The 120,733-nt window shown below is 32.5% G+C and overlaps 12 protein-coding genes and 2 pseudogenes across 16 annotated transcripts; 5 read left to right on the forward strand and 9 right to left on the reverse strand.

Annotated features, from left to right (window-relative positions):
• Window positions 1-12,911: 12,911 nt before the first annotated feature.
• LOC105801720 (uncharacterized) lies at window positions 12,912-17,092 on the forward strand. 2 transcript variants are annotated; one of them, XM_012632964.2, is made up of 6 exons: window positions 12,912-13,746; window positions 13,989-14,188; window positions 14,711-15,002; window positions 15,112-15,197; window positions 15,284-15,375; window positions 16,350-17,092. In XM_012632964.2, the coding sequence occupies exons 1-6, from the start codon at window positions 13,408-13,410 to the stop codon at window positions 16,595-16,597; spliced, it is 1,257 nt and encodes a 418-aa protein (XP_012488418.1). In that variant the 5' UTR covers window positions 12,912-13,407; the 3' UTR covers window positions 16,598-17,092. The 2 variants fall into 2 exon arrangements, with proteins under 2 accessions (XP_012488418.1, XP_012488421.1); XM_012632967.2 differs by having other exon boundaries at window positions 14,861-15,002.
• Window positions 17,093-19,064: 1,972 nt separating this feature from the next.
• Window positions 19,065-37,391, forward strand: LOC105800875 (DNA-directed RNA polymerase III subunit 2-like; annotated as a pseudogene).
• A 13,888-nt stretch (window positions 37,392-51,279) lies between these two features.
• On the forward strand, window positions 51,280-54,529 carry LOC105801719 (protein DETOXIFICATION 16). The gene is made up of 8 exons (XM_012632963.2): window positions 51,280-51,694; window positions 52,672-53,216; window positions 53,316-53,402; window positions 53,511-53,567; window positions 53,657-53,895; window positions 54,015-54,133; window positions 54,212-54,298; window positions 54,372-54,529. The coding sequence occupies exons 1-8, from the start codon at window positions 51,395-51,397 to the stop codon at window positions 54,429-54,431; spliced, it is 1,494 nt and encodes a 497-aa protein (XP_012488417.1). The 5' UTR covers window positions 51,280-51,394; the 3' UTR covers window positions 54,432-54,529.
• Window positions 54,530-54,683: 154 nt separating this feature from the next.
• On the forward strand, window positions 54,684-58,157 carry LOC105800874 (protein DETOXIFICATION 16-like; annotated as a pseudogene).
• A 210-nt stretch (window positions 58,158-58,367) lies between these two features.
• Window positions 58,368-66,158, reverse strand: LOC105801718 (uncharacterized). The gene is made up of 19 exons (XM_012632957.2): window positions 65,872-66,158; window positions 65,082-65,123; window positions 64,899-64,988; window positions 63,821-63,874; window positions 63,621-63,722; window positions 62,851-62,962; window positions 62,467-62,512; window positions 62,232-62,303; window positions 61,860-61,922; window positions 61,612-61,766; window positions 61,440-61,504; window positions 60,786-60,936; window positions 60,522-60,627; window positions 60,288-60,423; window positions 60,095-60,159; window positions 59,844-60,008; window positions 59,288-59,360; window positions 59,114-59,193; window positions 58,368-58,675 (listed from the first exon to the last, which is right to left on the reverse strand). The coding sequence occupies exons 1-18, from the start codon at window positions 65,873-65,875 to the stop codon at window positions 59,147-59,149; spliced, it is 1,548 nt and encodes a 515-aa protein (XP_012488411.1). The 5' UTR covers window positions 65,876-66,158; the 3' UTR covers window positions 58,368-58,675; window positions 59,114-59,146.
• A 755-nt stretch (window positions 66,159-66,913) lies between these two features.
• On the reverse strand, window positions 66,914-71,522 carry LOC105801716 (E3 ubiquitin-protein ligase ORTHRUS 2). Its single transcript, XM_012632956.2, has 9 exons — window positions 70,892-71,522; window positions 69,801-70,333; window positions 69,067-69,192; window positions 68,727-68,826; window positions 68,582-68,643; window positions 68,401-68,503; window positions 68,061-68,205; window positions 67,556-67,770; window positions 66,914-67,426 (listed from the first exon to the last, which is right to left on the reverse strand). Exons 1-9 carry the CDS (start codon window positions 71,345-71,347, stop codon window positions 67,109-67,111), a joined length of 2,058 nt encoding a protein of 685 aa, XP_012488410.1. The 5' UTR covers window positions 71,348-71,522; the 3' UTR covers window positions 66,914-67,108.
• Window positions 71,523-72,371: 849 nt separating this feature from the next.
• LOC105801712 (actin-interacting protein 1-2) lies at window positions 72,372-78,235 on the reverse strand. Its single transcript, XM_012632949.2, has 6 exons — window positions 77,725-78,235; window positions 76,794-76,955; window positions 75,538-75,724; window positions 74,709-75,131; window positions 73,500-73,907; window positions 72,372-72,983 (listed from the first exon to the last, which is right to left on the reverse strand). Exons 1-6 carry the CDS (start codon window positions 78,114-78,116, stop codon window positions 72,726-72,728), a joined length of 1,830 nt encoding a protein of 609 aa, XP_012488403.1. The 5' UTR covers window positions 78,117-78,235; the 3' UTR covers window positions 72,372-72,725.
• A 280-nt stretch (window positions 78,236-78,515) lies between these two features.
• On the reverse strand, window positions 78,516-85,110 carry LOC105801713 (mitogen-activated protein kinase 9). The gene is made up of 11 exons (XM_012632950.2): window positions 84,559-85,110; window positions 83,216-83,624; window positions 83,014-83,141; window positions 82,788-82,847; window positions 81,442-81,591; window positions 81,146-81,301; window positions 80,792-80,929; window positions 80,648-80,721; window positions 79,470-79,574; window positions 79,082-79,289; window positions 78,516-78,944 (listed from the first exon to the last, which is right to left on the reverse strand). Exons 1-11 carry the CDS (start codon window positions 84,847-84,849, stop codon window positions 78,873-78,875), a joined length of 1,791 nt encoding a protein of 596 aa, XP_012488404.1. The 5' UTR covers window positions 84,850-85,110; the 3' UTR covers window positions 78,516-78,872.
• Window positions 85,111-85,755: 645 nt separating this feature from the next.
• Window positions 85,756-91,617, reverse strand: LOC105801714 (V-type proton ATPase subunit B 2). Of its 3 annotated transcripts, XM_012632954.2 has the most exons (16): window positions 91,474-91,617; window positions 90,688-90,754; window positions 90,425-90,480; window positions 90,050-90,148; window positions 89,778-89,837; window positions 88,561-88,672; window positions 88,247-88,455; window positions 87,941-88,069; window positions 87,690-87,827; window positions 87,312-87,462; window positions 87,143-87,225; window positions 86,761-86,808; window positions 86,587-86,640; window positions 86,422-86,505; window positions 86,144-86,331; window positions 85,756-86,009 (listed from the first exon to the last, which is right to left on the reverse strand). In XM_012632954.2, exons 2-15 carry the CDS (start codon window positions 90,743-90,745, stop codon window positions 86,146-86,148), a joined length of 1,467 nt encoding a protein of 488 aa, XP_012488408.1. In that variant the 5' UTR covers window positions 90,746-90,754; window positions 91,474-91,617; the 3' UTR covers window positions 85,756-86,009; window positions 86,144-86,145. The 3 variants fall into 3 exon arrangements, with proteins under 3 accessions (XP_012488408.1, XP_012488407.1, XP_012488405.1); XM_012632953.2 differs by having other exon boundaries at window positions 85,756-86,331; XM_012632951.2 differs by having other exon boundaries at window positions 85,756-86,331; window positions 86,422-86,640.
• Window positions 91,618-93,497: 1,880 nt separating this feature from the next.
• On the forward strand, window positions 93,498-97,881 carry LOC105801715 (uncharacterized). Of its 2 annotated transcripts, XM_012632955.2 has the most exons (10): window positions 93,498-93,781; window positions 93,880-93,949; window positions 94,163-94,230; window positions 94,697-94,758; window positions 95,231-95,312; window positions 95,405-95,638; window positions 96,645-96,773; window positions 96,847-96,908; window positions 96,996-97,103; window positions 97,527-97,881. In XM_012632955.2, exons 1-10 carry the CDS (start codon window positions 93,731-93,733, stop codon window positions 97,540-97,542), a joined length of 882 nt encoding a protein of 293 aa, XP_012488409.1. In that variant the 5' UTR covers window positions 93,498-93,730; the 3' UTR covers window positions 97,543-97,881. The 2 variants fall into 2 exon arrangements, with proteins under 2 accessions (XP_012488409.1, XP_052480010.1); XM_052624050.1 differs by lacking the exon at window positions 93,880-93,949 and having other exon boundaries at window positions 93,500-93,781.
• Window positions 97,882-98,648: 767 nt separating this feature from the next.
• LOC105801711 (ras-related protein RABA6b) lies at window positions 98,649-100,895 on the reverse strand. The gene is made up of 2 exons (XM_012632946.2): window positions 100,449-100,895; window positions 98,649-99,191 (listed from the first exon to the last, which is right to left on the reverse strand). The coding sequence occupies exons 1-2, from the start codon at window positions 100,676-100,678 to the stop codon at window positions 98,756-98,758; spliced, it is 666 nt and encodes a 221-aa protein (XP_012488400.1). The 5' UTR covers window positions 100,679-100,895; the 3' UTR covers window positions 98,649-98,755.
• A 5,508-nt stretch (window positions 100,896-106,403) lies between these two features.
• On the reverse strand, window positions 106,404-107,218 carry LOC105801710 (probable calcium-binding protein CML27). The gene has a single exon (XM_012632945.2). It carries the CDS (start codon window positions 107,033-107,035, stop codon window positions 106,595-106,597), a length of 441 nt encoding a protein of 146 aa, XP_012488399.1. The 5' UTR covers window positions 107,036-107,218; the 3' UTR covers window positions 106,404-106,594.
• A 1,883-nt stretch (window positions 107,219-109,101) lies between these two features.
• On the reverse strand, window positions 109,102-110,179 carry LOC105801709 (thaumatin-like protein). The gene is made up of 2 exons (XM_012632944.2): window positions 110,013-110,179; window positions 109,102-109,932 (listed from the first exon to the last, which is right to left on the reverse strand). Exons 1-2 carry the CDS (start codon window positions 110,077-110,079, stop codon window positions 109,262-109,264), a joined length of 738 nt encoding a protein of 245 aa, XP_012488398.1. The 5' UTR covers window positions 110,080-110,179; the 3' UTR covers window positions 109,102-109,261.
• Window positions 110,180-115,425: 5,246 nt separating this feature from the next.
• On the reverse strand, window positions 115,426-118,631 carry LOC105801708 (probable auxin efflux carrier component 1c). Its single transcript, XM_012632943.2, has 6 exons — window positions 117,241-118,631; window positions 116,911-117,163; window positions 116,732-116,817; window positions 116,232-116,389; window positions 115,896-115,972; window positions 115,426-115,804 (listed from the first exon to the last, which is right to left on the reverse strand). Exons 1-6 carry the CDS (start codon window positions 118,451-118,453, stop codon window positions 115,738-115,740), a joined length of 1,854 nt encoding a protein of 617 aa, XP_012488397.1. The 5' UTR covers window positions 118,454-118,631; the 3' UTR covers window positions 115,426-115,737.
• Window positions 118,632-120,733: the final 2,102 nt, after the last annotated feature.

The following is a 120,733-nucleotide window of genomic DNA, read 5'->3' on the forward strand; positions in this document are numbered from 1 at the left end:
AAATAGCAAAGACAAAATAACAACATTTTTAACAGCTTAGTTACTTAAATGAAAACTTTTAAACAGTTTAATGATATTTTAAAATTTTTAAAAGTTATGTTACCAAAATATAAATTTACTAATAGTTTAGTGACTTTAGGTGCAGTTTACCCATAAGTCTTTTTCTGGATCACGTGAGTTTCTCTACGTGGAATGCGATAAGAGGTTGATGAATGAACCTAGGTCCCAGAGGCTTCACAATTGGTTTTTTTTTTTTTTACTTTTATCTTCTTTTTTTTCTTTAAAGGCAAAATGTTTTGTCTTCTTATTATGAGACCACTTAAGGATAAGGCGAGTGAAAAGGATGAAAAAGGTTGTTCCAAGATGTAAAGGTTTGGATTATGGAATCAAATTTTCCCAATGTTTTTTTAATCATTTTAGTTTCAGCTGTCTCGAGCTTTTTTTAATTATAAATACAAGGTAAATTACGTAGATAGTCATCTAAGTTTTATCCCATTTCTACTTTAATTATTAATTATTTTATTAATTTAATCACTCTAATTAAATTAATTTCATATTTTAGTCACATTATCGTTAAAATGTGTTTGGTTATCAAATAAAATACTGACCTAATCTAGTATAATAATAAATTTAGTCCTCAATATTTAATCAATTTGTTTATTTAATCCCGATTTTAAATTTTTCAACAAATTTAATCTTCAATATTTAAATATTCTATCAATTTAATCTTAATTTTGAAAATTTTAAATCAAAATTATTTTTTAAAGTACATAAAATTTAAAATATATATAGAAATGTGTATGAGAATTTTCGGATCTATATATGGTTTGTTTTTACTATATGTTTAATTTGGTTTAATTTTAATTTTTTTAAAGAGTAATTAATTCAAATTCAGTCTTCCACCGAATTTTTGAATTTAAACCAAATTCTTAAATTTTATATTAGTTGCTAACGAAGCTTTGATTATTCTAATCAATTTAAGGTTTAGGGATATTGATGGTCCGAATTTTAGTCGTTGTATGTGACATTTTTCAAAGTTATTATAGTTTAAATCGCATTACATATAGGTAATATTTGAAGATATTTGGATTATTTGTTTGCTATATTAGGAGTGTTTAGTCGGTTAATTGATCCAAACTACTATTAATCAAATTAATCGATTCTTTTAAATCGTTAACCGTTAACCGAATCGAATTTTTTAGTTAATTCGGTTAACCAACCGAATTAACAGAAATTTATATGGTTTTTAACCGAACTTCTAAAAAATTATTAACCGACCCTTGACCGAATTAATTCAGTTAACCAACCGATTAAACGAATTAATTCGGTTTTACCCGAAATTTACACACTCCTATGCTATATGTTATGTATTATTTAATTTTAATTATAGTTATTTAAATATGTATTATTTGAATTAATATATTCAATTGTATTTGTAGTTATAATTTTTTTCAAAAAAGACATTAGCTCGATAATTAACTCAATTCAAGTAACAAATAAATTTTATTATATGTAGTGAAACTCGAACTTAAACATTTAATATTTCAATACATCAATTTTATTAATATTATTTGTCGTTGACAAGTTAACTTTAGAATATAAGCTATGTCGATAAAAGTATCATAAAAGTTATTGTCTTGAAAAATTAATCGTATTTTGATCCATTTACTAAAAAATAGTAAATTACTTGTTGTATGCTAAATGAAAGAGCAATTTAACCATTCCATTAAAAACAATACAAATGAATGAAATTTTTAACAGATATAACTATTTTACTTTTCAATAAAATATATATAAATAAAATACAATTTAATTCTTAATATAATATTTTATCAAACAATTCCTTCAAAATAATTTAGTTAAATTTCAATTTCATCGACTACGATGTCTATTAATTAACATAGAAAGTTTGAAATTATGGAATATATAATTAAAATTTATAGACAATACGCCATTTATTAATTTAATATAAATATTTATTTTATCAAAATGGTACAATATTGACTTTAATAAGACGAAAATGAAATATGTAGCGTTCTTATCCTCACAAGTTTATTGTAGACTCTTAATAATAAAAATTCCAAAGTTCGTAGATCACACATGTCTATTTCTAAAGTATAATTATCCTTAAAATATTATTATCATTTGTTAATAATTAATGGAGTACATTTAAAATATGAAATTCTAATTTTAATTCATAATTTTTAAATAAATTTGATGTATTAAAAAATTATATTTATAGTATGGTAAAAGTACCATGGAGGATCATTTACTATAAAATCATGTATATATATATGAAATTTTATTTCAATTTAATTGTACACATAAAAGTAAATAAATATATACATTTATTTTTATATATAGATTTAATATTTATCCTAAAACTCTTTATTAAGTCGGTATCATATCGAACATTAACTCAGTCAAATATAGATTTAATTTTTAATGATAATAAATATTTTTATATTTTTATATAAAATACATATATTTTAGCATAAACTATTTTTCACGTAATTTAGATTCAATAAAATTAATTGGATATTTTTTATTTCCTTAATTAATGCTACTATTTACGTTTTGAAAATAAATAAAAATTTAAATAAAAAAGAAAAAGCATGATGAATTTGTCATATCGATGTTGTTTGAATGAAATAAGATTGGGATTTAGAGAGCACAACAAAGACGTGTGGCGCATATTAGTTACCCGCGCTCTCACGAGTTCAACTCGTGTTTTCATTTGTACAACACATTCCCCTTTATCATTGCTCAAATTTGTTACCCTCCAAAAAAACGATGTGATTAGAAAGAAAGTTAAAAAGTTGAATATACACGAGTGGACTAATTATTTTTTATTAAATAAATAAAATCAATTAAAAAACACGAGTAATTTCTTAAATTAATAATTTTCAATATCAACTCAATTAATAACCTTTTATATTTATATATAAAGTTCGATGAACTAATTTAATTATATAAAATGTTACTATTTATAACTATCATAATTCAATAGTTTTTTATCTAATTTTATAAAAATTTATTGATTTAGATTTTTATTTTATATAATTTTAAATAATTTTTATACAAATTCTAAATTATTAATAAATTTATAAATTCTTAAATAGGAAGATATTATAGTTTTACTCAAAGAATGTTTGATCATTTAATGATCTAAACAATTGGATTGTATCTTAGACATTGATATAAATATTGTCAACGACGTTTAAACAACCACAATTATATGATATTCTTAGACGATATCTACTTTGGGTGGGTTGGGTTCTCAATTAAGAGTGGCACTAGGGGGTTGGCAAGGACCCCAGTCCCTTTAAAATGGGAAATTTTATTTTTAGTCCTTTGAAATTTATGGAATTTTAAGTTAGTATGTAATAAAATTACATTTTGACTTCAAAAATAATAATTTTTTATACAATATTTTAAAAATTAAAAGATATAAACTATTAAAATGATAAATTTGTATTTTAAGGGTAATTTACCAATAAAAGCCGTTTTTTTCAAAATTTATCGAAATGGGCCGATTTTTTGATTATTTACCGGAATGGGCCATTTTTCGCGAAATCGCGTCCACATCGATCGATGTCGTCGTGCGATGTCGGACATCGCGTCCACATCAGCGCGATTTGCTTACGTGGACACAAATCGCGCCTACGAGGACGCGATTTGCTGACGTGGATGAACAGTTTATGTTTTTAAGCTTGGAAAACTTTGAAAGGCCATAACTTTTCGCTCGGTTGTCCGATTGAGACGATTTTTTTATTTCGAATAACTTTTCGAGATCTACGCGCTGAGAAACGCCGAAGGTGGTTTGCCGCAGTTTTTGTCGAAAAATATCCTTTTTTGCCCCTAAATTTAAATTTTTTCGATTTAAAATTGAATTTTGAAACATTCAAATCATTATTTTCCTTATTTATTTGAAGTAAACACCGGATCTTTTGTTAAAGAATTGTCTTATATCGTCCTGTTATAGGTATAAGTCAGCTCATTCCACTTTTGAGAAGTTCCCTAAAATTTTCCATTTTATTCAATTTAGTCCCTAAAACCTAAATAGTCATATTTTCAAATCTAAGCTTCGTTTTTCAATTCAAATTCAAATTCATCCTTCCATAACATTCAAATATTCTTAAATACAAAAATTTCATGCTAATTTTGAAATAATTACACTTTAGTCCCTATACTCGTAACTAACAAATTATACTTTACAAATTAGTCCCTATTCATTTCTAAGCAGTTTGTCAGTGCGTAGATCTCGAAAATTTATTTGAAATAAAAAAATCATCTCAATCGGACAACCGAGCCAAAAGTTATGGCCTTTCAAAGTTTTTCAAGCTAAAAAACATAAACTGTTAATGCTAGGTCAGCAAATCGCGTCCTCTAGGGCGTGATTTCCGTCCACGTCAGTAAGTCGCGCTGACATGGACGCGATTTCCTGGTGCGTACCCTGACATCGCGCTGACATGGATGCGATTTCGCGGAAAATGGACCATTTCGGTAAATAATTAAATAGTTGGCCCATTTCGGTAAATTTTGAAAAAAAAAGGTTTTTATTAGTAAATTACCCGTATTTTAACTCTTATAAAAAAATATACAATTTAACTCCAAACGAAAAAAAAAATCACTTCGCCCCTAGTTTAAGTTTAGTTTTTTCAACCATTTGATCTCTAGTTCAAACGTTAAAATATATTTTAAAAAATCAAATGTCATATTAATGTGTTTTTTATACTTAAACTTGAATAAAAATATTTTTATTTTTTTAAACAATGAAACTAATCATTTAGTTAAATAAAGTTGAACTTAAGCTTGAACTTTAAAAACCTTTTTAAATAGAACTTGGGCTCAATCTGATCATAGAATTTAAGCCAATATTGTTTGAACCAAATTGGATTTGGATTAATTGGTTAAATTGATTGGACCGAAAATTAATTAAGGTACTAGTTCAAAGAAAAGCTTAAACTGATTGACTCAAAAATCAGTACAAATTGATTAAATTAAATATTTAATATTCTTATTTTTTATAATTTTAATAATTTATTTAATCAATTTAACATATTAATAATATGACGAATTTGTCCACCAACCTCGTTCTATAAACGTTGGATTCATCATTCTCATTTAATTGTTTTATATATACTCTACTCTTGACACCAATGTAATGATAGTTAAAATTTTCTTTCCATATTACTCGATTAGTTTTGGTCCATGTGTTGAGCGTTTGTAGGGCAAATCTTTTTCCATTAAATTATCACTTTCTTCATTTGTAATTAACTATTTTATAATTAAAATATTTTTTATTAATAAATAATAATTCGAGTCAAATAGATACAAAAACCAAAATCTCTTTCCCACTTTTCTCCCACTATTGCAAAGTTTAAATATGATGCCGCCCACTCAAGGATCTTCTATCTACGTTAGGCAAAAAGGTTAAAGGGGTTATATTATATATGGTACTAATTTATCTAAGATAAAGTGTCTTCAAATAAAGACATGCAAAAGTCTAGAACGACATAAATAAATAATTGAACAAATAAATACATGTAAAAGTTGAGTAATTGTTACTATTGAGTCATCATTTAATGTTTTGAGACAATAAAAAAATAAATCTATAAATTGTAACATCAAAAATATTAAGTGGAGCGATGATTAAAATTTTATCAATACGGATTCAATTATATTACCTCATTCATTACCTTTAATATTATATAAAATCAACTTTATTATATGGTAATATATTTTTGAAAAATTTCGTCAACAAATAATAAAGGACAATAATATCTAATATCGTGTAACTGCAATGACTTATCTCTTATGTGTTTTTTACATAACTCTTTTATATAATTAAGATAGTAAGAAATTGTGTTGACAAGAACTTTATAGTTTTTAGAACTCGTCGACAAGCTCTCGATCTTGGAGACTCTTCAAATATCCTTAGGTTGACGAACATCAACACCGTGCAGACATGATCTAAACCAAACACCAACTCCCCTTCAAATTCTCTCTCCATCATCCTCCAACCAATTTTGTATGTCTTTATGTCCTTTGGATAAAATGTCTTTAACCTTCAACTTACTTTTTTGTATCAGCAAACTTGATCTATTGAACTTTTAAATGTTTATTTTACTATTCAAAATATTAAAATTTATATGGCTTTTATTAATTAAATGATAATTTGCCAACACTCTTCAAAATTAAATAATAAATTGATTGAGCAATAACGAAACAGATTTATAAATATCTCATATTCGATTTATTGGTAAAAGTACCATAAAGCATTTGTCTTGAGAGTTAGATTGTATTTTACTTTCCTACTTAAAAATAGGGCAAATTAATCCCTAAAAGTTAAATCAAAGTGTAAACTGGTCATTTCTATTAAAAATTATCAAATTGTATTATTAAAAATGGTGTGGTTGACAAAATAATTAAATAGTAACACACACGTATACATCATGTTGATGTATAGGAACCGTTTTAAACAGTAAAAATAGATGAAAATTTTAACAAAATAACCAATTTACTCTTTGATTTAACATACAATGATTAATTTATCTATTTTTTAATAAAAGGATCAAAATGTAATCTAACTCTTAATATAATCATATTGGTAATTTTACCCAATTTATTCTATTCGACGGTGGAGAAAACCACACATGGATCTTTGGTTAGGTTTGAAGTTATGACAAAAGGGGTTACTGTCGATGGATCCCGTTATCTACCTTTTGGATTAAAGTGATGTCCACTTAAATGTTAAATCTGTTTGTTCTTAGTAACTATTTAATTACTCACAAACCAAGGTTTATATATACTTATATAGAAATCTTATCCCCAATGAAAGCATAGTGAAAAAAAAAAAACCCTGAAAGACAATGTTTTAGAAAAAAAATCATCACTACTGAAGACAGTGAATCCTTTACTCATAAAAAAAGAATATTGTATGGATTTAGTTGTCTGATTTAGTCCTTTGTAGAGTTGCAATAAAACAATAATATTTAATAAAATTGATTTAAATTTGTTGATATATTGTTTAAGCAGTAGAGTTTGTGACAGTTCACTTAACGGGTGAAAATTTCGTAAATGGTTGATTCTTTGATAGGATGGGAGTTAGAGAGAAGGAAGAAAAATAGCAAAAAGAAATATTTAGTTTTGATATATGTGTATCTTAAAAGGTGACACCTCTAATTCTTATTGTGGCGCCATGTGCTATTCTCATATTAGTTTCTTACTCATTTGAGCCTAATCAACATTTTAAGACCCACGAATATATTGTGATGGATATATAATGTGACGATAATGTATACAAGGTTTAGAAACGAATTCACTATAATACGGCTGACCAATAATTACTAGTGATTTTGACTTCATGCAGGTGAGTTGCAGCCTACAATTCAACTTATGTGTTTTGTCTATGTCAAATAAGGATATGACCCACATGATTTAAGTTAGAAATCTTAGAATCACAAGTGTTTTTAACTCGCAATGCGATTCTGATTTATAGCTTTAATAAATGAAATTGATATATATAAAATAAATTTACTAAATATAATAAAAATGTAACACATATTACATTTTCTCTCCTTTATAAAACTTTTATATTAAAAATAAATTATAATGTTCACGGAAAAAGGTTCCAATATTTTAATTTTCTTGCAACATTTCCCACTTAAAAGAAGAAGAAAATAACAATTACATCAAGAATAATAGTATTCTGTATAAACACGATACTACAATACAAAAGCATGACCTAATAGAATGGTTTTGTTTTAGAAAAATAATAAAATTCCAAATACACTTTTTTTTTGTATATGAATAAATTCTCCCCAAGTGTTACTAGCTTTAAGAATGATCCTTTTTCCTCAATCATTTCATTTTGGTGGCTTTGGAAAGAAAATTAATTGTGTTTAATTAACCAATCATCTCCTTACACTTAATGAAAATGCAATATATAGAGATATATTGATGAAGCGTTATATAATAAGAGTCCACTAATAATGGTTGGTGGTAACTTTTGTTGCATTGATGAGCAGGAGTGAAATCTGTAACCCTAAAATAGAAATTTCTTTATTTAAGTTTTTAAATTTTAAATTAGTAAAAATAAAATTATAGTTATTTCTTTAAAAATTATAAAAGTTTGATTTAATCATCTAAAATTATAAAGATATAAATTATTAAAATAGTAAATTTATATTTTATTATCATAAAATTACAATTTAATTTCGCTCCTAAAATTTTTTAACTCCCTATATTGATGAGATTAATATGCATGTATATAACTATATAAAAATATTACTTCGTTTTATTTTTTATTAAATTAATATATGTTTATTCCTTTTATTTTTTTTCTTCATTTATGGTTATTTTCAATAGTTGGATTGGATTAGGTTTTTTTTAAACCTTTTATCGGCTTCGTGAATTATACTTATAGGATCCGCTTGTTAATACATAGAGCTCAGCCCAATAATACTGTGGGGACAGACAAGGGCTCAGACTATGGAATATTAACAATTTTAATCCCTAGCAGTAGCAGCGCAGTCAGCCACGTATGAAACTTTTTTTTTTTTTTTTATGTCTGATATCATCTTTGATCTCATCAACTTGGACTCAATAAAAATCACATATTTAAAGAGGTAAAGGAGAGTAGTCAGAAAATTGGAAAACTGATTTTAACCAATCAACTAATTAATCAACCAACGTTGATCTCAACAAATTTAACAGAATTGGGTTAGGTTTGAGTTATAGTTAAAATTTTCATATATTATAAATATGTTAGAAATTGATTAAGTTAATTAATTTGATCATATATTTTATAGGATAATATCATGAAAATTAATCATTTTGATATTTATCTTCAATATTTAAACTTATATTATTTTTTTAAAAGTGTAGTATGTCTTATTATTATATTTTGTGTTATTATTATTTATTTGTTATCCTTGGTTAGTCGATTCGATTCCCTAGCAATTAAAGATATTGTCTTTCGAGGAGGATTTTGTCTCTTTTGCTATGTAGAGAGCTAGCGTGTTGTAAGCAACTATCCCGAGAGCTTGGTTCATAGAGTTGGGAGCGCATTGACAGTATGAAGACGTACAACCATTCACCAAGGCGACGTGAGCGTCTCGCCCTTGGTGGGGTTTGAACATCTGGTCTATGGCATATAGGTCACTTGTTGGGAAATTTGGTACCGCTTGAGTTACGTAAGGTTGAGACACTCCTGACTCTATAAACCAAGTCCCTACGGCATCCGCTTATAACATGCAGGCTCTTGGAGCACAAGAGACATAATACTCCTTGAGAGACAATACTTCCAATTATTGAGAAATTAAATCGATTTTTTTAATAAACAATACTTCAAAATTTTCTTCCAAAAGATGAACTTCAAATATTTTCAAATGTATAATCCATTTTTAGTGATTGAGAACTTTAATTCTGTGGATCCTTGCTGTCCGCAGATCACCCCCCAATTGCCAAGTTGTGTTCAATAATTTTTTAGGTCCCAAAGGCCAAAATCCTTTTGATAATGAGCTTGAAAATTGCTTTAAAAAAATGCTTGTCAAAATTCATTATTGGTTTTCTTTATAATGCAATAAATTATAAATTGCCCATTAAATTAATTTTTTTGGTGAAAATAATAAATACCAAATTAATTACATAATAGTATTCTGAAAAGGAAAAATATTCTTATTCTTGTCTAATTCCATTAAAGTGCGCGTCATCGAAAGAGAAGCATCGAACATTTACAAATTATCTGTTCCGATCAAGGCTTGTTTAGCTAGACAATCTGTAACTTGATTTTGATCTCTCGGAATGTACTGCAAAAACCATAGCTTTTTTTGAAATAAAATACTTTGGATTCGCCTAATTAATGCTAAATTCGCCTCGGTAGAGGTACTTTCAAGTATAGCTTTAACAACTTCCAAACTATTAGATTGTATGATGACTTCATTGTGACCCCTACGTTGAATAAGCCTGAGACCCTCCAAAATGCCCCAAAGTTCAGCATTAAAAATAGAACATTTTCCAAGGCGACGATTGTACCCAAAGATCCAATCTCCATTAGCATCATGAACAACTCCTCCGGCGGTTGCATTTTCAGATTCTAATTGCACTACCCCATCAGTGTTAAGAAAAATCGGATCTTCAAAAGATTCCTCTTCAACGGGAGGTTTAAAACTGCCTCTAAAATATGCTTTAAGAGTTGAAAAGAGTTGATTCGCCCAACTTAAAGACACTTGAACAATCTCTCTCGAGCTCCAAGATCTTGTGAATATGGTATCTCCACTTTAAAAATATTTAATATATTATCTATACTATAATATGAAACCACTAATTATTTTGGTATTTACAAATTATGATTTGGCTTTCACCAATCAAATACAGAAAAACCTTACTTATAATAAGTGTTTATTACTCAAGGGATGAGCTCACCTCACGGATAATAGAAATTTGGTCATCGAAAATTTGTAGGAAAGAAAAAGAGTCTAGGATTACCTTATTGTAGGAAAGAAATAAAAATATAATAAATAAACAAAGGCCAGAAATGTTGATGGCCAAAACACTTGCCTAATTTGAAGCATTCATTCAAGTCAAACAAATCCTATCTTCTATTTTTCCCTCAAAAATTTATTATTTACTGATATCCAAAGCGTGTGGGTCCCATCATCTTACAACTAATCCTTCGCTCATTAAACATTTATATATTAATATAATGAAAATTTTACAAACATATATAATTCAAATTAAGAGGGAAAGAAAGAATAAGAAATTTTAATTCAATAGATTTTCATCGGGTTAAATTAATTTTTAGAATTTGAATTTGGTGACTTTTTTTTATTAGAGTTGAAATTTTTTTTTTGTTTTAAGATAATTTCTAAACTTGGCATTTGTTCCTATATTGATGCCTAAATTTTTTTATCAAAGATAATCCCTACACTTGACAATTGTTCTTACATTGGAGCCTAAAGTTTTTTATGGTCCAAATTAGTTCTTGATATTTCATTGAAAACCTTAAAGTTCAGGCCCTCAATATGAGAACAATTGCTAATTTCTGGAATAACTTGAACAAAAAAAAAGTTCAATTTCTAATGTGAGAACAATTGCCTAGTTCAGGCTTCAATATAAGAAGAATCATCAAGTTTAGGGACTAACTTGAATAAAAAAAAGTCTAAGCTCCAATATGAAAGTTCTGTCAAGTTTAAGTCCCAAATAATAATTTACCCATTTCTTTTACGAATTTTATTGTATGTTTCACCCACGTGGGAATAATTTGAAGGATTTAACTTGACACCTATTGTAATGATAAACGGCTCGTCTCGCCATGACCTTCTCTTGAATTCTCAAAACTTCTGTCACTCGATCCCCGCAGGGACAGAGAACCCCTTGCCATATCGGCTGTGCTACCGGAGGCTCTGAGGAAGTCGGAATAGGAGAGCACTCATCTTAGGGTGGGCTTACTACTTAGATGCTTTCAGCAATTATCTGCTCCGCACTTGGCTACCCAGCGTTTACCGTGGGCACGAGAGGTGCGTCCTTCCTGGTTCGTACTAGGGAAAGGTCCTCTCAATGCTCTAACGCCCACATCGGATATGGACCAAACTATCTCACGATGTTCTGAACATAGTTCACGTACCGCCTTAATGGGTGAACAGCCCAACCCTTAGAACATACTACAATCTCAGGTGGCGAAGAGCTGACATCGAGGTGTCAAACCTTTTCGTTGATGTAAGCTCTTGAGGAAGATCAGCCTGTTATCCCTAGAATAGCTTTGATCTGTTGAGCGACGACCCTTCCACTCGACACCGTTGAATCACTAAGGCCGACTTACCTTATCTTGAATATGTAATCTAATCCATAAATTAATTGCCTATAAATTAAATTTATTGGAAAAAAAAACATCTTCTTTTATTGTAATAATTTTTTATATAAATAAATATTAATAGGTGTTTGTAAAATAAAATATAATAATAAATATGAATGATATTGCCATACATTTTAAATGCTTGCTCTTATTTTCAAAATTTTGACTAGATTTTATAGGTTAGGTATTTATCTCTTTCAACTTCAAACTAATTTAAAAAGTGAGTAAATGTTTTTATATAATTTAATGATATATATGTGATTTAAAAGGAGGAAAAGAAGAAGAAAGGGAGCTGTACCTGTTAAATTTGGTTAAAGCACGTGTGATACCTACTCTTTCACTGTGCACGTGTTGTTTTCCCGACCATTTATCCAACCAATCCCATAATTAAATTTGGTTTAAACAAATTGCATTTCCAATTAATTAAACGAAAAATAGATTTTAAAATTTCATATAAATTTTAATTTAATATGTAATATAATAAGTCCATATAAATTATTAAAAGTTAGATTCTTTACTTAGTAAGAAATATTATGAGAAAAGTATTTATGATTTTTTGAAATGTGGTTTACTAATAAAATAGGTAAATTAATCAAGGTATATTAAATAAAAGAAAGAATTTATTTTTCTATTAAAATTTCATAAACTCTTATTGTTAAAAACTCATGTCTGCCAAAATGGGTATAATTATCTGCTTATTTTGTAAGTCAAACAAATTTTTAACAAGAGACATAAATAATTCTTTTATCATAAATGATTAGTTTGATTTATCTTGTATAATGATTAATTTACCTATTCTTTTAGTAAAATAGACAAAATGAAATTTAACTCGAATATAACTCTTAATGTAAAGACCTCGTAATTTTTAACTAATCAATTTTAACATTTATCTAAAATTTCATATTTTTTATTTTTATTAATGACTCATTTATTTTTACATTAATTTTTATAAATTTTATTTTTTCACCCTAACCATTTATTTTTCTTAAAAATATTGTGTATTATTTTTTATATTTATCACATTAAACCATTAAAAGAACAAAAAAGAAAAAGAAAAACCCCTTTCCTTGTTGTTGAGCTGTCGAAGAAGCTGTACAAAGAAACGGTGTGGTTCAATCTTCAGTTCTTCCTTTCCTCTCCTTCACGCTTTTTCTAATTTTCCCTTTCCTTTCTCTTTTTCTATTCAACCAAACTATCCCTTTCTTTCTCCTCGTAATCACCAATTTTCTACATTCTTTGACTGAGAAATTTTTTGGGTTGTTCATTTGTTTCTTTTCTTCTTGTTTGTTTCCTAATAAAATGCAAAAATAACTTCAAGAAACCATGTATGTTTTTCTATATTTCTAGATTTGAGGATTTGATTAAGTTTTGACCTTCTGTCACCAAACCCATATCGGAGTTGAAATGAGTTCTTGAAAGTGTTTGAAGAAAGAAGCAGTTGATTTTGGACTTCTTTTTGTTTTCTTGGTATTTTCTTTCTGTCTTCCCCTTCGTTTTCTAGGCAGCCAAACGGATTGCTTAGAGTAAATAAAAGGGTGAAAGTGAGAATGCTGGGAGCTGGGTTGCAATTCGGGAAAGTTAGAGGAGAGGATCGGTTTTATATTCCAGTAAAAGCTAGAAGAAATCAAAACCAGAAGCAACAGCAAAAGCCAAAACAAGAAGCTGTTAAGGAAGATAATGAAAAAAGTAATAGTAAATCGTCAGCTTCATTAACAAAGAGCAAGGATTTAGCTTCTGGTAATAACAATAATAAGAATATTAATCCCAAGAAGACTCTGGCTTCAAGCACTATTCCGAGCTCTGAGGAATCGAGGGTCTCAAGGAGTAATCTTGAAAGATTCCTGGAGTCGACGACACCTTCTGTCCCAGCTCAGTATTTTTCCAAGGTTGATTCTCATCTTTATAATGATCCTGTTTAGTTGCTAAGAAGGTTTTGGGAAAGAACAAGAAAATTTATTAATGTTTCATTAGTGTTTATATTGTTTGTCATGTATAGATGTGTAAGGAATAGACTTTGTTGTAGTTAGATAATTTGAGGAAATTCACTTATTTGAACATAGTTTAGAATAAAAATTTCTTCATTTTTGTTTGGTATTTAAATGGAAGTTCGATTTTTGTATTAGTATAGACAACAGTGAGGGGATGGAGGACTTGTGATGTGGAGTTTCAGCCTTACTTTGTATTGGGTGATTTGTGGGAATCTTTCAAGGAATGGAGTGCATATGGTGCAGGAGTGCCTCTTGTGCTTGATGGGAATGATGGTGTAGTTCAATACTATGTTCCATACTTATCAGGGATCCAATTATATGGTGAATCTGCTAAGCAAAGGTTATATAAATTTCCTTTACATTTAGTTACAATTGAAAAATGCAATCTTTTTTGCAGTAAATTCTACCTGGATAGACGACTTTCTTATATATTTTCACTACATTTTGTCTGGTTTCGGTCTGTCTATTTGATAATTACTGTGTTTTTTTAGAGAAGGGGAAGAATCATTGTATTTGGCTTTACTATATTGGTTATGCTTTTCAAGTTGTGGTATTGGTGCTATTTCTTCTTTTCCATACGCAGATTGGTATCTTTCATTCTTTATACTGAACTGTATTCTATAGTGTATTATAACTTTATTTGATCCATATTCTCATTTGGACATTTGCTTGTCTTTCCATGAAAGCACGGTGTCTTTTTATTTATTATTTATTATCATTTGTTAAAACGAGAATCTATATACTATATTTGGCATTGTTAGATTAACTGGTGCAGATTGATGATAGCAACTGGTTCCAAAACTCTGCTTAGGGAGAGTGGTTTAATGTATTAACTTGTAATAAAGTTTACTTGTGTGATTAGGCTAGCTGGAGAAGAGAGTGAGAATGACTACTACAGAGATTCGAGTAGTGACGGAAGTAGTGATTATGAGATAGGGAAAGGCATTAAATTTTCTAGAGAACAGTTTAGTCGATTCAGTTTGACAAATGAGATCCCTTTTCGAGTGCGCAGCTTGTCTATAAGTGATGAAAACAGTATGCTGCAAGAAGGCTTTTCCAGCGATGATTGTGAAACCAGGAACTCTCGAGATCACCTACTGTTTGAGTTTTTTGAGCACAAGACACCTTATAGTCGTGAATCCTTAGCAGACAAGGCCAGTTATTTTTATTTGCTATTATTTGATTAGATAGGTTTCTGGTTTTATTTTTGAACTGACACTGCTTTTTATTTAATTTTTATTCTCTTCTGCTGTTGGGTTACAGATATTTGACCTATCTTGCAAGTATCCTGGCCTGAATACATTAAGAAGTTGCGACTTACTACCCATCAGTTGGATGTCGGTTGCATGGTACTAATTGATGTTGATCTCTATGATCTTTTCTCTTTAAAGGGTATTACGACAAGTGTTCATTTTCTTTGATTTTCCCTTTGTAGGTATCCCATATACCGAATACCTACAGGTTCTACATTAAAAGATTTGGATGCATGCTTTTTAACTTACCATTCCCTTTGCACACCCATGGAAGGTAATCTTGATATTTTTTTATTACCATTTTCTTTCTGCTGCTTTTGTTCTCTTGTTCATAAATTCAACCTTGATTTGATAGTAAGGCAGTGAACTAACTTTGACAGATTATGTAATAATTATAATGCTCTTTAATGCAAGATTTAAGAAAAATTAATGTCTCCCTTTTGGAGTTTGTACGAGTCACCTATATAATGTTGGCTTTATCATACTATTACACATGACTGATATTCAGCAATATCTGCTACCTATTATTCCAAAAACTTTACTATAGATCAAGTTCCCTCATCCCTGTGCATTATAGGAGCAAATTGATCAGTTGTAGTTGTTAGGTCTTGTATCCTTTATTGTGAAAACTTAAAACAGTGGCACTTGTTTTATCGAAGTTTAATTTCTCCATATTGAAAGGCTGCAAACTCTGATACACTGCACATTGATTTCCTTACTTATCACATTCCATCAGAAAATCTGCCTATGTCTCCTTTTAGTTTTCTTGCGGCTTATGGTAGAAGAGATGATTTTTCATACATTCTAGTCTTTTAGATTTTGGGGTCAGAGGTTTTGTGTGGCCGTTCCCGTGTCTATGGTTTGCTTCTGCTATGTGATCTATGGTTGTCTAGCTGATGCTTAATCACCAAGTGGCTCTTACATTTTGTATTACCGGTAGTGGTCGTTTTGTCTGCTTCAACTTTTTTCAAGTTAATATATTCTATAGTATCTTATAGATGCATTTTGAATCATTTTTGTCTTTCATCCATATGCATATTTGAGATTGATATAAAGTTACATCATCTAGTGCATGACGTATATGATATGGTTTTGACACTTCCTTGATGCCATTGATGCGGCTAAAACAAAAATTTGAATTGTAGTTCAAACTTCAAACTAATGCACCTTACAACATGTTTTGGTGTGCTTTTTTCCACAATAGATTTCCATCGAACTTTTTAACTTTACCCTTATTTGGCATTGTAGGTAATGGAAATGGCCAAACACCATTTTTAGTATATCCTGACGATGCTAATGGCATCCCAAAGATTTCGTTACCTGTTTTTGGAATGGGGTGTTATAAGTTGAAAGGATCCATATGGACACAAAATGGTGTGAGCGAGTGTCAACATGCAAATTCCCTTATGCAAGCCACGGAAAACTGGCTAAAACTGCTTCAGGTATACCACCCAGATTTTCAGTTTTTTGCCTCACATGGGATGTACCTCGGGTGAAACAAATAGATAAACCAGTGTGTGATTTTCTTCCTTTTCCGTGTCCGAAACTTGCACCTCCAATGCAGTCAAACTGAGATTAAATGCTTTAAATTTTTGGTACGGTGATGGCATCCCATTCGAGAGAAGCTTTTTTACTGGATCGGATTTCCTTTACTTGCAAAGAAAGAAATTGAAACAGTTAAGAGACCTATAGACATTGTTAAGTGGAGAGCATAAAAAAGAAGAGAGTTGAAACTTTATGGCATAGATAAAGCCTAAAGACTGAACTGTGCAACCCCATATGAAAGCAAGGGATATGAAATATGATATGGTGGCAGTTGAATTTAGCCATTTTCAAAGCTTTCTTATTTTACACTATTTACATTTGGATGACACCAGGCAGTAGGGATATATTTATAGGTTCCTTTGAATTATGATGTGGTTGATGTACGCCATGGCTAAACTTGGGCTACACCCCTTGATATGATAATATAAGAATTGTTTTGGATGGTAGCTTTAAATGCATTTGTTTGTCTGCATTTAGAACATGAAAGTGGGATATGGGTCTACCGTAAATATGCTTTTCGTATACCTGGTCCTCCAAATTTAGTCGTTTTTGAAGAGCCTCCAATTTTAGTCCAAAAACTTCTATTAAATTAATAAAAGGAGCTTTCATAATTCTTAAGAGGTATATTTTTTTTGTAATCGCTTTAGGCGGTTATTTTTTACTAAAAAAATATTTTTATTTTTTAGTAAAGTCATAATAAATATTTTCACTAATTAATTATTAATTATGAAAGCTCCCAAATCTTCCCAACTAACATAATTGAATGTTATATTTAGGTATAAAAGAAGTAAATGGATTTTTCCTCAAAAACAGAATAACAAAAAAAAAAGTGAATGGACCACCCGTTTTGCATATAAAAGAATTGGGAAAAAGGTGCTGTGGGAGAAGTGAAAATAATAGACCACAAATTTTACAAAGTAACAAATCAAAATCGCGTAAAAGTTTTCTGGTGATGTTTGTATTAAGAGTAATTAATGTTTTTGATTGATTTATTTAAAAATACTTAAATTAAAGAGTAAATTGATTCTTTCCATTAAAAATTTCTTCCTTTTGTAATGTTAAAAATTAGTATGATTGACGAAAAAACAAAGCGGTGACATATAACAAGCCATGTGTATCTAATATTTATGCACAAGGGTCAATTTTTAATAGTAAAAATTGATATAAGTTTTTAATAGGATAACCAAATTGCTTTTTGATCTAACATGTAGGGATTAATTTGTCCATTTTTTGAGTAGAGGGGGTAAAATGTAATCCGACTCATTGTATAGGGGACTCCATGGTGCTTTTACCATCTTTGTACTCTTCATAAATTTGAAATTTAATTTTGTGCTTTTATTTTTAAGAATTTAATATATTTACTTTTTAGATTTCAAAATTCAGTTATCGTTAAATATATTTCATTAACTTGTTGGTATGACATTTTGGAATAAAATAAACACTCACTTGATAGTCATGTAATTGAAAAATAATATTGTAATGAACCTGAATTTAAAAGATATTTTCACAATATTAACAAATTGACTTGAAATTTAAAATCTAAAATGTAAAAGGACTAAATTTATAAAAATAAAATTGCAATGATTAAATTTCAAATTAACAAAAAATACAAGGACTTGTACCATCTCAAAATTGTACTCTGCGTCAAATATGAAATATGTCGGGCTCTCTTGCAGGATATTTCTTTTTCCAAATAGTCAATTTCTTTGATACTACTTTTGAGTTTTGAACCTTACCGAACACTGCCCTAGTATTTTCTGTTACCAAAAATGAAGATTGAAATAGGAGTCAATTCAATGTCATTAAAGTGCTCAGAAATTTGAAAATGAAAACAAATAAAAATTTCAGAAATTCAGAAAATAACATTTTAGCTATTTAAGTAATTTTTGAAAACATATTTCTAAAACAAAAATATTTATATTTTCTTAATTTTTTAGAAACAACAGGCATAAATATTACATTTTAAAATAATTATTAGATTATTATTTAGTGTTTTTATCGGGTGTTTGTCAATGTGATGTTGGTTATACATTTTAATTGATTTTAAATTTTGTTAAAAAATAGGTGATCCATTAAACTTAAATAAAAATTGGAGACGATCCTATGTTTAAAAAAAAAAAGTTTTGTGGTATAAAATTGTTAAAAATTGTAATTTTTTAACTCTTTTAAATTATAAATATTTTATTTTGATATTATAATTTTCTTAACAAAGTGAAAAACATCCATAATGGAGATGACGATAAAATAGTTGATTTCCTATAAAAGAGCTCCAAATTTACAAGAAAGTATATGATGGAATCAAATATTGAAGATTTGATTTTATATTATTGTAATAAACGTAATTAATTCACAAATAGTTTCACTGTTAAATCCAAAATTCCTTATTTTCTTTATAAACAGATTCATATTGATCCAAGTATGAATATATTCGTGCATATTTAATGAGTAATTTAATGTGATTGTTGATTTTTTCTCTAAGGAAAAGGAGTTCACCATCCACAAATCGACAGCTTTAGGGTTTTAGTGTTCTAAAAACAAACCCTGCAGAGTAGGTTCAGTGTAGTTCTGCTAAAAAAAAAAATCAAATTCCAAAAAACCACAACAATTTAACTACAATGAGACTCAAGCAAGAAGATATATTTCTCAATAACAACACCAATAAGTAAGTTTTTCCTTTCATATCTGAATTATTTAACGAAATATAATTTGATTTGGATTAATTTGTCTTTTGTTTCTTGGGAAACACCTATAGCTTATACGTGTCTGAGATACCAGTGGACAAGCAAAAGCTTGCTGCTCCAATAAAATCGGTTGTTGACAAGTTTCAGATTCTCCCTGAGTTTTTAAAGGTGATTTGATGTTAATTTGGCATATATTTTATGTGAAAGTGTTTATATTATTTAACTGAATTATGAAATTTGGGCTTTTTTTTTCTTACTATAGGTTAGAGGGTTAGTGAAGCAGCACTTCGATTCATTTAATTATTTTGTTAATACTGGAATCAAGAAGGTTGTTAGTGCCAACGACCGGATTGTATCCCATATTGACCCCGCTATTTACCTCAGGTTTGAAAGTATTTTTGTTTATGTTTTTGGTTATGATTTCTATAAAATATATTTTGCCAACTTGCCGATGTCGGCTCTTGTTGTTATTTTGTTTTTGTGTGTATTGTGTGTGTGAAGCAAAATGTAATATTTTTTTTAAACAAAGACGAAGGCATTGGGTCTTATGCATTCAAGTTTGAGACCTACAATGTGTAATTATATGTGTAGGTCTCCAAGTCTCGTCTGGATGGTTGCATAGGTCTTAGTCAGTGAGTTTGTTGGCTTTAGTTTGGATTGTATCGATTTTTAGTCTATTTGTGATGCAATGGTTTATTCTGTATTGTGATTACTTAGACAGTCCGTATGCAGTAGTTTGATACTTGTGATTATTCAGACTTGTATTCCTACTTTCATTGTATTGTTATTGTTACACTTCAAAAAAAACCAAAAACAAAAGAAAGGTTCTTTTGGAATGATCACGTGCTACATTTAATTTTTGTACATAATAGTTAATTTCGGATGTGTTATTGCTTAACTATTTGCTCAGTTGTAACCAAATATGAGGAATTTTCTTTTTAGTAACATTTTTTATGGAGAAAACAGCAAGTGGTCTGATTTGAATTTGGATTTTCTTTCTATGCTCTAATTCAACTGTATCTTGTGTTGCTGTGCAGGTTTAATGATGTTAGAATTGGTAATCCCTCCATGACGACTTATGAAAAAATAAATCCCCATACATGCCGCCTCGCAGATATGACGTATGTACAAATGATTTCTCTAAATACATGTATAATTTTCCAGGTTGAACTATTTCATATAGGCATTAGTGGAATTGATTCTTTTTGGTGTTTTAACAACTAAAACTTTATATGGAATAGTGAGTTATACATATTTTCTGTTTTGTCTTATTAATATGTTGTTAATTTTTAAGGTATGCTGCACCGATATTCGCCGACATAGAGTACATGCAAGAGAGTCATGGGCAGAGAACTAGACTAGAAAAGGTACACGAGATGCTTCTTTGATGTGTGTATGACGATTGATGCAGAATGGTAGGTGCTTTGGATGTAATACAAAATCTGTCCCCTGCAGAAAAATGTTGTTATGGGAAGAATGCCGATCATGTTAAGAAGTTGCCGCTGTGTGTTATATGGAAAAGACGAAGCTGAACTTGCAAGGCTTGGTTTGTGTTCATTAAACTCAAAACAATGGCTGTTGCTTTTCTAATTGTCTTCTTGTTATTATATATTTGAATTTCATTATCTGATATCAGGTGAATGCCCTCTTGATCCCGGTGGGTATTTTATTATTAATGGAGCAGAGAAGGTAATTCCGACCATGTTTCACATATCTATTGCTTTATTATTCACTTCCATGCACACCTATACACTCTCATTCACTATAACGTGCTTTTAGTTGGACGGTAAGTGTCATACATAATGTTCATGATGGGCCAGAAATTTGTAGTGAAGAAGTTGGTGAATCATATATTGAATGGATGAAAATTAAAACAAAGTTAGTGGCGCTGTTCTTCTATGTTTTCTGGATTTGCCTCTTGTGATCTAGTATTTTGAACGGGACCTATCAAAATGTTCTTGATTTTTCTCTGTGGATTGTTAGATAAGATTTTGCTAAGATGAAGTGATGATGTACATGTAGTCACACCTATATAAATGTATGCCAAATCCATTTGGTTTTTTCATCCTTAGAAATTTCTTATTTTTACCTTTTCATTTCAATGATGACAAGACAGCAACTTTAAAATCTAATAAGAAGAATATGCATTTCAAATTTTATGTCCCAATAACCATGATATGAATTATTCTTAAGCAAAAAAATATACATTTTTATGTTCTTTATGAGTTTAAATTGTCCGAAACAGACATACTGACTGCCATATTTATTTTATACTTTTTCTTTTCAAATTCTTCTTCATTGGAACTGCATTTTATTTCTCTCTTCTCTTGGCAGTCTCTTGTTTTTCAGTTATGTATATTTTTTTGTTTCTTGGTACTTCTTTGTCATTGTAATGTTATGATTCTGCCAATGGCTTTCAGGTGATTCCAATACGTGAACAGCTAGCCAAGAATAGGATAATTATTGATGCAGACAACAAGGGAAAGTGAGTTGTCTTTCAAATTTTTATGTCTTGCTGACAATTGACCGCTCCACTCCCTTATCATGTGCATTACTAGAATTTCCTTGGTTCCATATATAACTCCGCTTTTAAAAATTTATCGTGGGTTGTAGAAGTGTGTAAGGTAGGAGGTTAAAGTTTTGCTCGTCTTGTTGTTCTTAAAGTCATAGTGTAATTTGTCATATATTTTATTGTTTACTAATGATTATACAAACAATCAAAGGCTTTCTTAGCAATAACTAATTAACATTGGTCTAGCTTCTGGTCATTTAGCATCACTGCTTGTTGGAAATTTGTTTTGAAGTTCATGGAATGATTAATAAGGGAACAGTGACTTCTATTGATGCAGTGCAAGTTTAGCATGTAAAACTTTATATTGCTTTTTTATTATTATTATTATTATTATTATTATTATTATTATTATTATTATTATTATGTGTGCAAAACATGAAGTATTTATGCATTCACTTTGGCATATAGGATGAGCTAAATCTTGTTATGGACTTATTGTGTCAACTTGGGACTGTAATATTTTTATTGACATATCTACTTGTTCGATACATCATACAAATATCTTCAGCCATATTAGTTTAGCTGTCATTTTGTTACAGTAGTTTCCATTCCTATCAATTTTCCTACCATTGCATTGTTCTAATTTATGTCAGTTTTACTTGATCCTTGAATTTTACTCGTGGAATATCTTCTCTTTACTTTTTTTTTTTTGCTCTCTGCCCCCAGTATAACGGCATCTGTAACAAGCATATCGGAAACAATAAAAAGCCGAACAGTTATTAAGATGGACAAAGAGAAGATATATTTGTTACTCAACCAATTTGTGAAAAAGGTCTTGTTGCACCTTACTTTCTCTTCTAAGTTTCCTTATTTTTTTCCCTGAAGAGTTATTCATGTTGCACTCTTAAACCTTAGTTTGACTCAGTATTGTTTTCTCATAGATCCCTATTATGGTGGTCATGAAAGCAATGGGGATAGAGAGTGATCAAGAGGTTATGCAAATGGTTGGTGCTGATCCTTGTTATAGTGCTCTTCTTTTACCTTCTATAGAGGTAAGCTATATGGTTAAGGATATGAACCTGTTCATATTTTGTATTATTTACAAGAACGGTAATAGCTTCCTGAAATGTCTTTTGCAAATGGCTAGCATGCTATGGGGGTCTTATGTGGATAATGGTGGGATTCTTTAGCTGTCTCACGATTTCTCAAGGAAATTGAAAAGTTTCTCATGCTAAGTTACTCATACTCGGGTGTGAGTGTCAAACAAGGGTATGTGTTTGACATGGTTATATTCAATCTTTTAAAGGTTTCTATGTATTTGGTGGGCCCTTTGAGGATCACCTCCCCATTCCCATGTCTTGTTAAGCGCATGGGTATTTCTAGAAAAATGAATAGTCGGAGCAACATAGCTCTCAAGTCCACCCTCAACTATAAAAAGTCACATTCGTTTGTAATTATGCTGAATTTAAATTTCTGAAATGAATCATATCTCATCCGTTTTCCATAGCATTTCCTTGGTGATATTTTTTGTGTTCTTATAATTTTTCACAAGCACATCCATTCTAAAACCTGCAGTTTGTACATATCAATCCCTTTCTACGCAATGTCATTGAATGTTTTGTAATGTGTCTATCAGTTTTGGCATTTCGTTGAACCCTGTTTGAACTCTTATCTAGATCAGATGTTTCCTACCTTGGTAATGTGTACTGCTTCTAAGGCCGTGGTTATTGCATACGAACACCTCACTAACTAATTTGACCAACTACCTTTTGTGACCTGTTTTATGATTTGTTCTTTAAGCATTGGCGTCATAAAAATTATCTGCGTCTATTATTTCAATTTTGTAACATGGTGTGCGCCTTCAGGCCTGTTTAAAATATTTTTAAACATTGTATTCTCGGCCATTCTGGAGTTATTCTTGTCTTAACATGGCGCCGCTTTCCTAATTTATTTATTTGTTCCTTTTCAGGAATGTGCACGTATTGACATATATACCCAAGAACAAGCATTGGCGTACCTTAATACGAAGGTTCAATACTCTTCGGTTAGTTTGTGAAAAAACTTATGAATTTAGCTTTTAATATCTAGATTTCAGTGCACTACACGGAATTGGAAGGTGATTTAGATGTTTTTATGTTAATTTTATTTAATTTTAGTCTTATCAGCTTTACAAACAGAAATGGTGTATAACTATTGCATTTTAGTCTTAATTTCGTTTGTAGGTTTTCCTTTTGCTATACATTCGTTGCTTTTGTACGAATATGTATACACGCATATATCTTATTCATTTTTGTTTCATTACTTCAGGTTGTTTCAAATTTTCAATTTGATTGCTTTCTTTTGCAGAAAACTCAGGTCTTCCTCCCCAGTCTTTCTCTGGATAAATAGCCGTGTTTGCATTATTGCACATATATATGTGATTGAGAGCTTTCACCAATGAAAAAGAAGAAAATAAGGTACTATGCTGCCAGCATTGTTTTTGTAATTTATGCTAACGAGATAGTTTATTTATTTATTGTAGGAACTGGGAGCTTTTTTGATCCTTCGAGATATCTTTCTTGCCAATGTTCCAGTAGGTTTTGTTTTAGTTTTCAAAATTCAATGGCAGCATTTTGACATCGACAATTGTTTTTCATATTTCCCCCTTCATTTAGGTGCGTTGCAATAATTTGCGTCCAAAATGCTTGTATGTTGCGGTTATGCTGAGAAGGATGATGGAGGCAACATTAAATAAGCATGCAATGGATGACAAGGTATTATTTACTTTGCAGTCTTTCAATCTACTCATTTAGAACTCCAAAGATATACTCTCAACTTTACTTTTACTTCTCAAAGTTGCTACCGTGTTATCTTTAGTCTTCCCGGTCAAATTGCTTTATAACAATTTTCTAGTCTAACCAAGGTCACCTCCAAGCAAAGAGAAAGCCAGATACCCTTAAGATAAAAGTGTTTTGTATGAAGGGTTGCATTGCACATTGATTTATGATTTTTATCTCAAGGAATTGGCTCATCCTTCAGATAACTGCGCTGCTTATTGTCTTTTTTCCATGTTTGTCTTTCCAAGGCAAATCAGTTGCAGTGTGTCATAGATCCTAGCTGTTCCTGAGTTCAAGGAGCTTGTGGAAACATGAAAGTTGATGAATATTTTAATATACGTAAGCTTACTTGTGCTGGCCATTTAAATGGTTTTCCTTTGTTTTGTAGGATTATATGGGGAACAAGCATCTCGAGCTATCAGGACAATTAATCTCTCTTCTTTTTGAAGTACTATTCATAATTATGCTTTTAATATCACCGTCTGTGAAGTCGTTGTCATAGGAATAACATCATTCTAAAGTAATTAGCGAGGAGATATTTCCTGTTGATATCAGACAAGTCTTTGGTCCTAAAATATAGAAGTTCTTATTTGCTATGGGAAATCCGTTGAGCAACACGATACTACCATATCAAATGCTAGGGATGTTTTCAGTATGGTTCAGATTCTAGTACCTTGTCAACTCTAACCACTTCAAGCTTCTATGTTTCTTATTTCGGGTTGGTTACTTGGTCCGTGGTTTCATCACATCAAGTAATTTCTAATCAAACTAGAAAAATATCTGTGTAGCTTAAAGCAATTTGATATAAAGAAAACTTTTCTTTCCGAGGAGTAATATATATAGCTTGAAATACTTTGACGGAAAAAAAAATACTATGGGATGGAGCTCTAGCATGTTGAATATTTACTATGAGAAAAGAACCAAAAAACAATTGATGTATATTTTCGACTTTTTTAACCTGCTTATGAAGTTAATACGTATAAGGAGGGATTTGATCATAAAATAGGAAAGAAATTCAAGAGTAGTGCTTGGATATCTTTTCTTGGTACAAAGAAGGTCCTATCTTGGGGATTGGGGAAGGGTTTCCAAATACTGGGATATAAACACCAGACTTTCTCAGATGCCATCTCTTAAGGTGATTGCATGAACCAACTAAGGTATGCTCCGAGTTTGAAAGGCTTAGAGTTTTATATCTAAGTTAAAATTGAAAGGAAAGAAAAGCGTAGTAATGATTTGATTGTTGACAGTGGAAGGAGACAGTGACAAGTGCTGTGGATGACCAATTTGGAATTAAAAAAGAAAAGAAAAGAAAAGAAAAGAAAAGAAAAGAAAACCTAATTTGGAGAGGATGAACTGTAAGGTCAAGAATAGTACAAAGAATAAAGAAAAAAAGAAGAAGAATTAAATTAACTTCAAAAGAATAAAGTAGTGGGTATCAAGATTGATTGTAGTTAAAATTAGTAATAACTAATATGTTATTTCACACATTTGTTTTATTATTGTAATTATTTAATTGATAGGATCAAATAAGAAGAAAATATCATAATATTTTTCATACAAGGTTAATTGGGTATCAAGATTGATTGTAGTTAAAATTAGTAATAACTAATATGTTATTTCACACATTTGTTTTATTATTGTAATTATTTAATTGATAGGATCAAATAAGAAGAAAATATCATAATATTTTTCATACAAGGTTAATTCATGGCTATTATATTGCTATTGAATCTGTCATTTTGTTCTACGATCAGAAAAATTGTCAGAATTCTTGTTGGCATTTTATTTACAATCTAAAGATTATTTATTCATTTGATTTGGTTTTATTATTATAATCAATGAAGATATTAAAATTTAATCAATTATTTCAATAACTTAAGGCATTATATTTGGTTAGATATTTCAGTCATTACTTCAACTTGTTTGTAACTAAATTTAGAAACAAGACTCGAGGAAGATAGTTATTTTGCATCTCAGTTCTAACTGACGCATCCAATGGCTTAGTCCTTATCTATTGCCTAGTGATATTATTATCCTGCCTATGTTCACATTTTAAATTCATTGTATTGTTTCTATTGTAGTGCTATTGCTTGGGGGTTGAAGACATGGAGCTACTATCAGGAGAAGAGCTTCATACGCCAAATTCATTCCTGGTTATGTTAAATGGGCTGATTCTTGGCAAACATAGAAGGCCACAGGTGCTTTTGGTGTTGCTTTGATGCCTAAAACATTGATATACACATATGAAAGTCTCTCAATTCAACTGAAATATAATTTGAAACTGGTTTAGACTCTTGGACAGATGGTTTTTCTCTTTGATGCTAGGTTTAAGGCCATACTCCCTAAAGAAGGAAAAAGAAAAAAAAATGAAGAAGATGGTGCTAAGAAGTTTATATCAGTAAAAATTTATATATTAATATCCAAAGTCAGCTCATCAACTTTAATCTAAATCTATAGCTGTCTGTTACCTATGTAATGCTTCTTTTTGTGCTTGATTTAAAGCTATGCCCTTCAGAAAAATTTTGAGATAACAAATTTTTCCTTGCTACCTTTATAGTTGTATCTGCTTGCATTAAATCACTGTTGTGTACTAGTGCGTAGATGCGACTATGTGTTGATGATCTTTCTTACAGATTTTTTTTCCCAACTAGTACCTTCCTAAGTTAATAAGGATATAATTCCTGTTTGTATGAAACTCTGGGGTTTTCCTCTGCTTTAGAGATCTGCCAAACAGCCTTTGCCATTTGTAATAGCAGAAATTAAGCTTTTAAATCCCCAGAGCTTAGGTTTTTGACAAGAGTTAAGTGAAAAAAGAAGCTGTTACGAACTTATAGTAAGAATTTTTGAACGATGAGAAAGAAGTCTTCGTTTTTTCAAATATTTTGATATCACTTTTTAATAATGCTCTACTTCAAAATCATTCTCTATTGCAGCATCAACTAGTCCTTTGTTGCTCCGATTCTTCATTTTCTTAATGTGTTTGTGTTTGTCACCTGTTTCCAAGGCTATTTAGAAATTTGTATGTGGATATGCACCTCCAAGAATCCTCTAAATATATGGAAAAACTTAAAAAAAAAAAAATTAACATACTCATCTAAGTCCTCTAAATGTATGATAGCATGTTCATTGCCCTGATTTGTTAGGACAAAAAACTTGGTATTATGTCATTATATAGCATCTTTTTTTCAGGTTGGAAGGTATCCTTTGATTGCATAGCATTCTAAAACCTTCTCTATTTTGTTTAAACCACTTCTTGATATGAATAACATTTTCTTTTAGTGTTTTAGCAATTATTTTATACTCTGAAATAAAAGGATTTGGAACTTCCTGATCGTTCTTCAATTCCTAGACGTGCATACTTGTTTTGTAAAATTTATGCATATATTTAGTAACTTTGTTCCACCAGTCTAATAATGTCTCTCCCCTCTATGTAGCATTTTGCTAATGCTCTGAGAAAGCTGCGAAGAGCTGGCAAAATTGGTGAGTTTGTGAGCGTCTTCGTAAATGAAAAGCAGGTAAAATTTTCTTCCACTTAAAAGCTATTTAACTATTTTGTGTGTCATTGTATAATTTTTCCTTCAGTTTGCATAACTATGCTTTCTGTAGTCTTAATCACCTAATATACAAACTAAGGCCAAGATCAACTTTCAAATGCATCTAGGTAGTCTTAAGCAGAAGAATTATGATTTTAGCTCATGTTTGGAATAAAAACCGTTATGTTTTCTAGTTTATAAAGATCGGTTATTTGTTTTGCTGTCCTCTCTTTTGCTTTTTGATCTAACAATAATTAATGCACTCATCTGTTTTTGTGGGCTGTACTGGTTGCTGATCCAGAAAGTAATAGACAGGAGTCAAGCCCAATGTTGATCTTGTAGTTAGCTTGTTTTTTCAAAGAAATGGCTCTTAGGTAGTTTTGACAATTTATTATGTTCTTTATCATCTACTTCTTGTAAGATCTCGTATGAGTGATTGTTGCATTTTTGTTTGTGGGATAGTTCCCCATCTGTAACTCTGTATCCATGCAAAAGGTGATTTAATGGTGGGTTCAAGAGAATCCTTTAAGCTGCAGTTCTTTTGTGAATCTTCAGTGTAACAAGTCTGGTTGATCTCTTTCTTGCTTTAATATCGTCCCTGGTAGAAGCTTCTGTATTAAAATTTGGGTTGCCATATCATTTCTATTACATGGCATTGTTGTTACCCATGTGTATGTCTCATGTCTGTGTAGTTTATAATTTTCAAAACTTATATTTTAGAGGGTAATTTCAGGAATTTAAAATAAATGGCCTGTGAATAGATGTTTAAATCCTCACCTATCATGGGAAGTTGAATAAATAACAACTATACAGTAGAAAGTGTAGAAGATAAATCAGTTTATCTCAGTAATTATGCGATGGGATTCTTTACAGAGAAGCTGTGGGGTATATGCTCAAAAACTAGCTTTAAGATGGAGAAGAAAAAGAATTGTGGATGATTTCTTTTTCAAATGCCAGCTTCGCCACATAGTTACATGATGTATACATGCATATGCACGCATGAACTCACATATATTAAAGCTAAATCCCACTGTGTCCATGGTCTAATCTAATCCCTTTTAAATTGTGGTGTTCCTGTCTCCATATGTGGTTATATTTTTTTTCTATGATCTTTTTTTAAAATTGGACTAGGCTGCAGGTATGACTGGTAGTTTTCATCGTTCCAGCTTTTATTTTAAATATTTACTGATTCTTGAGATTTGAAATTGTTGATCAGAGGTGTGTGTATATTTCTTCCGATGGAGGTCGAGTTTGTCGACCATTGGTAATAGTTGACAAGGGAATATCGAGGATCAAAGAACACCATATGAAGGAGTTGCTGGTAAGAGTTATGCTTCCTATTTTATCCAAAGAGAATAATCTTGGTTGAAAACTAATTCTAAATTTTGTGCTTATCAAGGATGGAGTCCGTACTTTTAATGACTTTTTAGGTGATGGATTAGTTGAGTATCTTGATGTCAACGAGGAGAACAATGCTTTGGTTTGTTTCCCCTGATGTTTTAAAGGTTTTTAATTCAGTTGTTACAATTTATATATTTGACTTTTGGAAACATGATTCTCTGTTTTTAGATTGCTTTGTATGAAGGAGAGGTTACACCTGAAACTACTCATATTGAGATAGAGCCTTTCACAATCTTAGGTGTTAATGCTGGGTTGATTCCGTATCCTCATCATAATCAGTCACCAAGAAATACCTATTAGGTTTTTTACATCACTTTCTGATATCTTGAACATGACATAACCGTGAACGGTAATTTTTGCTCTTATCATCTCCAAATTTTTCTTCTGTATTTGTAGTGTGCAATGGGGAAGCAAGCAATGGGAAATATTGCATATAACCAGGCAAGCAGTATTATTTGCTATTCTGTTGATATTTTTTTTCCCTGCTTTTGAGCAAAGAGTCCTTGTATTTCACAAAATACAGTTGCTTGAATTCAAGATAAAATTTATGAAGTTTTCATTAGTCTGATATCACTCTTCAAGTTATATATTATGCTTACCTTAAAATGATTAAATAATCTGATATCACTTTGTGCAAGTTATATGCTCACACACACATAAAATCTGAAAGATGACTCATGTTTTCTGTGAAATATCTATCTTAAACTAGAGATGGGCATTTGCCTTAAGTATTTGAGGCAGAGGGCATTTGCCTTAAGTATTTATGTTTACGTTTTTTTTGTCAGTTTCTATCTTCTTAAATTTCTACAGGATTTCCATCATGGAACTTTGTCCTTGTACTTTTATCAAAATATTCTTTCTTTGCTGAGGCAGTCTCTTTTGTGCTGTAGTTATGTCGGATGGACACATTACTTAATATATTGGTGTATCCTCAGAGGCCTTTAGTGACAACAAGGACAATTGAACTGGTTAGTAGTCTGTATATTGTAGAGCATGATCACAACATTTTGTCCCGTAAATTTGCTGCCTTTGCTTTCAGGTTGGATATGATAAGCTTGGAGCTGGTCAGAATGCAACTGTTGCAGTCATGAGTTGCAGTGGTTATGACATAGAGGATGCTATTGTCATGAACAAGGCTTCTCTAGACCGTGGTTTTGGGCGTTGTAATGTGATGAAAAAGTATGCAACTTTTTCACATTTGTAATATTCTGATAGAACATTCTAATCTTTCATGGCTTAGCAATCACATGTTCTCTTCCACATTCTATGTTGAGCAGGTATTCTAACATTATTCAGAAATCTCGAACTGGTGCATCCGACAGTATTCTTAGGCCACAGAGAACCGGACCTGGTTCCGAGAGGATGCAGGCAATGCCTTACTTTATTCCTGACTGCATGATTAAATTCTTGCATTGTCAAATTACTGGTTTTTTAAGCATTTTTTATTTGATGAAATTACATACTTCTTTTAATTACTCACCATTACTATTATATCAATATATATATTTGTAACTGAAGAATTTTGAAATTGTAATCTTGTATATCATATTTGATCAAATTCCAAAGTCATATATATATATAAATATACAAAGTGACTAAAAAAAATGAAAAATTCTTAACTGTAAGCCTAAGAATTTGTCATCAGGAGTCCATCAATTGTCTTATGCAGCAGTCACTCAGTCACTTAAAGTTAACGTATGCCCCCTTCCAAAGTTGAGCCATAGCAGTCTAGGATTCTGTTTGTTGTAAAATTCCTCCTATCAAAAGATGGCATTTTTAAAACATATACACTTGGAGCCTTTTCATTAAAAGGGATAGCTTTTGTAATAGAACCCTCTAAAATTTTTATTTTCTTATTGAAGGGGTCTACTGGTAGTTGACGGAGGAAGTTATATACTTTCTGTAGTTGTAGAAAACATTTTTAGGAGTCTAGTACTGTATCATGTCTTGATTTTTGGCTCACAAAACAGCTTAAAGTTGCATACTTTGTAGCTAAGTTACTTTGACTCAGTTGTAACTGTTGGATATGGATGTGTTTGGCACAGTTATGTTCAGTTTTTCTGAATTTTTCCATGAATACGGAGGATCCTTAACTAGCTCAATAACATCTACATGAAAATGCCTTTGAAGAAAAGTTTTTTCTGCTCAGTCGGCAACTGGTAAATGGTGCACAATTGTCTTTGATTTTTGACGTTGTTCCCCTTTAGATTAAGTTGTTAAAAAAACATTTTGCATGTCCAAAGATAGCAAAGGCAATATTAATGGCTCAATCAGTTTTAATTTCCAATTGTGAAAATATATCTGCTATCTCGTAATATCTTCCTAAAGCCGCTTCTGTCTGCCTCAAGTGGATTCCTTTACATATAAAAATAGATCCTTTTTGTGATTTCCATCAAATTTCAATTGTGAAGTTCTTTGTGTAGATATTAGATGATGATGGAATTGCTGCTCCTGGGGAGATTATTAGACCAAATGACATCCTTCTTAATAAGGTCTCTATTCATACAAGAGGGATTCCAATATCTTCAGAACCTCTAATGGATAGGTTAGTTTAATTTCTGGCCGGTTCTGTTGTTGTTCTTTTGTTGTTGTGAAAAATTTCTTACCAATTTTCAATTTGCAGTGCTTGTAGACCTGCAAAGCAACTGTATAAAGGTCCTGAAGGAGAGTCTTGTGTACTGGATAGAGTTGCTCTTAGCTCTGATCAGAATGGAAATTTATCAATAAAATTTTTAATACGCCACACACGTCGACCTGAAGTAGGCAATATTGATTTGGCTTCATTATCTAATATTTTTCCTTGGAAAACCAGGGTTGACTTTGTTTCCTTTTTGTTGCTCTTTTGCTATGTATTCGCTCAGCTTGGTGACAAATTTAGTAGCAGACATGGCCAGAAAGGTGTCTGCGGCATTATCATTCAGCAGGAAGATCTCCCCTTCTCAGAGCGTGGCATTTGCCCCGATTTAATTATGAATCCTCATGGTTTTCCAAGGTAATATCTTATATTTTAGTTAAAAAATGTTATGATCCGAATGTCTAGAATCTCAGGCATTTACCTCTACGGTCTTTCTGTAGCTCCTGTTGGCTATAAAAGACAGTTTCTTGGTCTGGTAAACACCTGAGAAAGCGTTCTCTTACAAATATTTCTGTTGCATTATCCATGAACAACCATTTCTGTGATTCTGTCACTTTCTTTTCTCATTGAGACATGTTCTTATGCATGAACAACTAAATAACACCATGGGTCGATTTAAGCATGATTTTCTCTCCCCACCTTGGTAAAAGGAAAAAGAAAAGAGGCTAGTCAGTCATTTCCATAAATCAAGCTTCATTTGTGGGCTGTACCTTCCAAATGGTTATGCAAGTAACATATAGCATCAATCTACATGTCCAATTAAGATGCCTAAACAGAAATGTTGAAATTAGAAACACCAATAATTCCAAGGGCAATCAACGGGAAAGCATACCATTGAATACGGTATGAAATTCCCTTAATTGATAGAGATCCTTGATTCTAGGGATCTTTTTATTATAACTTCACAAAACAAAGAAATCTAATCTCCTAAACTATCTCCAAATCCCTAATTGACAACTTTTAATCCCTTACTGATAGATTATCCAAGTCAAAACATATTTAAATCCAATCTACATGTTTCTCTAAACTGTATATGCTGCCAGCACATCATAAGCTTCTTATTCTGTTAGCTACTAAATTATATTTATTTATGGTATTAAGTTGCTAGCACAGTAAGCTTTCAACTTGTTGCTTGACTCATATTTATGATTTTTTTTTTTTTGTTAGTCGAATGACTGTAGGCAAGATGATAGAGCTTCTTGGAGGCAAAGCTGGAGTTTCATGTGGTAGGTTCCACTATGGTAGTGCTTTCGGGGAGCCTAGTGGTCATGCGGATAAGGTTGAAACTATAAGGTTACTTTCTACCTTCCTTTCCTAAACCCTCCTCTAGTGTATCATTGCAAGCATAGCAAATTTATCATATCCTCTCTAACTTTTTCAGTGAAACCCTCATCAAGCACGGTTTCTGTTACAATGGCAAGGACTTCATTTATTCAGGTTTTGCAGTTTACTATCCTTCCTCCTCTCCCCTTTTCTTGAAACTTGGAGCCTACTGCAGGTGTCAAGATTACTAACTTCCTATTTCAAATGATGCATTGTGAATATGTCTACGCTTTGATTATAACAAGGAGACAAGAACTAGAGTTTCAAACCAATTTTTTTAAGAAGTCACAAATAGTTCAAATGGTTGGTTAGAGAATAAAATTGAGAGCTATCTCTATTGGCACCTCGTCTTCAGTGATGTGGACTCATCTGTTGCGGTATCATTGACAAACTGACAATAAGTTGTGGTACAATATGAATGTCTAAATTTATGATTGCTTGCCGATATTAATGCCTAATTGCTTATATGATTATGGATGATATACACAGAAGAGTAAAACAGAATCTAGAATTGAAACTGAAGATTAGAGAGTGGGGCCTAAAAAATGCAACTATGTTTTCTAAAAGCAGGCCTTGCCTTCAAAGAATTTGAATTCCCTTGCGATTGTAGCGCACAAAATTATTTCTAGAATAGTGGTACTGCTTTTCTTATGTTTTGTGATGTTTCAGGAAGATGATCTGCAGTCAATATCATTGAAGAAACCTAGTTTTTTAGGTCCTTGATGTGAAATATTTAGTCACTGATATGTACTTCCAAATCTTAGTAGAATCAGAAATGACCAATTCCTGAGGATTTTTGCCACTGAACTTAAAAGAATGGAGTAGAAATGATCTTAATGTCATAATCTGATAGGAAGCAGAATAAAGCTATTACTCAGACCCGTTTGTGAGTGTCGGGCATGAGATGTGTCCTAGATGTGTATGTTCCAACTATTTCTAAAATGTTCTTGTTTCTGGAGGGTCCTTGGGGGATCATATCTCGGTGCTAAAGCTGTTCATGGGCTGGGCTGGGTTTAGGGCCTTAGATGTTCAGGTCTTAGCCCAGCCCACATTTTAAATAGGCTTTTTTTTGTCCAAGCCCATTTTTTAGGTCAAATATTTTTGCTATAACCCTCTCAAATTTTGTGTGGGCCTTAGGGTTTGGGCAGATAGCTTAACTCATGAACCGGTTTACTTAATACCCATGTCCGGATATGTGTCCAACATGCGTGTCAGAGCCAGATGCTTCAAGAGCATTAAAAAGTTGGAGTAACATAAGAAGAAAGTGTAAACTTTACCGTTACGTTGATTCTGTATTACTTTTTGTTTCACCTTCCCGGATTGACTTGTGATCTTGGATTATTCATTGAGATGCTGGAAACTTATTATTTCTCTGTTCCAGTTTTTCATTATATTAATATAGGTTGTTAATACAATTTCATCCTAATATCTGTGCAAACTTGCTTCAGGTATTACGGGTTTTCCATTACAAGCTTATATTTTTATGGGACCAATTTACTACCAGAAGTTAAAGCATATGGTTAGATTTTAACCTTTTCATTAATTTCTGAGGAAAGACTTTTATGGATTGCTAATGCTGTGTCTATCATAGAACTGAAGCCATGGAACAACTATAATTCCTCCCGCATTTACTTTCTCCCCATTAAGCTGAATACCAATTTATACCACGCTAGGTGGCTATGTTTGAATACCATTTCAAATAGCAGTGACTATAGTTCTGTTCTTTAAAAATAGCCTGTTCATTGTCTCTCTTATCAGATATCATCATTCATTTTCTGTTCTTGTATTTAACGTCTTTGTTAGGCAAGTAAAGTACCTTGCTGTTAATAGTGCCTCACGAGAATATTTTTGTTCTGCAATGTTACTTTGACATGTTAATGTGATATTGAGGCTCAGTATGCGTGGCATTTCATATTTATCTAGCTTACCTGATGGTTGTCTAATACTTGCATATTTTCCTTTCTAAATGCGATATGCCCATTAGGTTCTTGATAAAATGCGTGCCAGAGGTAATGGGCCTCGAGTTATGTTAACTAGACAGCCTACAGAAGGGAGAACTCGAAAAGGAGGTTATTTTTCTCACAGATAGATGATATTCTTTCATGAATTTTACCTTAAGAAGTATTAAATGTTCTAATAACTGTGGGCTAGTGTATGTTTTCTCCACAGGGTTGCGAGTAGGAGAAATGGAGCGTGATTGTCTAATTGCTTATGGTGCCAGTATGTTGATTTATGAGCGAATGATGTTATCCAGCGATCCATATGATGTCCAGGTATTTGATTATGGTTTTGGTGGATGTGAATTATGTTATTGGATTCTACGTGCATGCGCTGTTCATGATTTGTTTTGAATTATGGAGCATTGGATTGGAATGTTATGTTTTACTGATTGAGAAATAGCAGCAAAAATAATGCTTAAGGTACTTAGCATATATTGTAATATTTTCCACACGTAATTCACTTAAGAAGTTAAATCCAGCATCAAACCACTTCCGGATATAACTACTCAAAAGTTTGCCTTTGTGCGTACTTGAATTCTATCTAGTCTCTTAAGACCAGAGGTTGCAAAAGTCTCTTGCTTTTTCTAGTCTGGAAAACCCAGAGTAAAATTCTCGTTGATGTTGCTCATATTAATCGTTGTAGTTCACAAATAGCTGTTATTTTCATATTTCTTGACATTGATTTAATTATTACGCTTGAATATTTTTTATCTATAATTTTCCGGTGATGGGGCCCATGAGGCCTTGGCACAGCTGCGAAAGGGTGAGGGTCCGGGTTGAGTTTCACCTTATGTAAATTTGTACTTTGTAATGGTTCGGATGTAATATCTTTGTTATGGTGCTTTCTTTTTACACTTTTACTGCTCGATTGGAATCAGCTTCAATCTCATAATAACCATCTTTTGACACAGGTTTGCCGAAAATGTGGTTTGATAGGATACTACAGCCATAAGCTGAAAATTGGGTTTTGTTCTTCATGTAAAATTGGAGAAAATGTTTCTAGCATGAAACTACCATACGCATGCAAGCTTTTAATCCAGGTAGACTTTGGCAAACATTTTTGTTATACAAATGACATGTTTGAAAGTATCACGCCGCACTCTGACCTACTCAAATAAAATATGGGGTTTTTTTTCTTAAAAAAAAGTAGAATGCTTACTGAAATCAAAGGGCATTTGTTTATTGAGCGTCTTTGTTCTATAATGCTTGTCGATGCATATGGCACTTGTTAGTACCACTCCTGAACACATGTAGTCGAAAGGCATGCATTTCATCTATGTTACTTGGAGTTTGATTAAGTCAGATACGGGTACGTTCAACTCTTTGAATGTTTTTTTCATGGTCTTTTGTACTTTGGTTTGCTTGTTGAAGGGTTGTATTAGTTATGTCCAACAATGATACAAATACAGATATTGGTTGTCATTCAATTTGGTTTCTGAATCAAAACATGTTAAAGGAGATATAGGAGAGTCATGTCACATTTAATAAGAATACTTTTCAGTTCCATTGTCTTTTTTTGGCTTCTGTACTATTTTTCTTTTCTTATGCATTCATTGCTTTTTTCCCCCTGTTACCTAACATCTGTCCCATTTCATGTCATTTTTCAGGAACTCCAGTCAATGAATATCGTTCCGCGTTTAAAATTAGTGGAGCCTTAATTTGATTATATGTTTGGATTATTTTAGGTTCTTATTTATCCCAGTATAATTTGAAAATATGACTGTTTCAATTACTCTAAAAAGATTGTACCCGATACAAAATAGATGAAAAATGACTTGTTCAAACTTTTATTTGCATATATACATATATGAAAAAATCATGTATTCTAGCCTATTTTATGTTCTGATTGGAGAGAGCTTGAATGAAATATAATTATTGCCTCTTAAATGGTACCGACACCTGTTGGTTGGGGTCCTAAATTTTATAGGGAATAATATTTAGAGCACCTTTTACATGATTTGTTGTACGGGGAAATTGTCTTAAATTTTATTTTTATGTTTTCATGAAATTAAATAATTTAAGTTATTTAACTATTGCATTCTAGTCAACTAAGATTATGGTTTGAATTAAATAATTTACCTCAGGTTTGTATTAAGTAATTCAATTTGATCCGTCAGCTTGTATCGAAGAAGAAACCTTGAGCTATTATCTAACTTAAGGTATTTTATAATCTGAAAATACCTTATCACCTTGACAATTGTAGGATACTTTTCCTCTCCGATCCATTTTTTCCTCGTCAATTTCAATTTATTAAACACAGAAAAGCCATTTTATAACACTCATTACGGATGAATTGTACTTTGATTTTTCCATGTATCATTATCTTTTGTAAAATAGAACACTCATTACGGATGAATTGTACTTTGATTTTTCCATGTATCATCCTCCTTGCAAAACAACTGTAGAAGACACCGTCCACTTCTCTTTTGTTACCTGGCCTGTTCATTTTTATTTCCCCTTCCAATCTTCATGTTCGTCTTAACCTCCTTTCTATATTAATTAAATACCGTTTACTTTGTCTTTCTTCAACCTATGAATTAATGATTTGCCTTAACCCCCTTTTATATTAATTAATGACCATTCACTTTGTCTTTCTTCAACTTGCGAATTAATGATTCTTTTTGGGGAAGGGTTAATTAGTACCAGTGAAAGCAGCGCCGTTGAAGGAAAAACAAGACGGGAAAATGGGTCTGGAAAATCCGAGTTCAAGGTCCTGAAGAACGCCTTTGGTAAGGCTCCTATTCAACCCCGGAAGCCGAAACCATCGCCCATGACATTGCTTTTTATTCTCTGTCGACCTTCTTCTTTAAATTATTGTTACCTCCCTATGTTACTTCAAACACGTAGCCGAAGTCCATACAAAAAGCAGCATTAGATGATGGCATCACAGTGATTGCCTAGATTGTGATTGTCACCAGTCCCATTAACAATGAAATCAATGTAAATGTAAATGCAAACGATACCAATATGGTGACTCTTGTGAAGAAGTGAAGAGAAAGGGTCCCTTGGTGCATTTTTGTTGATGAAATACCTTTGTGAATGTTTTTATCTGGTATGGAATCCACAATGTACAAAATAACCCCATTTTTAGAGATCAACTCCAATTTAAAAATTTAGTTGGATGACTACCTTAATTTGTGAAAAAACTCGAGACCTTTGTGCTAAAATTCAACAGAGTAGCACATATGTTGGCCACAGAAGGACTTAAAAAAGGGGAACAGTGGGACATGAGGATTGGTGGAGAAGGATCGGAGGAGGATCTCTGTAAACTAGGCCAATGAGCGTTGGAGATGAATGCCGGAAGCCGGAGAATCGAAGGGAGGAAAGAAGAGCAGATGAAAGGTTGGGAGCATTTATAGGAAAGTGTTTAATCATTTATGTCTTTAGAACTTCAGAGCATACTCCTTTTGTTTTTGCTGGATTAGGCCTCGTCTGTTCGGGTTCTGTTATTTTTCCTTTTTGGGCCTTGTGCATTGGGGCTTTGTTTTTTCTATTTTGTTAAGTTTGTTTTGTCTGTGTTTTGGACATATATTTGGGTTTCTCCAATAAAATCCAGCAGAAAATTGATTCAAAAAAAAAAAAAAAAAATGGAAGTCTTCCAATTATACCGTGACATTATAGTTGTTATTTCATGTTCTCGATTCATTTTAGTCAATATTTGTTGCAATAGATCGTGACTGTAGTCTTAATAAGATACAGCCAAACATACAGGAAACAGACATACATCATACATCAGGAGCTGACCACCAACGAAAACAAACCTTTCCGTATATACTTAGGACGACATCACAAGGGCTTCCATTTAAAGTAAACCTTCCCGTCCCAACATTTTCTACAATTTCCTCGCCCGTATTTTGGTCTCTTCCTGTAACCACCTCCAGTTTTGCTGTATATAAATGTTCATGACCATCATTTATATAGTATGATTCTGCATATTCTAACTGGAATGGCCTTAAGCTCCTCTGGTACTGCTTATCCTCCAAAAAAAAAAACAAACTTCATGTGTTGTTTGGGCAGAGAGTTTGATGGAGAAGTTTGTTTGTGCAGAGAGTGAGATGGAGAAATTTATTTGTGCAGAGAGTTTGATGGAGAATGGTCAATTAGATAAGCTGAAGGCGAAAGGAAGAGAGAAGATAATGGCAGGGCTTTGTCTGGTTTTGTGTGGAAGATGGATAGTTTCAAAGGAAATGAAAGTATAAAAAATTTAATAACTTGAAATGGAAATAGAAGGAGACAATGAAATTTTAAAATAAACATAAACATAGAAAGCAAGTGGAAAGCTCTCTGCCCAAACAACACAAATGAAATTCTATTTTCATGTGTTGTTTGGGCAGAGAGTTTGATGGAGAAGTTTGTTTGTGCAGAGAGTTCGATGGAGAATGGTCAATTTGATAAGCTGAAGGCGAAAGGAAGAGAGAAGATAAAATTTCACTATCTCCTTCTATTTTCATGTGTTGTTTGGGCAGAGAGTTTGATGGAGAAGTTTGTTTGTGCAGAGAGTTTGATGGAGAATGGTCAATTAGATAAGCTGAAGGCGAAAGGAAGAGAGAAGATAATGGCAGGGCTTTGTCTGGTTTTGTGTAGAAGATGGATAGTTTCAAAGGAAATGAAAGTATAAAAAATTTAATTGCTTGAAATGGAAATGGAAGTAAAAAAATAAGAATCAATTGCTACAACTTGTAGCACAAGTGAAAAAGCTTCACGCGAAGGGAGAAACTTCATAATATAAGGACGTCATCCTTTTATCAGTTGCTCTGAATTTTGAAAAAAAAATAAAAATAAAAAATTCAGAAATTTTCATAAAAAATATTTTTACTGCTTAAGTAATTTTTGTCCACATGCTTTTTAAAATAAAAAGATTTATAATTTTTTTCTTAATTTTTTAGTTCAAGTTAATATCTTCTATATAGTATCTTATAGATGCATTTTGAATCTTTTTTGTCTTTCATCCTTATACATATTTGAGATTGATATAAAGTTACATCATCTAGTGCATGACGTATATGATGGTTTTGACACTTCCTCGATGCCATTGATGCTGCTATAACAAAATTTTGAATTGTAGTTCAAACTAATGCATCTTACAACATGTTTTGGTGTGCTTTTTCCCACAATAGATTTCCATCAAACTTCTTAACTTGACCCTTATTTGGCATTGTAGGTAATGGAAATGGCCAAACACCATTTTTAGTATATCGTGACGATGCTAATGGCATCCTAAAGATTTCGTTACCTGTTTTTAGAATGGGGTGTTATAAGTTGAAAGGATCCATATGGACACAAAATGGTGTCAGTGAGTGTCAACATGCAAATTCCCTTATACAAGCCACGGACAACTGGCTAAAACAGCTTCAGGTATACCACCCAGATTTTCAGTTTTTTGCATCACATGGGATGTACATCGGGTGAAGCAAAAAGATAAACCAGTGTGTGATCTTGCACCTCCAATGCAGTCAAACTGAGGTTAAATGCTTTAAATTTTTGGTACGGTGATGGCATATGTGTAACCCCATATGAAAGCAAGTGAGTTGTCTTTCAAATTTTTATGTCTTGCTGACAATTGACCGCTCCACTCCCTTATTGTGCATTACTAGAATTTCCTTGGTTCCACTTCCATATATAACTCCGCTTTTAAAAATTTATCGTGGGTTGTAGAAGTGTGTAAGGTAGGAGGTTAAAGTTTTGCTCGTCTAGTTGTTCTTAAAGTCATTGTGTAATTTGTCATATATTTTATTGCTTACTAATGATTATACAAACAATCAAAGGCTTTCTTAGCAATAACTAATTAACAGTGGTCTAGCTTCTGGTCATTTAGCATCACTGCTTGTTGGAAATTTGTTTTGAAGTTCATGGAATGATTAATAAGGGAACAATGACTTCTACTGATGCAGTGCAAGTTTAGCATGTAAAACTTTATATTGCTTTATTATTATTATTATTATTATTATTATTATTATTATTATTATTATGTGTGCAAAAAATGAAGTATTTATGCATTCACTTTGGCATATAGGATGAGCTAAATCTTGTTATGGACTTATTGTGTCAACTTGGGACTAATATTTTTATTGACATATCTACTTGTTTGATACATCATACAACTATCTTCAGCCATATTAGTTTAGCTGTCATTTTGTTACAGTAGTTTCCATTCCTATCAATTTTCCTACCATTGCATTGTTCTAATTTATGTCAGTTCTACTTGATATCCTTGAATTTTACTCATGGAATATCTTCTCTTTGCTTTTTTCTTTTTTGCTCTCTGCCCGCAGTATAACGGCATCTGTAACAAGCATATCGGAAACAATAAAAAGCCAAACAGTTATTCAGATGGACAAGGAGAATATATATTTGTTACTCAACCAATTTGTGAAAAAGGTCTTGTTGCATCTTACTTTCTCTTCTAAGTTTCCTTATTTTTTTCCCTGAAGAGTTATTCATGTTGCACTCTTAAACCTTAGTTTTCCTCAGTATTGTTTTCTCATAGATCCCTATTATGGTGGTCATGAAAGCAATGGGGATGGAGAGTGATCAAGAGGTTATGCAAATGGTTGGTGCTGATCCTTGTTATAGTGCTCTTCTTTTACCTTCTATAGAGGTAAGCTCTATGGTTAAGGATATGAACTTGTTCATATTTTGTATTATTTAAAAGAATGGTAATAGCTTCCTGAAATGTCTTTTGCAAATAGCTTGCATGCTATAGAGGTAAGAGACTTGGCAGTGGGATTAATTTCTCAACTCCTGTAGAGATCTTATGCCGATAATGGTGGGATTCTTTAGCTGTCTCAAGATTTCTCAAGCAAATTGAAAAGTTTCTCATGCTAAGTTACTCAGACTCGGGTGTGAGTGTCAAAAAAGGGTATGTGTTTGACAAGGATATATTCAATCTTTTAAATGTTTCTTTTTTGTGCTTGATTTAAAGCTATGCCGTTCAGAAAAATTTTGAGATAACAACTTTTTCCTTGCTACCTTTATAGTTGTGTCTGCTTGCATTAAATCACTGTTGTGTACTAGTGCGTAGATGAGACTATGTGTTGATGTTCTTTCTTACAGAAATTTTCCCAACTAATACCTTCCTAAGTTAATAAGGATATAAGTCCTGTTTGTTTGAAACTCTGGGGCTTTCCTCTGCTTTAGAGATCTGCCAAACAGCCTTTGCCTTTTGTAATAGCTGAAATTAAGCTTTTAAATCCCCAGAGCTTAGGTTTTTGACAAGAGTTAAGTGAAAAAAGAAGCTGTTATGAACTTATAGTAAGAATTTTTAAAAGATGAGAAAGAAGTCTACGTTTTTTCAAATATTTTGATATCACTTTTTAATAATGCTCTACTTCAAAATCATTCTTTATTGCAGCATCAGCTAGGCCTTTGTTGCTCCGACTCTTCATTTCCTTAATGTGTTTGTGTTTGTCACCCGTTTCCAAGGCTATTTAGAAATTTGTATGTGGATATGTACCTCCAAGAATCCTCTAAAGATATGGAAAAACTTAAAAAAAAAAAATTTAACATACTCATCTAAGTCCTCTAAATATATGATAGCATGTTCATTGCCCTGACTTGTTAGGACAAAAAACTTGGTACTATATCGTTATATGGCATCTTTTTTTCAGGTTGGAAGGTATCCTTTGATTGCATAGCATTCTAAAACCTTCTCTATTTTGTTTAAACCACTTCTTGATATGAACAACATTGTTCCACCAGTCTAATAATGTCTCTCCCCTCTATGTAGCATTTTGCTAATGCTCTGAGAAAGCTGCGAAGAGCTGGCAAAATTGGTGAGTTTGTGAGCGTCTTCCAAGAATCACGATCTATTGCCATGCATGCATCTTTTCCACTCATATTCCACTCCATTCTCACTCACATCCCACTCTGCATTCTATTCTACTTGGCATTCTACTCTTCACCTTCACCATGGTTCATGAATGTAAAATAATTGATTGTTAACTAATCTTCCTCTCTAATTTAATATCGGTAGGACCCATTGTCCTATTTGCCAAATAGGAGCAATGGTTCAGGTAAATTCAAATTATATATAGATTAGTTTATTAGTTTTTTTAAGTTAATGAACCATGGTTAATATATTTTAGTGCATGCCAAGTAGAATAGAATGCAGAGTGGGATGTGAGTGAGAATGGAGTGGAATGTGAGTGGAAAAGATGCATGCATGGCAATATATATAATGCTGCAACACATAGTGGTGTATGTCTTCTCCCTTACATACCAGTCGCTCTCTTTGGCCGGCCTATTGATGGAGCGGGAGTAGAGGTTAATAACAAAGCTTTCCACTTTCTTTCTATGTTTATGTTTATTTTAAATTTCTTTCTATGTTTATGTTTATGTTTATTTTAAAATTTCAATAGCTGTGAAAACAAATAACTAATACTCAAGTACAAATTTAAGGGCTTCGAATTTACCTCATATGATCAGAGTCGTGGTGAGATGCTCGCTTGGCGCAAAGATCCAGAGGAAGAGAGATGAGAGTAGGAAGGAGTTCTTAAAAGAAAATTAGGGTTAAAATCTGCTATTAGTCCATGTACTTTGTAAAAGTTGTCAATTTAATTCTTATACTTTAATTTAATCAATTTCAGTCCCTATATTTTTTTGAAGTAGTTGGTACATCGAGTAACTTCAATTATTAGTATTGCATTACACATACGGTTGTAGACTTAGTCTATATACCCCAATTGAATCATTTTAAGTACCTATATTTTTTGGATTTTGAAATTTTAGTCTTGATGTAAATGATAGTTATTAATCCATTAATTAAATTTTTAGTGAGTAATATGTGGAAATAAAAACTAACATGGCATTACACATATGATAATATGTTCATCGTATTAGATTTTAAAATAACAAAACTTAATAAATTTAACAGTATCGTTTGGTAAAGATTAAAATTTTATTTTTAGTTATACATTTTAATTGATTTTAAATTTTGTCAAAAAAAAAGGTCATCAATCACAGTTAAATAATAAATCGGAGAGGTCTCTCTATTTTTAAATTAGTCTCATGGTATAAAAATATTAGAAAAATAAATTATTTGAATTCAATTTTAACATTTAATGTTTGTGTTAAATTTTATATATTTTATATAATTTTTTCTATCCCACGTGTCATATAATTTAATATTAATAAATTATTTTATTTGGAGGCAAATTTAGAAGGTTGGCAGGGTTGCAACCTTTAAATTTTTATAAAATTTCTTTTAAGTTGTTTTGAATTTTTATTTTCTTTATTTTCACAATATAATTAGTGTTAAAAGGATAATTTCATGTTCGAGCCTCAATGTTGCTTTTTTAAAATTTGATTTCTTTTATTGAATTTAAAATTTTAATGATAAATTTAGTAAATTTTAGTTTAATTTGATAAATTAATACAAAATAGTATTTAAATATTAATTTGGTAAAAATAAAGTTTAATAATTACAAATTTAAGTATCAATAGTAATTAGATAAAAAACTTGAATAATTATAATATCTAGTACAAATTGAGGGTTTAACTTATTTTGTTTTCTTAAATTGTAATTATCTAGATTATCTTGAATTTAAAAATACATTATTGAAAGTAGATCCTGGTAGTATGGGTCAAGCCTAGTGTAAACATGTATATTTTACATAAATATCCAACCTCTTATCAACAATTCTGACTTCACCCCGAATTTATTTTTACTTTAATAGGTTTATATAGTATTCATTTTATTTTCAATTCTGTTTTAATAAAATAGACTTAAAAAACAAATAAACACGTGAAAAGCATCATCAGAATGGGGGAAGAATACTAAGCTATTCAATCTGGATATTAGTCACGATGACGAAGATAAGGGTAGCTGTTTTACAGCAAGGATAGCATCTAAAGAAGAATATGAAGAAGATAACAATTATTGAAACTGTGATAAGCCATAAAAGTAACATATTTTTAATCATGCGTTTTTGGATGATTTATAATGTGAATTAGTGAATTTGATGCTCCTAATCCTTTAAGTCTATGTTTTTATAATTAAGTGGCCAAAATCGGACAAAACGAGTTGTTTTCAGGATCCACATGGCCTGGACACACGCCTGCGTGAGCCACACGAGCTGGTAGGGGTGTGCAAAATTCGGGTAAAATCAAAAAAATTCGGTTAACCGACTGAAATTCGGTTAATCGACCGAATTCAGTTAATCGGTCGATTAACTGAATTTTTTCGGTCGGGGGTCGATTAATTATTTTTTTATTTTTCGGTTAACGGTTAGTTCGGTTCGAAACCGGTCGGTTAACCGAATTTTTTCGGTTTAACCGAAAAAATTAATAAATAAAATTATAATATATAAATAGGCCCACTATTCACCTAAACCCAATCCAAACCCAAGTATTCAACCCAACCCAATTACCCAACCCAACCCAATCATAAAAATTACAAATAATTTAATAAATAAAAATAAAATTCTAAAACTAAAACTAAAGTCTAAAAGTCTAAAAATAATTTAATTATGTAATGATTCAATTCGGTTAATTCGGGTAATTCGATTAATTCGGTTAATTTTTAACCAAAAATAAAAAAAACATATAATTTTTGGTTAATTCGGTTAACCGACCTAATTAACCCAAAAAATTTCGGTTCGGTTAACGGTTAAAAATTTTGAAAGGTCGGTTAATTCGGTTAATGTTATTTCGGGTTGGTTAACCAGTCGGTTAACCGAATGAATACCCCTACGGGTTGGTCACACGCCCATGTGCCAGCTTGTGCCGATTTCGCACCCTGCTTCTCTTTTATACGAAAAAAGCCAATTTTTAGGGTTTTTGAACATTTTAAAGTTTTTAAATACATATTAGAAGAGGACCTAAAGGGGTACACAGAGAAGAACAAAGAAAAGACTCGAAGAAAGCCACCGGATTCAACTTAGAAGCGGATCTCTTTCAAGATTGAAGATCTCCATTCAATTTCCTTAGAAGTTTTATTAGGTTTCTTTATGTCTTGTTGTTATCCTAACTTTGAGATGGTTTTATTCCAAATTATGAATTAAATTCCCTAGATACCTAGGGAAGATGAAACCTATAATGGATCTTATTATTTGATTTCTGAATTACATGATAAATACTTGATTCTTATTCTCAATTATGTATGCTTATTTCTTGTTTTAATAGTTCTAAGATATCGATTCAAGTTCAATGTGCTTATCTCAGTGAAGCAAAAGTCTCTATTTAAGAGTAGATCTAACATTATTGAGTGGAGTTGCATGCAGTCCTAGAAATAGGACGACATAAATCTACCGAATTAGAGTCAAATTTAATAGGGGAATCCAAAGATCAAGTTAATGCTACAATAAGAGTTTTAATTAGAAGGAGATTTTAATTAAGTAACCTAGAGTCAGTTGTTTTTACTCTCGAAAGAGATATTAACATAATTTAGGGGTTTCTACGGATCAAGGCGCAAGTGAATAAATCTTTTAATTCATATTCAGATTAATAAGTGAAGTCTAGGTGGATTCTTTACTAGGTATTGTCTATCTCATTGGTTATCTTCGTTTATTTTTTCCAATTCACTCTCTGTCGTGTTATTAGTTAATTTAGATTAAAACAATTCATTTAATTTATCGGCTAAATAATAGAAAAATAGTAATTACTAGTATTTTTAGTCCTCATAGATACGATATTCCCTTCTCATCATAGCTATACTATTGTTCGATAGGTACGCTTGCCTTTGTCGTAATTATAGTTAGTTTAGTGACCATCAAACTGCTAGATTTTTTTTCAACTGGGAGAGTGAAGAGGCTGTTTCTGAGTCAAAATAGGTTATTTATTTATCTAGAAATGCTTTATAAAATGCGAATATATATAATCAGTATTGATACGACATTGTAGCACAATATATATGTTTCCTTACATAATAATATTGTGTGTAATGAAAATAAGAGTTTGATTCCATATATAAGGATACAACCCCAAAAGATGAAGCAAACATCTAAGATTGCAAACAACCAGAAAAAAGTCACACAAGACATGAAGCAAAAATCTAAGGTGGTTGTTTTGATGCTAGCCTTTAATTGAGATCCTGACACCTACAGTAGGCTCCAACTTTCAAGAAAAGGGGAGAGGGGGAAGGATAGTAAGCTGCAAAACCTGAATAAATGAAGTCGCCATTGTAGCAGAAATCGCGCTTGACGGAGGTTTCACTGAAAGAGATAGAGAGCATATGATAAATTTGCTATGCTTGAAATGACCCATTACAAGGGAAGGGTTTGGGAAAGGAAGTGGTAACCTTAGAGTTTACATAAACGGATACTTTACACTAACTGCAGCATTTGGAAAGTAACCATTATTTTTAACAACTCTATGCCTCAAATACTTAGGGTCTGTTTGATTGACGGAATTGATTTTTCGGAAAATCATCTCCAACTTTTCCAGCGTTTGATTGGCGGAAAACATTTTCCATTTGGAAAATGAACTCCAAAACAAGGGAAAATGGGTTACATTTTAGGGAAAATGTCTTACCCTTTCAATTTCCGTAAGACATTTTCCGTGCTCTCCTCTCTATCGCCTCCTTCATTCCTTCCTTCATTTGGTAGAAAACGCTTACATTTATCGATTTTCCAAGAACTTGTTTTTTAATTATTCAATACTTGTTTTTAACACAATTACAAATAATTTATTTTATATTAGTTTTTTTCAATTTATAACGATTAATATTGTAGCTTTATAATTGAGTATTATTATAAATAAATCATTGCAATATATGTAAAAATAATTTAAAATATAAAAATTTATTAATATATATTAATATATGTAAAAACAACTTTTCCGAAAAATATTTTCAAAAAATCTGCCAAGTAACAGAAAATATTTTACACAGATTCAATCAAACACCAGAAAATATTTTCCAGTAAAACATTTTACAGAAATCATTTTACGGAAAATATTTTACTGGCAATCAAACAGACCCTTAGGCAAATGCCCATCTCAAGTTGAAGATAGAAATTTCAGTTTTGATGTGTGTGTGAGCATATAACTTGCACACGGTGATATCAGATTATTTAATCATTTTTAAGGTAAGCATTATTTATGGAAAATAATGAACGCTTGTTTCAGACTAATGAAAACTTCATGCATGAAGCTGTATTTGAAAAAAACAATATCACTGCTTGCATGGTTATATGCAATATGTCCCATTGCACACTACAAAAACAGAAGTCACAACTTGTGCCTTAAGACTTGGTCATGTTTAAAAAGGTGACAACAGAATTTTAAACCTTTAGAACATCAGGGGAAACAAACCAGAGCATTGTTCTCCTTGTTGACACCAAGATACTCAACTAATCCATCACTTAAAAGTCATTAAAAGTACTGACTCCATCCTCGATAAGCCCAAATTTTAGAATTAGTTTTCAAACAAGATTATTCTCTTTGGATAAAATAGGAAGCAACTCCTCGATAAAATAGAAAATAAATACAACCAAATATGAAGACAGGAGCACAACAATTCAAAAGGGATTAGATTAGACCACGCACACAGTGGGATTTAGCATTAAAATATGTGTCTTCATGCAAGTAACTATATATGTGGTAAAGCTGACCTTTGAAAAAGAAATCATCCACAATTTTTTTCCTTCTCCTTCTTAGAGCTAGTTTTATTACTATTTATGTAAATTTTGTCAAATAAATAAACATACTTTTAAAATAAAAAATAATTTATAGTTTTTAAAAAAATTTAATATACTTAAAAAGATAAATTTTACTTTCAATTTTAATGCTTATGATGTTGTTTTGGGTTTAGAGTTATTAATATTTAGTTATAATTAGCTATTTATTTTAACTTTTTTATTCATTCATAACATTAAAAATAAATAAAAGGTTAAAATCATCATAAGTCCGCACTCTTCACAAGTCTAGAATTTAGTCATTGTAATTTTATTTCTAGGAATTTAGTCTTATACATTTTAGATTTTAAAATTTAGATTAACTGTTAACACTGTTAAAATTATTTTGTTAAATTCAAAGTCATTACAATATTTTTTTTTAGTTATATTGCTACCAAGTGAGCATCTTTTTTATTTCAAAATGTCACATTAACAAAGTTAACAAAAAAAAGAGTCATTGTTACAATTGGACCTGAATTTTGAAATCTGAAAAATTAAAATATAGGGACTAAATTCCAAATTTGGAAAGAGTACATGGAATGGACTGATGGAATTTTTTAACCTAAACAAAAACTTAGTTCTTGCAAAACAATGAATTGCAGAATTACCATATTTTCTCTTAGCTCTCTCCGATTAAGTGTACATTAAAATATGCTAAGATACAACATATCTATATATGTAAATGAAAATTTGAACAAGCAAATTGTAAAATCCTCCATTTGAAAGTAAACTAATTACTGCTTCTCCTATGCCTAGTCCTTGTACAAGCACAGCTGAAAGGATGAAAGGAGTGAGTAGGTGATGATTTATGTGGTAGTGATGGCATATCATCCAAATCGATGTCCGAAAACGAAGAGTATTCAGCAAAAACCTTGTTATCTGTTTTGCAATAGTTACAAGCCCATTTGATAACGTAACCTGCCACCTTACAGGGTAACTTGGCACAACACCACACAACTGAAAGAGGGCAAAATATGCAGAAAAAACAAGCACTGCAACAAAACTCTACTAAACTCTCACTGCACTTAGACTTGGATGAAACCTGAGGAGAAGAAGAAGAAGACGAAGAAAAACTTGCCTTTTTCATGGCGATTATGTTGTTTTTTGCAATCAAGGTACTTTTCTTTGTTCCCAAGGAAAAAAAAACTTGTTTTCCATTTTCCTGCTGCTGATTATAAGCATCTAATGCCAAAGTTGAAGCTTCAACTTCAAGTTATTTATCCATGGCTGAAAAAACAACCAAATGGTGAAGCAATGAATCTTACCTTTGCAAGGATGATGAACAACAACCAGTTCTGAGAAAAGATGGAAACTAGACATGTGACAACAGTTTTCTCTTTTTGGCTGTGGGAATTGATGGAATATCTTAGTTTGGAGATATTGCAGAGTCTTTTTTTTACTCATTTGGTTCGGGTAATCGTCTTTAAAATGTGACATAGTATAATGCAATGCTAGAGGATGTGGATGGCAGAAGAATATTGGAGCACATATTAATCTAGGATCTTATTATATAGTTGAGATTCCATGTGCTGTTTTGTTATCTTTTGTACTCAATGTTGGTGGAAAGGTAAAAACTCATCTTGTTTTGTTTTGTTGTTTGCAAATGATATGGCTGGGAAGTATATGTGCACTTGCTGTCCATTGGAGAGAATTCTAAGGAAGGTTTTTGGGTATGCATGCAAGTGGTCCGTCTTGAAAGGTGTTACTCACTTTATAAATGGTAATTTAGTCATTTTCAAAATAATCTGGTAGGCTACTCTTATATTATTTCAAAGTATATCAATTTTCTTATTTATTTTAAATAGACAAATCACTTTGACCCTATAACGTAACAACATAATTAAGGAATTTAACCAAAAGGAGTTTCATTACGTAAAGGCTCTATTCTAAAATTAGACCCCAAATTATACTTTTTTACACTTAAGTAATTAAAATTATCTTTTTGTTAAATTAAAATTTGTTTCATATGATATCCGATGAGAACATGCCTCATGTCATGTTTACTTGATGATGTCAACAAAAACCACAATTATCGTAAATATATTATTAATTTATTTTCTTGAAGTATGGCTCTGGACCATACGAATCCTTAAATTACTTCAACACCCTCAATCCCTCAAAGCCAAGAAGTCCAACAAAAATATCCTTAAAATAAGAAAAAATGAACACACTTGGCTATTAAATGGGAACCCCAATCCCAAGATCCCATCATCTTCTTCGTCAAGCCTCGAAAGAAGATGGAGAGAGAAGACAAGAAGTCTCTAACTTCAGCTTTGATTCAGATAACGCCAGAAAACGATGATTTCACTCTACAACAAGCAGTGAGCAGCAAGGGAATTAATGAAGTTAGAAGAAAGAAAATATGGGATGAAGTGAAGAAACAAGTATGGCTGGCAGGTCCTCTCATAGGGGTGAGCCTATTCCAGTACTGTATACAGATGATATCAGTGATGTTGGTTGGACATGCTGGGGAGCTAGCTCTCGCTGGTGCTTCAATGGGTACTTCCTTTGCTTCTGTTACAGGTTTCAGTTTGCTGGTAAGTCGGTCACTCATTATACATACTTTGTTTTAAAAGTTTTTAGAGGACCTTTTTATTGGATTCTGCAACATGGGGTTCGTCTTCTTCTTTAGTGTTGATAGTGTTTTGCTTGAGATGATTGCTAGAAAATTTGTGTGGTGTGCATGGTCGAAACGTCTACATCAATGTCTGTGTCTTTATGTGTGTACACCTCATTTTTGGCTGACATCTTAGTGCATGCCCTTGACTTTCTGGTCTAAAAATCTTTCCTTTTATTATTTTTTTTGGTTTTTGGTTTTTGTCGATATTACATTGATACGGCTGCATGATAAAAAAATACATAACCAAGATGGGTGACGTTCTTTTGAAAAAAAAAAAACCCTGAAACGGTGCGTAATGCAAAATATAAACAAAATCTTGCTCTCCAATGTATTGTGTAAATATACGTTATGCTTGCAATAGGGGTATTGATAACAAAAAAAAAAGAGGAAATTATTTGAATTTAAAAAATTCAAAACAATCCAAACCTGCAAATGTTATTTAAAATATCAAAATCTGCAATAACTCAGATGTTGTCAAAGCATGAATGAGCCTAGGCATGACTGTGACTTGAGAAAAATGCCTCGAACCCTTTCAAGCAAGACCCATTTGATCAGACACACAGTTGGTGCGTCTAGGCACGTTTTTTGTAAGGCGGTAGGCATTAGAAAAGTCCGTCTGATTGAATTTTCTTTTAATTTTTTTTCGTTGTTTTCATTTGCTATACTTTTACTAGTAAGAAAGGAATCATATCAAACTCTATACTTCTCAACATTTGAACAATATTTAACACCAAACATCGACCACAAGGAAATCATACATATTAACCAATAAAATTAGTTCATTTTTTATAGATAAACAAGACTACACCTTAGAGTTTACCTTATATATTATATATACACATAGACTTAAAAAAACTCATACATACCTATTGGTGCTTTACTTCTTTTGCATAGTTGGGAATGGCAACGGCCCTGGATACCCTTTGCGGACAATCGTATGGGGCAAAACAGTATTCAATGCTGGGCATTCACATGCAAAGAGCAATGCTCATTCTTGTAATCGTCAGCATACCCCTTGCCTTTATATGGATAAACACTACACCCATTCTACTTTTTTTCGGCCAAGATCATGAAATATCCATGGCAGCTGGAGAGTATGCTTGTTTTATGGTTCCCAGTCTATTTGCATATGGTCTCCTTCAATGTCTAGTCAAGTTCTTACAAACTCAAAATATCGTATTCCCAATGATGATATGCTCTGGAATCACAACTTTCCTTCACATTCTCATCTGTTGGGTCATGGTTTTCAAATCTGGGCTTGGGTTTAGAGGAGCAGCCTTGGCCAATTCAATCTCCAACTGGTTCAATGTCTTGTTGTTGGTGTTGTACGTTAAGTTGTCTCCTTCATGTGCTAAGACATGGACAGGATTTTCAAAGGAGGCCTTTCACAATATTTTCACTTTCCTTCGTCTTGCTATTCCATCGGCTATTATGGTCTGGTAATATCTCTTTCCTTCTCTTTACTTTTGAGATTCGAATTCTTTATGAACTAAGCCTTGGGTTAAAAGAAAAAGATCACTTTCTGATTGTGAGCACAGCTTAGAGATGTGGTCCTTTGAAATGATGGTTCTACTATCAGGTCTTCTTCCTAATCCAAAGTTACAAACTTCAGCACTCTCTATTTGGTTAGTTTTTGAGCATAAAATAGCTATTTTTCACTAACAATTTGTAAATGATTAGTGTGTTCCTCATCAATGCAATGGTTAAAACTTATTGAACATTTACATTTCCAGCCTTAACACTGCTGCCACGGTTTGGATGATACCCTTTGGACTCAGTGGTGCAGTAAGGTGAGCCCAGGCATACTGATAACTCAACATTCAGGCACTGAGTTTATCTTTCAATGCTAACTAATGTTCCATTAAATGACTTTGGACAGCACTCGAGTCTCGAATGAACTAGGAGCAGGGAATCCGGAAGCAGCACGTTTAGCTGTAAATGTTGTCATAGTAATGGCCATCTTCGAGGCCCTTTTGGTGGGATCCATCTTGATGTTGATTCGAAACATTTTGGGCTATGCTTATAGCAATGAAGTCGAAGTGGTTAAATACGTAGCAGCTTTGTTACCATTAGTAGCAACTTCAAACCTTTTAGATTCTCTTCAGTGTGTTCTCTCAGGTTTTCTCCACTTCTAACCGTCACTTGGATATATATTTCTAAAGTTTCAGAGATAGGAATACCAAAGCTAATGATGATTAATTCAGTTGGAGGTGACATAGATTTATATGATATTTCAGGCAATGCTAGAGGCTGTGGGTGGCAGAAGATTGGAGCATATATTAATTTGGGATCTTACTATATAGTTGGGATTCCATGTGCTGTTTTGTTAGCTTTTGTACTCAATGTTGGTGGAAAGGTAAAAGTTCATATCATCTTTTGTTTTGTTGCTTGGAAATGCTATGTTGATTTGGGAAATATACTTTTTGGTGATTAGGGGCTATGGCTTGGGATCATCTGTGCACTTGCAGTTCAAGTTACAAGTCTTAGTATTGTTACCATTCGAACAAACTGGGAGCAAGAGGTAAGATATTCAATCTCTCTCAATAGTTTATACTATCTCTTGTGGTTTTCTTATATTTTCATTGTTTTCTTAGGCGAGAAAAGCTACGGAGAGAGTATATGATTATGCAATTTCAGCTGAAATTGTGACATGAAGTTGTTAGGCGACCTTGAGATTTCTAGTTTGAGAAATTAGCACTTCCACGGAAGTTGAGAGACAGGATTGAATTGAATAATAGTGTTTATTATGATAGTAGCAGCTCCAGCAAGACGAATCGTTGTCTCATTTAAAGAAAAAACACATTCTACATTTACTAATGATGAAAAACACCCATATATATATATACACGAGGAGGAGTGATTAACAAATAAGATAAAGCTCTTAAATTATTCAAAAATAAACCAAATAATTAAAAATAGGAGAAAATTAAGGGATAACAAAATAATAATAATAATAAGTAAGAAGTAAGAATTAGTGTTAACATAGATAAGATTTTCAGCTCTAAAACTTTCTTCCTTCGATTAGTAATACTATGTAAGTGAGACTAAATGGTATAATATGTAATTTAATCCTTCAAGTAAATTATTATTACTATTTTTGGGGAGTATTTTCTGGAATAATTGGATCTTGTCTTGGTTTACTTCGTCATTATCAACCTCAATCACTTTCTTTCATTTGTTTTGACTTTGTTGGAGTTGTGTTCTTTGATTAGGGATAGAAATTGAATTATCTAAAATATGTTGTTGTTATTACATAAAATATCGACTTTAAATCCCATTATTTTTATATATTTTGATGTTGCCGTTTCGTGGCTAAAGATTCAACATCAAAGTGAGGATATTTAAATTTTATTCAAATATAAATATATAAAATATTACAAATGAAATCTGATGTAGTACCAGTTTTTATGAAATGAATATGGAAAGATAATGAAATTACATCTATAATTATTAAATTATTTTTAAGTTTATGTTTTACTCTCTCGATTTTAAAATTATAAAATAGTCATTGATTAATTCAAAAGTTTTCAATTATTCAAATTTTTATTTAAATTATCGAGCTATTAATTTTTTAAAATCTAAGTAACAATTCAAGAATCATTACAGTGGATTAATACTTCTACAAGTACAAAAACATACCTTAAAATCAAGTTATTTTGACAGTCATTGTCAGAGAGAGTAGAAAAATAAAAATTGTTTAGATTTTGATTCACATATTCATAGTGTTCAAAGTTATTTGACAGAAAAAAAATAAACTATAAAAAAAATAAGAATGAGAATTTTTGATTGGTGGGGCGCGTAAACAAAAGAAACCGAATAATAATAATATTAACAAAAACTTTTAATTAATCAAAACCCAATCCCCACCAAACCCCGGAGATTTTAATTAACAACGTAACTTGTTGAGCTCGAGTAAATTACTTATTCATGGAAGGAAGGTTGGAGCATACAAATCCTGAAATTACTGGTAACACCTTCAATCCCAGGCCCAGCTGAAAGCTAACATTAATGGTCAAGAGCTTCACCACATATATCTGTAACTATAATAAAAAATAACACACTTGCTTATTTTAAATGGAAAATCAAAACCTCAACAACCCCATCATCTTCTTTAGTGTGATTCAAAAGAAGATGGAGAGAGAAGAAGACAAGAAGTCGTATTTAACTTCAGCTTTGATTCAGATACCGCCTGAAAACGAAGCAGTGAGCAACAATGGAATTAATGAAGTTAGAAGAAAGAAAATAATATGGGCGGAAGTGAAGAAACAAGTATGGCTGGCAGGTCCTCTCACGGGGGTGAGCTTATTCCAGTACTCTATACAGATGATATCAGTGATGTTGGTTGGGCATCTTGGCGAGCTACCTCTCTCTGCTGCTTCAATGGCTAGTTCCTTTGCTACTGGTACCGGTTTCAGCTTGCTGGTAAGTATGTCACTCATTTATATACATGTACTTTGTTTGTTTGTTTTTTCTCTCTTTTTTTTTTTAAAATAAAGATTTAGATAACCCTTAATGTCTTCAGTTCTGAAACATGAGTTTGTCTTTGTTTTGGTTTTACTGGAGATGATGAAAGAATTTGTCCATGGTGATCTGAACGTCTACGTCAATATATATATGTTTGTGTTTATGTGTAAAGGTGTTACTGGTGGGAATTAGAGCAGGGGTAAAACAAAAGATATAGGTAACGTGGTTGTTAGATAGTCGTATCAAATGGACAAGCAGCATAATATTCGTTAATCAAATTTAATTATTAAAGCTTTATTGAAATCTTTCATTTTATGAGTATGTATACACAATAATATATCATCTAAAGTTATAAAATTCAATTTTATGATTTCGTTTTCATGTTATCATTTAGTTCATTATCAATATTATTTTCAATTAATTTGTATTTGATGCAAACTGTTTAATTTTACATATTATCAGAAAATCAAATGAAGTGAAATTATTTTTAAATGATGAGTTATTATCTCTTGTAATTAATAGAATTATATTTTTTTTCATTAAATATTAAAAATTTTTAGCCAATTTCAACAATTGTGAGCAGCTTAGAGATGTGGTCGTTTGAAATGATGGCTCTGTTATCAGGTCTACTTCCTAATCCAAAGTTACAAACTTCAGTGCTCTCTATTTGGTTAGTTTTGAGCATCAAATAGCTATTTTGAGCTAAAAATTCGTAAATGATTAGTGTGTTTCTTACCAATGCAATTGTCGAACTTATTCAAGATTTCCATTTTCAGCCATAACACTTCTTACACGGTTTGGATGATACCCTTTGGGCTTAGTGGTGCAGTAAGGTGAGGCATCCTTATAACATTTCCAATTTCAGCCATTTTACTTATCGTTTTCTTAATGAGTTGGGACATTTTGTACAGCACTCGAGTCTCAAATGAACTAGGAGCAGGGAATCCGGAAGCAGCCCGTTTAGCTGTAAATGTTGTCATAGTTGTGGCGATTTGCGTGGGCCTCTCGGTGGGATCGATCTTGATATTGATTCGAAATATTTGGGGACATGCTTATAGCAATGAAGTAGAAGTGGTTAAATATGTAGCGGTTATGATGCCATTAGTAGCGACTTCAAACTTTTTAAGACTACCTCCAGTGTGTTCTCTCAGGTTTTCTCTCACTTACAGCTTAATGATGATAAAAGTATATTACTACACTTTTATCTTTCACTTAGAACTTCATGATGATAAAAGAGCTTAACTTAATTAATCGCCTTAAACATGACATCCATAGATCTAGGTTTTAATTTCCAACATCTTATTATTTAGTATTAATATGAAATTAAATTTCAGGCAATGCTAGGGGATGTGGATGGCAGAAGATTGGAGCATACATCAATCTGGGATCTTATTATATAGTTGGAATTCCATGTGCTGTTTTGTTAGCTTTTGTACTCAATGTTGGTGGAAAGGTAAAAGCTCATATCTTCTTTCCTCTTCTTGCTTGCAACCGCTATATTGATTTGGGCAAGAATTAAAAGATATAAATGGCGAATAGGGGCTATGGCTAGGACTCATATGTGCTCTTGCTGCTCAAGCAACTGGTCTTAGTGTAGTTACCATTCGAACGAACTGGGAGAAAGAGGTAAGATAGTCAATCTCTCTCCATAGTTAGATCATCTATGATTTGCTATATACGTATACATATACATATATTCATCCTTACACACACATTGCTTTTTTTAGGCACAAAAAGCTACGGAAAGAGTATGCCACTATGCAAATGAAAGTTGTATCGTGAAGTTGGTTCTTTAATCATATCTCGTTTAACGACAATGAAATTTTTGACTATTTCACATGACGCATGTTGTTAATGGTACTTAATTATTGAAAAATATGATTAGCAGAGTAGAATCTATCTATTTATTTAATGCAGTACTATCTTGGATTCCACTGCGAAGGCAATATGACACCTAAACAAACAGTTCCTTTATGGCCGGCCAGCTGGCTTTGGGAAATAAGCAAAGCTAATGGAATCCAAAGCAAAGCATTCAAGGATTAAAACAAAAATATAAAACAGAGAGCAAATAGATTTTTTAACCAAACTAATTGAACACCACCAGTGACTATAAAATGGAGAACGGGTGCAAGGAATCAAGTTCACACTACATTTATTTATTTATATGCTATGCTATGATATATCATACTATACTAAGCTTTACTATACTATACTATACTATACTATACTATACTGTACTATACTATACACCCATCTCATATGAAATGTATAAATACCCGCAAAGTACAATCAGAGCAGCATCATTAATCATCTCATCTTCCCATAAATACTATTACATAAAGCATATTTGTAATGCAATTATCTAAAGCAACTATTCATATGGTTCCTGGAGATGGTGTCCTGCTGCCACTGGATTAGGTATACGAGTTTGTACCTGTCAACGTATGTATATTAGCATATTAGTAATATGTATATGTTACCATGTTGCTAACGAAGGGTTTATGAAAACAAGTGCAGTCCCTTTGACCGTATGACAAAAAAAAAGGGTCTGCTACTTGCCATAACCGACTGCATTAATCTAATAGCATGGAATACCATGAGTAATCAACGTAGTTTAAACCACATAATGCATAATGCATGCATCGACAGCAAGATCCCAATCCAAAAAGCACAAACACACAGTATCAACTCCATAATTTCTTTAACACAATCCCCAATTCCCCAACTAGCAATACTTAGGTGACAAAATGATCCCAACCCTTCTTATTTTATTTTTGTCCTTTCTCAGTGCTTTGTTATCTATACATTGGACAAATACCGTGCGAAAATCACCCTAACCCAATAAAAACTTCAAGTAGCAGAAATAGCCAACCTTTATATTCTCGCCTCTAAGAACAAAATTGTTTTAAGCAACAGGAAGATCAGTGACTTTTCCCACTGCAATGGTTTTTCCTGTATAGATACAACAATTCATAAGACCCCATGGCTCCCAAGAATGAATATTTATCAACAATGGAGGAAAAAGAAAAAAAGCTTTTTCTGTTACCTTCTGTACGAAGAGTGAACCTCCCAAGTTGAGGAAAATCTGAGAACTTCTCAACACAAATTGAGTTGTTAACCTAAAAAAAAGAAAATAGTATTTATCAAGCCCCACGACAAGACATATGGAGATCAATGCAGCCAATGTATTCAGTTCTGAAACTTCCTTTTCTTCAATTAATAACACTATCCATAACTCACACGATGTGCAAAGAAAGAATAAGAATCAAACTAATAGGTTAATATGACATAATGACAGTTCAATCTACTTAGAGAATTAGGCACCAGCTGCCTGATTCTAATTAATTCAAGTATTTTTTTTATCATATATGGAGCCCCAGAAATAGAATTGTATGTGGCTTATCATTAGTTAATAATGCTATCCTACTATTTCTGTTTCTACTCTTCTTGAAAGAAGACAAGATCTTCAATTAGTTCCTACCTTAGACAATTATAGCCCCTCCCCAACTACCCCTCCTTCCCCCAAAAATTACTTGTTTACACAAAAAACTGAACGGACAAAAAACAAATAACCATTTTGGTATATTAAAAGAATTCCGAACCTGAACACGACATACAACAACAGCACCATTCTTCACAAAAAGAACTTTCTTTTTCATGGGTTTCCTTGTTTTTGGATCAATTTGCTGTAATAGTTCAACTATCTCGCATTCCTCAACAACGGAATGAACATGCAAGACAGCCTTATAGCCAGCTGTAAAAATAGCCTAAACAGTAAAAACATCCAATCATTATACTTGAAATGTATCGAGTTTATTGATTAAGGAATACAGAAAATAACATTCACTCATACATTCTCAAGCAACTCAAGAATCTGCAGCTGGGCTGTAAATTCAGTGACAGCAGGTATTGGTTTTACTGCACAAAGCAAAAATAATATTAAACCCCAAAACTAATGGAGAAGTAGAACTTAATTTTAATAAAAAACAATCAAGACAACAGAAAGGAATTCTAAAAGTTATCGCAGAACTCCAAGGAAAACTTACCAACGCTTGACAGGACAAAACCCGACAATATGTCCTCTTCTTCAATCCCAGATAATCTAACCCGTAAATTTTCACCAGGTCCTGCACACCTGACCTTACTTTCATCACAATATACAGCTACAACTTTCACTTGAGCCTGAAATACATGCATAAAATCCTCAGACCCCACATAATTTTAAAAAATAATAAACATATACACACAAAAATAATTAAAAAGTTCCAAAGCGAAAGCACCTTGTTTGGCATAACTAATAAGGAATCACCCTCACACACACTGCCAGATTCTACCTTTCCCATAACAACAGTACCCATGTCTTTGAATTTGTCAATTATAGGCATCCTACAGACGAATAGCAACAAATCAACAGATGCATCATAAAATAAGATGGACAAGAATTCAGAAATGCATGCTAATTGAAGATGGCAGGAACTAGAACCAAACGCATAAGTAGTGAGGGCAGTAATCCTGCTCTGGAAGATAAGACTATAGATCAATACCTAAATGGACCTTTGGGGTCTCTAAGAGGAACTTCAATACAATCAAGGGCTTCAAATAGGCAAGGACCATTCCACCAAGAGCATATACTCTTATCTACTCTTGTTTTCATGTTTGAACCAAGAAGACCAGATATTGGTAGGAACTGAACGTCTGCACGTTCAAAAAAGAATAACCAATAAAATAACTGGTTTTAAAGCATTAATTATATTCTCAGCAAATTAAGCAAGAATATAACATAGAATATAAATCTCATTAAGTTAAAAAGCCTGAGACAGATTACATAAATGAAAAAAATTTACAAATTTAAAAAAATGGAGGAAAACGATACTCTGTTTTTGAAAACTAAAACAGAGCAACTTTTCCTCTGTTTTTAAACAACAGAGAGATGCTTTAGGATAGGAGGAAAGAATTAAAAGAAGATTAAGAATATTATTGAAAATTAAGAATACATAAGGTATTTAACTTTCAAAATTAGGGAAAAAAAGAAGAAATAAATTGTAAACTAATTGAAACCAGCTTTTTTGTTGCTTGGACTGGAGTCAATATCCCACTACGTCATTGTTATGACATAAAGGACCAGTTCTACAATCTCGAAAACATCACCAAGAAAATATTGCAACTTGCAAATTGTTAAAAAGCAACACTTTGAATACCTTTCTTCACATTATAACCCGAAGACTTCAGAAAAGGTGTCATCTTTGACTCAATTTCATCGTACCTGAGGAATAAGACATCTATCAATACAATATGAAAATCCACAACAAAAAATGTACACAAAGGACAGCAAACAAGCTAAGACTAGTTATGAAAACGCATGCAAAACACCTTTCTTTAGACCAGTTGACAGTGGGGTCATCCATCTTATTAACTACTACAAGTAGCTTTGCAACACCCAAAGTCTTTGCCAACTGCACATGTTCACGCGTTTGCCCACCCCTCTCGTATCCGGTTTCAAATTCTCCTTTACGAGCAGAAATCACCTAATAAAGAGACGAGGAAGTGTAAAAATTCAAAACATGCAATTCGTACATTGTATTAAGGCATTAAAAGGAAAGGCACTAGATCTAACTTACCAACACACCAATATCGGCTTGGGATGCACCACTGATCATATTAGGAACATAACTTTTGTGACCCTAAGTGGTCAATGCAAAACTGTAGTTAGTCTTAATTAAAAAGAAAAAAACGTATCCAAATCTGAATTCAAGTAGATGCATTACACTTGAGAAAAAAAATTAATTTTTTAAAATGTGAATAGTGTTCTATAGTGTAAAACAGGTGCTAAATGAAAACACTTCAACAAAGCCACAAAAAAGGTTACAGAAAATATCTCAATTTTGAAAAGTATTATCAATTATCCTACAAACAATTAAATAGTGAATAGAAGACAGGATTGATTTAAATGAAAAAGGAATAACAATATAATTCCAAGGCAATCTCCTTACTGGCGCATCCAAAATAGTAAATCTAGTGGTCTCAGTCTCAAAGTGTGCTCTTCCAACCTCAACAGTTTTACCCTGCAATAAGTAATTCAAATTTAATTAATGCTCAGATAAACAGTAGTTTAGATAATCATGAATAAATGTAGACAGTATAATAAAAATAAGATCCAGAAATATTAACTACAGCTACTACACATATTCTCAAAGTTGGTAAAATCATTTTCCCATTATACGGTACCTTAACTCTCTCTTCTTCATTCGTGTCCATAATATAAGCCATATACCTAAGACAAGGAATAGTCAAGTCAGTTAATGAAATAGCTGAAAATCCTCAGCATGCAAGGCATTATTGTTTGTCATTATTTCCAAGTAGTAAACTAAGAAAATATTGGATGTAGGTGAGTGTATTAGCATGCATGTGTGTGCATCTCAGACAGAGTGAATAATTATAAAATCAATAGAACGAAATTACTGATTTGAATTGTAATAGTATACTAATACCTTCAAAACAAGTTCTATAAAAGAACAAATCCCAGTATTGGCATGCTCTTTCGGAAAACAAATGTAGATGGAACAGCATTGATTTCCACTATCTAAGTTATGAAGCAAACCTATGGCTCACCAGCTTTCTCTACTTTTATCCTTCGCTTCTTTCTCATACTTATGGATTGTACGGTCATCGACCTGACCACTGAGGAAGAGTATCTGGCCTCCAGTTGTAGACTTACCAGCATCTAAAAATCAAATAAAATAGATTCAAAACATACAGTGGAGATCATTTAGTTATTTTATACTGAACAAGATTCTGCTGTAAAGGGATTCTAAATTACATTGATAACCAGCAGTATTTGATAATTTCTTTTGGGAAAAAAAGGAAAAATGAATTACAAATAAACATTTTTCTTTTTAATTTGTGTAGTTTTAAAAGGCATACTGCAACTCGTCAATAGAGACTGGGCATTGGTTCCTCATCATTTGTGGGTGTCTTTTTAAATCTCTAATTTAGAAGCTTAGAAATCTGTTAATTATTTATTCTTTTAGTCCACCATAAGCAGCATTAGCTTGAAACTAAAACTCTCTTTATAAGGCTACAATCAATAGGTTCAAGGTAACACTGAATTATACAAAAAGAAAAAGTAGCATTATATTTATGCAAGTTCACAATTTAATTCTAACCAGGTGGTCCTAGTTATATTAAACTTATAACTGCTTTAGAGAATTCATACAATTGGCTGATATATTTGAACTCACAAAAACAAATAATAAATAACGGTCTTAAGAGGTTGATAGTACAATTTTGAACTGTTTCCCTAGCTTAGCATACACTGTCGTAATGGAATTAATATGTAATGCAACCCAACTTTAACAAAACTATAAAGTAATAATACCTACCAACATGACCAATAAACACAACATTCAAGTGGCGCTTCTTATTTGCTTCCATCTCTTCCTGTGCTTCAGCATCCTCCAAAGCAACTACTTCCTTGTTTTTCACTGCACAACCAAATTATAAATTAGAAGATGACAATTGTAATATTAAAGTGAAAGACATTATACACATAACCCAGGAAGGTAGAGAAAAGGGAAGGAACCTTTTGGCTCTGCCTGGCCTGGCTGAGATCTTCCATGAACCTCATCCTTCATGCCTGAAACCATCAACAGCAAAGATATCAAAAATTTTCTGAATAAAACTCAACTGAGAAACAAAAGTTTGTCATGAGCAGAAAAAAATACTCGACATTTAGCAAAAGAAATAAGAGCAAGAAGAAAAGTTAGACAAAAAAGAAGAACAGTTTGCAAAGTTAGACAAAAAAGAAGAACAGTTTGCATCTAAGTTCCACAAGATTAGTGATCTAAAAAAATAGTAAAAGAAAAAGGTAATTGCCAAGTATACCTTTACCGCCTGCACATTGTGAAATAATAAAATAGAAAAAAGAGAGTCAATGAAAGACTTAAATTCATCAATATAGAAAACAAGTACATAATGCAACTGGGTTTGCTATGTTACATTGAATCTTCATTTATCCTACTATGCATGTGTCCTGCGATTCTTAAATGGTTAATTTAGAGGTGAATGATGCAGATATCTTAATTGTAAAAGACTGACAAGAACTACATCAAATAAATGGCGTCTGAAACCAAATAATAAGTTCATGCAACATAGCTGACATAAACCCTAACCTAATTGAAATCATCACTGCAGTTCACACACAGCTGAAGTGTGCATGCAGCAATACAAATTCCCCATCGCATCTAAGGCACGCAGAAAATACAGCACCTGGAGATCTCTCATCAATTCTAATAGTAGCATCAAATACTATCGAACAATGCAACATGCAGGATAACATAAGATTCACTCACATAAGGATCAAAACATCTCATTAGATCTTAGTCTCACAAATAAAAAGAGAAGTTATCCATTTTTTATGCAAATTAACTGCTACTTCAAAACATAGACGGAGTTAGTTAGTATAAAAACGCTAATGTGCCATTGTAATGATAGCAAAAAATGTAATTTAAAAAAGTTTTAATATTGAAATTATAAAATGAATTTCCACAATGACAATCTTGCCTCCTCTAATTCTCTCCAATTCTCTTCTTCTCCACAACCTTGATTAGTGTAACAAGACAAGGACCACAATAAATACAAAGTTCAAGGATACTACCAACCTTCCACCTCAACCTCCACCTCCACCTCATCTTCCTTTTCAACTTTTTCCAGTTTTGCATCTTCAGGATTGACCACATCATTATTATCTTCTGTTAAGAGTCAATAGAACTCAAAAAAAAAAGAAGAAGAAGAAGAAGTAGAAAAGAGAAGACTATCTAATTCATATACATTAAGTGTACTACCTGCAGAGTCAAGCTGCAATGCACGGATCTCGGCCTCAATATCTACGAACGAATTAAAAAAAGAAAAACAGAGAAATTGTTGACTTGTTAATTCCAATAATTACCAATCTTCACAACTGCCCCGTACAAAAGAAATAATGATTATATCATTTACAAACAAAAATTTTTAGAGGATATGAGAAAACCATTTACGGTAGCTTGTCCACATAAGATGCAGATCGAGGGATGCACATGTTAAAAGGATGAAAAGAATCGACGTAGCTCATGGTAAAAGGTGGAAGGTAGCAAAAATAAGATGGTTGGAAGTGATAAATCATTATATCCATTCCAACTTTAAAATTCGATGGTTAAAGATAAAAATGTGTCTTTTCGTTCTTGTAGCCATCCCCAAATATAATGAATTAAGACTTGTTGGTTTGGTTTATTATTACAAATAAATTTCATATGATTTAGAACGCTACTCAACAAAACAGGCTATACTTCATCAACTCAAATACTTCAATTCATTTCATACTTTGAACGCTTAAACATCTCAATTATCAGAAAACGGCAGCTCTCATCTCCTAAAACGCATTGAGAAGAACAAATTCAATTCATACAATTTTATATGTAAATATAAAAAAGAAGAGAATAAAATCAAGTTAAATTGTCGATGAAACCAGATCAAAATTCCAAATAATCAGCGAGTAAATCGAGCAGATTCATAATAAAGGAATAAAACACAATCGATACAAACATAGAATCCGAAAATGGAAAAAGAAAAAGAAGAAAGAAACATGCAGAAGCATACCCATGGGTGCCGAGAGAAGGGGAAAATGTGTAAAGACACTAGGGTTTCGCGGCAAACAACAAAGAGAGAATTCGGAGCTTTTTGTAGCGTAAGATAACAAAACTACAGAACTGAGTTGGTTCTTTATATATTGCGTGATACGGTTTGTTTTCGCGGATTTGCCAAACACGACGTCGTGTCCCTAAGGAACGGATTTTCCCGGTGACACCTCTCACTAGAACCTCATTCACTTTATTGTAAAAAAAGGAAAAAAAATCTTGTGCGGTATTCTTGGAACCGGACCTGGCCTTCTTGGATATGGAGGAATAGATTGTTATACGAGTTAATTACATCAAATATTTTACATTATATCGTTAAATAAGACATCACACATATTTTAAAATATTTTTAAAAATATTGTAAAAATCATGATATTGAAGTTTTCAAAACTTTCACAAAAATTATAGTTTAGTCTTTTTTTAATTTTATTTTTTTTAATTTTAAAGATAAAATTTTACTCTTTCTTATTAATTTTATTTTAAATTATATCACAAAATTTTACATGACTTAATTGATAAAATATCAAGAGTTTGAAAATATAATTAAAATATTTTGAAATTCGAGAATCAATTTTAAAAATTAGACTATTAACATTTGTTATATCAATCCAAATAAAGAAATTGAATTTAATTTTGAATAAACCACTCAACCAATAAATATAATTGAACCAATTTTAAAATTTACTCTTTATGAATTTATAATTAATTAATATTGAATTGATACAAATCCTATTTTAAAACATTGGAAATTGCAATGAGTTAATATTGATGGAATCCATGGTACATGATGGAAGCCTCATCTCGACATTGGTTTTGATTTTTAGTTAATGTTATTGGGACAAGAAAACCCATACGAGCATGAAATAAAGACTGATTAGTATAAAACCTCTTATTTCTTACCCAGAAAACCAATGTGCTTTTGTTATCCTACATTCATTTCATTCTCCAATTTCCAAGTGCATTCATTCAGATAAAAAGGAGCAATAAATTATAAGAAAATAATAGGCAAAAAGGTGGGAGAGAGTTACCCAGTCTAGCTCAACATAATAAGATTAATATACTAAGCATGCACAGTCCCAGTTCCACTCTTGGAAGAAATAAAACTGTGGAATTTAACCACAACTATAAACAACTTAAAAGAAAAATGGGAAAAAGAAACCTTAAACTTTGTGATAAAAATTCCTCTTAAAGAAAACATGTCATTCGATATCACCTTCAGATGATTGCACCTGGAGGATGCTTGATGGAGAGTCATTTTCATCATTTGTCACTTGAGCAGTATCCACTTTCCTCCTCTTGCTACTTCTTTCTGTTTCGCAATCAAGTGGAGGATTCTGAGAGTCACCTTCTGGATCAACATTCTCATTTTTCTTACCAGTTTCGCCATCACCAGAATCCAAGTCTGCATTTTCATCCGATCCATTTATCTGTTCTTCACTCAACTCTTCGGCAGTTTCCTGATTCTCCTCACTCTTTTCTTTCAACGATTCAATCACGTCCATTAGTTCTCGATTGACCTGACAATTTAATTCCATATGGTATTTAAACTACGTTCAAAGTTACTACATACATTCAGCAAGTAAAGCACAAGACATTATGCACTCTTGAAATTGGGTAAAAGAAAAAAATTGAAAGATGCACCACACCTGAAGATTTTGAAGGAATTCAGAGATATCAGTTGGGCAAGAAGGACAGTTCAGGACATTCTTTTGTGATCTAAGTGTCCGGCCACCTTTGTTCCTCTCTCTTACAGCAGTCTTACCAGCAAATGCACCTTCAAAGCATGACTTGCAGAAATTGTGGGCACAAGGAGTTGTAACTGGGAGATTCATAACTTGACGACAGATTTGACAACTAAACTCTGCACAGAAAACATATGAAGTCAACACAGAACACCCTTGGGAGGTGAATTATGCTGTTTTGCATTATTTTGAATTAATAGAATCAGTTCTCTCCTCTATCTGTTTTTATTTTGACCTTATGATTGATCCATTCCTCTCATTGCTCACTGCCTTCTACTAATTCCACATTAAACAATGAATACAAAAGACTATGAAACAAGCTACAGATTCTTCTAGTTACTAGACAAGACATGCAGACTAGGGACAGGATAGCAAAGGCAGATAACTCATGACAGGAGAATGAGAAAACCTTTCAGGAGTCTCTCTCTTATACTTGTATTATGTGCTTTCCTTATAGTTTTCCTTGCCCTTTTCCTTTCTTCAAGATCAGCTGCATTCACTGGCTTTTTGCTAGGAGGTGGAGATTTTTTCCACTTCCAACGACTGTCTTCCTCCTGATTGAATTAATAACATACAGAAAAATATAAAGCTTACAGATAAGAGAACCTGATTGTAGATGATAATGAAGACCAAACTCAGAAAAGGGAGTTGAGGTGTTTCACTAGTTAACTTATATCCAGCAGATAAAACCTTATCCATAACAGAAACATTAATCTAAAGAAATCAATGAATACAAGGTCATCTCTTACATCAAAGTCCCATGATGGACTTTCCTTTCTCTCAAATACATCAGTAGCCTTCTTCAGCTCAGGAATAGCCGGTAATGGCCTAGGTCGATCCCCATGCTCATCACTACAGTAAGTTCAAGAAATCTTAGTGGAGAAGAGAAGAGAGGGCAGGAGGCAATTTAAGCATATTGAAGGCACAAACCTTGTCCATGGGGCAGGCTCATTGTCACATCTTACAAACAAATACCGGCAAACTTTAAACCCCTAATTGAGGAAATGCTATCAGCAAAGTAATTTACAGAAGCTTAGTATAGCAGACAACTTTGATGTGTGGTAAAACATGGTACCTGTATTCCAACCTTTCGCCAACATTTTTCAATCCTATAGACCCCATCATATCTCACCCCTTTCTCGGGAGCATACGAAGATCGTTTTTCTTTGTGTGACCTACATATCAATACACAAGCTTTTATCAGGTAAAATCATGTAGGCTATTGTGACAAGACTATAGACTCAACAAGAACCGACTAAAATGGAGTGATTTCAACCAGGAAAAAAATTACATATAGCCTCCGGAACCTTCAAACTAAAAATGCCAACCTATTAGTTAAGCTCCAAATGCCCTATATACATAACAGACAATCACTTACAGAAACAAAAAGTTAAACTACAAATAATGAGACTTGCCTTACAACTCGAACAGGATAACCGTGTTTGCAACTTACACGCAAAGCCTCATTCATCTTCTCAAATTTTTGGTCAAATGACTGCTCCTTGCTTGTTCTCTTATTTCCACTAAGATCTCTACCTCCACTGACATTAAGAACAACAAAAACAAACAATTGTCAAATGCATACATGCATAAATGTCAACGGATAAACTTAAGCTTACCAGAAAAAGATAATAATTATTGACAACAGTTTTGACTAATGTCAGCATGCTATGAATGCAGCAGAACAGATCCTTAAGTTCTTCTCAGAACCAAAAAAGAATAACAGCCACTACCACATAGAACGTTCACTGAAGCTACATCAACCATGCTTATCTACCATACTTTCTACCCTTGTTTTCATTAGGAACACTATGAAGTGCAACATTAAAACAACAATCAACCTTGGAATGTTGGAAAAGGCAAAGAAAATTTACATGCAGGCCTCCTAGAAACAGTCAAATGAGAGTTGAACTATGAAAATTCCCCTTCCAATCCAAAGAATTTAGTAGCCTCTTTAGTAGAGGAAAAAATATTAGAGTTACCTTGACACCCTACAACCAACTGTTCTTGAACAAAGAACTGAGTGGCTACTAAACATCAAAATAAACTGCACCAGCAGTTATTACACTCATTTGCCTTTATAAGTTTCCTTTATGAGCAAATGCAATGAAAATGATGAGTTAGCTTATTACGATCATGTATAACAAACCTTCCAGTGTAGAGAAACCACTCTCCATGATCCTCATCATCCTCGTAACCTCCTGAGAGTGCCACTGACTGAGAACCATGGTTTGACTGACCAGCAATACCAGCAACATGTGGAAGGTGAGCACCCCATTGCCGGCATTCCAATCTATCTTCCCAGCATTCACCAACAAGAACGCCTTGATTTCTAGCTGGATCATTTTCAGCAGTGATAGGCCCAAAATGATCAGGTGGTACAGTCACAAATATCTTCCCACTAGCAGCATTTGCTTTGCCAGCTTTTTGTGCTCGCTCTGTAGTGAAAGCCTTGTCAGGTCGATCTTGGTTGTGTATAAAATGGTAAACCTTCAGAGGCCCAGCTGCAACATTTGATTTGGATAGCTTTGCCATTCTGATAACAGATACAAGTGTAGAATTAATACGAGGTTGGCTTGCCATTTTTGAAGGAATTGTTGACCGGCATTTTGCACAAGTATGCTTTCCTTGGCCTATCCATTTCTGGAAGCATTTAAGGCAGAAATTGTGGCCACATGGTGTCTGAAACAGCATGAATAAGACATATATCAATATTCAATATCAATGAACAGGTAATCATTTCACCCTTAAGGAGATGATCTAACTGCATAATCCATCAAAAGTAAACTAAACCCCTTTCCAGCTTTGAAGATGAAACCAATGACACCCTATTCCAATGGCTATATATGCTTCACCCTTAAAGAATGAAATAATCTATTCAAATTGCATAACAACCCACTTTTAATAGTACATACTAACAGACCAGGTAAAACTAAATAATCAAAAACAAAATATGAAATGCAGCTTGAAATAGTAACATCACTTAACATGGCAAACTAGATTTACCTTTTAGAGCTAAAGAATAAGATTAGTCTAAAAAATACTTCAGTTTGGCCAATTGAACATCTGAACAAAATAATATATGAAGTAAATATTGAAAACAAAAGTAAGACAATCGAAATAACAAACAAAAAATAAAGCACCATAGAGAAGAGAAAAAATGGACTAAACTAGGTAATATCTAATGAAATAGGCAGGACATTAACAACCCTCTGCAACATAGAAAAAGAGAATACGAACCGTAACAGGCCTGTCAGGTAACTGCATGCAAAACGAACAGTTTATGCTTCCATCAAGAACATCCAAAACAGAGCTCTCCTTCTCCTTCTCCTTCTCCTTACCTTTCTCTTTATCACCATCTTCTTCAACTCTCCCACTCAACAACTCCTGCCTCTTCCTCGCCTTCTCCTTCTCTGTCAACGACTCATCCGCCTCTATTGCCTTTATCGCCGCAAAAAGCTCACTGGAGCTTCCATCTATGGCGACCGAGGCTGAAGGAAGAGGATCGCCGGAGCAATCAGGGCAGTGCCATTGTAAAGTAGAAGCTAGGGTTTCGGGCGGAGAAGCTAAGCAGGCCACGTGCCACGGAGTGGCGCACGTGCTACAAGTGAGGGTTTCTTCCGTCGGAGGAGTAACCTTACAGCGCATACACGCGCCGTCGCCGTCGCAAGGAAGCTGAAAAACATGGTGCGCCATTAACAAATAACAACAACAACAACAAGAAAAGTTTGAATCCACAGTATAAGAGCCGTTGGATTTTGGGACGGGATTTTTTAGAGGATTATAAAGAGAGGTAAATTGGGGGGGAAAGAGGGAAAACTAAGATTCAGAAAGGCGGGGATCCAAAATGGAAATTTTGAGAGGTTTTGAATTTCGAGAGGGGAAGCACTAAATTTACACCAATTGACTATATTGTCCTTCTACTTTTCTTCTTTTTACCTTTCTGCCATTCAATTGTCGTTCGTTTCGTTTACTTTTTGCTTGTTAAACCATTTATGGGACAGTTTGCACTTGGAGATAAAGTAATCTTTTATTTCACATCCCTCATTTATTGATAATTGATTTGACTTACATATCTACTTTCATTAAAAATATTATATACTTACCGTAAAAAAACCATTTCCTTCTTAAAAATTGACCAATATTTGCATACAGTCGTTTGAATCTATACAATTGATTTCTTTTAGATTACTGTTTTTGTCCGATATTTCTATAAATCTATTTCTCATAAAAGTTTTGTGCTTTTATTAAACTCCAAAATTTAATGCATTTTTTATTTTCACCTTAACTAATGCATAACTAAAACTAATTTTTTATATCTTTAAATTTGATTTACTCAAAGACATTCATCCACGAGTGAGAATAATTCTAGTTATTATCAAATGTCTGATTGAGTTTAAATAACGTTCTTTTTTCTTTTCTTTTTGTACTTTCACCAATGGTAAAATCTAGTTTTCATAAAATCCATGAGTAAATTGATGTTATAAGTTACACAAGTTCAGCTGAAAAGGAAAAACAAATCAAATATAAATCATTTTAACAAATGTAAATACACAAAGTAACCATCCACTTACATAGAGAAAGAAAGAAAGAAACTACCATCATTTACTTTGAAAAATACCCATTACTTTTTATAATAAAAAAGAGTATATTTTCACTCGCGTAGCAAAGCAAGGTAGAAAAATTTTGAGCAGTAATGCAATGGAAAAGAAGAGGAGAGTACAATACAACAATCACACATCATAATTTAACACGCTCAAAGATGAATAAGAAATGAAGTATATTATGCGACCCTATCACGCCATCATTTAAATGCAAAACCATGTGATGTGAGAAGTGAGAACCATCTTTGTTTGCATGGGGAAACAATGGTCTCGAGATCGAAAACTTGATACCAGGTACCATACAACACACACTACATACTAGAAAGGCTGGTAATGTCACAAACTCAACCAACTCCTATTAAAGATTTTCAATTTGCATACCTGATGCCGACCAAGCTCACAAAAACGATATCTCGGATAAAATGCAGCACATCCACCAACCGATCAAGGCATTTCTTTATTGGTCTTTATCATTGCGGGGTCAATTTCCACACTCGAACACAAGCATCCTCACCAGAGCTTACCACACTGTGTTCATCAGTAAAGGCTAATGCGTAAACTCCACCTAAATGAGCTCCTTTTATGGTCATTCGGCTAGATGCAGGCTTGTCAACCTCATAAATTATTACACAGGTGTCAAGTGATCCAGTAGCAACCATGCTGTTATTGGGAGACCAAGCAAGACAGTTTATCCGAGCAGTGTGGTACAGCATGTTTTTAAGCTTTACCTGTAAAGAGAGTATTTGTTAGAAATAATTCAGACAGCATTACAGAACACCACTATGGCCCTCCATAAGATCATTGCAAAAGAAAAAACGAACTAGCTTTAAAAATGCATTCAAATCAGACATTAATTCTATTTTCCATTGTTACATGTCTGTTCCACCGCTAAGCTTGATAAAGAAACCAAATGGTTCAATATTTTCCTCGAAACAAAGAGATCATATCAATATCCTGAACTGAAATATTTTATGTCTGGATCAAGGTTTAAGGTTTCACTGTAAATCAACAATCAATCACTACCTTTCAACCAAAAAATATATATATATGGTCACTGTAACGTTCAGTTAGTAAATGACCTTTATCAGTTTCTGAGAAAAAAAGACAAACTTATACGTATATACGAGGACAAAGAAACAGAGACATAGCCAACTAGTAGTATACATTGGCCACATTTACTGCAAAAATTTTATGACATTCAAATGCTAAAGGAACATACAAGAAATATCTGCAGTGCAAAATACCTCTCGAGAGACACGATCCCAGACTATAGCTTCTCGATTTGCGTCTCCAGATGCAAACATTGAGAAATCTGGTGAGTAACGAATGACAGTAATTGCACCTCGGTGTCTCTCAAGAACTGCCTCTTCCTTGAGGGTATCACCTACTATACAAAATACATGCAATTTTCCATCCTGCCCACCAACAATAGCTTCACTTCCATCAGGTGCAACCACTGATGCTGTCACAGCAAAACCAAGGTTTATGGTTGATACCACTTTCGTACAACGCAACATAACAACTCCTGAGTCAGTTGTAACCAAAGCAAGTTCAGGAGAGAGAAGGGCAAGGCTCAAGTCCTTCGGTTGACTGCCAATATCAACTGAATCTCCATCCCCACACTGATCCCCATGAAGAGAAATTCTCCATATCTGGAACCGGGGTACCATTAAAAGGAAAATATAAGAAACAATAGAACCTACGCGTCCAAGAGAAAGATCCCATGTTCATAGACACAAGGAAAAGAAAAGAAAGAGAAAAGACTGATAGCATCATAAAATTACTACTAAAACTCTAACATGAGATTCTGAGAATCTTTACTATAGCATAGGGAACTCAATATTTAAAATGAAATACCAGTTCAACTGAAAGTAGAATGTGTGAATGCCAAATCTTCCATGTACTTGAATAAATCATTTTGCAAGAATATTAGAAAAAGCTGTACTTTTTGGGAGAAAATATTATTTCCTCTATTCCAAGTTCAACACTTCATTCTTTTGCACCTCATAGGTTCTATTATGATTTTTCTTTTGGCCTAACTTAACATATTCTACCCAAAGAAATACCACTTAAAAAGTTTCATGTTAGTTTTAATTAAACCATGATATTTGCATCATAAATGGATTAGCCTACATTTTTTTGCCTAACATATTCATGTCAAATATATAATGGATATTTCAAAGAAGATACTAATTGAGAATATGATCTTTGTTGTATAGTATAGGGGAAAGCTTATATTCATGTCAAACATGTACCTATACCTAAGTGGTACCATGGCTAATAAGTAGGATGATGCATAATAAACCTACTGCTTCAAGAAATTAGTGAGAAGACATAAGCCAATGACACATAAGAGGCATGTTTTCATCTTCCCGAGAAAAGAAAAGAAAAGAGCCAACAAAGTGAATCTTAAATGACTGTTTCATCAGACAAGAAATAAAAATGACGAGTACCTTATTGTCAAATCCAGAAGTAACGATCTCTTCTTCAGCGGCAGCAAAGCATTTAATTTGAGAATTCTCTTTCCTCTGTAATTTACCACTATATCCCAAACCTTGAACCCATTTAACTATTAGCCCATCATAACTACTAGACAGTACACATTTTGGGTCACTTTTTAGGACAGCTAATGAAGTGATATTCTTCATGTGTCCAGATAATTGGAGTGGGGATTTTTCAAGATTACTAGCAGAAAATATACTAATTGTGCCACCTAGAGATACAGTGACAAGATGGTCGTTCTGCCAAAGACATCCAACAAGCATATCATCAACTCCACCTGAGCCAGAACATGTCAATGTTTTCTTCAACTTCCCACTACCATCCTCAGAGATATCCCATACTTTTGCAGTCTTATCAGCAGATACTGTCAGCACCTGGAATAATATTAAGAAATCTTAAAAGCATATAAAACATAGCATGGTAAGTAGTTAAATTCCACTAAAGGAGGGCACCTCATGAAAGAAAACTATATGGTAAACATTGATTCATACTTGAAAGTTAAAAATATGTCTTTCTAAGCAAATACAAAGTGCATCAAGGAAAAATAATTACAACTCACATCAGATGCATATAACATAAAGAAAAAAAAAAAAGATAAACCTATTCTATAGATATCAACTTGATTATACAACCTTGCCTTTTGGTGCCTGTTATTCTTTATGTTCCACAGCAACAATAACCCCAAATCTCATATTGAAATGGTGAAACAATGGAATAGGTGTTTATAACATATACAATGGAATTTCAACTGCCAGGCAATAAAAGCTCTCAGATGCTCACCTGCTTACCCTCAGGACTCCAGCTGGCCGCATAAATGCTACCTTTGTGGGGATCTTCAGACGACAACTCTCCAATCTTCTCCGCAGTTTTTCCATCAAATATAATACCCTTTTTATCAGAACTTACAGAGATGAATTTGCTTCCTTCAGGAGAATATCTTACACAATTTACAAAATTGGCATGATCTCTGCAAATAAAAGATTGAAGCACTTCAGCCTATAAATTAATAGGTGAAATGAAGTACATACTGAAGATTAAATAGTCATAAACACCAAATATCAAAGAGACGCAGGTTTTTATTCCCTTGCAAAGTCAGGTTATTGGATATGTCTCCACACATGGAGCAAATTAAGAGTTGAGTGTGCAGGCTTGTGTGTGTGTGAGTTCTTAAGTAAGGGCAATTGAGCAAGTTGTGTTAGAGGTGTCAGCAAAGCAGGTTGAAATGTTTTAGTTTTCAACAAATTCTATCCCCAATATGAAGCGATAGATATAATCAGGACCCAATCTTGCAAACTAGATTAGATGCCACTTTTCCTAAAAGAATAACCGAGTTAAGTCAAACATTGGCCATTGATAGATTGTTAGATGAATTGGATTTTCAAGTATAAGTACTTTAATTGTTTTTATAATTAATTACAATTAGAGTGTTGATGAATTGGATGTTTATTAGGTTGTTAGATGAGTGAAGTCACTAAATTTGGTGAGTTAGTTATCTTGTCTTTAAGAAAATTACTAAATGTTAATAAAATAAACATATATACTTCTAGTATTGTTATTTTGTAATTCAATTTCAATGACAATAATTTAATAGTGTCCTTTTTTGTCTTGCTAATCGAAAGGTACATCAAAACAATATATGTCAGAGAAATTAATTTAACTAAAAGGTTAATCATCTTGACAAATATTTAACATTAGTCAAAGCAAAATCATATAAAATTTGATTTAAAAATCTTCTGGTCAACTGATGATTTCGTACTATGATTTCAAAATACAGTATTAATTAATCGACCGCATTGAGCAAAACTCTTGGCTCCCCCTGCTCTGGGTTAGATTTGTGGTTGTTTGCAGGTGTTTGCTTCAACACGCTATGATTTGGGCTAAAGGTTACTTACAGTGGCAAAAGCAACAATCAACAAAGTTTCCTTATTAGTCCACACCCAAAAAAAAGGGTCGTTTATTAATTCTATACATGATCAGAAGTGAAAGAGACCGTATCAAGCCCAAAATGTTAAGGAAAAGGATTTATTATGACAAACCTGTGAGATTGCTTGAATTTAAAGGGTGGGCCTTCATAGAAATTCACCAAAAAGTCCTCTCCACAAGTCACAATGCGAAATGGTCTTGTTGGCTTAAAGGCACAACTTAGAACTCGTCTTGAATGGCCATCAAACTCACCCACATTAGTGCCTGAATCCCACCTGTGCAAGATAATGTTCGTCATATACTTAATAATAGTAGAATGAGGATTAGTATTTAAAAAAACACCGTTAGTATTTATCAAAGGTCAATGAATAATGCATATGAGTATCCATGCAACTCTAACATTAAAAGTCAAGATCCTTAGCTAATCTTGCTTGTCAAATCATGTGTGTTAAGTGACCCCATTTTCACACAAGTTCACATTTCCCCAAATCGAGTAGGCAAATGTGACTGTCTTGAATTGATGAAGCAAATGTGTATGTCAAAATAGGGGTCATCCATAAAGTAATGATGGCAAACGCCAAGTCTGACATGTACTTTAGCAATTTGGGATCTGGGTGTGATACATTATTCAAGCATAGATTTGATGCAACTATCATCTAACCAAAACTAAGCTTAAAATTTTGAGTATTCAAAAACAAATGCAATATTTACTAATCAAACTTGCAAGTAGTTGTTACATATGGAAGCCATCATATTGTTCATTGAAAATGTATAAAATAAACGCTCTCTCCTCATAATGAATCTATATAAACAAATTCAAATAACAGGAATATGAAATGAATTTGGTAAATAGTATATAAAAAATGGAAGTTATATGTCAATTAAGATTGTAGGCTTGATCAATTAGCAGATAACAGGGTGATACATGCATATAATTCAAAATAGAACAAAACCAACTCTAAAACATACAATAGAACATGTCAGTTTCTTAGTCTGCTTCTACAATGTATCAAAATTGAACTAATAACGGAAAAGAAAACTCACATAAAAGCGCGAACGAGAGACTTCCCTTTGCCATCACCGCAGGCGACGATCCGCATCCCGTCAGGAGACCATTGTAGATCATCGATCCGACCCGACAAAACCTTGAACTCTTTCTTCAACACGTGGTCGTTGTAGGCCCCCCAGATCCTAACCGTGCCGGACACGTCAGCCGAGGCGACCCACTCCCCGTTCGGCGAGAACCGTGCCACCGTGGCCGGATACGCATGCTCACCGTAAACGGAGACGTTGAGTGGATTGTTAAGGTCGAGAATAATGACGGATCGCCCATTAGTGTAAAGAACCTTGTTGGATTTTGGGTCGCCCGAGATCAGGATTCCACGGCCCCGCTCTGTTGATGGGACACAAGCGTAGGTTTCCGCGAGCTCAGGCATTGATCGGGTTTTTGGTTTTGAATTTGATTCTAAAAGTGGATAATTGTGAGAGGGAAAGCACAAACCGTGGGATTTGGGGATTTTTATAGTAGCGCTAAATAAGAAATGATAACCATAGGGAAATGAAATAGCTTTTGTACAACGTGGTTAGCGTAATCATTGAACTCCAAAGAAAATTAAACTGTATTAGATAAGCTGTAAAGTTTTTTAAAAAAAGACTAATTTTTTAAAATTTCAAGTAACTGTATAATTAAACTGCATATTTCCAATTAATTCATTAAAATAGCAGCATTAACCCTCAATGAGAGATGAATTCTCCTGTTTTGAACTATAAAGAGATTGTCAATGTAGATATCACGACTCGACTCGAATTTTTTCATAAATCAATCCAACCAACCATTTTTAAGCACGACTGTGATTCAAAGTGGAAATAGTATACAGTGTGTTCTTTTTTGTTTCTTCTTTAAAATCAAAATTCTTAGTCCCTAAACATGGCATTTCTGAAGTTCACAATAGAACAAATACATCATCTCTTGGTTTCTTCAAATGTAAAATAGAGTAATGTGATAGGTGAAGTCTTTCTCTGTGCACTGCGTTAACACGAATGTCACCGTTCTATTGTTAGCTTCTGTCAGAAGAAAATGAAGTAAAGGGTTTGGTGCAAATCACTACAAAATAATCTCTTCCAAATGGTCAGGGCAAAAACGGGTGCACCAAGCCAACTATATCTTTCGAAAGTCGATTTGCAAGTTTCAGTCAAGCATTAAGATTTGCAACCTTCTGAGACAAGACATCAGCTGTCTCATCAGTGGCTTCATCTGGGTTATCCTGCAGCACAGAAAATAAATATGGTATAAATAAGATAGCTGCATAGCAGTTTGGTTTTTGCATCAAGAATGTCTTGTTATTCATGCTAAAGTTGCTGTTAGTTTGTCAAAGAGAGGTTTAGGTGAAGAGATGTCTACCTCGGAATTGTCTTTTGCTTGCACACCAACGCACTTGGAGGCACTAATGCTAGCACTCTTGACTAGGCTACGAGCACTATTTAGTTTGTTAGAGCCATCTTGCCCTTCCGCATTTGCGTTCGAACCATCTACCTGAGATATTGAAGTTGAATTCTCACCATCAATATCTTGATCAGCATTCTCATCCTTGGGAACGGGAACTCTTTCTCTGAAAAGAAGAGAGCAAGGTCATTCAGGCAAATTGAAATACGACACATGAACTAGACAAACTAGTGGTGTTTCTACGATCTAAAGCATGACAAGATCTACTCTGATTTTAAGGTTTCGGAAAAGAAGAGAAAAAATTGGCAGAAAACTAACATGATCCCTAAAAATTTATGAAGCATACCTAGGCAAAGAAGCATGATGTCTTAGAAGCGGAGTACTTTTTTCACCACCTTTACCATAATGTTCCTCCAAATGTGCAAATTGTCGCTTGAATCGATCAACACCGCTATTTGATTGAAAAAGAAAAGAGAATGTTAATTGTGATGCCAGGAGCAAACATTTTCAACTAGAATTTCTGGACCCTTTTTTCCTTTTTCCCTTATATTACACTTCAGTACTACACAGTGAATAAAAATTTTGATCTGCGAAGCCACTCAAAAAGTATTATCTCACTGAACTGTCTTTAAATCGTACAAGGACAATCTTGGGCATCATATTAAGCAACAAAAGTTAAGAGCACCAAAGAGTTGTAAGGTTTACAATGATGAAATGATACTAAGGGAGAGTACTCATGGATACCAATGTTTTTGTTTGATTCGTGTTTGGTCTGACCAAACACAAGTTCTCTATGTTTTTGGTTTGGGATTAATCACAACTTCAATAAGAAGAAACCCAAAACTGTCAAAATCATATTGATTTCGAACTTCTCCCATTTGAGAAAGCATACAAAACCCAACCAATAACAAGAGTGAAGATTATATTTTGAAGCTCTAGTTTATCTTTAATATTATTCAGGAAGTGCCACCTTAGCAAAACAAACCTAACATACTTTGCAAAAGAAAAAAGTGGGATATATATAAATCACATGGGTAAACAATGGCCAGACAGGACTCTCCGGTCCAGGGAAACAATGGTCTCTCCGGTCCAGATACAAATATTATTTCACAGTCATTTCAACCGGCTGGTTGAACTGACTAAACCAAAAACTACCCTTGTACCATTTCACCCACTAGTTACATTTTCAAACAATTTGATATTCTGGTATCACTACAAAATTCCTTCATAAATGAATTTTTTATACTTATATCACTATCAAAATTCTGAGACACATCAAGTTGATAATGAAATTGAACAAAACAAATTATGCTCTCATGCTTACAGATCCTAAGAAAAAAGTCACATGGTTTTAAAATAGCTAACCATTTCAATAGACGATGGAGAAAAGAAAGACCAATTTACTTGTTCAAGAGACTCTGAAAAGATTTTTAAACCTGAATGTGACATAGTTATGCGCATATTATAAAGAGATGATCATATGTGTGAAGTTAATCTAACTTGGAACAGTAAGTGTTTTCTAACCTTGGGTACATAAAGCTGGTCTGATCCCCACCGCGAAGATACTCCTGCAGCATCTGGGGATGATACTCCAATATCTGTAGCCAAGAGTTGGCTAAGCTATACAATAAACAAAAACCACATAATACCAAAGCAAATGTGGAGTACCTCTCGATAAATCAGCTCTCTAACATCATCTTTTGTCAATTTCCTTCTCTCAAACTCAAATTCTAGTTTTGAAATAGGTTGTGTAGATGGTTCACGATCCACATTTGCCAAACCATAAAAGTATGGGTCAGCTAATGCCTGCAAGCAGAATGCATCACCATTGGGGATATCAGAATCTTGTAAGTCAGGATCTGACTTGCAGATTTATCATTTGTAGTTGATTTAATGTCAATGGTAAGAGGAATTATCATATCTTTGATGCATCACCATTAGGGTTATCTCTTGTATGCATACTTCTTTTTCATTTTAGCTCTTTTGAAAACTTTTTAAGTTACTAGGATTGCTCAATCTTACTTCTTCAGCTGTGGGACGATCTTTTGGATCAAATGCAAGTAAGCGCTCAAGTAGGCGAAGAGCCAGGTGATCCACATTAGGGAACTTCTGTGAGAAAGGAATTGGTTGCTTTTTACGCATGCTACTAAGGTACCTCCTTGCCTTTTCATTTCTAATCTGCCAGGCCATGATAATTTAAGCACAATGAGTTGGTCAGTATTTAACATTAACCTCAAAAGCCACAACAAAGCCTGAAATCAGGGTCAAGTTTAAGCGAATGCACATGAAGTCCAATATAGGAAAACAAGATAACTAACCCTTGATATGGATTCAGGAGGGGGTGTGCCAAGTGTATCGGTCATGAGATCCAATTGGTGCACCACATTTTTTCCAGGAAATAGTGGTTTTCCTGTAAGTATCTCAGCAAATATGCATCCTATGCTCCATATATCAATTGCAGGAGTGTACTACAAAAGGATGAAAGACAGAAATTAGAATTGTAGCCTAATAAAATATATTTAATGCAATTATTATACATCAAAAGATATATAAAAACAAGTGGTTGAAAAAAGGCCAATGGAGGCGATATTGGGTGTACCAATAACATTGAAAGTGGCTAAATATTCATGATAACAGAGCATGGCATAAAACTATATCTGAATACATATGGAGCTAAAGAAAATAGCACAACAATTGTCTTTAGCTCCTAGCCTTTGCTGATATGCTCAATTGCATTTGCTTATTTAGAAGAGATTTGAGCACACAGAGAACAAAAATCACATTAAATCAAGGTTCTTAATTTTAAAAAAAATGCCAATCTACAAAAAGTGCTTAGAAAGCCAGCCAACATTATTAATTTATGTTAACTTTGTTACTCCAGATTGTAGTGGTAACAATACACATTTTTAAAACTGCAAGATTAGCTTCAAGAATTCTTCATAGAAGATGATGAAGTAGAAAAGAAACAATAAATAATGGTTACAGAGAAGGCTGAAAGCTATATTAAAAATAATGCAGCAAACTTTAATTCTACATAAGAAAAACTATTCGCTGAGAAGTGCAAAGCAATCTGATGTTTGACTACTTCAAAGATGAAAACTTAGAATTAAACCATTCCAAGAACTTTACTCAAACATGCTACTGATAACATCAAATTACATGGTGAAGAATTGTATACATACACAAAGGACGTTAAAAGGAAACTCATATCCGTTAAAAAGTTAAAGCAAATGCTTACTTGGTTTGACAGCCAACTAAAATTGAATTCAAAGTTCAAACAATCAAACTAATGAGCAAATAGTCCAAACAAGTTTTACACTGGATAGATACCAACAATAATTGTTCAGAAAGTAGAAGAGGAAGACCAATGGGACGAAAATGTTTAGAGAAATCAAAGCAATATATGTGATGACTAGGTAATAGAAACAGAAATATATCTCCTACTTTTTGAGCAATCTCAGCAACTGGAAACAAAGAATATAAATATGAAAATCCTAATATACAGAAGACCAATGGGCCGAAAATGTTTAGAGAAATCAAAGCAATATATATAATGACTAGGTAATAGAAACAGAAATATATCTCCTACTTTTGAGCAATCTCAGCAACTGGAAACAAGAATATAAAGATGAAAAGCCTAATACACAAGGCCAAAAGAACTTACTTTGGAGAAAAAGGATCCACAGAGTTCAGGAGCACGATACCAACGGGTTGCTACATAGTCCTAGATGGATTAAATAAGTTAGATTAGTTAGCACAACCTTTTTGGAGGCTTGCCCTGTGTAATGTAGAAAAAGAAAGAAAAAAAGTTTAAATTCAAATTAAGCCTTTGAGAAATACTAAGGAAAGATGAATGCAGAAGCTTCATATTTCATGAAAGAACAACATACAGTCCAAAAAATCGCTGATGGGGCATCATTAAACGACACTCGTGCAAGCCCAAAATCACAAATCTTCAACTTACAATCAGCATTAGCAAGGATGTTCTTTGGTTTTAAATCTCGATGGAATACATTTGCTGCAGCAATTGAGAAAAGAAATCAACAAGAAAACTAAGAGGTAGGTTAGGGAAGCATACTGAAAAGCACTGACCTGAGTGTATATACTTCAGACTGCGAAGAAGCTGGTATAAGAAAAACTGGTGATGCTCAGGAGTTAAGTCATCATTGGCCTTAATTACTTGGTGAAGATCAGATTCCATCAACTCAAAAACAACATAAATATCTCTAAATTCCCGTCGAGATGGAGGGAGCATAATATGCTTTATTTCTACAATATCTGGATGCCGAAGCAACCGCAGCAGCTTGATTTCTCTCAAAATCCGTGTTGCATCAGAGACATGCTCAAAGACATCATTAATTTTTTTTATCGCAACCTTTTCACCCGTGTGGGTGTCAACTGCAGAAGCAACAACTCCGTAACTTCCTTTCCCAATAATCTCCTGAATTTGATATTGGCTTCCCTCTCCATATTCAGTGAAAAATTCATTTTCAGCTGCACCCTGTATAGCACCATTGTTTAGAAACACCAAAAGTCCTATTCAGAAACAAAGAACAAAAATAGAGTGCAACAACAAGAGATGAACATATAGAAAATATAGATTAATGATTCTTTTATTTTATTATAACTCTGGCACTACAATAAACACAAAAGAAATGACATGTGAAAGTGCACACTAGCAGCCTTCTAACATGATAGGAACAGGGTTCTCTTCATACCTCGCAACAGCTGGTATAAATAAATTTAAACATGAAAGGAACATTTACCCTTACTTTATAAAATTCAGCTATGAGAAGCAGATTGACAACCTAGACGCAGCATTTAATGCACTTTGTTTCCAAATTATAAAATAATAAACTAATGCCGCTGGAAATATTAAGGGCAAAATTATATGGCATCTTTGAAATAATAGATTGAGTATGAAAAAAGAAAACAAGTCCAAAGGAGGCTTCTTGCTTCAAATTCTAAGAAGTGCCAGTGGATTAACTTTATCCTGATGCTCTGAGAATGATAAAGGATCGAAAAAGGAATATCACATTGTTATACAAGTCGAAATTTGTTTTTTTTTTTTTTAATGAGAATAAAATTCATCAATTACTCTCTTAAATAAAAAATGCAAAGAAAAAGCAATCTCAAATTAGCAAGCAGGATCATTTTCTCCAAAAGCCTCTAAAATACTAGTCATCCAGATGCAGTTAAATATATATATGTACACACGTATATATAATACCACACAAGATGAACAGCAAAAATAACGCATTGAACATCTTTCAAATTAAATGTCATAAATAAATAAATAAAACTTATGTTAATCTATCAATTAATGATGTTAAAGAAAAGTTATGATCTGTTTTTTATTAAGAAAATGGCTGAAACTTCTTTTATGAAAGCAAACATCAGGAAAGATAAAGGAAAAATAAAAAGAAAAAAAGTACCTTTTTCTCCATGGAATTAATAAGAAGGTTAGGAACTTTGATGAGATCGAGGGAAGAATAATCTAAATCCTGAACAACGAATTGTTGTTGTTGTGGTGGTTGTTTTTGAGTCAGAGTTGTCAGTGCAGGAGTTGAATGATGATGATGCTGATGATGTTCATCGACAATAATAATATCATTATTGTTATTACTAATTTGAGTAGTATTATTAGAAGAGGAAGAAGAGATGGTGAAATGGCGACGTTGAAACCAGCTAAGAAGATCGTCCAAGAAACTGCCACTTGCCCCCATATACTCTGGCTCACCTTCGTCTTCGATTCTCAGCCAATCAATTGCCGCTTTGCTCGCTTCTGATTCCGATTCCTATTCCTATTTTCCTTCGTCTCCTCTTCTGTTATCTATTTGCTCTTTATATATTTATATATAGTATATACAAAAAGATCAAATAAAATTACTTCTTTCTTTTTCCCGTTTCTTGCCCGATGAATCCGGAGAAACAAAGGGGACGACCGCTCCACTCTAATTGTTATATTTGATAAGTGAAGTACAGACCTGGATTTGGTACCCAAGTTGTTAGTTCGACCAATCCGATCCTGGATTCCTTTTATTTCATTTGTCAAATCCATTTGATCTAATTTTTAATTTTTAAAATTGCATACAATATCAACCATTAATTAAAAATAAACTATTTTGTTTGATCTTCAATCATAAAATTTCCAACTCACTTATAAAACCAAACCAGCTTCATGTCCCAATCAGAGAGACTTTATAAGTGGCGTAGATCCCATTTGATGATTAAATAACACAAATCAGATTTTAAACTCGTATTTACACCAATTTTCGATTCAAATAATTTATTCAGTTTAATTAATTTGTTATTCGACCTTCAGTTCAACCGATCTGACGATCGATCTGATCACTTATTTCGAACCGATACTCCTGTCAATTTTCAGTCCAACCAGTCAATGATTTTCCATCGTGCAGTTTTATATATTATGTGAATAACTATTTATAATTTTTGTTATTTCTTTGCTAATAATCCAAATAAGTAATTTTCTTTCTTAAAAGACATAGTAATTTATATTCAAACTTAAATCATTTTGGATCATGTGATTATATTCTGATTCCGATTCCCATTTCCTATTTTAGATATAATACAAATACATGATAAACAAAGAAATGGAAAAACAGCTAAAATTCACTGGTAATGGACTGTATTTTCTCATCAATGTAAAGTAAAACCCCAAAAGAAAAACAGCTAAAATTCACTGGTAATGGACTGTATTTTCTCATCAATGTAAAGTAAAACCCCAAATCGGTTTGGTTGCCAAAAGTAAATAACAAAAAAATTCCTATCCCCATATTTTACCGTTCCAAAAGAATATTTATTTGGTATCTCTGCTTACAAGCAGAAAAGCTGCAAATTCTCGCTGGTATTCAACCATTATTATCTGAGCAGATGGCAGGCAACTTATGAATTAAAACAGGAGAAGAAAAAAAAAAGGGCAAACAAGCAACTTGTAAAACTAGACCAACCATGATGGAGATAGAGGCAATGGCAATTTAGGACAGGAATTTGTGTCACCTTTAATTAGCTGCATCTCGACTGTAGTACTGGTCGAGAGTTTTCGCAGGTATACGGTGAAGAAGTTCACGAGGAAATATACGAAGCAGTGTCCACGCCAAATCAAGTGACTGAAAGATGTTGCGAGTGTCGTATGCTCCTTGCGTCACAAATTTCCTCTCGAATTTATCCAAGAACTCCAAGTATAGCTGTTAGAGGATATCAGATTAGGTTAAGAAACTACTTGACCAAACAACGGTGCAAGAAAATTATGGAGGAAATGTGAAAGAGAGTGTAACCAGATCCTCGGACGAAAGAGCTTCTTCTCCAACCACAGCTTTCATAGCCTGAACATCCTTCCCGATGGCATAATTTGCATACAACTGAAAGTTCAAGGATTGAGAAACAAAAACAGATATTAGATGCCTTTTACATCGAATAAAGGATTGATGTTGCAACCAGACCTGGTTAGACACGTCAGCATGATCCCTGCGTGTCATCCCCTCACCAATGGCACTCTGCCAAATAAGAGAGAACAACAATTATACTTCATAGCAAGTCATGATTTGTAAAAATATTGATTGATGCAATATATTTCATTATAATCAAGATCTTAAATAAATGTGTGCCATCCTCACCTTCATCAGACGAGAAAGCGATGGAAGCACATTGATTGGTGGGTATATCTGTCCAATTCAGAGGCAAAGAATTTATTTATTGACATAGGTCAACTACACTCTTTAAAAACAGGTATAGAGAATATTGTTGACTCTGAAATCAGTCCAATTAAGTAACCATGTTCAACCAAGTCACTATTAGAAATATACTAAAGCAAAATACCAATGGAGAAGATACAGTTCCCTAAGTAAAATACCTTTCCTTTTGCGTGTTCAAGTAAAATACCATATTAGAAATAAAATTCCATGCACATATTGATGAGAAAAAGGGTATAATTTGTGGACCTGAAGAACTCCGCGATGCACAAGTTTGATAGTCTGTAAAAGCTAATTTCGAATTTACCTGTCTATTATGGAGCTGCCTGTCAATGTATATTTGCCCCTCTGTGATATATCCAGTAAGATCCGGAGTTGGATGGGTAATATCTGTCAAAACAATAAATAGAAATGCCATAAAGCAATTGTTTCTGGGGCTCTGTGCTAAATTTTGATATAGTTAAAAGATACATTACCGTCATTTGGCATAGTAAGAATTGGAATTTGCGTGATGGAACCCTTTCGCCCTTCAATTCTTCCAGCTCGCTCATATATTGTGGCCAAATCAGTATACATGTACCCAGGATATCCACGTCTTCCAGGCACTTCTTCTCGGGCAGCAGAAACCTGCAGTAGCAATAGTAGTTTGTCTCACACAGAGCATAATTTTCTATACAACCGCAGAAATTTAAGGTAATTTAGAAAAAGAAAAAAAAAACCCGAATTAAAAAGAAACCAGTAGTAAAAGAGATTTTGACGAATATCACAAACAGATTTATGGAGCTCTGGCTTCAAGAGCTGGTAGCCATGCACTAAAGAGATTGCATAAGGGAGATTTGGTTGCTTTTCATTACCTCACGGAGAGCATCAGCATAAGAACTCATGTCTGTAAGAATCACAAGAACATGCTTCCCGCATTCATATGCCAGATATTCAGCAGTAGTGAGAGCAATACGAGGAGTAATAATACGTTCAATTGTGGGGTCATTAGCCTGTAGAGGAGAAAGTAGAAGGTATTTTCAGGCTATAAATATATTTTTCCAACCCACATTTCTCATGTAAAAAAAAAAAGGGTAAAGCATTTCTATCTCAAATTGAAACATACCAGGTTTAGGAAAAGGGTCACTCTCTCCATTGAGCCATTTTCCTCAAAATCACGTTTGAAAAACTGTGCAGTTTCCATGTTTACACCCATAGCCGCAAACACAATGGCAAAATTATCTTCTTCACCATCCTGAAAAATCATCAGGTTAGTGAAACAATCAGCTTTCTACAAACCTCATGGTAAGGGCACAAAAGAATCTACAAGCCATGCATATACAAATGTTAGCATGTTCACTTATTTAAACTATCAAGGATGTCATAATATTATATTATAACAAGCCAATCTATATTAATACATAAACTTTACCTCAAGAAGATTCCCAGCCTTCTCCAATCGTTTCACCAAACCAGCCTGACGACAGATCTGAGCAGCAATTTCATTATGGGGAAGACCAGCAGCAGAAAAGAGGGGGATCTTTTGCCCTCTAGCAATTGAATTCATAACATCAATTGTTGAAATCCCTGTCTGTATCATTTCTTCAGGATAGGTTCTCTCACTAGGATTAATAGAACTCCCTACAAAATAGTAAAATGAAGGATAAGTAATACAGCAATCAACAAACTTATGATTAGAAGCAACTTGTATGGTTCCAGTCTCATTCACTCCACAACACTGCCTACCAGAAATATCCAAATATGCTTCAGGCAAGATAGGTGGCCCGTTATCGATTGGCTTTCCAGAGCCATTGAAAATGCGCCCAAGCATATCCAAAGAAACAGGAGTTTTCAAAACCTACAAAATAGTTAGAAGAAAGATACTGGCAAATGAGTTGAAAAGAACAGAAAAAAATGCAGGGAAAAATGAAATACTTTTCCTAAATACAACTAAAACAAACTCTTCTCAGTTCTCTTCTACCTTGCTACCATGGTTTCTACAGTATCATAAGAATTAGGCATTTCTTTGCAATGATTCGAAAGAATCATTAAGCAGCAAACAGCAATCCTAACCACTATCTAAAAGATGACATAAAACTCTGCCAGCGTTTCCCTCTATACGTAGCTTTTTATTATTTAAGCATATACCACATTTAAAAACCAAACAAACCCTTGTGAAACCTCTACAGTTGCATGATATAATCACACGAAGTATAATGATTATAAATGGTCAATTTTCCCCCCTTCTCTATGGGCACAGGAACAAGTGCATAAAATGGCTAAGCTGCCAGTGACCAACTATTATTGTGTCTAAAATACCACTAAACAGTAACAAGTCCACTGTAAAGGCTTGATTGCCTAAACCTTGTAATCAGCAAGGCCGGGTATGGGAAAACAAACCTTCATAAGAAACACAAATAAGTAACAGGCTGCTATTATTAACCATCATACAGCACGAGAAAAATCACTCTCTTATGGTTTCTCTACCAACATGACCTGGTCTGTAATATCCTTTCCAAAGTTTGCAAGACATTCAGTAGGCAGAAATATGAATACCAGCCAAAATATTAATTTGCTTTGAGAGACCATAAAGAGGCTGATGACATATACTTAGGAAAATAACTTTTACAATATTAACAGCCAAAACAGCCAGTATCATGCCAAACTAAAATCTTAGCTTACCACACTAAATAATTTGTCTCCGACGTCTAGTAACAACAAGATTTATTTCCCCTCTAGTTTATTTCAAAACCATGTACCTAAAGATTTAAGAAACAACTAAAATGCATCACTATTTGTCCTAATGTCTAAAGCCATAAAATCAGGCAACAATTTCCTGACAGGAAAGAAGCTACTTCAATTATTTTCTGGCTGTGTCTTTAAGGGAAGCTATTTTGCATATCAAACTTACAAGTGCAAGATAAGGATTAATCTTAAATGTAGGAAAGGAGGAGGTTACATACCTCTCCTGTAAATTGCACAGTCGTATATTTGTTGTCAATTCCAGATGTTCCTTCAAATACCTAGCCAAGGTGCCATATAAGTAGAGCATACAAAGAATACATGGATCCTCTGTTGATAAAATTGTTGCACCAATTAAAGTATAGAAACTAGCACCATAACAGAAGGCCCGCATTTTGCACGGTGAAAAAGTTAATATTTTTCCTTTTGGCATGAGCACAAATAGGGATTCATGATTATAAAGGAATACAAGATAAACTGAGATAAAAATTACCTGAACAACGGCCTTTTCTCCATCAACTTCTAGGACTTGACCACGTCTGGTTGTTCCATCCCCTAAACGAATATTAACAATTTCTTGATACTTGGGTCCCTGGAGAAAGCAAGAACCCCGAATGAAGAAGATTTGAAATCAAAATTAAATAAGAATGAGAATGTTACTAGCTATGTTACTCGAACTTGGGTGTGACAGCCATATACGTGTTTCCATCACAGATATGTTCAGTTTTTTTAAAGTTTTCCCATGTATTTGGAGGGTTCCTACGGGTCATATCTGCATAACTATGTTCAGTAATATGTGTTGAAAACAGGTATCAAACACAAGTAGTTCAAAGGTTACTAGATAATGAGCAAGAAAACCAGAACTTGCCTTCACTTTATCAAGGATTACCAATGGCCCAGCCACTCCGGAAACAGTTCTATATTCTGCAATTATCTCACAAAAAGAAAGATGATCATTAATGATAAGGCTTCTTTCATGGAACAAGTCCTTGTTGCAATGCATGTGGCTGCTTAACCAAAGGTACCAACAATTTCTCCCTCATTATTAAACAAAGCACTCAAATCATATATAAAACATGAATTCAATTGAACATAAGCAAATTAAAATGCTTATAAAGCAATAAAATTTACCCATGCCGATCTCTAGCGTTCCCTCCTCCATGTTATGGTTGTTTTCTGCCTTGCCCATCTGGTAAGTCTGCGAACAAACAAGACATAAAATTCATTACTCTGAAAAAAATAGAAAATTAAATTAAATTAAAAACAAAAGACCGAATTTTCACTCTCAAGTCTCAAACACTCTGTAAATATATATATATATACACAAACTTGATATTAATTAATCAGGCTCTCTTCCCTCCAACAGCCCGGGGTTTTTTTTATTTAAAACACGCCGTTAATCTTAACCAGAACCTGGAATGTATAATCTATTAATCACATCATTCTAAAATCACAAAAATCAAAGCTTTGTTTCAAAGTTAGAGAGTTAAACTCTGCTTCGCTTTACTAAACAAATAAGATAAGCAACAGATCATGGAACTTGACTGCTTAGAAATGGTTCAAACATAACTAGAATTAAAATCAAAATTCCTTTTTATTTGTTTCCTTTCAATTTCTCAGTGGCCAAACAGAATCCAAGTATCAAAGGTAACATTTCTTACAAAGAAACTCGAAGAATAAAAAAAGTAAACACTTCTTATGCTAAGAATCGATCAAAATCAAATAAACACAATAAGATTAAACGGAGGAAAAAAAGTTATAGCCTTATAGGTAAAATCAGTAGATGAACGGATCGAGTGGAACTGAATATCGTACAATTAGATTAAAAGGAACAAACCTGAAAATAACTATAATTAATTGAAGGGAAAATGAGATCTAAAACAGCAAAATTACAAATTAAAAGAAAAAGGAACTTACCTTTTTGTGTTGTTCTGTATTCACGAGAAAACTGCAAAGTAGAGAAAAAGAGAGACAAGTATAAACAGGGATTAACAGTATCTTTCAGTAAATAATTATACGGGAACAAGGAATGTTAAAAGTTAATTATCCTCCGAACTTATTATTATAAAGGGGCTGAGTTGGTATCAAATATTAATAGGGTATTAATTTAGTTGGTAATTTAGGAAAATAATTTAATTTTAGAAAATAAAATGTATTATTTTAAAGTACTTTTCTCATAGCAAAATAAAAAATATAAATTTGAATTTATAAATTTTAATCTATATTATTATTTAAGTGTTCAACTCGATGGTAACTCGATTAATGAAAATTGTAAATATTAATATTTGAACTCATACTACTGATATTTATAAATTATTTTCTTTAACATTTTAATTAAAACTATATTTTAATATTTTTATACAATTTAATGTTATTACACAAATTGTTTCATCCATATTATTTATATGTATATGTATATTGCTAATATCGTTGAGTGGGTTAATCTCACAAGTCAATTTGATACCAACTCAAAAACAATAACAATACAATGATAAATAATTAGAGCGCATTAAAAATTTTAGTCCAATGTATTTACCTATTTAAATTTCTTTTACTCACAATTTAAACTAATTTTTAATTGTGATTTCATTCATAAAGCACATGTGTTGCTTTTATTAGTTTCAAACATAATGTATCATTATTTACATATGTTATTATTAAACATACATTTGTGTTACATATACACGTATGATAGAATTTTTAGTATACAATAACTGTACTTTACCAAATATTTTTGTTTATGTTTATTGAGTCGGTATCACAATTTAACTAAGTACCAATTAAGTTGATAATATATAAAAAATACTCTCACTTAAAAATAAATTGTATTATCTTAAATGTATTTTTGTATTTTATATGTTTTATATAGAAAATTGCAAACATAATAAGATTTTGGCTCCTCTTTATTATACAATAAGTTTACTTTACCAATAAATTAAAAAATCATTCGTTATTTATATTAATTTGTTAAATAAATTTATTTTTCATCCATATTATAGGTGTGATGTGATCTAGTATAAATTATAACAATAAAAATAAATACTTAAATTCAACCATTTTTTAATTGGTTATTGTTGATATAGGAAATCAATAAGGAGGAGACAAGAAAAAAATATGGTCGAGATTGGAACATCAATTCACTCGTGACAAGCAAAAAGTCGAAATAAAAAGTTAAAGAAGAGGAAAAGGGAAGAAGGGGAAAGTAGGGGACTTTGAGTTTCTTGGAGGAATAAAATATTTATGCTTGGATATTCAAGGAAGAAAGAGAGATTCTTTATTCCTCGTGTGCTATGATATGTATAATGCAGTTTTCTTTGCTTGGTAGTGTCATGTCACTGACAATATAGAATGTAGGTTGCTCACTTGGTTGGCTTACATGTTAGTTATTGCTTGCATACTATTACATGGTTATGATATGATATTCTATTGATTGAAGTTCTATGAGGTTGTTATGCATTGGTTACATACGATCAAACAGGCGACCATTATGAAAGGATATTGTTTATTATTAAGTTTATATAAAATAGTAATTATTACAAAATATGATCTTATTGTAAAATAAAATTGGGTTACCACAAGGAAATACTTCTATAATATTTTATAAAAAACCTAAATTGTATTTATTTCTTAAAAGCAACCTCTAAAAATTATTTTGAAGAAAACTTAACAAACAAAAAATTATTTTAAATAGAATTATTCAAACATAAAAATATTAATTTTGGTTTAAATTGTGATCCAAACATACCCTAAGTTGCTAATTTTTTAAAAATGTGATATTAAAAATCATAAAATAAGGAGCATCATTAAAATAAAATTAATATTTATATCAAAATAACAACTAATTTTACAATTTAAACAAAATAAAAGTAAACAATTTAAAAATCCGAAGTAAAATATTTATATTAAAAAAAAAAACAGAAGCAAATCTTCACCTAACACGCCTGGACGTTATCTTTCCCACAAATTTCGATACAGGAACTTGTCGTGACTTTCCGGTCGCCAAAACACTTTTTTTTTTCTGTATTTTATTTTAGGTCAAGTTATACTTGTACCCATTGCACATTGACTTATTAGTATTATATAAACATAAAAATATTAATCGAACCCTAAGAGATTTTTAGATGATCCAAAAGAATCCACCCTTTTCTTATCTCTTGTTGATTCATCAAGCAAAATGTTGACTGATACAGACAAGGAGTTCTTATCTCTAACTGCTACTGTTACAGTATGATTTTATTTTCCCTTATTTCAGCTTCTTTAGTGTTTTTTTTTTTTAATTTCAAATTATATAGAGTTGATTCTTTGGTTCATTTTGATGTTTAGGCGGGGTATCAGTTATTTTTCTTTTTAATCGCGGCTGTTTTCCAGTTTGATAAACTGACTGATTTTGCAGGTACGCAATCCGTATGTTTAACTTATTTTAATGTTCTTTTCTACTATTATTTTAGAATTTAGAGCTAAGATCGAGAATATTTTTAATCTTCTGGGTAGATTGATTTAGCAATTCATAGGATTCTTCAAATGCTAACTTAGTTTTTTTCTTGATTCATCGATTGCTGAATTTTTTAAGTTGTTTTTAAAGATATCGTTGTTGTTTTTTTACCAGGAAGCACGAATTTCGTGATAATCGCTTTATTGACTCTGGTTAAAAAAGGATCATGGCATTTACGACAGGTAATCGAGAGTCGTTTTCTGACTTTATAAGATGAAAATAGATTGACAAAGGCTTATATCATCTCCGAAATCATCATGGAATATATGTACTTGATCTCTGTTAGATTATGATTCTCATATGAATTTAATTAAAACACTTTTGATCCTTTAATTTAATTCGGTTGATTTTTGTTAATCCTTAGCTTGCTCAAGCTATTCAAGAAGTTTGTTATTGGGATGTATCTTTTTCACCTAACAGTTTCTATCATGTGTGAATTTGCAAATGCAGATGGAAAAGAAAATGCCTGAAATCTCTGTATCATAAGAAACTAGAACTAACCAAATCATAATTCTTATGACACTGTAGAGATTTCTTGACTTTTTCCTTTCCATTTGAATGGCCTGAAGCTGCTGTGTGACTTTCACCCTAGAATAATGTTTTGTGGACATATTTTCTCCATAGTGATTTTGCGGCTCTGTTTTCCAGGTAGTCCTGACGGCGATGATAGTAATATGGAGCACACGATTGGCACTATATCTCTTTTTTAGGTATGATAGTATGGAAGTTCATAAAAACACTATTCTCTCCAAGATTTTAGCACCATGTATTTAGTCTTTCATGATGATAGCTTGTTCATAATTGGTTTGTGTGATGTTCCATTTTGTGTAATTCATGTAAAATTTACAGCTGGTAGGTAATAATATTACCGTTATAATTATTTCCATTTGCACGGAATAGACCATCCAGAGACCTGTATTCCCTCGGGTCTGTGGTAGGATTAACATGATGCCTCAAGCATTGGAAGGGTCTCTTCTGTTTTCAGAAAAATCAGGTGAACATTAGGCACTTAGCTGGCATGCTACTTTTAACTACCAAATGTTCCATCTCATCTTTATATCTTACTGATTGTGGCTCTTGTAGCATATGCCCATATAGTGTACAATTAATGCTTTTTGTAACAGTTCCTCTTATGTGTAATATATTTTCAAAATTATGCTTTTGTGACACAATGGTGATCAGAATTTTGCGATGGGGGGAGGATAAGCGTTATGATAGGATGCGCCATAATGTGGGGAACTTAGCAGTTTTCTTTATATTTCAGGTTCTTTTATCCTTCTGATCACAGCTATTTCTTTGTTGTTTATTGGGTTAGATTTTAAAACTAATGTATCCCAATCTTTGCATGCATCTCAGGGTCTTTGGGTGTGGACTGTGACTTTACCTGTAACAGTGGTTAATGCAAGTGACAAAGATCCATCCATTCAGGCCGAAGACATCATAGGGTGGATTATGTGGTTTTTGGGTACCATTGTTGAAATTTTAGCTGATAAGGACAAATTTTCTTTCAAGAATTCTCCAGAAAGCAAAGGAAAGTGGTGCGAAATCGGACTATGGAAATACTCTCGCCACCCAAACTATTTTGGTGATGTGAGCATCATAATTTTCCAGTGCACCAGTAAACAACTAAGAAATTCTGAAAAAGTGCTTTGACTTTCTTATGCGTCTGGTTGTATGCTTACTTAGAGATGAGTCTAGCTAATAGTGCTTGTTTTATTTTAGCGTCCCAAATGCTTACTGATTGTGGGATTAAGCTATGTTAGTCAGACTTATATAAGTGTCTGGTATGGGTATATGTCCACATGAGTATGTTTACTTTTTTCTAAATTTTGCCATGTATTCAGCTTAGAGAGTCAGATGTCCATACTCATGTCCCGATATACATTGGGTATGAGCGTCAGACATGGGTACTTCAACAAAAATGAAGAGTCGGAGCAACATAGAGATTGAGAGCCTACTTCATTTTGGCCCTGTTAGCTTTCATACTCTATCATGCTGTCTTTCTTGAGCTCCTGTTTCATTGTTCAATCATGTGATTCTCAGATATTAAGGGCAGTAGGCTCATCTAAGGCTTTCTGGTGCGCACAATAGACCTTACTGACCTCTAGATTGGAACAAAGTAGGTTTAATCTTTCACTTCTGTCCAAAACCCTGTTGTTCACCTTTAGCAAAAAAATACTGAAAATTTTATTTGCTTTTCGACATCCTTTCTATCTAACAATATATCTACCTAGCTTACATTTCATAGTTAGGACTGGATCTAATCTCCATATATGTGCTTATGTACCATTTCTTGTACACCTACAAATGTAGGCTATAAGAGTTGGGAATATCAAAGAATTACCTTTTAGTTAGGTGACTGAGTAGAATCTCGCTCAAATAGGTGACTTGGGATTCAAGTAATTGAGAGATGTGGGTTTGGGGGTTATATTCAATGCAATAAGGATCTCCTCACTTCGTCTGATTGACAAGACATAATTTTTTGGTTGAAGAGAAAATAGAGTTGAACCCCATTATATCAGAGCCCCTAAAGCATTGACGCTTTGCTTTTCCTTAATAATTTTCTAAATAATTCTTAACAAATATCTTTTGCCAGATTTTACTTACCTGGGGATACTTTGTGGCCTCTCTTCCCATAATTGAAGGTGCTGAATGGCTTGTACTCATCGGGCCAGTCTTTTTGACATTGCTGCTGCTTTTTGTTAGCGGCCTAACAATTCTCGAGGTTTGTTTTCCTTGCTTCAGTGTTTCTTTTTGGTGCAATATACTGATTTTATCTTACATCTATGGACACACAGAAGTCAGGAGACAAGAAGTTTGGTAATGTGGAAGCATATAGAGTTTACAAGAAAAGAACTAGGTTAGTCATCGCTTCTTCCATCGTTTAATCTCTTGAAGTATGAAGTGGAGGCCGGAGTTACTGAGTCTTAACATTTTCTTATTTCAGCGCTCTTATTCCACTGCCACGATCAATATATGGAAACCTGCCGTATTGGTTCAAAGCCGTTTTTCTCTTTGAATTTCCTATCTACAACCGTTATTTAAACAGAAACCGGTGAGACTAAATCTTTTCTTTTGTTAGTTGTCACTTTTGGGATGTTATACACTCTTAAATCTGTTTTCCACTAGAAAGTTAGTCTTTTGTCCGTCATGTCCATTAGACAAGAAATTTAGTCTTAGGGTACAAAAGTGGAAGAGCATATTGTACTTCACCAATGCAGCGTGCTGATTAACCTTATGGCATTGCCAACACTGCTAGAACATGACATAACAGAACTCTTATGTGGTTTGTAATGTGACTAAAACCTTTTAAGCTCTAGGAACGAATATGGAATTCGAAGGTCTAGAGTACCATCTTAGCTTGGTTCACATCTCAAAGCTTTCATTTCAGTTGCCTGGATTGTCCAATAAAAAAAATATTACATGGTTCAATGACTACCTGATTCAAGAGTTTTTATATCATTTTCCGTTTTTGCAGTACGAAGCTAGGATAGAACAGAAGTTGAGTTGTGCTTCGTTATCTTGGGATTCGCGAGGTCGTAGACGAGGTTTTGTAACTTTACTGGCACGTTTCTGATGGAGGCAAATAGGATCTTAAAGGTAAAGCAGTTGTGGTAATGGTCCCATTGTTGCTATGTTTTGAACTTTGTATTTGTTACTTTTTCTGTGCAAATACGCATGCATGTTCAAAACTTGAGTTTGTGGAGCATTTCATGCATGTATTTTAGACTCTGGAATGGTCAACTATGGTGGTTATGTTGAATAAATGTTACCAACATAATAAAATATTTTCAGTGGGATTTATTAAATAAACGTTACATTATGAACAGAAATAGGTACAATCCAGTTATTTCATATCGTTGCATTTCGTTCATGCATTTGAGATTCTGAAATTTATTATTACTTGCGGAACAAATTTTGGTGTAATTATGCCCCCCATAAAAGGTCCGCCAGGCTAAGATGGGGATATTATATCATTTTTATACAAAGTAATTCGGATGTATAATTGATCTTTGTATCACATATATGCATATTTATATGTGATACAAAAGAAAGCAAATTACTACAATATTGTGATTTCATTGATGGAATCACATTCTGTTCTAATGGATACGAGTATTAAAAGCAGAACATGAATTTGCAATTCGTTGTATGCAACTATGCATACAGTGTCTCTGATCCGTTTAATTTCTTGGATAGATTTCTGAAAATTGGTTTGATCTAAAATTTAATTTATTATTTAAATTTAATTCTAAAATATAGAATTATCCATATAAATTTTTTTACTATATTTAAGTAATAAAAAATGGTAAATTTGGTTTTCAGATCGAAGCTTGGACACGGTAGGGTTTTACGGCATGTAAAAATATATTTATTGGATTATGTTAAAATTTAGACATGATGATGTTAGGTTTAACTCTGAATATGTGTGAATTTTTATTAATTTTATATGAAAATGTAAAAGAACAAAAATGTTGTCATAAAAATATAATTCAGAGTTAGATTAATAATTTCTCAATTGAGTTAGAATATGATTGATTGATGAGTAATATTAATTCAATTAAGTTTTTAAATAATAATAAATATAATAAAATTTGAATAAATTGAAATTGCAGCAGCCTTATTTTAAAAGGAAAAAACACACACACACACACAAGCGGGATGCATGAAAATTTACACTAAAAGTTATGGAGGGAAAAAAGGCAGTCACCTGTAACAACAATTATTTGAGTGTTTAGTAGCAGTGACTTCATCAATGGTGATTATTTCTTTTCCAGCCCCAACAACATTTGATTCTTTCATATTAACATCTAAACATTTCTGACTCATTGTGGTTTCATGAATTTTGTAGATCATTCTTAAAAACGCTTCTTCCACGTTCAAATTTCGTAAAGCAGATGTTTCCATGAAAAATAAACCTTCCATCTCTGCTATTTTCTTTCCTTCTTCTTCGCTTACTTGCCTGGACTCACTCAAATCCGATTTGTTCCCAACAAGCACAATCACCATTTCCAAATTTCCAAATTCTCTTAGCTCATGCATCCATTTCTTCACGTTTTGGAACGTTGTTCTTCGGGTTATATCGTACACTAACAATGCCCCCAATGCTCCCCTATAGTATGAACTTGTAATTGCTCTAAACCTACATCCATGTACATTTTGCATTCTTTAAGTACATAAACAAGTGTGAAGGAATATAGTTTATTTTGTTGTAACAGTATAATGGAAGTCTCAGACAAAGTAAGAAAGTTGTTTTAGGGGTTGAGATGAATTATAAATTATTAGAGGGTCTAAGTGCATCAGCCATTAGGGCTAGGGGGTAAAGGCCATTGTTTGCTCCCTTTACCTTCGTCCTTGGTGGCCCTTATATTAAGAGTTGGATTACATTTTATCTACTGCTATTGTTAAAAACGATCCTTATACATCGACATGAGGTACATGTGGCACACCTTGTGTATTGTATAACTATCTAGTTATTTCATTAGCCACACCAGCTTTAAAACAATAAAAATGTAAGAAAATTTTATCTAAAAAGATTAAAATCAATTACAACTTAGCATTCTTTAATATATAATATTATTTTTTATCAAAATTTGAGTTTGGATAGTAATACTCAAAATTAATATTAATAATAAATGAATTTGGATTTTAAAACAATTGTATAAAATTATATTTAAATATTACAAAAATTACAGATACCGGAAAATCAAGGACGCTTGGATGCAAGCAAGAAGCATTTTTCTACCTCATTCACTTTCAATGTTCATAAACTGAACAAAGTGCAGTGAGAACAGGCTGAAGCTCCTATCAATCTCCTCTGTAACTAGGACTCGCAACAATTCAGAAAACAAGCTTCAAAGCTGACACACTTTTTTGTACTTAGCCTAACCTTAATGGGGATTTTGTTCTAATTAATCATCTTATTAATCGAAACTGATTAAACATTATTATTTACACAATTGATTAAAGATAAAATGTCTCCTTTGTATTCAGCAGTTCATCAGCAAGAAGCGTGTTCTTGTGATTTCCCTGAGTTAACTCACAACTACTCATATATATATAATATATATATATGGGAACGTGCAAGTAGCTTGAAACTATAGCTTCTAAAGGGAAAGTAGTTAACTGAGTCACTGAGTTTAGACACAGTGGTCTCGCTTTAGCTGAATTTTAGTGAGTTGAATCAATCAGCATCGATTCTTCTCCTTAAACAAACAAAGAGGACTTTTTTTCAAACAATACTTGATCAAGTTGATGGATCAAATAATTCATTCATTCGTTCAAAATTTGGTTTATCAGTCAAATTAAGCATGATTGAAGGATGATCATCTCATATCTTACGGATACAAAGAACGAAGAGCGAAAAAAGAAGATTATAAGTTGGAATTGTGAAAATTACCTTTCTTGGCCGGCTGTATCCCATATTTGAGCTTTAATAACTCTGTCGCCAATCTTAACATTCCGATAAGCAAATTCAACGCCTATAGTAGGCTTGGAATCCAGTCGGAATTCATCTTTAGCAAACCTTGAGAGGAGATTCGATTTTCCAACTGCAGAATCACCGATCAACACTGCCTTAAACAGGTAATCACACTCTTCGTCATATGAATCTGCCATACATACATACATACATACATACGTATAGTACTCCACAAATACTAGCTTTTAAAACTATTCAGGATAAGGAAAAAAGTTGAAAAGAAAGCCAAAACAAACAAAATGAAGGAGTTGAAGAATTGAAGAAACCAATTTAGATGCGTCTTTAAAACACGAATATATATACACATATGATTCCAATTTCCAAATCAATGACTTCTTTTTGCTATTTGCTTTTGAGGGTATGGTATTGTTTGCATGTGAAACCATTCGAATTTAAGTGTTGGTTACAGATACAGGTATATACCCAATGTGTGTGTCAATCATTTTTTTAAGGGCGAATTTAGGAATTTTTTCGGAGTTGGAATTGAATTATAATATTTTGAGAATCAATTTTTTTTTAGTTGGGGATCGAAATTGAATTATAAAATTTTAAGATGTCCAAATATAATTTTTAATATTTATTAATTTTTTATTTCAGCATTTTCAGAGGGACTAAATATAAATTTTTATATTCTGAGGGGGCCAAAGTATAATTTTTACTATGTATTAACTTAAATTTTCATTATTCATAAAGTGACTAAATTGCATGATTTTCAATTTTAGGGGGCCAAAGCCTCTACTTACCCCTAAGAACCACCCCTGATTTAGGGTGGGTTTGGATGGGCGATTGGGTGCGGTGCGTTTAGCTTACTTTTTGTCTCATGCTACAGTATCGCTACAGTATCTAATCTCACCGCCACCGCTGTTTTTACACTAATCGCAGGTAAACGCACCGCCTATCCAAACTCACCCTTAATCATTTATTACATTATAATTTTATTATTTTTGAAAGGATTAAAATAATCTCTTTTTTTTTTCAATTTTTGAGAGTTAAAAGTATAAATTTAATTATATTTATTTATAAACTTATTATTTGTGAGAGGATTGAAAGGTAAAATTTCCATTTTGGGTTCGCCCCTGCGGATACATATATTTCCAAAAAAAAATGAAGATTCGAAACAATATGATGTTTCTTTAGTGTTTGTTAGCACCTACTAATGAGGTAGATTTGTGGGAAAAAATTTATGTAATAAATATATTTATTAAAAGTTAATTTAAAAAATAAATAATATTTATATTAAATGATAAAATTAAAAAGCGCATTTCTTTTAACTTGGTTGATGTTCAAATGACGCATAATATCAATGCTTAAATATAAATATAATTACCAACAAGTGTTGAATGTAATGGTAAGACAGATTGTATTCTTAAGGGGAGACACATGTTCAAACCTTAGAGACAACATTGTTAGGAAGAAGAACCACGAACCTTGAATGTATACCGTTGAATGAACACGAAGAATACCAAAAAGTATAATTATAGATTATTTGTTTATCTAAACTTTTCTTGTTAAGATGAAGAACTTTTATTATTCCTATATGCTTTTCGTGACATCATGTGGTTGTTGAATTATACTAAAGAAATGATGGTTAATCATCATATAAATAGTTAACTAATACTCCTTTTACAAAAATTAATTTGAGTTATTACTTTTTAGAATCTTTTTTTCCTTGAAAATCTATTTATTAAATTAACTATTTAATTATTTTCAAAATAAATAAATTATTTTATTTTACATCAATGGGAATTGATACGTAATTTTAATTCCTTCTAAATTAATAAATAAGAGAATTTTTTAAAAAATTTAAAGGTCAAAATTATATAATGTTAAAATTGGTTCTAATCAAGTCCTTGTGTCTCAAACTAAAAGAATAAAGTGAGTTTGGAATAAAAATGATTTTCAAATTAATTTTTAGACCCAACCTCAAAATGTAAAATTATCAAAATACTCTCATTTATTTCATCCCTACAAATTAAAGTTTAATAGATTGTCATATCATATTTATTTTACAACTAAATCAATCCATACCAACCATATATATATATATATATAAGTTTGAACTTAACATTTAGCGATGAGCATGTAATTTGGTATTGTTCATTAAATTTTACAAATACTTTATAGTAATTACTTAAAATTATTTAAATTTTATATTTTATGTCAGTCGCATTTAAGTCAACTTATTTTTACCTTTCAACATCGTATTTAAAATCAACATTTTTAACAACAATCAAAAATACTTTTTACGCTAATTACTTATCGAGTGCAACAACATTGGAAAGCTAACCCTAAGTCAGTTTATTTATCTATATGCTCTTGCAAGTCTTTTTTTTAATATTATTGAATGAAAAGGAAAGCATGCAACAATAAAAATAATTTAAGAGTTTTTAATATGATTCTATTTTCTGTATCGAGTTAAAACATGCAAATCAAATTCAACTCAACCGAGTTAAATCATAAGGTGCCAACTCAAACCTACTAATTTGTGTTCAAAATTAGAGTGATTACTTTAAACCAAATGGAACACCAATTATGAAAAAGGCATCAAAAGACAAAACAGCAAAAGCATTCAATGATTATCTCAAGTGTGAACCTCAACTTTTATTCTCTATTTTCTCTTTAAAGCTCAAGTTTAAAATGATTTTGAAATTACAATTAGTGAGTTCGAATTGAGTTGAATTTTACAACTTGATTAATTCAAATATTTTGAATAGCTCGAATAACAAATTGATAGAAATATCCATTGAGTCATTGATAGTTTTTAAAATGTGCAAATTGATCCTTTAAAAATTACAAATATTCAAAACATTTGTGAAATATTTTTGTTGAAATTTTATAAAAATAAAACTATTGAAAAGTTTTAAGTATGTATAAATGTTAAACTATATATTTTTCAAAAATTCCTAAATGATAAATTTGAGGCATTAAACAAAATAAATTATCATATTAATTATTATAAGGTATTTATGTTCTTTTAACTTGAAATTTAATCATATTGCCAACAATATTTCAATATGGCTAATTTTTTAAAAATTTAATTGGAACAAATTTGTTTTACTATGTTCGACTTGAATTTCATTTCACTCAATTCTAAAATTTTAATTAAATTAAAGATGATAAAATAAAACTCGTCAATATGCAATTAACTCAATATTTTCGCTCAATTCGATGGATTGAAATATATAAACAAAATGAAAAGAATGTTGGTCCAAAAAATTACTCATTTTGGTGTAAAATAAATAATGAAAGTGAGTAGAATGCATTTAAATGGATAATGTCATGTTTAAGTAAGTAATTTTAATTAGGGATTGGATTCCTTGTTTTAGTGACAATTATTCTTTTCTCTGTAATCTTTAAATTCCAATTTTATGTTTTCATTAAGAACATGTATATACCCATATGATAATCCAATTAACCCTGCATTTATGAGTGATATTATTATTCATCGCAACACCAAGTTTGCCTTAATTACATTATTTCTGACGTTTAAGAGAATTTGTGCAGATATATGAAGTCAAAAAGTATAGGTTTGGCACAAATATTAATCCAATGTATATTTTAGAGAAGCTGTGGATAAAAGAAAAAGAATAAAGTTTCGATTCTCAAAAGTTTATCTTTGAAAAGGTTAAAATTAAATTATAAAATCTTAAAGGGTTTAAAGTACAATTTTATTTGTGTATGTGTTTGTTGTTTTAAAATTTTAAAAGAATTAAATTCAAAATTTTCATCTTGAAGGTGCAGAGTGGATTTTTATCGTTAAATAAATTTATAATTTTAAAAATTTAAGAGACTAAAATAATAATTTACCATTTTAAAGGACCATTGTCCCTGCCGAGGTCAATTCTGGCTTGATTATATATTTATTTAATATTACGGTGTAATTGAAAAACAAAATTATGTAATAAATATATTTATAAAAATTGATATAAATAATAAATTAGGCTTTAGTTGAAATTTGTAAATATAAATACTGAAAATAGAGTATTGAGTTCAAATCTTGTTTTATGTGTACACTTTTGTTTTCCTAAAAAATGACCAAAAAAAACTCTAAAAACAATACAATTTAGTTTATAAAATAAAGACATTTTCTTGAAGTGATTAATATATAGTATAGATTTATATATTAATACACATACATTGTAACAATTATATATCCAACGCTAAGGATCATAAAAGAAAACAAACCCAAGAAAATAGTATCAAATAAACAATGTGAAGTCATTCCAAAAAAAAGTGACAAGAAGAAACACAAACGTCATAGGTACAAGAGTTAACCAGATGGAAAGCACGGGTGCGTTGAATCTCACACTCATAATTTGTTCTTCCCAGTTAACCTATACCATCTCGCTTATCATTAATTCATACAAATCAAACGAGTCATCCCAAGCTTGAGTAAACCAGTCACTACTGACCCGAGAGAACATAAGTCCTCTACGACTTGTAAGGGCACTTATTATTCCAAAAAAACTCCTTATGCCGGAAAAGGAAAGAAACTAGCGAAGGAGCCCTTTATCCAAACAGGAGCAACAACCATCCAACATGTCCTAATGAGCCATCAGAGGCTAGACCAAACACCAACGTCGTGAGAGGGAGCCAGCCAGGACAAAGAAACCACAAGGTAGGAGAGGGGAAAAAACAATAAAGAGGAAAGGGAGAAGGAAAAAAAAATAGGACTTCTTTCGTTTTTTGCTTTTATTTTATTTTTTAATTTAAAAATATATAAATCTATTACAATCTTAAGCACATTATAATAATTTGTATAAATCCAATTAATTTTAAATTTATTCTTTAATTTTTATATTTTAGGCTTACATAATAATATATTGAACCTATTTAATATGTTTGAGCCTATAATATTTTATTAGGGTAAACTCAAAAATAGTCACTTTTATTTGCCTCAGATTACATATTAGTCATTTATGTTTGAAATGTTACGTTTTAGTCATTTACATTATTGTTTTGTTACGAAGTGGTCACTCTACCATTAAGCTTTATTATCTCCCTAACAATGATCCTACGTGGCAGTTCAAATTAGTTTTAAATACTAACTTGGATGTCCTACATGGTAGTCTAAATTAAATTTATTTAATTAAAAACCTATTTTTTATCCTAGCAACTAGACATCCAAGTTGGCATTTAAAACCCATTTAGACTACCACGTAGGACTGCTGTTAGGGAGGTAATGGAGTTTAACAGTAGAGTGACCACTTCGTAACAAAACAATAACATAAGTGACTAAAACGTAACATTTCAAACATAAGTGACTAATATGTAATTTAAGACAAACAAAAGTGACCATTTTTATAGTTAACCTTATTTTATTATTAATCGACAATTCAGTTAATTATCTATTTTCAAATTAAAATAATGGTTAACTAAAATTTCAAAAATATCCTTAAACAATCCTTGACTGAATTTGATTCGGTTGGTAAAAATAGAATTATGCACAACCTTAATATTCTGTCGTATAAAAGAGGATTACCAACGCAAATGTGTCATCATACGACTCTATTAAAATAGGGCAATGTAATGAACATCGTGAGATGATGCAAGACGCATCATAGATGCAATGGGGATTGTTGGAGGCATTCACGGTGATTAATTGATTCACCAAATTAACCCTCGAAGCGTTAAGATGTAATTATAAACATAAATCTCATTTTAATGTAGTGATTACTACCAATTTCTCTGTCTTCTATTCAGCGAGAATGATATTTGTACAGCAATTTTATGATAGTTTTAATCGTAATATGTATGGTGTGCTACCTGTCAATGAAATTTTTTATTTGAAAAATCAGATTAATACAAATAAATTAACTTTTGAATATCTTAAAAGAAATTATAATCAACAGATGCAAAAATGCAATCCGGTCATTGCTACCAATCCAATTTAAAATTTCATTCCATGGAACTCAGAATCCATCAAGTACAGCAAATTCCATATAGTTATTGTCAACATTCGTAATTAATACTCCAAACAACCTATAAACAATACCTTTGTTTCATTCACGTCGTTTGAATCAACAAATAACTGTCCAAAAAACTTGCAATCCTACGGCTTCGATTCATTCCTCATTACCCGCCTTCGAATCACTCATCATCTTCCGGAACTCCTCGAAATTAATATTCCCATCATGATCCGCATCAACACTAGCGACCATCTTAACAGCTTTCTCAACCGAACACGTCATCCCCAACCGATTCAAAACCAGATGCAACTCTTCCGCCGAGATCAAGCCGTTCTTATCCTGATCATACAAATCGAAGGCCTCATGAAGCTCCGTTTCAGCGTTGGCGGTGTCGAAAGAGGAACTACAGAGGTTGATGAACTCGGAGAGGTTGATGAATCCGTCTTTGTCGACGTCGAGTTCTTCCATGACACGTTTGATTTCCTCCTCAGGGGAGGAGCAACCCAACGCTTTCAAAACCTCGTCGAGCTCCGATACAGAGATCTTGCCGTCCTTGTTTTTGTCGAATTGGTTGAAAACTTTCTGGATTGGATCCATGGTTGGTTACTGCTGGACATGATTTAATCTTTTTTTGGTTTTGGTGAACGATTAAAAGAAGTAGAGAGGATTGAGTGACTAATTTTAGTTTCCACTATGAATGGTGGGAGCGAAATAAGAGGGGTGGGATTAGGCATTTTATTTTAGGATCCTGGAGGAAAACAGGGAAAATAGCAATACAGCTAAAAATAATATTGTAATAAACTTGAGTTTAATAAAATAATATTAATAAGGTGAAATTTTTAATTTAAATTTTAAAATATAAAAAATTAAAAAGATTAAATTTTTAAAATTAAAAAATATAAAGATTAAATTTTGGAAGAGTATGTATGTGACCTTTCAACCTATTCTATCTATTACATTTCTATCCTTGCAATGCTCCTATATTTGACCTCCTTCGTTGGGGCTCCCCACATGTTTCGACTGTAATAATAATGTCACCATTATTTTATTTTTTATTTGTATTCAGAAAATGGTTTTTATTATAAAATTTATATTAGATTTATGGATTTAAATTATTGGATATTTAAGAATGAAAAATTCTTAAGTTTACATAAATGAGATTTTAGTAGTGCTGTCAAAGGTTAAGTCATGCATTGATGAATTGGTAGATTTTTGTTTTTGATTTAGTTTTGAATATCTTTTTATTAATTAGACGTCTTAGGCGGAATTGTTGGATAAAAAAATTAATATGTTTTCTCTTGTTTTTCATTCTTCTCTTTTGAGATTTTATTGTGCTAAATTAATTGGTGGTTTATGAAGGGTGAAGTTATCTCAAGCGTTAACAAATGGTCTCAACAGTCTTAAAGTACAAGATTTCATGACCTCTGCGTAGGTTGGTAAAGATAAAATGGGCGCTAAATAAAGAATTGATTAAGATATAAAATCTTATTAAATCAATTAAATTGGAGCTAAAATATCAACTGAATAATGGTAAAAAATTCCAAAGCGAGGAAAAAGTTATGGGTTCTTATTAGCACAGTTTCCCAAACAGCTAGCTGGCGCTCTAAAAACCAACAAATATACAAAAAGAAAAAAGGGGTTTAGCTGTCAACAACTATCTGACACACACTGTCATCACGTTTTTCAGTTTATAGAAGCTCGTGAATTTCAATTTACCAAAACAACCCCATCATTCAAACTTACCATTTTTCTTCAATATAATTTATGAACAATCCAAATTTGGAAATTTGTTACCAACATTTTTTAAGAAAACATAATCATTAATAATTAAAAGAATTGGGTGAACCAAAAGGTTCAACTATACTTCAGTTTCACCCAACACACTTTAAATAGTATGCTTTCAATAAACTCTTCCAAGCATTTCTATGAATTCAATGGACACAACTTTTATTCATTATACACTTTCCCCATCCAAAATCTACCTAATGAACTTCCTAAAAGTTTGAAATGATTAAAAGAAGCAATATTTAAGATATTCAACATTTGAGTTTTTTTTTTTAATTTTGAGTGTTAAGTATGAGTATCTTAAATATTCAAAAATAAGTTAGTAGGATCTTGAGTCTCATTTGTTAAAATTGACTTTTTTTTTTATTAAAAAAATATTTATGTCATTTGAATTGAGATTTGAGGTTAGAGATGGAACGAGTGCAACCAAGATTCATCAATCGACTACAAAAGCCTTATTACCCCCTTTCATTCTAATCTGTAAATTGCAATGGATTCCACGGCCACCCAAATGTATTTATAAAAAATATATTAAAACATACCAACTTTTAGTTGAATTAGTAAAATAAAAATAATTGGAAATTATATATAGTGAATTCGCTTTAAAAATAATAACATTATACAATTAAATACACGCTGAATGTGACCTTACCCAACCCATAACATATGTAGTAGATACTACATTATTAAAATTTGACGAAATCATGAAGAGCTATCTCAGATGCCATAGATACCTTTTTTTGTCAATATATTCAAAGATCTTAACTGCAGCTCACGTGGTCAAGAACCATGGCCCCCACTGGCCAGTGGCCAACACCACCGCCACCCACACAGATATTCTCTGATTAACTGTGCAGCAGATCTAATAAGAAACAAGCTAACAAAAATTCGCCATATATAATATAATGTTTCTAATTAATAAAGTCCCACTACTACATAGAAAGCGACATATAGTATACGAAGATATTAAATATACGTAGTAGATATAGCATCTAACTTTGATGATAGTTATTACTAAGTATATATAAAATAACAATTCTAGCGACGATGGGGGCAAAAAGTGACCAAATAGTTGCCGCGGGTGCAAGTAGCAATGCTGGTTGGATCATCGTATGCATAGGAATATGCTTTGGGACAAGCTGCCTTGAAAATCTTCGAATACGCTGTTGGCTTGCATGACTGGGGGTTCCCAAAGGTCCCAGTGCAGCAATACCTCGGCGAGTTGAAAGCAAAGCAAGCACTTTTACAAGCCACCACTCGCTTGTTATCCTTCGATCTCACTTGTAAACCAACGGGGCACATTAAGTTCAAGTCACTCACACACCCAGCGTAGCTACATTTGCCTGAGCCTTTGAATGGGGTTATTGACATTGCTATGTTGTAGCCATCCACCAAGCTCACGTCGTAGAAATCTTGGTCCTGGCCGAGGGTGATTTCGGCTAGCGTAGCAGGCGGGGCACCGCCGAGGCCGTTACAGAAGAGGGATCCGCCGCAGTCACCAGTAGCGCAACGGCCGCGTCCGGATGCGTCGAAGGAGCAGCCGTGACGACCCCAGAAACGACCGGACCAGAGGGGAGGGAGACGCATGGAGTAGGCCTTGTTGGGTCGAAGTTTAAAGCCACCGCGAGCTAAAAGTGGCTTCCCAGCGCTGGGTTGGATACCTGGCCACACTGGGTGAGGGCACTTGTTGTAGAGTGTAATTGTTGTTGCTGTTGAAAACAAAAAGAAGCAAATGTTATAAAGACCGTACATATAACCAAGTTAAAAACTTCCAAGTGTAAGAGAGTACCAGAAACGTAGGAGAAAAGAAGCGTGAAGAGTGTGAAAGTTAGCATAGATCTCAGCATTGTCGCCATGGCTGAAACCTTGGGTACCAAGGAGCATGTAAGAGGGGAAAAGGAAAGGAAAGGACTGCCTGGATTTTATTACTAAGCTTCTAACCATGGTAGGCTTTTTATAGATAGAAAAGAAACCAGAGTCAGGGTTTGGTTACTGTATGATGTTTCTTAGTTTTTTTTTAGTGAAATGTGAGTAAAGCCTACTGCAATATGGACCTCCCCTACTGTAAATGGGACTTCAATGAGTTGCATATTGAACAATAAAAAAAAGGTGGGGAGAGAAAAATAATAAAAGACAGCACTCAGTAGTACTGTAAACCCCTTTTCAACGGTTCTAATTTGTTACTTTCAAGGCTTTAACAACTCTAGTAAGAAAAAAAGAAGCTCACCTTTACAAAATCTTCTGTTCTCTTTAGTAGAAGGTATAATCGATCTGAATCAAAATTTGAAGTTTTACAAAATTTGAAGTTTTACATAAAGAAAGAAACGATTACAAGCAAAAGGAGATCAACATTACATTCACAAGCCCAAGCCCGAACTCTTAGAGCGGGGAAAGCAGTTAAATGCCTCAGTCCTGCTCAAGCTAAAGTTTTGACAGATTAGACGTACCTATTGCTCAATAAATGAAAAAATCGGGTCTTTGGCACACCCAACCATCAAGGTCAACTCAATATTGAGGGAAAATTACCCAAATAATATGAAAAAAATAATGTTTTTTTAAAATGATATGAATGCAAAATTAGTATGTTTTCTACAGTAAAAAATAATCAGAATTGTGGGCGTCTATTTGGGCCTTGATTTTGGGGTAAAATTTGGTACATTGATGAGTCAAATCCATGTCAAGCCTCCCCTAACATGGATTATCAGTTATATAAAGAAAAATTAAAAATTTAATTTAATTTGGTAATATTATTAAACTTTTGGTTGAAAACTAAGGAATTATTAAAATTTAATAGTTTAACATTTTTTATGTAATTTATTTGCATTCATATTATTTTAGTAATTTTTCGAGATCTTCTATTAATTAATGTGATTTTTTTTGTATATCTGGAATTTAATCATTTACTAAAAAATTGTTAAATTATTAAATTTTAATAATTCCTGAAGTTTTAATTTTCACCTAGAAGTTTAATAATATTACTGAATTAAATTAACGTTTAAAAATTTATACTTGATGATCCATGTGAAGGCGTGGTTAGGGGGAGGCCCAAGTCTGCACCAATAATTTTCCCAAATATTGATGTGGAGATCCTCGACACCATGGCGTTGAAAACTTTTCTGAACCTAAGACAACATATGCAATGGGAGGCCATATCAAGTGACAAAGTAAAAAAGGACCTGAAAACTCAAGTCACAATGGACTCGAAAGACCCCGTAAGGTCAAACACATGCTTAAGAACATACAATTTTGAAAGATCAGAGATCGGAGGCTTTGAGATGAGATGGGTTCGGTGCTTCCAACGAAACTAAACAATGGTTACGGGAAGGACACACGGTGGAGATCCAAGGCATAGGTGGCCAGAGTCCAAGGTCAGTTTCGGTATTTTAGAGGTCCGTTTAGAGAAGTCTAAGCCGGAGAACAAAAAGGACAACGTTGGGAGTTGGGACGTTTAGTTTAAATCATCTAACATTTTGAGAGTAATTTAACAACATAATATTCTCATATTTTACTCGCAAATATGATTGTAAATATATAAATAATCTTAATAACACGTCTATCTCAAATGATATAACTCATTCTATAACCTTTCCTTAGACATATTAATAAAATCCAAAACTTCAAATTTACTGAAAAAACAACAGTGAAGAAGAAAAAAAGGGGAATGAGAGGAAGGTGCTTCCTGAATGACGGAAAAGGCAGCTCAATAATCGAGGTTGTCAGATCCCTTACTTGTCTGTATCCAACTCAATCAAATGCAGATGAAAAACACACACAAGGTCATTGCCATTTTGCCTTCACATGTCATGTGCAAGGGAATCACCCTGTTCCTTTTATTTTTTCCGAACTAGTGGTATCATCACCCTGTCAATATCCTTCCAGTCTTGAGACTATACCACCTAAATCTAGCTTCAATAAAATTTTCATTTTGATATGAATTCAATTTGTATAACCCTTAATAATTAAAATCTAAAAGCAATTAAACTATTAAATAAATTTAAATCGTAAAAGTTCGCAGCTTTAAAATGATAAAACATCATTTACTTTATAAATATACATTTTTTAATTACTTTTCAACAACCCTTCCTCAGACATTTAAAGAATTATATGAATATAACAAAATATATATAGGTAGAGGTGTTGATGGTTGGGCTGGGTGTAATTAAACCATATTTTTTAAGCCCTGGGCTTGGCTCACAAATGGGTTTATACTTTCTCCAAGTCTAGCCCAATTCAATCTTAACCCGGTCTGTTCATATTTGATATTTTTAGATTAAAATATATAAAATAAAAATTTTATAACACATTAAAAATTAATAATATTAAAAAACACAAGTAAATATGATAAATATTTTATTCTATTAAATATATTTTTTAAAACTTTATATTTAGTTGGGTAAGATTTCTTTCTTTTAGGTTTTGAGTAATGGGTTTAATTGTTATTGGGTTAGTGATTAAATATAAATATATACAATTATTTAACATATATATATTTTTATAATATAATGTATTCGGGCCTGGCTTGAGTCAAAATCTCTTGTCCAAGGCCCAATTCATATAGAAAACCAGCCTTAAAATCAACGCATTCGAATTGATGTTATAATGAGTATAAATTGAATAGAATAGTTTTAAGAATTTAAAGAAGAGGATGATTTAACATTTTCCATTGGGTTATGATGGATTGGGCTTCCTTTAGGATTTTTGTAGCCATCCACCACAATAAATCTTTCTCAACTCTATTAATTAGTTTATTTAAGATATTTTAAATTGGTTAACAATTCGATGCTTGCAGAAGTATTTCCTTCCCAAGTCCAGTAGGCGGAACAAAGAAAAATAGAAATTATTTGTGTTAAACATATAAAATAATAAGGTGAATAGTGTATGTCCTTCCTACTTTTGAAAGTTTTAATATTATAAATAATTACTAATGATTATGCCAAATTGAGTGCTCTAATTAATGATGTCTTCCATGCGTGCTCATGCTACTTGCAATTCTCTATTCATATAGTAGCCAAGTTTGAGTAATATCTATAATACAAAATATTCATTATATTTACAAAATAAACAAGAAAAAGAGAGAAATAAATTAATTTCTAAATGCATAAAGAAATTTTTACTCAACTTGAATTTAGAATTTATTTTTTAGTTTACTACCAAAATTTATTACCTTAATTGGAATTCATAATTTTGGGATCTAAAATTCCAACTTTAAAATTTGTCTAAATAATTAACTTAAATTCATTTAGATCCATTATTATAAATTATAAATTATATTTTTATTTAAATATAGGTTAAGTCAAGAATGCTAGATTAGAACTAAGCCATCTTATATAGATACTTGTCCTTTAGAATTTAACGTATTATTATTAAATATCATGGGAATAGAGGAATAACACAATTCTTAAACAATCGAACGCAAGAGGAGAGGAACATAAAGATGTGACATGGCCACGATGGATTGTCTACGGGCCCCAACGCTAGCGTTGCTTTGGTTTCGGCCTTTTTCTTTTGCAATAAAATTGTGCTTTATATACTATCATTTACATGGCGACAATTGAAAATGCAATAAAATCAAATCAATTTTAAAAATATTTAGAAAAGGTTACTTATATACTTTTAAAAAGATTGATATTTTACAGTGTATTGTTTATTATTTTATTCTTATTATTATGGAATTGCATTTTGTATCCACATTAAATTACACTTTTACTATACTTTAAATTATTCAATTTTGTGCTACACTCTTACTAGCATTCCAATCATATAAAACTACACCTTAACAATATAAAATAGATAATAAATTAACATTAAACATTAGATATTCATTTTATTAGTAACTACTCAATTAAATTTATTCAAGTTCAAGATTGAGTTCACTTTAATAATTAAGCTTAGAGATATATTAAAAGTAAAAATGTTAATAATATGAATTATTTAAAAAAGAGGGATCCATTTATACCGGTGTAAAGCTCAAGTGATTTTATACTATTTCATATTTTGTATACGATTAATTGTTTAAAAGAAGATATGGAATGATGCAAAATCACTTAAGTTTTACAACGGTATAAATGAATCACACTCCTTACTTAAAATATATAGTAAAAATACAAAAAATAGTTTGATAAAACTCACAAACTGTTTGAGTTAAGCATTACGAAGGTCCAATTTAACTGAATTGAAGCTTTTCAAGCTCGACCGGATATCTATTAAATTCAAATCAACATCTGGTGTGAAATTGATACGATAGAGTTGACGATGCCACTAAATTTGTTTAGGCATCTATCTTCATCTTCTCATTGTTTGTTTCTTCTACGACTTTCTAGGCTATTTTATTTCTTTCCATTTTACACACGTAACTTTTGAAAATTAAAAAAAAAAATATTTTTAAAATCAAACTTTTCTGCGGGAATCAAGAAAAAGAATACCAACTTATTCAAACAACTTTTATGAACAACAAGTTCTGATGCAATTAAAGCTGTATGAAGGTGTAAATATATATATATATATATATATATATGTATAATTTACTCACTCAATTCTTGTGCGAGAATCATGGGAAAAAAAGAGATGCAATAAAGTCAATGAAATATCAAATTTATAATGAAAAAGTTTGACAAATTAATTTCATCCAAAGCATTTTACAAGGCCTTTGTGCTAAAGTAGGCGTCATGTTTGCCATATAATGGGCTGCCATGCATATCATATCATCAAAATATACAGTTATTTAATTTCAACCATTATCAGCCTTTGTGTGATACTGCCACACAACTTTTTTAACAGGAATTTTGTACTTAATCTAAAATTGCTTTGACTCGGTCTATTTATTTTTTATTGAATAAAACTTGATAAATAATTCATTTTGCAGCTGGTCATGTAATTTCTTATATATTTTACTTTAATCATAAAACACAATTTTGATTTAATTAACATCAAGAAAAAAATCAAGTTGGGATTTAAGATATAAACATTTTGTTTACAACAGAATCTTGAATGACGATAACAACCTTACTTATGAATTTTAAATTATAAGAGATGCAATGATGCGATTCTAGCGAGTAAATGGACTTACAATGATTATGAATGAAAAATTAAACAATGTATTGTTTACGGTTGACAATGTAATTGAATAAGTAAAGAAAATGTAAGGAGTGAATATGCAATTTTATTTTGTATATATGTTATGTAATTCCAAAAAATTCACTGTATCAATCAAATTATGCAGGCTTCAATTCAAACTTCCATCACAAATATCGAGGGGTTAATTTTTTTTTTTAAGCTATCATGACAAGGAATAAAATTGTTTGGAATAAGAAGATAATTAGCTAGAAAAAGAAAAAAACAAAACAAAAAACAGCTCCCCCTATAATTTGACTACAAATAAAGATTTTACAAATTTAACTAAGGATTAAAAGTAAAGGAGAGAGACATTAATCATGAATGCAGTCATGATGTGTCGGTCCAGGATTTCTTTGGCCTTTGAATGTGGAACCTCAAAAGAGTATTGTGCATTTGCCGCTTTATATCCCCAATAATATATAGTAGACAAGTGTTATGGGCAAAGCTATTAGCATCCCAAAGATTACACTGCAATTTCAAAAATAAGAAGGAATTAATTGATTTGGATGCTTTTGCATTTCAACTGGAAAAAGAATAAAAAGTGAGTAAAGAGACTCACGCTGTGCTGAGAATATCAGGGTGCAGGCTGTATTCCTTTGCAAAGACAAAGGGTACTATTCCTTGAGGAAGAGCTGCCTGTTTTATTTTATATTTTGGTAACCAAATTACATGCAACACAAAAGGATATGTCAGAAATAGTAATACGAAGATAGCAAAAGAAATGTATATTTAAAATTTGAACCAACCTAATTAAAAAAAAAATAGACTGATATTGTTAATGAATTAAAGAATGTATAATATAATTGAGATACTGACCAAAAAAATATAAAGTGTATAAAATAAGGTGTGCATGCAGGGTTAATATTTATGGGTAAATGGGATATTGGGAAGTGACCTGGACAATGGCAACCCGTAAGAGAACGCCACGGAGACCAACAGCAATGGAAGCGGCTGCCATGACAGCTGGACCTGTAAGGAATCTCACGGCCATTGCAAAAGCTGCAACCGAATTCCCACATGCTATGATCCTTGGTTGCAATGCCATGAACAGACCTGTTCTTTGCATCCAAACATTAACATTAACAACCCCCCATTATCACTTGTTGTCAGAACCAGACATTAACAACCAACATTTCTGTCTTTCTTTTTTTTCTTTCTTTAAATCCTTAAAAGACCAAGACCTTTCATCATCACTTCCACCACCCCCCACCATCATATCAAAATCCAAGACCAAAAAAAAAAAAAAAAGACTTAAAGAACCAACATGTTATCATCACCTTAACAGTTTTGCTTTGCCAGTTATTATGCTCGCTTTATTACTACATTTTGTAATGATCATCAAGTGTTGTGTGTGTGTGATTTGAAAGCAAAGGAAACAAGGTGTAATTTACTGACCGAGACTGAACATGGCCATGCCAAGTCCTGCATCTGACAGAATTGAAATGGACTTTGCTATAATCGCTGGCATTTCTACATTCCACCTACAATAAACCAAGCAAACAAGCTATGATCATAAACTATACCAAAATATTTTCATATATAATACACAGAGATTCTACGTGAACGAGACAGACCTGAACGAGATTAAAGACCAAGTGAGACCTATCAAGCTTGAATAGGTGTTGGGATTCCTTATAAGCTTTCTCCAGACCATGATCAGTATCAGCCTTGTCATTACACTTGTCGGAGGCATTGTATTGGGCTTGCCATTGCCATCCCCCAACTTGTCACCTTCGTGTTTGTTCATTTCTCCGTTCATTCCTCCTTTAGCGAAGCTCAAGTCTTCTCTTTCCATGTACTCTTCACGGTTCTCTCTATGCCCTTCAACTGCACCACACCACAACAACTATTAATCTAATACACGTTGTATACATAAAGTGAAAATATTGAAGCATAAGCTATACCTTTCCCTGGGGAGACAGCCAATCTAACATCTTTCTGGTCGGCAGCGCCGTAATCATGGCCGGTGCCGCCAAAGACATCGGAAACAGGAGAAGCGCTAGAACTCCAAACAAACACTGGAAGATCCCTACCACCATCTTCAGACTTTTGTTGGGGATGACCATTAGGCCTCTTTGCATTTGCATTTGCATTACCACCACCGAGGGGTTTAGAACCAGTCGGCGAAAACATACCAGGATTAGGAACCGGATAATGGGTTGCACCGCCACCACCGCCACCACCGCCTGGTGCTTGGTAATGGAACCTCGGTTTACCAGCGGCTGCACCATCCTCTTCATAGTTGGATGGTCTCGGAGTGGGTCCACGCGAAGCAGACAAACCATAAACATCTGCAGAACCGAAATTTGAATTGCGTCCCCCAGCCATCATGGAATAAAAATCAGTGTGGTTAAAGCTCGAGCCTCTTGGTGTTGGGTTCCTCGATGATTGCAAAGAGTATATCTCAGCATTGGTTAGATTCGAAGGACGTGGAGTTGTAGATGTAAAACCATGGGACCTTCTTGAGAAAATATCTGATCTTGAAGCATTGGATTTTCTGACAGTAACATGAAGCTTACCATCTTCTTTAATCTCAGCTTCGGTTTCAATAGGTTGTCGACCATCAAGCGACACGACATCTGAATCAACATGGATAGAAACAATAGAGCCTGCTGTGCCGGGAAATTGCTCAGAGATAAGCATTTTAGCCGCTCTATATTCAAACAAGAAAAGCATCAAAGTGTACCAAATAATACATTGAAGAACAACTATTTGCACCATTAAACTCCCTGAAAAATCCCCATACATTCCTTTAAGTAAAGGAATACCCATAACCAAAGTGTTTGGAAGAGTAGAAAGTGAAAAAAGGGTAATGGTCCATTCCAAACAACCTCTTTTACTGACCTTGGTCCAAACAGCAAGTACTGCAAGAACTATAAGTTTTTGAAGTGTATCAGCAGCTATGAAACGAAAGTTCATAGAATAAGGGTCATTAGAAGCGATGAAGTGAAAAGAAAGGAGAGGGACAGCAAAGAGAGCAACAAAACGGTTGATGCCTGAACACTGATCAGGAGTGAAAATCTTCCACCATTTCACCGAGCCATAAGCTAAAACCATGGCCACGTAAAGTGGAACCATGGCAGTCATGACATGGTAGAAATCTGTAATGGAGATCATCTTTGGGTATCAACAAAACCGAAAGGGCAAGGAAGAGAGAAGAGGAGAGAGCCTTGGAACAAGTGATGATGAAGGAGGCAAAGGAAATAGGAAGAGCATGTGTTTATGGGGTTATGGGGCAAGGCAAGTGGGGTAATTAAGCAGAGAGGGGGAAGTCTTGCAGTCCCCAAAGCTAGCACAGGGGGGGGGGGTATGCTCTTGCTTTTGCTTTTGCTTTTTTAATCAAGGGTTTGGATTTTTGCCTTTTGTATGGAGTAAAGTCTTGGTAAGTTGGTATTTGTATATATCATCTGTGGGGGGGGAAAAAATAAAAGGCAAATTGGTTGGGAAGGTGGTGGGTGTGTGTCTTCCTATCTCAGAGTGTAGTTGTTTTGGAGACACCTTTTTAAGCTTTTTGTAAACATTAAAATTGAAAAGAGCCTTTCGTTCTTTATCTTTTTTTTTTCTTAGACTGCCTTTTTCACAAATGGATTCTAATTATGCTGCCTACTTGCCTTTTTATCGCTCTCTTCTGATTCTTAACTTCTGAAGATATATTCCCAAAGATTTGTCTATGTCCAGGCTCCAGTTTGTTTTTTTTTAATAAAAATGTATTTCTAATTAAAAAAACCAATCTTTAAAGTTTCAAGTGAATTATAATTATCGAAATATACTCACGATATAACACATTTAGAAGGTTGACTCCATCAATATGTTGAATGATCACTCAATTAATTAAATTTTAACACTCTTTATTTATAAATTATGTCAATATAAATCTTAAATCTAAAACTCATGAAGAATAAAAAAGAATACTCGTATTGTCTTTCATTTTGATGCTTTTAAAATGGTTGGATTGTTGTTACTATGTAGCAAATTTTGCAAACTATGAGCGATTAATTTTCTATTTCATAATATGTTTAAAAATGTAATCATTAGATAGTTCGGACCGAATATTAGTTAGTCATTACTTGTAAGATACTTAATACCAATAATCAAAACCATTTTAACTTCAATTCTTAGAGCTTTAGATATGTGAGAAATTAAAACAATGTTAATAAAATGTTAACAACACTTCACTCAATTTATCATTTTGTGTTTCATATATTAGGATTGGCTAACTTGAGGTGATATAACTATGTTTTGAAGAACCTAACTACATTACACAAAGAGAGTTAAAATATATATTTTGAATTTTGGTTATTCATATTAAAAAAATATGTAAAATAATGAATTAATAAATGTGAGGGAAAAAAAATTGAAGCAAAGATGACAATGCTTCTGTAAGTTCATAAGGTTTAATAATATCTTCTATTTACTTTGAGGGCATTTTATATGAAAAACTCCCAAATTACAGATGAAATGTTTTGAGAGACGAGAAGGGTAATCCCATCACGTCGACCTCAATATGATATATTAATAGAAGGGTTCTTTTAATTGTATCACATTTTTTCTTAATTTATATTTAAAATTTGAATAAATAGAACGTACTAGTTAAAAAGCTTTGGATAAAATCTATCTAAGCTCATTAAATTATTATTAGTAACATTACATTTTAGTTACTTAACTTCAAAAATTTCATTTAAGTCATTAGAGTGTTAATCTTTTTTTTAAAAATTCAGCTTCCAAGCTCTAAGAGATGATTTGACCATCAGTATTCAGTATTCATTGGCAAGTAAAATGTATCTTAGATCTAAGTTGATCTAATAGTTAGTGGCGAAGATTAGAGAAGAACACTATCTGGATTTTGATTCGTAAATTCATAATGTTTAAAGTTGTTTCATGAAAATAAAACTGAACTATAAAAGAGAAGGAGAAAAAAAGGTTTTGATTGATACAGGTTATGTGAACAAAAAAGACTATACAACAACGCTAGTGACTTAAAAGAAAAACTTTCAAATAATTTAATTACTATTTTGTAACTTTTTGAAATAGAGTTGGTAGCATTAAATGCAAATTGCCAAAAACTTTAATAAAAATGCTTGCAATAATTGTTGGGAAGGAAGTTTTGAAATTAAAATTGAAGGTGTAAGTAGGAAATGAAGGCCAAGTTTGAGTTGTAGAATAGAAGCATGAGGAAGAGTAATGAATTAAAGTATGCATTCAATCGATTACTCTTGTTTATTTCAATCACGCTCTCTCTTTATTCCGAACTAGCTCATTTCTTAAAACAGATCACCCTTTCACACCTCTTAAATGCTTAATTAATTGTATAAAAATTATATGTATAACATTTTTTTTATCTTAAAATATACCTGTAGTTTATACTTTTTATTTTTTAGATATTAAAATTAAATCCAA

This window comes from Gossypium raimondii, chromosome 11 (genome assembly GCF_025698545.1).
Source record: "Gossypium raimondii isolate GPD5lz chromosome 11, ASM2569854v1, whole genome shotgun sequence".
Lineage (NCBI taxonomy): Eukaryota > Viridiplantae > Streptophyta > Magnoliopsida > Malvales > Malvaceae > Gossypium > Gossypium raimondii.

Bases quoted from the DNA above. Each gene is read 5' to 3' on its own strand.
- LOC105801716 (XM_012632956.2), bottom strand. From the start codon at position 71,347: ATGGCGCACCATGTTTTTCAGCTTCCTTGCGACGGCGACGGCGCGTGT. The intron at 68,206-68,400 runs GTAAGAGATGAC...TAATTCAATCAG, and splicing joins GTCCATCATGGGACTTTGAT to GAGGAAGACAGTCGTTGGAA. The intron at 67,427-67,555 runs GTGTGGTGCATC...TTAAATTGTCAG, and splicing joins AATTCCTTCAAAATCTTCAG to GTCAATCGAGAACTAATGGA.
- LOC105801720 (XM_012632964.2), top strand. From the start codon at position 13,408: ATGCTGGGAGCTGGGTTGCAATTCGGGAAAGTTAGAGGAGAGGATCGG. The intron at 13,747-13,988 runs GTTGATTCTCAT...GTATTAGTATAG, and splicing joins CAGCTCAGTATTTTTCCAAG to ACAACAGTGAGGGGATGGAG. The intron at 15,198-15,283 runs GTACTAATTGAT...TTCCCTTTGTAG, and splicing joins AGTTGGATGTCGGTTGCATG to GTATCCCATATACCGAATAC.
- LOC105801708 (XM_012632943.2), bottom strand. From the start codon at position 118,453: ATGATCTCCATTACAGATTTCTACCATGTCATGACTGCCATGGTTCCA. The intron at 117,164-117,240 runs GTATAGCTTATG...GGTGTGGTGCAG, and splicing joins GGCTGTCTCCCCAGGGAAAG to TTGAAGGGCATAGAGAGAAC. The intron at 115,805-115,895 runs GTGAGTCTCTTT...TTGAAATTGCAG, and splicing joins CCTGATATTCTCAGCACAGC to TGTAATCTTTGGGATGCTAA.
- LOC105801712 (XM_012632949.2), bottom strand. From the start codon at position 78,116: ATGCCTGAGCTCGCGGAAACCTACGCTTGTGTCCCATCAACAGAGCGG. The intron at 75,132-75,537 runs GTGAGCATCTGA...ATATTATTCCAG, and splicing joins GGAGTCCTGAGGGTAAGCAG to GTGCTGACAGTATCTGCTGA. The intron at 72,984-73,499 runs GTATTTTGCACT...CTCTCTTTACAG, and splicing joins GGGATCGTGTCTCTCGAGAG to GTAAAGCTTAAAAACATGCT.
- LOC105801714 (XM_012632951.2), bottom strand. From the start codon at position 90,745: ATGGGCAAGGCAGAAAACAACCATAACATGGAGGAGGGAACGCTAGAG. The intron at 90,149-90,424 runs GCAAGTTCTGGT...TGCTTTCTCCAG, and splicing joins TAATCCTTGATAAAGTGAAG to GGACCCAAGTATCAAGAAAT. The intron at 88,673-89,777 runs GTATGTAACCTC...ACTATTTTGTAG, and splicing joins CTGTGCAATTTACAGGAGAG to GTTTTGAAAACTCCTGTTTC.
- LOC105801709 (XM_012632944.2), bottom strand. From the start codon at position 110,079: ATGGCGACAATGCTGAGATCTATGCTAACTTTCACACTCTTCACGCTT. The intron at 109,933-110,012 runs GTACTCTCTTAC...TGTTTTCAACAG, and splicing joins TCTTTTCTCCTACGTTTCTG to CAACAACAATTACACTCTAC.
- LOC105801713 (XM_012632950.2), bottom strand. From the start codon at position 84,849: ATGGGGGCAAGTGGCAGTTTCTTGGACGATCTTCTTAGCTGGTTTCAA. The intron at 83,625-84,558 runs GTACTTTTTTTC...GGTGCTATACAG, and splicing joins TTAATTCCATGGAGAAAAAG to GGTGCAGCTGAAAATGAATT. The intron at 78,945-79,081 runs GTAGACATCTCT...TCTGTGCTGCAG, and splicing joins AAGCAAAAGACAATTCCGAG to GATAACCCAGATGAAGCCAC.
- LOC105801718 (XM_012632957.2), bottom strand. The intron at 62,963-63,620 runs GTAGGTATTATT...TTTGATTTTTAG, and splicing joins TGTGTTTATTGGTCATGTTG to ATGCTGGTAAGTCTACAACT. The intron at 59,361-59,843 runs GTTCGGAATTCT...TCTTTTTTTTAG, and splicing joins TTGTTGTATGTCGTGTTCAG to GTTAACAACTCAATTTGTGT.
- LOC105801719 (XM_012632963.2), top strand. From the start codon at position 51,395: ATGGAGAGAGAAGACAAGAAGTCTCTAACTTCAGCTTTGATTCAGATA. The intron at 51,695-52,671 runs GTAAGTCGGTCA...TCTTTTGCATAG, and splicing joins TTACAGGTTTCAGTTTGCTG to TTGGGAATGGCAACGGCCCT. The intron at 53,403-53,510 runs GTTAGTTTTTGA...TTACATTTCCAG, and splicing joins ACTTCAGCACTCTCTATTTG to CCTTAACACTGCTGCCACGG.
- LOC105801710 (XM_012632945.2), bottom strand. From the start codon at position 107,035: ATGGATCCAATCCAGAAAGTTTTCAACCAATTCGACAAAAACAAGGAC.
- LOC105801715 (XM_012632955.2), top strand. From the start codon at position 93,731: ATGTTGACTGATACAGACAAGGAGTTCTTATCTCTAACTGCTACTGTT. The intron at 94,231-94,696 runs GTAATCGAGAGT...TCTGTTTTCCAG, and splicing joins GATCATGGCATTTACGACAG to GTAGTCCTGACGGCGATGAT. The intron at 95,639-96,644 runs GTGAGCATCATA...ATCTTTTGCCAG, and splicing joins ACCCAAACTATTTTGGTGAT to ATTTTACTTACCTGGGGATA.
- LOC105801711 (XM_012632946.2), bottom strand. From the start codon at position 100,678: ATGTATGTATGTATGGCAGATTCATATGACGAAGAGTGTGATTACCTG. The intron at 99,192-100,448 runs GTAATTTTCACA...ACATGGATGTAG, and splicing joins GATACAGCCGGCCAAGAAAG to GTTTAGAGCAATTACAAGTT.